Source organism: Bufo gargarizans, chromosome 4 (genome assembly GCF_014858855.1).
Source record: "Bufo gargarizans isolate SCDJY-AF-19 chromosome 4, ASM1485885v1, whole genome shotgun sequence".
Lineage (NCBI taxonomy): Eukaryota > Metazoa > Chordata > Amphibia > Anura > Bufonidae > Bufo > Bufo gargarizans.
The window spans coordinates 10,103,658-10,222,617 of NC_058083.1; the positions used below are offsets into that span (position 1 = coordinate 10,103,658).

The 118,960-nt window shown below is 47.2% G+C and overlaps 1 protein-coding gene across 4 annotated transcripts; it reads left to right on the forward strand.

Moving 5' to 3' along the window:
• The first annotated feature begins 4,456 nt into the window (after nucleotides 1–4,456).
• On the forward strand, nucleotides 4,457–118,736 carry ATAD2B (ATPase family AAA domain containing 2B). 4 transcript variants are annotated; one of them, XM_044291349.1, is made up of 29 exons: nucleotides 4,457–4,761; nucleotides 21,659–21,813; nucleotides 22,892–22,941; nucleotides 24,550–24,697; nucleotides 27,039–27,141; nucleotides 29,067–29,153; nucleotides 29,244–29,385; nucleotides 30,653–30,772; nucleotides 35,824–35,899; nucleotides 39,106–39,207; nucleotides 43,334–43,445; nucleotides 44,815–44,930; nucleotides 59,015–59,189; nucleotides 67,312–67,400; nucleotides 67,809–67,968; nucleotides 70,120–70,210; nucleotides 79,593–79,904; nucleotides 81,107–81,236; nucleotides 81,559–81,745; nucleotides 83,756–83,941; nucleotides 86,320–86,455; nucleotides 89,634–89,830; nucleotides 92,262–92,421; nucleotides 95,991–96,113; nucleotides 99,192–99,329; nucleotides 106,791–107,402; nucleotides 113,542–113,636; nucleotides 115,954–116,082; nucleotides 117,942–118,736. In XM_044291349.1, the coding sequence occupies exons 1-29, from the start codon at nucleotides 4,654–4,656 to the stop codon at nucleotides 117,981–117,983; spliced, it is 4,281 nt and encodes a 1,426-aa protein (XP_044147284.1). In that variant the 5' UTR covers nucleotides 4,457–4,653; the 3' UTR covers nucleotides 117,984–118,736. The 4 variants fall into 4 exon arrangements, with proteins under 4 accessions (XP_044147284.1, XP_044147285.1, XP_044147286.1 ...); XM_044291350.1 differs by having other exon boundaries at nucleotides 89,634–89,815; XM_044291351.1 differs by lacking the exon at nucleotides 29,067–29,153.
• Nucleotides 118,737–118,960: the final 224 nt, after the last annotated feature.

The following is a 118,960-nucleotide window of genomic DNA, read 5'->3' on the forward strand; positions in this document are numbered from 1 at the left end:
GAACTTGATGATCTACCTCTTGAGGTTTTTCTCTTATTATCGCTCTTAGTACAGTTCAGGAATCTCCTAGACGGACAAACATTTGCCAAATGACCTATGCCCCCACAACAAAAACACACCATATTCTGAGGACTAAATCCTCTTTTATCAGGGGCAAGTCGGCCTAGCTGCATGGGCTCCTCCTCAGAGGGGAGCGAGACAGGATGAGGCCCCTGCACACTGAATGAGTCCGCACCATTGCCCCAAGACTGACAATGGCTGGACAGAGAGGTCTTGTTTCTTTCTCTTAGACGTCTGTCAAGGCGTACCGCCAATGACATGGCAGACTCTAAGGACGTTGGTCTCTCATGGAAAGCAAACGCATCTTTCAATCTCTCTGAGAGACCATGACAGAACTGACTCCGGAGTGCAGCATCATTCCAACCTGAATCAGCTGCCCATCTCCGAAATTCAGAACAATAAAGCTCCGCAGACAGTTTGTTCTGGCATAAAGCACGTAAGTTCGATTCGGCCAGAGCAACACGATCCGGGTCATCATATATTTGCCCCAGGGCCACAAAAAATCTTTCCACGGATCGAAGGGAGGGATCCCCTGATGGCAGCGAAAAAGCCCAAGTCTGAGCATTGCCCCTGAGCAGGGAGATGACAATCCTCACCCTCTGTTCCTCATTACCAGAGGAAAGGGGACACAAGCAAAAATGGAGTTTGCATGCCTCTCTGAAGCGAACAAAATTCTCACTGCCCCCGGAGAACGTCTCCGGAAGTGAGACCTTTGGCTCGCAACAGACTCCATGAGCCGGAGCAGAGCCTAATGCTTGTAACTGAGTCATAGATTGACGGAGATCCGCTACTTCCAAAGAAAGACCCTGCATGCGGTCAACCAGGCCAGAAAGCGGATCCATGTCAAAAAAGGACGGTTTTGGTGGATTATAATGTCACGGCTGTTTGAGGGTAACAAGAGCAAACACAGTGAAAAGAGCTACTGACCGGACCCAAACTAGGGAAGATAAGGGGTGACCCCTGTCAGACCCTCAAAGCTCTCCCTATGCTGCTAAAGCACATGCCTGGATCCAAATGGTGGAAGGAGGCATGCCCGCGTACCTCAGACTGATGGCCACTGTAACCCCTACAATAGTGGAAGGGGCACGGCCACCGGTGCCCTACTCAGTATATGGAGGGAACCGTGGCCACCTCAGATCCAGTCAGAAAATAATCAGGTAAACAACAATATCTGCACACTTAGCTGAAGGAGATGCAGCCGCAGAGAAGACGGATCCAAGGACAGCTGGCAATATCCGGAGTGCTTGCTGCAGCAGAAACCAGGTCCAGTGAACTGATAGCTTACAAGTGAAGTTACTCAAGCCAGAGCTACAACTGAAATGAGAAATATAATCCACGCCCTGCAACAGGAGGAGGGGTGATTTAAAGGCAGGAAAATCAACTGCAGGAGAAACAGCTGAGAGTAAAGACCTCATCACAGGGGCGGAGAAACAGAACAGTGAGAACACCTCCAAGCTCTAAGTGACATCATCGCAGGGGTGGAGACACAGAGCTGTGAGAACTTCTCAAAGCTCTGGTAGTGACAGTGTGAGACACTGGGTGTGTCTGTGTGGGTGTGGCCACTTAGGGCTATAAAGCCTCTGTGTTTGGCATGTCTCAGTGGGTTGCTTCAGCCATGCTTAGCTGGAGCAGCCTCCTGTGAATACCATCTGCCAGTGAGGGCCACCCTTGTGGTCATAAATGTAAAACAAACTAACTGTGACTCTTAAGTTTATGTCAAGTTTATCTGTGATGTCTATTTGATGTTTTCTTTGTTTTTCTGTGCAGCTATGGATCTGGGTCTCTGTGTGTGGATGCGTTGTGATCTTCAGCTTGCCAGCACAGGGATCCAGTCAGCAAGGCTGTGGCAGGTAGGTGGAACTGGTTCAGTTCACCTGCCATATCCATAGATCTGTTTGTGTTTCCCCTTTTCCCTGCAGCTTGGCCAGTGAGACTCCTGTTCCTCCGTGTCCAGAAGGAACAGGCCGTCTTACCCTGACTCCTAGTCCAGGGACCGGTCGGAGGGTGAGTTAGGGATCCGAGGTTCCTGAGCATGGGTTCTCCTACCTTAAAGGTCGGCCCATGCAGCTAGGAGTTAGGGTCAGATTAGGGATGCGATTAGGAGGTGACCTGCTCCCTAATTCTGTCGTCCTGGCCGAGCAGGGGTTACCATCATCTGGCATCGCACGGCTGAGGATTTTCCCCGTCCTCAGCCGTGACACTATCTTTCCCGAAGAATTAGGTAGATTAGTAATAAAATCCATGGATAGATGAGTCCATTGTCTGGACGGAATGGGTAATGGAAGTAAAGATCCAGAAGGTCGAGTATGTGTCACATTGGCCCGTGCACAGGTAGTACAGGCTGACACATAGTCCTTCACACACTTACGCCACCCCGGCCACCAGAATCTACGAGATATGAGGTTGGCAGTGGACGTACTCCCAGGATCCCAGGATGTCCGTTAAGGGTTTTACAATTGTCGAATAATTCTTAATACATTTTCGGTAATAGTTGGTGAATCCTAAAAACCGCATAAGAGCCTTCAGATTTTCAGGTCGATCCCAGTCCAATACAGCACGGACTTTCTCAGGATCCAATTGAAAACCCGAAGATGACAGCAGGTAACCCAAGAACTGCATCTCGTGTACAGCAAAAACACATTTCTCTAATTTTGCAAACAATTCATTATCCCTTAGAATCTGTAACACCTGTCTCACATGATTCTGATGTTTTTCCATGTCAGGAGAATAAATAAAAATGTCATCCAAATACACGATCACAAACCTCCCCACCAGGTGATGAAAGATGTAATTCACAAAATGTTGGAAGACCACCGGGGCATTGGTCAACCCGAAAGGCATGACCAGGTTCTCAAAGTGCCCCTCAGGAGTATTAAAAGCCATCTTCCATTCATCCCCTTCCTTGATCCTAACCAAATGATATGCCCCCCTTAAGTCCAAATTGGTGAACACCTTGGCACCAATAATCTGGTTAAACAAATCGGGAATCAAAGAAAGAGGGTAAGGATCATGGATAGTAATGTGATTGAGTTCACGAAAATCCAGACATGGCCGAAGACCTCCGTACTTTTTTTTTTTAACAAAAGAGAACCCTGCAGCCACTGGAGAATTGGAAGGTCTTATGTGCCCTTTCTTCAAACTCTCGGTAATATATTCTCTCATGGCCTGTCTTTAAGGTTCAGAAAGATTATACAACCTAGATTTAGGCAATTTAGCCCCGGGAATAGGATTTATAGGGCAATCATATTCCCGATGCAGAGGTAAATCCTGGCATCCACTCTTAGAAAACACATTGGCAAACTTGGTGATAACCCAAGCATGCGGACAAACTAAGCATCAATCAGGTACACCCCGGCCCCGCTGTCGATAATTTTTGACTCTAGCACCACCTCGGCAGTCAGGAGAAATCGGGTACTACCAGCAAAGGACGAATGCACATTCTCTGACTCCCCACTCACACCTCCGATAGTCAGATGAGATTTAGACGCCCCTTTTTGTTTCTCTTTTTGCCGCTGAATGTTTGGACATATATTGACAAAATGTCCCCTTTGACTGCAGAAAAAACATACTCCCTGCTTGCGACTTTTACTTTTGCAAGCAGATCCTGGAGTCGCTTCCCCTAATTGCATGGGTTCATCCCCATGTATAAGCTCAGGAGTCTCTTTACCCAAAGAGTCAAAGGAATACAGTACGTTATGTAATAGAACGTCCTGAGAGAGCGGGCCCTTAGATCTCTCTCTCAGGCGTCTATCAATACGTACAGCCAAAGACATAGCGCCTTCCAAAGACTCAGGATTCTCATGAAAGGCCAAAGCCTCTCAGATAATCCCTGACACAACTGGCTTCGGAGAGCTGGATCGTTCCACTCAGTATCCGTAGCCCACCTCCTAAATTCTGAACAATAGATCTCCACTGAACTCTCTCCCTGACCCAGGCCGCGTAATTTAGTCTCGGCCAGGGAGGTTCGGTCCGGGTCATCATAGATGAGACCTAAAGCTCTGAAAAATGCATCTATTGATCGGTGTGATCCGCTCGGCAGAGAAAAAGCCCAATACTGGGCGTCCCCTTTAAGCAACAAAATAATTATGGTTATTTGGCAGTTTATAATGTCACGATCAGTGTGGGGGAAAAACTCCACAGTAAACACTGATCGACCACTGAAACCTATCGGTGTCTTGAAGGGGTTAACACTGACCCAGTAGACACACAATACTCTCTGACAACTGACACAATAGTCCTCTCATTGCCAACATTTGCCCTCTTTTACTGAAACAAAAATGGCGCCCTCCGCTTCCACTGCACTCACGTGACCTCGTATAAAGGGATTTACCTAAAGACCATAGAGTTGACAGCAAGTTCGGCGCCCCCTGGTGACGGGTGGAATAAGCGGCGGAGAGCCTGACTGAGCAGAGAAAGGGAAATGGCGGCCGGCGGCGGCGGCTTAGCCTGATCCGGAGGAACGCCGGAGTGTGAGGAGCTGCCGGGCGGTGCAGGCGGGGGCGGCCTGGAGGACAGCGGCGGCGAGCTGCAGGGACAGGGGCGCCCGTCTAGGACAGAAGCCAGAGCCCGGGCTTACCGGCCGCCGCTAACAACATGGTGAAGACCCGGCGGAGCGCCCTGCAAGGGCCGGACGGGAGGTTCATCTCATCCCGGACCCGCTCCGGACAGAGCCGGCTCTCCGGCAGGACAGCACCGGCCAAGGTACAGCGGGGACAAGGCGGAGGCAGACGGAGCAGCGGCCATTGTGTCTGCCCCAGTCCTGTCTGCCCTGCCTCAGCGCTCCTCTACTGTGGTCTCTGGGCTGTAGTCTTCTCTACTGTGGTCTCTGGGCTGTAGTCTCCTCTACTGTGGTCTCTGGGCTGTAGTCTCCTCTACTGTGGTCTCTGGGCTGTAGTCTCCTCTACTGTGGTCTCTGGGCTGTAGTCTCCTCTACTGTGGTCTCTGGGCTGTAGTCTCCTCTACTGTGGTCTCTGGGCTGTAGTCTCCTCTACTGTGGTCTCTGGGCTGTAGTCTCCTCTACTGTGGTCTCTGGGCTGTAGTCTCCTCTACTGTGGTCTCTGGGCTGTAGTCTCCTCTACTGTGGTCTCTGGGCTGTAGTCTCCTCTACTGTGGTCTCTGGGCTGTAGTCTCCTCTACTGTGGTCTCTGGGCTGTAGTCTCCTCTACTGTGGTCTCTGGGCTGTAGTCTCCTCTACTGTGGTCTCTGGGCTGTAGTCTCCTCTACTGTGGTCTCTGGGCTGTAGTCTCCTCTACTGTGGTCTCTGGGCTGTAGTCTCCTCTACTGTGGTCTCTGGCTGTAGTCTCCTCTACTGTGGTCTCTGGGCTGTAGTCTCCTCTACTGTGGTCTCTGGGCTGTAGTCTCCTCTACTGTGGTCTCTGGGCTGTAGTCTCCTCTACTGTGGTCTCTGGGCTGTAGTCTCCTCTACTGTGGTCTCTGGGCTGTAGTCTCCTCTACTGTGGTCTCTGGGCTGTAGTCTCCTCTACTGTGGTCTCTGGGCTGTAGTCTCCTCTACTGTGGTCTCTGGGCTGTAGTCTCCTCTACTGTGGTCTCTGGGCTGTAGTCTCCTCTACTGTGGTCTCTGGGCTGTAGTCTCCTCTACTGTGGTCTCTGGGCTGTAGTCTCCTCTACTGTGGTCTCTGGGCTGTAGTCTCCTCTACTGTGGTCTCTGGGCTGTAGTCTCCTCTACTGTGGTCTCTGGGCTGTAGTCTCCTCTACTGTGGTCTCTGGGCTGTAGTCTCCTCTACTGTGGTCTCTGGGCTGTAGTCTCCTCTGCTACTGTACTACTGTTATGTTTAGAGATGAGCGAATTTCCGGTTATGAAATTCGCTCACGCCTCGTTTACTGGTAAAAGGTGAATTGCGTTATGAATTCTGTTACCACGGACCATAACGCAATTCTATGACGGGATGCATAACGAATGCCTTTAGAATCGTTCCGTCATAATAGAAGTCTATGGGCTGCAATACGGATCTGTCCCGTTTCCGTTATGCAGGAGAGCTCTCTAAAGGCATTCCGTCATAGAATTGCGTTATGGTCCGCGGTAACGGAATCCATAACGCAATTCCGCTTTTACCAGTAAGGCTACTTTCACACTAGCTGTTTTTTTTTTATTTGCTGGATCCAGCAGAGTTTAGCAAAAACCCTGCTTCCGTTACTGATAATACAACAGTCTGCATCCGGTTGTACAGATCCGTTTTCTGTTGTGTCAGAGAAAACGGATCCGTCCCTATTGACTTGCATTGGGGTTCATTTGTCATCCGTCTTGCTCCGCATCCCAGGACGGAAAGCAAACTGCAACATGCTGCTCTCCGGTATGAGAACTCTACTAAACGGAACGGGATGCATTCTGGCGCGCTCCGTTCTGTTACGTTTTGTCCTCTATTGACAAACAAAGGGCTAAACGGAAGCGTTTTTCTCCGGTATTGAGCCCCTATGACGGATCTAAATACCGGAAAATACAAACGCTCCTCTGCTATATACTGCAGGACATTATGCTATACAGTAGTATGTTGTATTACAGTATTAGAGTATTATAGTATGTTAGTACAGTATATGTTGCAATACAATACATCTTACTGTTAGTGTATAGCAGTATTACATTAGTGTGTTGCACAGCCACTATACAACTATACAGCACTGTGGCAATAAAAATCTGCATGGGGATGACCGACTCGGCTCTGCTACATCAGCCCCAGTACATGACTTTCCTTTTGTTATGATCCACTTTTACTCGATGACAACTTTGGTCACGTGACCTCCTGTTGGGCAGTGACGTCAGGAGGAGCCGGCGTCCTCCAGCACTTCTGTGTGTGTGTCTAGTGCCCGGGCTCACCGGGGCGTTGTGCCCATTGTGGTCTGGGTGTAGTGTGGGCACAGCAGGTGCTGCTCGGGTTGTGTGCAGAGCTGTCTGGAGTCTACATAAGAACAAGAGTGGTGTGTGCAGGAGGCGGCTGAGCGCCCTCTCTGGTGGATGGGGGCATAGCATGTTGCTTCACCCTCCGGGCCGGAGCCTCCCTGCAATTACTGTGCTCTGCACCCGGGGCGTACAAATAAAGTTTTCTTCTTTTGTATTCTTGCTTTGTTTCTGCCGGATTCTTCCCCCTCCCCCATGTTGGGTCTGATCTCACTTGTAAGTTTTGTTGAAACTCGACTCTTTATATCAGGCATGCTCAACCTGCGGCCCTCCAGCTGTTGAAAACTACAACTCCCAACATTCCCTGACAGCCTACAGCTATCATCCTACAGAAGGGCATGGTGGGAGTTGTAGTTTTACAACAGCTGGAGGGCCGCAGGTTGAGCATGCCTGCTTTAGATCTTTTTATTTTTTTTCTCCCTGGGAGTTGTAGTTTTGAAATAGCTAGAGCATCATTGCTTTATAAAAGTGGCAGGAGATCATGGAGACAGGAAGTCTTCTCCAAAATCGTCTTCACAGAAGACCCTTCAGGAGGCATCGGCAGTGCCCGTCGTTACGCCGCCCTGGTATGTTAGCGCGGTTGCTGCAGAGTGGAAAACGTTTGCACCTTCTGTGTAGCAGAGCGGACCCCCATGTCAGGGTGTTGTGTACGGATTTCAGTGCATGAGTCGCACAAGTATCACGGCCACGTCTGGATCCGCTTTATTTGGCCTGACCCGGAGAAATTGTGCGCAATTGTGACTGACCCCCCCCCTTCCTAATCCCAAAGTGAAGCCTATGATAGGAAGGAAATGTGCAGGATCTGGAGACCACGTGACGACACTCGCACCTGGTCCGCGACATCGCTGGATGCCATCTGAAGGGGTGAAGTGGGGCTCGCGGTCCTGTACAGAGCTGAAAACGCTGCCTGGAATCTGTCTGTCGGCTGTGCTGTGTAGTATGGGGGGGGGGGGGGTCTGTCGGCTCTGCTGTGCTGTGTAGTATGGGGGGGGGGGGGGTCTGTCGGCTCTGCTGTGCTGTGTAGTATGGGGGCGGGGGGCTCTGTCGGCTCTGCTGTGCTGTATAGTATGGGGGGGGGGTCTGTCGGCTCTGCTGTGCCGTGTAGTATGGGGGGGGGGTCTGTCGGCTCTGCTCTGCTCTGCCGTGTAGTATGGGGGGGGGGTCTGTCGGCTCTGCTCTGCTGTGCCGTGTAGTATGGGGGGGGGTCTGTCGGCTCTGCTGTGCCGTGTATAGTATGGGGGGGGGGGGTCTGTCGGCTCTGCTGTGCCGTGTATAGTATGGGGGGGGTCTGTCGGCTCTGCTGTGCCGTGTAGTATGGGGGGGGGGGGGGGGTCTGTCGGCTCTGCTGTGCCGTGTATAGTATGGGGGGGGGGTCTGTCGGCTCTGCTGTGCCGTGTATAGTATGGGGGGGGGGGGGTCTGTCGGCTCTGCTGTGCCGTGTATAGTATGGGGGGGGGGTCTGTCGGCTCTGCTGTGCCGTGTAGTATGGGGGGGGTCTGTCGGCTCTGCTGTGCCGTGTAGTATGGGGGGGTCCGTCGGCTCTGCTGTGCCGTGTAGTATGGGGGGGTCCGTCGGCTCGGCTGTGCCGTGTAGTATGGGGGGGGTCCGTCGGCTCTGCTGTGCCGTGTAGTATGGGGGGGTCTGTCGGCTCTGCTGTGCCGTGTAGTATGGGGGGGTCTGTCGGCTCTGCTGTGCCGTGTAGTATGGGGGGGTCTGTCGGCTCTGCTGTGCCGTGTAGTATGGGGGGGGTCCGTCGGCTCTGCTGTGCCGTGTAGTATGGGGGGGTCCGTCGGCTCTGCTGTGCCGTGTAGTATGGGGGGGTCCGTCGGCTCTGCTGTGCCGTGTAGTATGGGGGGGTCCGTCGGCTCTGCTGTGCCGTGTAGTATGGGGGGGTCCGTCGGCTCTGCTGTGCCGTGTAGTATGGGGGGGGTCCGTCGGCTCTGCTGTGCCGTGTAGTATGGGGGGGGTCCGTCGGCTCTGCTGTGCCGTGTAGTATGGGGGGGTCCGTCGGCTCTGCTGTGCCTTGTAGTATGGTGGGGTCCGTCGGCTCTGCTGTGCCGTGTAGTATGGGGGGGGTCTGTCAGTTGAATTGATCATAAGGCGATATAGTTCCCCTTGTTGGGTTGCGTCCCTGACATTGGCACTGATCAGACGCTGCCAGACTACGTAGATACACTTCCATTATGAAGAGTAATAAAAACCCTTAGTTATTCGTTCATTCATACATTTTCAGGAGGAATAACAGAGCACATCAACACTGAGTTCTAACAGAAGATGCTCCTCAATTATTATTTAAAGGGGTATTCCCATCTTGAACATTGGTGGCATATCACTGATAGGTGTGGGTCCCACCTCTATCTCGTAAACGCAACTGAAAACAAAGCTGGCAAAGTGGTGGCTAGCAGTGCCAGTCCGGGCACCGTCAAGCATTCCTATTGGTCCAGCAAAAATAGCTGAGTGGCGCTCTTGGCTATTTTCTGAATCCCCATAGAAATGAATGGGAGTTCACCATGATTTCGCGGCCACCGCTCCTATTCATTTCTAGGGGTCTGATGGATATAGTCGAGCCAGCGCTCAGCTATTTTTCGGCGGCCCCGTAGACATGAATGTAGGGCACCGCGCAGGCTCGATGCGTTTACGTGATAGGTGGGACCCACGTCCCTTATTTTGTGAGATGGGGATACACAGATGTGTCAGGAGAGGTGACAAGTCCTCTTAAAGAGTTTGTCATCGGTTCTGTTACATAAGGAGGCCCAGCTCCCCCCGCTCGGCCTTTTGTACGTGTCGCTGCAGTGAAGTGGTCATTGTCCAGCGCTCGTGGATCTGGTGGCAGCATGCCGCCTGCTTGTGTTCTACAAGTTCATGCAGGGCCAGCACACGACCCTCTGCGCCTCCCACATGTAAACAGAGGAGCAGCTGCTGAGCAGAGCCGGCCCGCGGTCATGTCAGCTGCCGTGACGCTGCACATACGTGCCCTGTGCACACTCATGGCTTGTGTGAAGTGTAAGCGGGGCCAAGGATCAACAAAGGAATGCCATAATCCATCCCGATACGAGCGTGGCCCCTGGGAGCCCCCTGTTATCAGCCATCGCTGCAAATGGGTGTCCACATTTCCGCAGGTCTTCCAGCTAGATGTGAATGAAATGTGGGGAAAAACCCCAAAAGCTTGCTTTGGAGGTAACTAGAGCAAGCTTTCGTCTTCTGCGTATACCCCCCTATCTGCTTCCTGGTTTCCTGTCGCACTCCGGCAGATGGGGAGGTCGGGCCCTCGGTCACCGGCTTTGCCCTTGGATTCTTTGATGTCTTCCATCTGGCATCACACGTGATCTTCATCTGGTCTACAAAGCTCCATGTAAAGCATGGCTGAGCGGACGCCTGTGTGCACCTCTACTGGGAAAGCATGCGCGCCAAGCTATGTGTCAGATCCACAGGGCTCCGTTCACACGGCGAATAATGTTGAGACGTGCAATCTCTGCGTTGGACAGTCCTCCTGCCGGGACCAGCCTGTGTGTAAACCAGGTAGTAAGTGGTAATATTTCCTGCAGCGCCACCACTGGGTAAATAACATATTACACAGCGCCCATTCATAGGAATGGATTGTCTTTGTTGGTCAGGTCGGGTCATCCATCCCGAGAGACGCTCTTTGTAGTCCCTTTCCAGTCTGACCAAAAGATGAGCCGCCAGGTTATAGGCTCCTTTGCCCACCTTACAATAGTACCTTTATTTGTTCTGTCCCTCGCCGAGATTTAGAAAAATAGGCTTTTTAAACTTATGCTAATAAGGGTTCGTTAAGTGCCCAGGGGCAGCGTTACTGCAGCAAGTGCCCAGGCCTTCTGGCTCTTGTCCCGCGCCTGCGCACTGCTGTGCCCATTATGGGCAGAGGAACAGGTAGTTGTACTGCGCAGGAGACTGTCTTTAGGTCAAAATCCGTCCGGCAGAAGTCGCTAGTCGCACCAGAGGACCGCAGAGAAGTGTGGAGCGGCGCAGATTAGGGGATAGACTCCCTTTAACTCAGGATTCCCTAAGGGCTCATTCACACAAACAGATGACCCGCTGCATGAAAGAGCCCAGCCGTGTGCTGGACAGCAGACACTGAGCGTTAACGTGATTGATTCTTCTTATTTTTTATTTTATTTTTTACTATAAAATCAGTGCGATGAAGTTGTCACTGGGATTTTGTAGTAAAAAGTTCACAAAGAGGCACGGAGCATTATCGGTCATGTTAATGTCTCTGCTGTCCGGAACGGGGCTTGGCTGTCTTTCACGAAGCAGATTGCCCACACGGGATCCGCTCCTGTGAAAGAACCTTAAAGGGGTTATCCCATCTTAGACAATGGGGGCATATCGCAAGGATATGCCCCCACTGTCTGATAGGTGCAGGTCCCACCTCTGGGACCCGCACCTACAACGAGAATGGAGCCGGGGAGAGTTGTGGCTGGAGTACCCCAGGTTTCCCAGGGTCCGTCCACCACCAGGCACAGCTCCCCGCCTCTCCCATTGAGGTGAATGGGAGCGCACCGCACATGCGCGGCCAGCGCTCCCATTCATTTCTATGGGGACGACTGAAATAGCCGAGTGTTCTGTTCTCTGTTCGAGCTCTGTTCTCCTTGTAGGTGTGGGACCCGCACCTATCTGACAATGGGGGGCATATCCTAGCGATATGCCCCCATTGTCTAAGATGGGATAACCCCTTTAAAGGAGTATACAAAAATTGATTTTGTATAGTGCGCCCCTGAAATGATCCGCCCCCTGGGATTTAATCCCTCCATTAAATACCTGTTTACGGACACGTCCTCCCCTAGAAGAGTTGCTCGGTGTGTCCCATATGACGTGCCTGCGGTCCCAGTGTACACTGTGTGCGAGGAGCTCTGCGCCATTGACTGCCGCTTGGCCAGTCCAGTCTTCCAGTTCCACTTCAGCCTCCCCTTTTTTCCAGTAGCTGTCCTGTGCTGCAGCTGCCATACAAAACCACACGAGCGTTCACATGTGATGCATGTAGAGAACGCGTCTCATCCGGACTTAATCCTGACCCATTCATTTCAATGGCTCTGTGCACATGAGCGTCCGGTTTCACGTATCCTCCCTGCGTTCAGGAAGAATTGTTTATGACACGGCCCTGGCTCCATAGCCCTGGAGTTTTTGTACACCGCTATTTCGCTGATGTCCCCATAGTGGCACCGGTTCGGGAACGCCCTTGCAGAGGCAGACTGTGCTAGGATGACGACCTCACCTCTTGCCTGTCCGAGCGCGTTCCTCCATCAATCAAACGCTCCCGTACACGTCGGGAAGATCAGGGCTGGTGAGCAGCAGCAGCTCTGAACTTGCAAGGTGAGACAACCCCTTTAATCACGGTAGCACAACTTTCAGACACAGACCAATGATTTAATTTTTTAAATAAAGAAATTAATTTAAAATTATTTAGTTACCCCCCCCCCCCCATCCCCTCTAACTTTATTGGTATTATTGTAATGTTCCTATTCAAGGGGTTTTCTGCAAAAAAAATTTTTCCAGGGTCCTGCACCCTGGAAACCTGTGTATAGGGAAGCTTAGTTATGTGGGCTTCTCTCTTCCTGCTCGCACTGCGAGCCCCCTCCCTTCATACAGCTGATCAGCAGGGGTTTTGGACCCCCGCTGATCTGATATTGATTACTTATCCTGAGTATAAGCCTGGAGAACCCCTTAAATTTTAGTTTTCGAATTCTTTTCTCTTCTGTCGGTTTTTTTTTTTTTTTTTTTGTATGGCCCCGAAATACTCTGCACGACATTGGTGCTCATTCCCTTTTGAGGGTCACTATCTAAGTTCTAAATCGGGCATGCTCAACCTGCTGCCCTCCAGCTGTTGCAACACTACAACTCCCAGCATGCCTGAACAGCCTACAGGTATCAACCTACAGCAGGGCATTGTGGGAGTTGTAGTTCTACAACAGCTGGAGGGCCGCAGGTTGAGCATGCCTGTTCTAAATGAACCTGTCTGTATATATTTAGTATGTACGGGGAAACCGGAAGCGCACAGAGGAAACTCGTACAACGCCATATAGATTGGATTCAAACCGCGGACCCCAGCACAACAAGCCTTAAAAATGGGTGCCAGGACTTGACTATTGATGACCTTTCCTTAGGGATTGGTCAGCACTATCGGATCGGTGGCCGTCTGACTCTTCCTAGGCCGTGCTGCTCCGAGGGTACACACTGAAGACCTCCGGGTGTGTCCTCTGCTGCCCTTGATATCCAGCAACCTAGAGTCAGTAGAAGAGAAAACCAGAAGGTGTGTTTCTGATCAGGGGACACTTAGGGGTCATTAGGGAGATGTGGTGAGGACCGGACTGTTCACAAGGCCTTCATAGAAGGATCGCACACCCCCCACGCACACTTATCTGAGTATCTCTTGCTCCACGTGGCTGCTGTCCAAATGTTTGGAAACACACTGGGTTGTAGGGTTAAATATTAACGCAACTTTCATTACTGTAACTGTCCCTTCATATGGACTCTGATTAAAATCTGACATGTCTTTTTGGCCAATAAATGGTTAATATCTGAACGCCAATAAGCCTTTGTATGCAGGACAGGACCGTGAGGCCAGATCTTAAGGTGGTATTACACTGCCTGATATATGGGCACTTCAAGCGCCATTGGGTGGTAACACATCCACCGGCGCTCATTTGCATCGGCCATTGTTCCTCCCTTTATTCTGTTTATCGGCAGCACATTCCTGATTACACCGGCAGATAATCCGGCATCTTTCTTCCTGGGGAACGAGCAAATGCTCCATTGAATGAACGTCGCCATATAGTGGACAAGGGGTGGTGGGGATTCACTTTAGATAATTACCCATTTAACATTCCAGGTCCTTCCCCACTTTATTACCTACTGTCCAGTAATAACCTAAGCTATTGATTAGTAAGTTACTTGGAGGTACTGAAGCCTGGTCCTGAACTCGGGTATGAAGGTATAAAACCTGCTTGATGCCATAACTAGGTCTCTCATTGTGCACCTTCTACAGTCGGGGAGGCAGAAGACTGCCATCAGGGCGCCTCTTATTTTTTTTTACTTTTTAAAGAAAAGCTTGACACCATGATGTTTAGTCCTTGTGTGCTCTAAGAATCCATAGCCTTTTAAATGGTGTTTTATCCGTTTGATGCCAGAGAGCAGCGTTTGTTACTGGCATCACATTGGCTGTACCGACGAGTGGTGGCCGCTGTATCTGATGAGTGTGGACTGTGTTTGGGGTGTGCTTTATGCTCAATATACCGATGGAGTGAGTGAACATAGATTAACCTTTTGCAATGGCTTGTACGTGACATGGACTATCGGGGCAGAGCTCCAAAGTCCCATCTGTGTAACTTAAAATTCTGGTCACCAGCAGCTTCCTCTAGGGGGCACTAGGCCATAATCGCCTCCATAGTCTGACTATCTCAAATGCTACTGCTGGTTGAAGGCCCCAAGATTTCCATGACACTGCGACTGTGGCAACATGGCATCAGTTTTCAGTGGAACAAGAAGTCTATAATGTATTTTGAGGATAAATTTAAGGCTACTTGCACATTAGCCACAGCCTTCTCCGGCTGCCGCTAGTGAACACGTGCCGCCAGAGGTCCGCACCGGCCCCATTGACTATAATGGAGTGTTTTATTCTGGCTGCCTCTCGGCAGGTTTGCTGTGCTGCTGCTGGACCTCCGTCCCGCCCCCATTATAGTCAATGGTCCCGGAGCGTGGCGGCATGCGTGCACTAGCGGCAGCACGGATCCAGCAGGCTGTTCACCCACCGTCCTGGAGAAGGCTGCCGCTAATGTGATAGTAGCCTAATTACCTTTATTTCTAAACTACTGAGGGGTCATAAACACATTTAGGCCTCGTGCACATGGCCGTTGGGCGGCTGTTCCCTGCATTGGGGACCGCAATTATGGTCCCCAATGCATGGGCAACATCTGTGCAGTGAGCCGGTCCCATTCAACTTGAATGGGTCCGTGGTCTGTCCGCACCGCCAAAAAATGTGACTTCATATTTATTTGCGGTGCAGAGCAACGGAAAGAAACACCACGGAAGCACTCAGGAGTCCGTCTGCTCCTCAGACAGCTAGTAGAGCATCTCGGCTCTGTACAGAAAAAAGGATTTCATATTATTAATAAAGACCAACTGAAAAAAATATTTTTTTTAGCTCAAAATAAGTATAATGCAATAACAAAGAAATTGCTCCCAAATGTGTGCATAGCCTTTTAAAGGGGCTCTGCACTTTGTTTAAACTGATAATCTATCCTCTGGATAGATAATCTGCATCTGACCGGTGGGGGTCCGACACCCGTGACGTCACGACTAGTATCCAATGGCCTGGGCGGAGCTAGGCTCCATTCAAGTGAACAGGGCTTAGCCCGGCCTTGGCCAGTGATACTGGTCGTGACGTCACTGGGCCTGCGGTAAACAGCGAGAATGCTGCGGTGCTACTGCCAGCGCTGATGCCTTCTCAAACAGCTGATTGGCAGGGGTCCTGGGTGTCGCACCCCCGCCGGTCAGATGCCGATCTATCCACAGGATAAATCATCAGTTTAAACAAACTGCAGAACACCTTTTAAATATTTTATGTTCTGCCGCCATATCCTCACACCTGTAAGCCTCCTGCACACGAATGTGGGTGGAGGCACATGAGGAACTTCATGCGGATTTGTGCGCATTTCTGCAAGATCTGCACCAAAATCCTCAATTTCTAATTGTTGTTTTTGGTGCAGATTAGATGCAGTTTTGCCGCAGATCTCACTCCATTGGAAAATGGTGAAATCCGCAAACCTAATTGACGTGTTGTGGTTTTAGAAATCTGTGCGGCGGGTCAAATTTTGCAGAGAAAAAAAGTGCGTATCAAAACGATTTGATACATATGCAAATTAACCTAAGAGGAGTCCTATCCCTGAGACATATGTATCAAATCGTTTTGACACCCTAAAAGCACACAGAGCTATGGGGACTGGATATTGCAGAGCGGCCATCTAGTTACCCATGTCCTTGGCTCTATACCCAAAATCCCGGTGACAGGTTCCCTTTAAACTAAAACCAAAAATCCTGCAGGTTTTTGCACTGGCCACTACGTCTAATAATTGGCGCCACTTCTTGGTCTGTACAGATCACTTTACTGCAGTTAACTCATTACAGGCAGGATTAGATTGCCTCCTTTGCTGGCTGGAATTATTTTATGGTTATGACCACCTTGCAATCCAGCAATGGTGGTCAGGCTTGCACACTATAGGAAAAGGTGCCAGCCTCTCTGATGGTTGGGACCGTGGAACTGTGCCATAGGCACACCTCAGTAGCGGCTCCCGTCCCGGCCCCCTCGTATCTGCTCTTCAGGGGTGGTCTTAACCCCCTGGATATGTGTAATGTGATGGAAAAATGAATCCAGCCAGCCAAGGAGGCAATATGGAGAATTACAATACATTAGTGCCTGGTATTCACTTTCTCTAAATGATAAATGTAATTTGCTGAAGTGAGACAACCTTTTAAGGCAGGGATGTCAAACTCGTGGCCCTCCAGCTGTTGCAAAACTACAACTCCCATCATGCCTGGGCATACTACAGCTATCAGGGAATGATGGGAGTTGTAGTTTTGCAACATCTGGAGGGCTATGAGTTTGACATCCATGTTTTAAGGCCTCTTTCAGATGGGCGTCCTGGGTGCATTGTGGGAAACCTGTGCGATTGCGCACACAATTTCAGTCGTTTTTTTTTTTCCCTTGCACGAGTGCAATGTGTTTTGCACGCACGTGAGCAAAAACTGACACTGCTACCAGACCCAAACCCGGACTTCTTCATTGAAGTTTGGGTTTGTGATCGGTGTTGTGTAGATTGCTATTTTCCCTTGCTTGCGGAAGCTTGTGATTTTCACGCAGACCTATTCATTTTTATGGGGCCTGCATTGCGTGAAAAACGCGTGATATAGAACATGCTGCGTGAAAATCACCGCTCATCTGCACAGCCCCATAGAAGTGAACAGGTCCGGATTCAGTGCGTGTGCAATGCGTTCACCTCACGCATTGTACCAGCGTGGAAAACCTGCCTGTGTGAAAGAGGCCTAAGGGATCACTTTTGTCAGAAAGGGGTATTTTCCTGTCCATATTCCTAGAAAAAAAATGTTGGGTTGATATTGGCAGTTCTGAACCATTGTTTGCTCCTGAGGGGAATATCCGATCGGCTGGTAGATCAGTAGATTGTCCTCCTGATGGGTCCAGATAAAGATGTCTGAGGTGGTAGGGGTGGGCGATATAAATTTGTGCCACGATATGGATTTTGAGCATATCGCCGGACCGCCATATGATCGCGTTCTCTGCGTGCACCATGTTCTCCTGAGCCGGCACAGTGGAGAAGGAGGGAGTCCCTCCCTCCCCACTGTGCGCGGCTGCTGCTGTCCACCAATGAGAACAGAGGAGGAGGGGAGGGACTGACAGTAAATCATTGAGTTTTCATAATCTCAGTGAGATCGTGAAAACTCAAATCCGATTTGTATATTCTAACACCCAGGCGTTCCCATGGTGACAGGGACGCTTGCCTTGGGGTTAGAATATACAGGGCCACGCCGCTCACAGGAGAACATTTATAAACTAATCAGTAACTTTAATCATTGCTGATCTCTTTACTGGATACCTTACTGTCTTAGCTCCGGTAACACCAGGCAGTGCGGGCGGCGCTCACTCACTGACATCACGCCCCTGCTCCTCCCACTAGGTGGCGCAGGTGTGTGACGTCAGTGAGCGCCGCCCGCCCGCACTGCCTGCTGTTACCTGTGCTAAGACCGAGTAAGGTATCCAGTAAATAGATCAGCAATGATTAAAGAGGACCTTTCACCGATCCTGACACTGTAAGCTAAGCATACAGACATGGAGAGCGGTGCCCGGGGATCTCACTGCACTATTATCCCCGGGCGCCGCTCCGTTCTCCCGCTATGCCCTCCGGTATCTCCGGCCACTAAGTTATAGTAGGCAGAGATTTCAGTCACTAAGTTATAGTAGGCGGAGTCTGCCTTTGTTCTGCTCTAGCACTGGCCAATCGCAGCGCAGAGCTCACAGCCTGGAGGTTATTTTCTCCCAGGCTGTGAGCTCTGCAATGCGATTGGCCAGCGCTACAGCAGAACAAGGGCAGACTCCGCCTACTATAACTTAGTGACCGGAGATACCGGAGGGCATAGCAGGAGAACGGAGCGGCGCCCGGGGATAATAGTAAGTGCAGTGAGATCCCCGGGCGCCGCTCTACATGTCTGTATTCTTAGTTCAGTGTCATAATCGGTGAAAGGTCCTCTTTAAAGTTACTGATTAGTTTATAAATGTGCTCCTGTGGGTGGCACTGTTTAGGGGAGGGGGGGGGGGTCTGTGGGTGGCACTGTTTAGGGGAGGGGTCTGTGGGTGGCACTGTTTAGGGGAGGGGGGGCGTCTGTGGGTGGCACTGTTTAGGGGAGGGGGGGGGGCGTCTGTGGGTGGCACTGTTTAGGGGAGGGGGGGGGTGTCTGTGGGTGGCACTGTTTAGGGGAGGGGGGGCGTCTGTGGGTGGCACTGTTTAGGGGAGGGGGGGGCGTCTGTGGGTGGCACTGTTTAGGGGAGGGGGGGGCGTCTGTGGGTGGCACTGTTTAGGGGAGGGGGGGGGTCTGTGGGTGGCACTGTTTAGGGGAGGGGACTCGGCTCCTTGCTGTTGTGTGCACAGAGCAGCAGGGAGAGTGTAAAGTCCTATTCACCCTAATGGAGCTCTATTAGGGTGACTATGACAAGGGTTCTAGCCCTTAAGGAGGCTAATATTTATTAAATAAAAAGTTTAAACACCCCCCCCCCCTTTCCACAATATAGAAAACAATATATCGCGATATATATCGCATATCGCACATGCTTAAAATTATATCGCAATATAGATTTTAGGCCGTATTGCCCACCCCTACAAGGAGACTTGCTCTGATGCTGTAAAGCTGGATTACACAGCCCAGTATTCAGGCCAACTATGGGGTCTGATTGTTCCTACGAACGCTCCCTCCCGACAATCGGCCCGTGTAAGGCCCCTTTAACACGAGTGAGTTTTCCGCGGGGTGCAATGCGTGACGTGAATCGGAGGTGCAGACGCCTCAATCATCATTCCCGGGCAGCAGATCGTGCTGTCTAAACTCGCACTTATACGAATGCTCATTAGCAATCGACTGCAAAAAAAAAAAGGCAATGTAATACAGGCTTAATTAATCGTGGTGTCTAATTACGATCCGCTGCTCGCAAACCGCTATACAGCGTGGAGATGAGCAGTGGCATAGCGATCACGTTTTTCCCATCAGTTTAACATATATGAATGCCTCAGATTGATGCCATACAGTGGCATCGGTTTGCCAGAGTTCCATTGTGTAAAAAAATAATTATTTTCTACTGGACTCCACAGGATACAAGAACGTGGTGTGCTGCGGTTTTGTATGTTATTTTAAAAATTTTTTTTTTTTTTTTTTATATTCAACGTATATATGTCAAAAGGAGACGCAAAACGTGATGTGAACCCACCCTGATCACCATGCTGTGGAGGAGATGGCTACATGTTGTTATAGCAGAGGTTTCCTCCACTAGCGAGCAGATGAACGCTTCTCACGTTCATCTGCTCGCTAGTGGAGGAAACCTGCGGGTTGTGTAATTTCAGCAGTCCAAGAATTTAAATCCAACATGGCTGCTCCCTACCGCCCCAGGTATCTGCTGTCAGGAGGCCTGTAAAACACCTGCTTCATGGAAAGAAACGCTGCCACCGGTGATGTTTGAGCCCCCGTCATCTGTATAGAGCTCCTAGCAGTGTAAAATATTGTGCCCCCCTCCCTGCTGTCCACTTCCCCATTCATCAGAACAGACGCCCCTCCATAGATTTCCTAATAGTCTTTCAGGTCTTCTTCTTGTTTCACTTGAGACCACAGCCAGACTGCACCTCTCCATTCCAGCAGCCCCCCTCTTACCCAGTAGTCAGAAGCAGCCCCCTACGTCACTGTCAGTGCGGTGGACAGGTTTCTCTGGCAGTATTCTCCTCTGATGGCGTCATTTACAGGCTGTGAAGGATATCCTGTTCAGATTACCCAATGCTCGTCTTGCTGGGTTGATTCACGCGGCTGCCGTCCTAGAAGAGCCCAAATGTTTGGTAACAGGACGGGTTGTAGGGTTAAGTATTAACAATGCTTTGATTACTTTAAACCGGTGGCCGATCTTCCTTCCAATGCCCTGCTCCCCCTGGTACACTTGCCATAGGCTCCCTTCTTAACACAAATTGGCAAGCTGCATCCTGAAACCATGGCGCGTCCAAGTGAAATTGTCACTGTTGCCTCTAGGGGGCACTGTACTCTATTCTGCTTCTGTGAAGGTGCTTGGCGTGAGCTCAGTATTTTGAGGATGCTTTTAGGTTGAAGACTTCTTGGAAAGGATCAGGTGGGACCCCCACTCCTTATACACGACATGCTCACGACCAGGGATGCCCAACCTGTGGCCCTCCAGCTGTTGGAAAACTACGACTCCCATTATGCATCAACAGCCTAGGAATTGTAGTTTTGCCACAGCGGGAGGGCCGCAGGTTGAGCATCCCTTCTAGACAATATGGACACCTCAAAAGGCAAATGTAGACCTTTTCTTTTGAAGCCTTTCCAAGATGGATACGCGTGTGACTGACATGGACAGTAGGCAGATATCTGGGACAAAGTGTACCATCAGACCTGCCATGTTGGATATTTTTTTTCCGGTTGCTGTTGGGTGCTCTAGTTGTCAAGTGATTGATGCCGAATATAATCTTGCCACCTGAAAGATCCAATGTACGGCCAGCTTTAGTTGACATCATCTCATTTTTGCCTGTCATGTTGCGTCTGACACCCGGGCGCCCCTCAGTCCAAGTGACCCACCATAGGGGCCCAATGGTGATTAAACTTTCAGTTGACTTAAACAGTGGAGAGTCCGGGTCTCACAGCCACAACGTGGTAGGTGAAAATTATGGCCTCGTGACGACCATCAAATTGAGGCCTCCTGAATGGGCCTTCGATGTCCTCCATTCCTTATGGGTCAGTGTTGGACGAGACCACACTTGTCTTGTGTCTGCTGCTCGTAGACACCGCTGTGGTGTACGGCTAACCCATTATGGAGTGTGCCATGTAGAGATTTATCTCTAGTGACCCTCCAATCCAGGGTCAAAATGTGTGATGGGGAGAGAATGTGCTCCAGGGTTACACGACATGTGAGGACACCTGATTAGCGCCATATTTAGCCCTTGTTCATGCACACAAACGTGTGCCGGCCTGGCCAATGCTGCCGTCTGCAATGCACGTGCACCGCATGTGGAGGCAGGATCCATTCACTTGAATGGGGTTCGTGATCCAAACCGTAAAAAAAGTAGTGCATGCACTAGTTTTTCGCCGTGCAGATATACGAACAGAAACCCCACGGAAGCACTCCGTAGTGCTTCTGTAGGGTTTCTGTCCCCCCACATCCGTGTTCCGGTGCCCAAACGGCCGGTATATTACGGAGCTGCTGTAATACGGGCACAGCCGGGTAACGGACGTGTGAATGGACCCTTAGTCTGTGGATGTCCTATACAGGGCATGTCTGCTGTGCAGGATGAGAATACTCCTTTAAGGGCTCAGCAAATGGATTATTTTCTGAAATATAGTTCTGATGAGAAATCAACAATTTACATTTTAAATATATATATATATATTTTTCTTTTACAGAAAGAGGCCTGCAGCGATGCCAGCTTGAGTGACAGTCAGCTATCTCCTCCAGCCAAGCGAGCGTGTAACCATGCCGAGCCTGTCCGGAAAGAGAGCCCAAAACCTCGTGCTGCCAAACAGCGGGAGGGATGGAGCATGTCAACCAGGAGATCCAGGTAGCTGCTCAACTGCCTTGTGTCCTTGTGAGACCTGACGGCGTATGCCGGTGTCCTCGTGAGGAGCGTTATTCACAAATCTGGGGAAAGCGGAGCTGCAGATCCGTGGCAAATTGTGCATTTTGCTGCAGATTTCCAGTGTTTGGAAAATTGTTAAAAATAGGTTGAAAAAATTTACGTGTAGTCATATAATTAAATGTTGAAGATTTTGACTTCTCCTTTGAACTTTAAGGGGTTGTCCAATGTGTAAAACCTGCCCCCTCATATAGATTATACTTGCCCCGCTCCCCAGCACCCGCACCGCTCTTCCCCATTGCGACCTGCTATTTTCTGCCCCCCCATCGCTGGATGTTTTGATCCGTGCAATGGGGAGATGCAGGGATCAGGAGCGACTTAGGTCCCAATGTAAGTATAATCTGTTGGAGGGGCCCAGGCTTTGGAGGGATGGGTTAGCCATTTTATAACCCCTTTAATGGGGAAAATATGCATCCAACCCATTTGGCTTGCAGATGCTACAGATTAGAGAAGCGCACCACGAGTCTGTCAGGCTGCTGAAATTTCCTTCTGCACTTGGATGAAATCTCATCCACTTTGCTGCCGCCCTATTCCACTGTGGATTTTCCCGCCTGCAAATACGAACAGAAAATTCACAGAAGTTCCGTTCTGTTAGGGTCCATTCACACGTCCGTGTGTGTTTTGCAGATCCGCAAAACACGGAAACCGGCCATGTGCGTTCCGCATTTTGCGGACTGCACATCGCCGGCACTCTCATAGAAAATGCCTTTTCTTGTCTGCAATTGCGGACAAGAATAGGACCTGTTCTATTTTTTTGCGGAACAGAAGTGTGGATGCGGACTGCACATTCTGGCCCCATTGAAAATGAATGGGTCCGCACCTGTTCTGCAAAATTGTGGAACGGATGCAGACCCATTTTGCGGACGTGTGAATGGAATATTTCTGAATCTACTCTGAAACGGATTATAACGGATCCGTCAGTCATCACTGGACAGCACGACTCTTGTGAAGGCGTTTTGTTATAGGGCTGAATCAGTCTAATCCATTTGTGTTTCTGTCTTAGGTTATTATCTCAGTCTGGTGCTACTTTACCAAACAGCCACAGCAGTCTGTGTGAGTATTTCTACTGATCCATCTTTTGCAACAATTTTTTGTCATGCAAAAAAGCAATTCTGTACAAAATCTCAGTTTTTCTATAGCTTCTATGTATACCTTTCCCTGGTAAGACTACCAACCCTGTGTAGTCAGACCCTGCTCTACCCTCTTTTTTTTGCCAATCTACAGACAGTAGAAGAGGGAAGAGGGAAGGGGGGGGGGGGGGGGGGGGGGGAGAGAGTAGCCCACGTAGTCTAGTAGCGACATTCCAGTTAGGCCTCATGCACATGGATGTTTTTTTTTTTTTTGTTTTTTTTTTGCGGTCCGCAAAAACAGTTTCCGTTGTTTCGTGATCCGTGTCAGTTTTTTCTTCCGTGGGTCATCTTTGGTTTTTGGAGGATCCACGGACATGAAAAATCAAAAAAAAATCTAAGTCAAGTTTGCCTTTGAAATGATAGGAAAAAACGGACACTGACGCGGATGACAATCTTGTGTGCAGCCATGATTTTTCACGGACCCACTGACTTGAATGGGTCCATGAACCGTTGTCCGTGAAAAAAATAGGACAGGTCCTATTTTTTTCACGGGATGGAAACACTGATCAGGGACGCGGATGCCAAACGGAGCATTTTCCTTTGTTTTTTTTTTTGTTTTTTTTCCACAGACCCATTAAAAGTCAATGGGTCCGCGGCGGAAAACGGAACAACGGCCGCGGATGCACACAACGATCGTGTGCATGAGGCCTTACAAGGTTAAAATATCTTCTGTCAGGATTGCAGAGTTGCTTGTTTTTATCTTACTTGGCCCTCATTCACATGACCGTATACTTGATCCCCATCTTTTTGCGGTATGAATGGGTCTGCATCCAATTTAGGAGGGCCGCAGAATGTGCGGACAGAACACGGCGTGCTGTCCGCATCCATATGTCCGTTTTTGCAGTCCTGGAAGTGGGAGATAACATATCCTGTTCTAGTTCATTTTGCGGATCCAAGTTTTGCAGACACCAAAATGTATACAGTCGTGTGAATGCACCCTTAGTAATTCTTTAAAAGGAGTTTCCAGGACTAAAATATTGTTGATCAGGGTCAGCTGTTTGACGAGGCTGTGGCTTCCTCCTAGGCCAGTGACATAATTTTTCAGTCACATGGCCTGGGGTGAACTGCAATGCTAAGCACAGCCACTGTACAATGTGGGGTGCTGTGAGGAGCTGATTGGCGGGGGTGCTGGCACTCGGACCCTTTAACGATCTGATAATTACCTATCATGATTATGGGTCATGCTTCCAGAAAACCAATAAAAATTATAAAAAAAATATTATATTCTTTATAGACCGTGTCTTATTAGGACATATGAAAGTCTTAAATGGGTGTCCCCTCTGAGGCAAGATGGAGAGCTGTTTTATGACTCCTGGCAGAATCATACGCACTCTAACATCAGCTCCCAGCTCAAGGCATGCTGGAAATTGTAGTTATCTAACAACTGAAAGGCCTCTGACCCAGTTGTGACCTACAGAAGATTTATTTTTTTCTAAGACATCAGTCCCAGTGGAATTATTTCTTGCTAGTTTTTAGTAGTCTGTTCTAAAGCAAAGAGCTCAGTTAATGGCGTTTTTGTGTTTTATTGTAGCTCTTAAAAGCCGCCGCGTGGAGAAGGAGGGGAATGTCGACCATTCCTGTATTAATGGCGGTCGAGAGGTCAGACGAAGCTGCAGGTCGAAGAGCAATAGATTTGAAAGCTTGAACCAGAGTCTGCTGTTTGATCAGCTCGTGAACAGGTGAGTGGAGCCGTCACTGGTGGCAGTCGCTGCCCTCTAGTGGCGCTCTTTATCATGACATGCATAGGTTATTTGAGAGCTTTGTGATATCCACTGTATGTGAGTAATATAATCGGTGGAGATAAACTATGGCGGCCCATGTTCTCCCTGCGCTACCAGCCAACCTCCATGCAGGGCGCTGCAACCGTATAAGAGTTAGCATGTAGAGAGCTGTGTTAACACTCCTGCATCAAGTGGCAAGGTGTCGCTTTAAAGGGGCAAAGGCACCTAACTAGTGGTGTGACTCCATTCTGCTATAGCAGGACACGCACTTTGAGAGAGTTAACAAGTATTGTCATAACGATTCTCTCCGCCAGTGATGCACCCATTCCTAATTTGCAGGGGCGTTATATAGCATTACACAAATGGTCATCAGTAGCCCATCCTGATATTGCGTATGTATGTGCATGCCCCTTTAACAACATGTTCCTAGGGCGATTTGTATTGAAAAATGCATACGTGAGCTCTTGGTGAACATTCCAGTACTAATACTGCAGAGAATTGTGATTTCTCGCTGCCGCCTGAACAGCGAGGAACACTGGTGTCAGGCGCGGTCTTATGACTGGGCAGCTGACTGGCAGGGCCATCCATTAGCAAGACGGGTGGAGATATTCATATGTTCTTCCGCATTGTGTGCCCCCTGAAGTTACATTTATCCACGTACCTGTATACATTTACGTACCTGAAGTGGCGTTGTCATTTATAGACTGTTGTAGACTCTTTGCACTTTCAGGCTTAAATCCCGGTTGAGGGGCTTGCTGCTCCTCGGGGTACCCTTAGTCTTTGATAGAGCATTAACTTCAAACAAGCGATGTCTCCTTGCACACGTCTTGCCGAGCTCTCGCTGAATATTTCTTTCTTTGAAGACCTGAGGGATCACCGGGATCGATTTAATCTTGTTCTCTCCATCATGGCTTTGATTTACAAAAAGCAGACAGACTAAACCCTCGCTGCTCCTAAGACAGGAACATGAAAGGAGGGTTATGTCGTTTAATTCTTTTTACCCGATTTCCAGCAGCTCGTTGCCTCTGTAGTTTAGATTAGCTCCTGTACATCAGCCTACAGCAGGGCATGGTGGGAGTTGTAGTTTTACAACAGATGGAGGGCTGCAGTTGGCTATGCCTGCACTAACCTATTCTGCAGTGCTTTTATAGACCTTATCATTGGGGTTGAGCGAATCGGGTTCAGATTGCTGTAACAGAACCAAATTCTTTTAAAAACTTCATTAAGAATATTGGTCCTACTGTAAAATGTACTGGCTGCGTAGAGGTCTTTCTGAAGTTTCAGTACGTATCACTTCTGTCACGCGTTGTTTATTCGCATACATTACTGTATCAGAATACAAAGCCGAACTCGCGCCTCATTAACAAAGCCAAGTTCAGCTTTGTATTCTGATAAGTTAATTTATGCGAATAAACAACGTGACGTGTTATAGGGATGAGATTAAGTAAGTCTCGCAATATTTGCTGAAACTTCGAAAAAAAACCTCCGTGTAGGCAATACTTTTTAATGTAGGACGGAGGCGATATTCTTAACATGATTTTTAAAAACTGAGTTCGGATACAGCGATCTGACAAATGTATTGCAATATCGGCTCCGTCTCTCCAGTTGTCATCCGGAAAAAGAGATCCGGTATTTATTTTTCACACTTTTTTAAAGGTCTGCGCATGCACAGACCACAAAACCAGATCAGTTTTTCCAGAGCACTTAGGGTCGGATTCGGTATTAATGCATTTCAATGTAAAATGATGCCGGAATTCCGGCAAGTATTCCAGCAATTCGGACGGAGAAATTACCGCGGCATGCTGCGTTTTTTTTTTTTTTCTCCGTCCAAAAACCGTACCGTGACTGAACTGAAGACATCCTGAACGGATTACTCTCTATTCAGAATGCATGGGGATATGCCTGATCAGTTCTTTTCTGCTATAGAGCTCCTAGGACGGAAATCTATGCCGGAAAAGAAAAACGATAGTGTGAAAGTGCCCTAACTATCAAGATTAAGCATTAGTCGGTGCAGGTCTCATTACTGGGATGCCCATCATTTGCTGTAAAGATTCAACCATCTTCTCCACTTTCAGGATATTTTGCTTGTTTGTTACTGAAAGTCCCTGTCCCCAAATTAAGTGGGTGTTTGGCAGCGTGGTCATTTTCAGCAAACTATTACATTTCTAGAAAATGTAGAAGGGGTGAAACAAACAAAACCACCAACTGTTGTGATTGCCACAGAAAACTGCTTAATAAAATGCGACACAAAAGGGAAAATATGTAATGGGTCTTTGTATTTTTTCCCTCCATCTCTTAGCACTGCTGAGGCGGTACTCCAGGAAATGGACAATATCAACATCCGGAGGGGCAGTAAATCCAGAGAGGTGGAGCGGCTGCGCATGTGGACTGACACAGAGTTTGTGAGTCATCTTATATATAAACTGGGGGTTAAGAATAAAAATAAAAAAAATCCTCGTACTTCACCGATCCATTGCCCTTACAACGCGGCTTTCCACTTCCTGCTCCCAGCTAGACACAGGAAATGCCGTCTTACCATCTCAGCCCATGACTGGTTCTCTGCGGGTGTCGGTGATTGGCCAAGCTGGCATATCCAGCCTATTCTTGTGTGTTGGGGTGGCCTGTACATCAGAACGGCAGTGGGGGAAATAATGCATTAATGCTGCTTTTTTTTTTTTTTTTAACCCTTAACCCTGACTGGTAAAAAAAAAAGGTAAAACCCATTTTATGCACAAGAAATGATCAGGCAGGGAGCAGTGTAATAATGCATACAGGGTTTGAGGTTGTGGGAGCAGTAAACGGAGAAGAGAGTGAGGAGGTAGGTATATGACTATTACAGGTCAGTGTGAGGGGCTGATGCCAGGCAGTTATTGGGAACGAACTGTTCGCCCCCACTAATTGCTTGCAGTGACCATGCAGCAGACATCTCCTCCTACCACAATCATTCTTCCCTATATAGCTGGGATCAGCTGAAAGTACAACTCCCAGAATCCTCCATTCAGTTCTACAGGAGTTAAATGTGCACGCTGAGAGTTGCAGTTTCACAGCAGCTGGGCTCCCGAAGGTTGCTGATCCCTGCCATATAGATTCTTGGTTTGCCAGCGGAGCTGCCAGGTAAGTTGGACGATTGCTGGCAGCATTTACTGAGGCCAATTATTGGGAATGAATATTTGTTCCAACGATTGCTCCCAATAATTTCCCCGTTCCTCAGTATGTGTCTCCTCTCTTTACCTGGATATTTATTATGCAGTGAGGTTTAGCTTACTTGGACCCATGTTCTAAGACAAAAAACGGAGGAGAGGGAGGACATCGGCTTACGTTTTTCACTGCTTTGTAGGGATTGTGTAAAATATTGCAGCATGTAAATATATATATATATATATATATATATATATATATATATATATATATATATATATATATATATATATATATATATATATATATATATATATATATATTTACGTGGTAAAAGCACCTGCAGATTGCAGTCAGCGTTGGTGTAGCAGACGGGCTGGAGGTGTGATGACGCTGTCACCATGTAGCATGCGTTCATCTGGATGTTTAAATCTGGCCATAGAATGAGACTTGTCAGTGGATAACGCTGACTTCAGAGAGGTCTACTGATGGCCCATCCATTACTGCTTGGGGAGGGAAACGGATATGGGGAACAGCCTTGATTTCAGACAGGCAGAGGCAGCCATGTGTCTGACCCCCTCCGTAAAAATAGTGGAGCCAACCAGGCCCATCAGTGAGGGAGCTGGGGACGATGGTTGTTCAGTGAATGGATATCTTATGTCTGTGACTCTGTCCAGTAATCCAGAATGTTTGTTAGGCTACTTTCACACTGGCCTTTTGGTTTCCGTTTGTGAGATGCGTTCAGGGCTCTCACAAGCGGTCCAAAACGGATCAGTTTTGCCCTAATGCATTCTGAATGGAAAACGATCCGCTCAGAATGCATCAGTTTGCCTCCGTTCCATTTCCATTCCGCTTTGGAGACGCACCAAAACGGAGCCAAACAGATCCGTCCTGACACACAATGTAAGTCAATGGGGACGAATCCGTTTTCACTGGCACAATAGAAAACGGATCCGTCCTCCATTGACTTTCAATGGTGGTCAAGACGGATCCGTATTGGCTATGTTAAAGATGATACAAACGGCTCTGTTCTGAACAGATGCAGACGGTTGTATTATCTGAACGGATCCGTCCATGACTGATCCGCACCAAACGCGAGTGTGGAAGTAGCCTTAATCTGGTATGTTTCTGATACTAGATGCTAATAAGTTATTGTTCAAAAATGAGCAAATTATCTCTCCTCTGAAAGGAAGAAAGTGTTCTTTCTAGTGCCACCGATGGCTGTCCTCCTGAAGGAAGAAAACCGACTTGTGTGCTTTTCCCGGGAGCATTGCCTGTAAGATTCCCTACACCAGTAGATCTGTGATGGCTGAAGAGGCGAGGGAAGTTGGGCATGAGAATTATTGTCATTTGTCTTTTATTTTAGGAGAATATGGACATGTATTCGCGTGTAAAGGGAAGGAGGAAAAGCCTGAGAAGAAACAGTTACCCAATCAAAACTCGCCATGAAGAGTCCTCGGAGGGAGAGGAGGAAGAGGAGGAGGAAGAGGAAGAGGAGGTTTCTGAAGGTCTCTTGCATATCTTATTTATGGCTTAATGTCCCCTTTTTGGCTTTTAAGAATGTGTTCAGATGTGGCAGACTTCCTGTGTGTACTCAGCACCAAAGATCTAGAGCGAATTACAGTGCTATGAAAACTCTATCCAAAGTTAGGAGCTTTTTGCCATGGAAAAGTGCGTTTCAGTTCCACAGCATGGTCCTTCTTCTGTAGGAGTGCATGTGTGGCTGAAGTCCACTGTAAATCCACATGTGAAATGTGCAGATTGTGCAGTGGAATCTCCATGGATTTCCAGCTTAATCCCTTTCACAAAAAACACCTCTGACCCCACTTTAAACTTGTTAAAGTTAATTAAAAATAACTTGATGGGTCATCAGTATCTGATCGGTGGGGTCCGCCACCCGGGACCCCTACTGATCAGCTGTTTGCGAAGGCACCAGCGGCCCCCTGAGCACCACGGCCTTCTCCCTGCTCACCAAGCACAGCGCCGTACATTGTATAGTGGATGTTCTTGGTATTGCACTCAGCCCCATTCGCTTCTATGGGACGGAGCTGCACCCAGGCCATGTGACTGAACGTGTCGTCACTTGGCCTAGGGAAAGTGCCGCTGGCTTTTCAAACAGCTGATCAGCAGGCATCCCTGGTGTCAGACCTCCACTGATCAGAGGGGATAGGTCATCAGTGTTTTAGTCTTGGAGAACTCCTTTAATCTCCGTGCACCAGTAATTGTCATATGTTCTTTCCGAAAATTAAATTTTTGGCGTCCTATCCTTAGAATCGCTCATTTAGTGTTTGACTTGTGGGGTCAGATGTCGGGGGGGCCCTGCCGATGAGCAGGATGTTTGTAATATTTAATGTGGCGTTGCCTATACGGATGAGTTTAGTTGAAGGGGAATGAATAGGTGCAGGTTGGGTCCCATCACTTCTAACTGTTGTGGGAGGAGCTTGGACGTCGCATGGCGCGGTGCATGCACATCTCCAACTGACATGAATGTAAAACCTAAGGGTGTGGAGCCTGACACACGTTTTGCCACACATGGACGTCAGGAGGAGCAGACGAAGGGTGTATGTCAGAAGCTGCAGGTTCTGCACTGAACGGCACCACAGTTAGGTCGTCATATAGGCTGTGGGACGTATATAGAACTCACTGGGAGGTGCCGCTTGGGATACTTCTGGCCTATCCTGTCAAAATGGACTATACTTTTATTTTTGTCTTTGGCGGCTACCATATTTAAGACTTGTAGAAGCCTAGATAAAAACAAATATTTGTCTTCTGCAGAATCCCATGAAGAAGGTGAAGATGGGGATGAAGAAGCCGAGGTTGAAGGAGAAGAGAACGATCGGCCGTATAATTTAAGGCAAAGAAAAACTGTGGAAAGGTACCAAGCTCCTCCTATTGGTAGGTAATGTATTCTGTCCATAACTGTACATGACTAGGTGCAGTTCTCTTTGACTGTGACGGTCCTCTGTGTCACCTGGTGATGTGCCTCCCTCCATCCTGGCACCGCTGCCACTTTTATTTATAAATCCTTCTTGCAAAATGATGTACATTCACATCATCAGTAGGATGCAGTACCTGCTGGATGGCGGCACGTGTAGCTTTCTGCGGGATGGCGGCGCGTGTAGCTTTCTGCGGGTTGGCTGGGGTTTGAGAACTGAAATTGTGGCCATTTCAACACCTGAAGAATAGCGTCCTTTACAGATAGTCTTGAGTGGGTGCACCTTTTGCCCTCTCTGCCAGCCTGATCTGTCTGGTGATAATCTCTCCTAGGGCATATCCTAGGTATGCCCACCAGATCCCTGCACATTTCAGGCTAGGTTTACATCAGGTTTTGCCCTCCGTTTTAACATATGTTGAGAGGAAAAAAGGATGGAATAGTATAGTAGACTACGCTATTTCATCCTGGAGAGTCCAGCAAAAATAAAGTATACATGAACGTGTACAATATTATTTTTATTTTTTTATATACAGTGGAACTCTATAGTGACGTCACTGTATTACATTTGTCGGAGGCGTCCTTTTAATGTGTGATTTTTGTATATGATAAACGTAAGACAAAAACATGTGAACTCAGCCTTAGTCGTACATAGACCTGAGATGGGAAAACCCCTTTCATAACATTTGTGGCATATTGCTAAGATTTGCCACAAATGCAGACAGGTGTGGATTCCACCTCCTGGGACCCGCTCCTATTTCCAGAATTGAGCCCTGAAGTGAAGGAGCACACACTATGCATAACAGTGAATGGAAGGTGGCTGCGCATTCGTAGCTGCTCTCATTATTTTTCCGAGGGCCCCATTCTGGAGATGGGAGCCAGACCCGCTATTCCACAAATGTTGAGATGGGGAAAACCCTTTCATAGGGAATCTTATGCAGCTGACAATGAGGACAGCATGAATTAGTGTCACACATTAATTTCAGCTGAAACTACCTGCAGATTCATAGGCAAAAACTGTCAAAATCAGCGGTGGGCGGCTCATGAATGACCATGACTCCCCTCTGGGACGCACTACAGTGATTTAACAATAAGTACTCCAAAGCTACATAATTAGCGAGGGCAGCACAAGGCCTCTTGCACACAAACGTATTTTCATTCATTTTTTTATTTTTATTTTTTGTGGTCCGTATACGGAACCATTAATTAAATAAACGGAAGGTACTCATGTGCATTTTGTTTCCATATTTCCTTTCCGCAAATGGAACATGTCCTATTATTGACCGCATTACGGACACGGAGAGTACTGTTCCGTTCCACAAAATACGTGGATCTGTTTTTTGTGGACTGCAAAATACATACGGTCGTGTGCAAGAGGCCTAAGGATGATGGTGTTCTCTATAAAGGTAAAATTCCCATAATGAGACAAACTTTTTTTAAAAATTTTTTTAAACCATTTTTTTCCTCGCTCATCATTGGGGAGGGGGCGGACAGGACCGTGAGTACAGCTGCTTGCTGCCACTAGGCTAGAAAGTGATAGCTCCTCCCCTGCCGGCTATACCCTCCCCAGCCAGGAGAGACCATATCAGTTTTTAGCTTGCGGTCATAGGAGGCAGACCTCCCTGCACATTGCATGGTGGCTTTTTCATTTATTTATTTTCTTTTTCTTTCTTCTCCTTAGGTGGAAAACAGAGTTGCCTAGCCCCTCTGTTTTCCTGGGGTGTGTAGCCTGTGTCTGTTTCTCTCACTGGCCATCCTCCCCCTAAGAAGTTAATGTGGACCAGGGCAGAAGTCGCTCCCCCTCCCCAGCCTAAGGGTCACCAGACCCTCAGTTCCAGCTTCCTGCCACTTAGGTGCCAGTGGCTAAAGGGGCTTGGCTTCCTGACGCTGCAGTGGGCGCTTCTCATCCCCGCGCTTCTCTCACTGCAGCCGCGTCGCTAAGAAAGCACAGGACCTGCCCAGCCCTGAGTTGGTCATTCAGCCATGTCTGATCCCACTAATGACCCCCGCTTGCCTATTGATACACACTTTGCCTGTACTGTATGGAGTCTAGAGTTCCCTCGCAGTCAGTCGGACCCTGTGTGCGCCGCGTGCTCTCGGTCTGGGGTAACATTGCCCCCCCACCAGCCAGTGCAGCCCCATGACCACTCTGATTCTGTGCAACCCGGCTGGGCACGTTCCCTATCACGGGCGGTGGAGGACCTTGCTAAAATATCCCAATCCACCCTTTCACTCATGGGTCGCTTGGTTGATAAGTCCCCACCAGAGCAGTCCTCACAGAAGCGGACCAGAGCAGGACGCCATTCCTCGTCTGATCTCTCTGCTTCTCCAACCCTCTTTGAATCTCGCTTGGACATATCCTCTGTACGTGTGGAAACCCTGTCCAAAGGGGAGATTGGTGACTCGCTATCTGACATGGATTCGGAACAATCTTCTCAGATTGCTTCCATGGTGGATAGCCTAGTAATGGCAGTCCGGGACACCTTCCAGGTGCAAGACGACCCATCCCTCCACTAGCCAGGGAGTGTCTTTCCTTCGCTCCAGACAAAATCCGAAGGAGTTTCCCTTACATAACGACTTTACTGTTGTCATTGCCAAGGCCTGGGACCACCCAGATCGTTGCTTTTCTCCAACTAAGCGACTTGATTTACTATATCGCTTCCAGGTGGACTCGGTGGAAAAATGGGCTTCCCCTCCAAGGTGCATCCTCCGGTGGCACGTCTGGCCAAAAATACCGCCATTCTGGTAGCCAACTGCTCCTCCCTCCAGGATCCAGTAGACCGTCAGATGGAGATGGTGACTTAAGTCCCTGTTTGCTGCAAGTGGCTCTGCCCTGCGTCCCATTTTCGCCTCCGCCTGGGTGGCTAAGGGGGTCTCGGGTGCTTAGTTTACATCGCGGTATGTGATAGGGTTATTCACACCATGATCAGAGCCAGGAAGCCAGCCTCATCCAAAATCTACTACAGGATATGGAAGTCCTATCTCTGCTTCTGTGAGGAACGTAATCTCCCTCCTCTACGCTTCTCTTTCCACGATTCTCTCCTTCCTACACTCTAGTCTGGAATTGGGACTACCTCTTGGCTCCTTAAAGGGTCGGGTGTCAGCGCTGTCTATTTTGCTTCAGCGCCCTCTGGCCTCGAAAGGTTTGGTTAAAACCTTCCTCCGAGGGGTGGTTCATATTCTTCCTCCCGTGCCTCCTTGGGATCTGAACCTCGTTCTAGGTTCACTCCAATCGGCTCAGTTTGAACCGCTTCGGATGGTGTCCCTGCGTCTTCTTTCCTGGAAGGTGGCTATCGCATCCATCAGGCGTGTCTGAGTTGGCAGCCCTTTCCTGTAGGGAACCCTTCTTAGTCAATCAGGAGAAGGCGGTGCTCTGGCCCATACCTTCTTTTTAACCGAAGGTAGTCTCGGCCCTCCACGTTAACGAGGATGTTGTCCTCCCTTCCTTTTTGCCCAGCTCCCTCGCATCCTAGGGAGCATTCTCTTTACAAGATGGATGTAGTTCATGCTCTAAGGATCTATCTGGCGGTCTCAATTTTCACTGCACGGATTCTTTATTCGTGCTTCCTGACTGTCCTCGTAAGGGATGCACTGCTTCTAAGGTGATTGCCAGGTGGATATGTTTGGCAATCATGGAGATACCGTTCCTGGGGTAGAGCTCCAGCCCCTCGAATCATAGCCAACTCAACCAGAGCGGTTGGCGTTCCTGGGCTCTCTTCCATCATGCATCAGCTGTCCAGTTGTGTATGGCGGCAACATGGTCTTCCTTACACACGTTCACAAAATTTTACCAGGTGCACTCCCTGAACGTCCGAGGGCAGTTTTTCCATGGGCGAGTGTTTGTTCCCTCTCCGTGGACTGCTTTGGAATGTCCTACGGTCCTGTGTCCCCCAATGATACGAGCGGGAAAAGGAGATTTTTATTTTTTTTATATTTTTTTATTTTTTTTTGTTTCCGCACATGGTGCTGGCTGGTTATTTGTTGGGTTTCAGTTTTATTTCAAAGCTACCGATGTAGGTAATGTTCTGACTGTTATCAGTTCTTTTCTGCTACTCCTACGGCTTGGGCACAAACTGATATGCTGTCTGACTGGGGAGCGTATAGCTGGCAGAAGGAGCTATCACTTTCTAGCCTAGTGTCGCCTCCTAGGGGAACCAAGCGGCTATACCCACGGTCCTGTGTCCCCCAGTGAACTCGGTGAGAGACTTTACAGGTGAATCTGCAAAAATCTCCTTATCCACCCCTGTGGTCGCAACTAGGGAAGAGCATTTTCGGGTTATGTAAGAATTCCGTTATGGATTCTGCTACCACGGAACATAACAAAGGGTCCATTCACACATCCGCATCCGTTCAATTTTGCAGAAGGGGCGCGGACCTATTCATTTTAAATGGGGGGGCCGCAAAAGATGCACACAGCACACCATGTGCTGTCCACATCAGCATTTCCGTTCTGCGGCCCCACAAAAAAATTGGAATGTACTATTCTTGTCCGCAGCCACGGACAAGAATAGGCATTTCTATCATAGTGTGTGCCATGTGCAGTCTGCAAAATGCGGATCCGCCGAACTGTTGCGGACATGTGAATGGACCCTTATTTTCCGTAGTAGCGGAATCCGTAACGGAGTTCTTAGATGACCTGAGCCTGGCACGCGGAACTTGAAACACAAGTTCACTCAACACTAGTTTTAGCTCATAGGTTGAAAAGAGACTGTGAATGAGCTGAAACAGTGTGACCGTAGGGGTGAATAAAGTGTTTGAGTGCGGACATTTTTTTTTTTTTCTATATAGATATATAGAGATGTACATCATAGTTGCCCATAGCAACCAATCAGATTCCACCTTTCATTTTTTCCGAGCTCTTCTGGAAAATTTAAAGATGGCGTCCGTTTGGTTGCTTTGGGCAAATAAACCAGTTTTCTTACGAGTAGTCTTGAGAACTCTCCCCCAGTGTAACTTGATGATCCGTCTCCATGAACTGCATTCACTTATAAAGATTCCCTGTTTTGTCTTTTAGAGCCAGCACATCAAAAAAAACGACAAAGCACTTTGTTTGATACTCACAGATCTCCTGCAAGAAGAAGCCATATCCGGTATGTACTAAGAGAGACACTTGTTCATTGCCTCTGTGGTCGCAAACCGACAGTCTGAGATGCCGTCTCCTAATGGCTCTGAAGCTGAGTGAGCCGGCTCAAAGGAGTTTAAGCATGCATGGCATAGGCTTAAGGCCAGCCTTCATATAAGATGGGGCCAGGGGCTATTCATAGTATTCAGTATATTGGGCAGACTAGATGGGCCAAATGGTTCTTATCTGCCAACACACAGAGCAGCCAATAACAGGCGGTAACGAGGACAAGCCTACCTAGCATCGCGGGTGACGATAGGGAGGCTTGTCACCACCTGCCATTGGCTGCTCCCGACACCAGATGTTTCCATCTGAGTACAGGGAGAAGCCGCCAATGGTAGGCGGTAACGGGGAGTCGGGTTAGTATATTCAGTGTGAGGAACCCAGCATGTGGGGGGCTTTTTATAGTCTTGGATAACCCCTTTAATGATCAGCAGGGCTGGATTAGTGGCCCACTGTGGAGTTTGTATTCTTTCCTTCCGAGGATAAATCCCCCTCCTATCTAAGTTCATGTTATACATAAATATAATATAAATACCCCCCACAACACTCTCCTTGAGAATGGAGAAAGACAGACAAAAAATACCAGGATCCAGTATTTTGGCAAATGACTTAAGAGTTTTCTGAATCTATACTAAAGGGAATCTGTCATCGGGGAAATCACTGTTACACCAGGCACAATGCCTTGTAATGATTTTGAACTTTTCTTCTGAATCCATATGCAAATGAGCATTTAAGTGCATTGAGGGCGGGCCATAGCCACTCTGTGCACCCTCGCTCCACCTACTTCCTTTGCAAGCACTTCCCTCTCCTTTGACAGGATGTGATAACTATATAGGAACATGGTCCTGTCAATTGGGAACGAGAGGGAGGGGCCGGCAGAGGAAGCTGCAGCAAGGGTGCACAGATTGCCTTGGACTTGCCCTTGGTGCACTTAGCTGCTTGTTTGCATATGGATTAAAATTACTTTTTCTCCCCAATGAAACAATAAATGATTGGTAAGTGAAGGGTATCTTTACATTCAGTTCAGCTGGACCTACCAGATGTTGTACCTGGTTAAGGCTACTTTCACACTAGCGTTTTTCTTTTCCGGCATAGAGTTCCGTCACAGGGGCTCTATACCGGAAAAGAACTGATCTGAATGGAGAGTAATCCGTTCAGTTTGCATCAGGATGTCTTCAGTTCAGTCGTTTTGACTGATCAGGCAAAAGAGAAAACCGCAGCATGCTACGGTTTTCTCTCCGGCGAAAAAAACTGAAGACATGCCTGAACGCCGGATCCGGCATTTTTTCCCATAGGAATGTATTAGCGCCGGATCCGGCATTCAAAATACCGGAATGCCGGATCCGTCCTTCCGGTCTGCGCATGCGCAGACCTTTAAAAATGAGAAAATAAAAAAAAACGGATCCGTTTTGCCTGATGACACCGGAAAAACGGATCCGGTATTGCAATGCATTTTTCTGACTGATCAGGCATTTTTCAGACTGATCAGGATCCTGATCAGTCTGAAAAATGCCTGATCAGTCAGAAAAAATGACATCCGTTTGCATACAGTTTGCCTGATCAGGCAGTCAGTTCAGGCAACGGAACTGCCTGCCGGAATCAAACAACGCAAGTGTGAAAGTACCCTTAACTGAATTTGCTGGTGATAGACTCCCTTTTAATTGGCAAGGGTCCAACCAGGGAGACACCTCCCCCCAACTTTCACTGTAATGGGGACCAGCGGAGATCCAGTCTCCCTAGGGAGCTATAGAAAGCCATCATTAGATTGCTTTATGAGAATTGCACTAAGTTGCTGAAGCAGGCACCCGGAGACTATGGCGCCCAGTGCACACGCAAGCGGGCACCATATTTAATGTCCCGACCACCGACGTGTATATATACATAAGGCAGTTGGGAACGGGTTAAAAATCCCTTTGCCATAGAAATCGCTCTTTTATTGAAGCATGTCTTTGTGACAAATATCCAGTGCTTGTTCTCCCCTCAAAATTTACTGATTCGTGTTTAATTTCCAAGCTTCAGATGCTGCGATATAATTTTTTTTTTTTTTTTTAGAGGGTTTATCACAGTGGGACACTTACGAATTATATCGTAAATTTTTATTTATTTTTAACTTTTCCTAGCAAAGTAGGCTTAAGTTCAGGCGCCTACTGCACTTCGCAGTGCTTACACCGCTGTGTATGGGAGTGCTGATTCCACTTTGGTCGTCCTGATCACTGTTCAGGCTGGAGCATCATTGCTCTGCTTGTACCAGCGCTGCCATACTAAAGCCTGGCATAGATCAGCTGTATCAGGCTTTAGCAGAGCAGAACAGGCAGAAGACGCAATGTTGCTTTGTAGCTCCTGCCCTGAGCTCACTCAGCTCTGCTAATGGCCTGTATCTATGTGGTATGCAGGGCAGGAGCTCACATCCCTCCTCTGCCCGTGCCCACTCTCCTAAAGCCTGACCTAGCCCAGGCTTTAGGAGAGTGGGGATGGTACAGGCAGGGGCAGCGATGCTCTGGCTTGAGCAGCAATAGCCTGTTAAACTTGAGGTGCCTACTTTGCTAGGAAAATCTTAAAAAAATAATTTCAATTAAATTAGAATTATGTTCTACACATTCAGTTTTAAGTTTAGGTACACTAATTTATTAGATCCTCACTACTTTCCTGTGCACAAGAACAATGAGGGTTCATTGTGTGCATATGGGTTATGGACGGGCATACTATGACCAATTCTCTACAGAATTTTTCTCCTGAATTGATGAACTACCGAAGAGGCACCTGAGCACTTTTAAAGGGGTAGATTAGTGCAGGACCATTTATACTATGGTGATCAGGCCTGTATTTTATGTCCTTTATTTTTTTTGATGCTCTGAGTATGCGATAAGGCTTCCCATTGACAGCAAGCAGATATCTTGTGAAATTGTGTGAATTGGTGTTTTCATGTCGTGTTTCTTTTATATAAGCGGGTTAGTGTTGAAGGCTATCCCCTGCCTTCCTTTTCCCTATTCGATAACACACTGGCCCAGATAGGAAATATTCCAGCATCACGTTTAGTCACATGAACTGCATAGCTTTTACAGTTTGTACTTTTATAGTAAATTGTTTTTTTTCTTTTTTTCTTGTACATTTCATCATTTTAATCAAACTGTAAAATCTTCCCCCTCCAACGTTTTATTTTATTTCCCATAGACGAAAGAAGCATGCTATTCACAGCAGTGATACAACTTCCTCCTCAGATGAAGAACGGTTTGAGAGAAGGAAGTCCAAGAGCATGGCCAAAGCGAGGAATAGGTACTCCATATATACCCATGCTCGAGCTCAGTCTTTTATGGGGTGTGCTATTGGAACCAAGAGCAACATGGTCTTCCAACGCATGCCTAAAATAGGGGAATGCTACAATTTTTTAATTATGTATTTAAAGAAGTAATTCAGCTTTCAGTCTGCTGGTCATGTATTGAGCTAATTTATTGTGTACCTTCATAAATGATAGGATTTGCCTTTGACTTCTTTCGCAGGATGTGAGCTCACATAGGAGGAGGAGTTGTTAATAGATGGCTGGCATAACTTAATACAACTATAGATAACTTCAAAACGTAACACTGGTCACTAGATGTCAGCAAAGTACACAAAGTATAGTGGATAACAGAATACAATTAAGGGGTTTTCTCGCCCATATTCATTGGGGGACACAGGCTGGAGAGAGAGCTTCAGTTTTTTTCTAGTGTCAATAGGAGGCAAGACCCCTATTTTAGTTTTTTTTTTTTCCTTCTTTTTCAGATGGGAAAACACTGGACGCCTTGTCTCCCTGTTCTCCCGGGGTCGAGTTGCGCCAGTGCCGTTCACCCGCACTGCTGCCTCCCCCACAGAAGACATGGTGGACCAGGGGCAGTCTTGCTCCCCTGCATCCCGCCAGCCAAGGGGTCACCCATCCAAGCCCCATTTTCCAGCATCCTGCCACTACAGTGCCAGTAGCTGAAGGGGTGACCCTGCTGGACCAGAGGAGGGGTGAAGATGGCGGCAGAGAGGCGAGTACATGGGACTAGGTGAGTATTTAACCCTCTGGGCAGTGGCTTGCCCAGGGAGGGGCACTCTGGCGCGAATACTTCCCGCCCTCCCCCAGTCGCCTGCTGAGCCACTGACTTAACCCTTCATGGCCAGGATTATCTGGGGAAGTGGTTATGCTGGCGACTCTGGTTTAGCTCCTACAGCTTGTTTTCCTCCACAGGTGCAGCTTTTCGCTAATGTAAGGGTTCATGGTCACTGCAGTGGGACATCCCCCTCTGGTAGGGGTCCTTCCCTGGAACTAGCTTGGCAGTTGAGCCTGTTCAGCGCCCTTCCAGGTAGAATTTTTAAGGTTGGCTCACGTAACTGGGGCAGTGTGGCACGTGGCTTCTACAGATAGTATCGGGCCTCCCCCTCAGTTTTGCGCTGCCGGGGCAAGCGCTGGCTACCACTGTGGTAACGGTATTGCGTTTCCACTACATGCTTGGGTTCTTACTGCACAGCCCTTCGCTAGGCGGCGGACTCCTTAGCACTGGATCGGTGGCTTCTACGGGTGTTCCCCCCCCCCCCCCCCCCCCCCTCTCTGCTGGGATAAGGGGCTAGTATTGCAGTGTGACTTCCTTTGCCTGGCTTCCTTCCCAGGTGGAGTTTTTTGCATGGCCACTTGATCCTTGGCTACTTCTGTATAGCGTCGGTCTCTTACAGGGTAGGGGCTTAGAACTAGCCTATTCTTCTCCTGTCTTTTCTTCCTCTGGCTCATGGTTCATTGTCACCCCGTATGCCCTGGTAGTTCCTACATTGCTACCTTCCCTCACCTGCGTTGCACGGGGTATTAGTTTGGTGGCTTTCTATTCCAGACACTATCTGGTCCCAACTGGTGGGCTGTGCCACCCTCCACATTCTTCCTCCTACAGGGACTCTTCCATTGGTCTGGGTGTGCTAACGGTATCTACACAAAAGCTTCCCACCTTCTCTCCAGAGCCAGAGTTCCGGAAGCATGTGCCATGGAGGCCCTGATTCTCCTTGGTGGGAGTTCCCCTCCTACGCGTTTCTTCCCCTCCTTCTCAGGGTTCTACAGAAGATCCGGATGGAGGACATTCAGACATATCCTAGTCGCTCCGAAACTAACTCGTCGCGCGTGGTACGCCTACCTCGTTCTCCTGGAGACGTCCCTTGGTCACTGCCACTGAGACGTCCGTCTTTCAAGGGGTCCGGTCTTACATGACTATTTCAATGACAGCGTGGCTATTGAGACCGCCGTTCTGACGTGTAGAGGGTTTTTGGCGGTTGTCTTCCGCACTATGATTCAGGACAGGAAGCCTGCATCGCCCAGGATCTATTATGGGACCTTGAGGTCCTTCCGGGGCTTCTCTGAAGCCGAGGCGTCCACTCACTTTGGGGGTTTCTCTCTCCTTTCTACTTTCGGGGTTGGACCTTTTTGTTTAGCCCTTGTTTCCTTGATGGGTCAGGTGTTGGCGCTTCTGTCTTGGGCAGCTTTCCAGTGTCTACTAATTCCCCTGGTGCCCGTAGGAATCTTCCTTCAAGGAGCGGCACATACGGTTCCTCTGTCCCATCCTTACAGCCTTGGGTTCTGAATATAGGTTTCAGTGTTCCAGTCCTCTCCCCTGGAGCTCTTGCGGGAGTTCTCACTCCGGCTCTTGTCGTAGGGGTAGTTTTTTTTTTTTCTTGTGGCTATCACATCCCTCAGGCGGGTGTCTGGTGTCTAAGGCTAAGGCGGGTCTCCTGCCCATTCCTTCTCCCGAAGGTGGTCTCTGACTTCCATATCAATGAAGTAATTGTTCTTCCTTCACGGTCCCTTCCTTCGCACCCTACGTAAGAAGGGAGTTACTTTATGGACGTTGTCAGTGCTCTACTCATTATTAGCAGCCTCCAGTCCCTCTCTGCGTACAGACCCCCTTTTTCTCTCGGGAGGGTCCTTGCTGGGGATTGGCGTCCTCCAAAGGGCAATTGCACGTTTGATTCGGTCTGCAAGTGCTGCAGCTTACCATGCTTGGAGCGGGGTTCCACCCTTAGGTGTCACGGCTCGCTCCCCCAAAGCGGTGGGCGCTTCTTGGGCAATAAGGAATCGCGCTTCGGCTTCTCAGTTGTGTAAGGTGGCTCTGGTCCTCCTTACACATGTTCGCAAAATGTTACCAGGTGCATACTTATGCATCGACTGTCGATGCGTGGGCCGCGTGGTCTTGCAGGTGACAGTTGTAAGTTGCCTGCACGGGCGCTTGCTCCATGGGTCTGTGGTTTTCCCTCCCTGTGGACTGCTCTCGGACATCCCATGGTCTGTGTCCCCTCAATGAATATGGGCGAGAAAACGAGATTTTGTAAAACTTGACAGTAAAATCTCTCGCTCTTCAGTGGGGGACACAGCACCCACCCAGTATTGTTGTTCGGCCACAGTTGTGGCAGTTGCTGGTTAGAACCCAGTTTGGTTCTTGCCATTGCTGTTCCACGTTTTTTTTTTCGTTGGTTTACTTGCTTCTCCTACTTCTTGAATACAAACTGAAGCTCTCTCTCCAGGCTGGAGGGGGTATAGCTGCCAGGGGAGGAGCTAACAGCTTTTACTAGTGTCAGCGCCTCCTAGAGGACATAGCTATACCCATGGTCTCTGTGTCACCCAATGAAGAGCGAGAGATTTAAAAAAGTCTTGTTTGCCCGTGGGTAATTAAAAAAAAAAAAAAAATTAAAATTAGACGACATACAGTACATGACAATCTTTCTGACAAAGCTAGAACCAGCCCCGCACCTCACATGGATCCAGAGATCTCCTCATTCATTGGTCCATTTGCTCTGTCATATTTAAGCGCCACCCGTGATTCTAGGGTGGCTCGCTGCCTGCCATTGGCTGCTTTCCCCCAACATTGGCTGTTTTCATTGGCGCATGGGGAGAAGCAGCAGTGGCGGTGCGGCAGTTTATAGTATTGAATTGCCCCTTTTAATTACATGCAATTACAAAAGTTTTCAGAACAGGAGCTGGTTAGATAAATGTGGGATAATTTTCGTGGGACAATCCCTTTAAATAAATTCTACTTTGAGAAAGCATTAGCTGGGACAGCACAGCTTGTCATGAAATTTTTGAGACCAGCCTCCTATAAAAGATCTCTTAAATTAGGATCAACGGGGATATCCAGGTTTGGAAAAACATGGCTGCTTTCTTACAGAAATGGCACCACTCCTGTCTGACTTGTCTGGTATTCTCAGCTCCGTTGTAGCGAATGGGGCTGAGCTTCAACGCCAGACGCCTTATGAACATGTATGCTGCTGTTTTTTTGAAGAAAGCAGCTATGTTTTTCTAATACTGGGCATACACTTTAATTGCCTTCTGTCATCAAATCAGCTTTTTTTTTTTTTTTTTTTACTTTAAGGTAAGTCTCATTGACGTCTTCCTTTTGCTCTGTTACAGGTGTCTACCCATGAACCTCAGACCGGATGATCTAGCCAGTGGCATCTTGCGTGAACGGGTAAAAGTTGGTGCCAGTTTGGCTGATGTAGACCCAATGAACCTGGATCGATCAGTGAGTGTTATAGGTTGTGTAGATGGAAGTAGAAAACGTGACATAAATATAATTGTTGTTTTATCTCCTTAACCCCTTAAAGATCACCTTTGAAGGGAATTTTCTAGTTTAATTAAATAACTTTCCTTGCGGCTGCTGATGCTGACACCCTTGTTGTTTTTTGTTTTTTAATACTACTCGTATGTTGATTTGCCCCCCTGCTGTTTTCCCGCTTAGTATGTTAATCCTGAGCATCGGTACAGGAAGGAGGAGACGCCAGGGTTTCGCAATGGGCGTCTCCTTCTCCCTGGCTGTGACACTCTCTGCTGAGATGGGACTGCGCTACAGCCAGGGAGAAGGAGGCACCCATTGAGAAACCCTGGCGTCTCCTCCTCCCTGTACCGATGCTCAGGATTAACATACTAAGCAGGAAAACTGCAGGGGAGCATACGAGCTGTATTAAAAAAAAAAATAGGGTGTTGGCATCAGTGTGTGTACCCCGCAAGGAAAGGTCTTTCTGCATCTGAGGGGTTAAATGACCGGTTTTGGCATCATCACCAGTCATTGCAGGTGGGTTCCTGCTGTATTATACAGCTGGCTCTTGCTGCATATGGAGCGGGCTCAGCACAGCAGCCCGCTCCGTACAATTTCCTGCGCATAATGCCAGACATGTACAGCGTTAGGCCTCTTGCACATGGCCGTTGTTTGGCTGTTGTGTGTATTGGGGACCCCAATTTACGGGCGCCATCTGTGCAGCTGCCACAACGGATCCAGACCCATTCAACTTGAATGGGTCAGTGATCCGTCCACACCGCATATAGAACATGTGGGCACACGGCCGTTGCCTGCATATTGAGGACCCGCTGTTTGCAGGCAACGGCCGTGTGCATGAGGCGTAGATTGCAATGAGCTGAGATGTTGCACAGAATGTTTCAGTCTTCCATATGGAAAAATTATTTCCTCTCCTTTCTGGTTATTTATGAAGAATATTTATGCATGGTTTAGGGACACATCTTCCCCTCTATGGCCAGCAAATGACTCTGTAGGCCCTGTCTGTGGTTCCTCTCCTGGTGGCTACCTTAATGTGTTAGATACATTGCCTCTATGATGGCAGGTCTATGGGGTCTGGGCACCTGTCTTCTCTGGTAAGAATTACTGTAGTCCTCCTAAGTACCCCTGCTATAGGCATCCTGTTATATGAACGCTTACATGACTTCTTTCTGCAGTGCTCCTTCTATCCCTGTGGCAGGCTTCGCCCTCCCTGCACTAGATAAAATAGATTGTGTGTGTGTGTTTTTTTTTTTGTTTTTTTTTTTTGTTTTTTTTTTTTCCCTGAAACGACTGATAAACGGGTTTCATCATTACTTGTATCCTGCTCTTCCTCTTTCAGGTTCGCTTTGACAGCGTCGGAGGTCTGAGCCAGCACATTTATGCATTGAAAGAAATGGTAGTTTTCCCCCTTTTGTACCCCGAAATCTTTGAGAAGTTTAAAATTCAACCTCCTCGGTAAGTGATAGATATATATCTGTACAGTTGATTTTCTTGGATAGAAGTACCCGTGTTTTAGACTTTTTAAAATTCAATGGAGTCTGTACATAGGAATAAACACTTAATGTATTTTTCGCCCTATAAGACGCATAGGTTTTAGAGGAATGCAATAAGAATTTTTATTTTTATTTTTTTTCTTAAGACCTCGGGTCAGAGCAGCAATCAGACCCCTAATGTTAATCAGACCTCAGCTCACAGCCCTACTCAGACTCGCAATGTCACCGCCAGCACAATCTCTTGCTACCGCGGCTGTGCTGTGACCTGACTTGCAGAGCGTCTGAGGACAAGGAAGCAGTGAGTACAGAGCCTTCACAATTTGCCGGTCCTTTGGTACTATTGATCTTTTCCATTATGGAAGCGCTCAATTAGTATTCACCCCATAAGACGCAGTGACATTTTCCCCCTACTTTAGAAGGGGGGGGGGGGGGGGGCTGTGTCTTATGGGGTGAAAAATGCGGTATCTATTTACTGTATCTTAATGGTTGCTGACACTAGATAGTCCATGTGCAGCATGTCAATTTGTCCTCAGTCTGGCTTGAGTAGTTCTCGTTTTGATCAATGTTTTGCAGTATACATATGGATTAGTTGAACATATTTGACTAGCTTCTATTTTTTTTTTTTTTTTATATATATACACCTTTTAACAATTATACACCATAAAATGTTATTAGTCATTTTAGGATGTTAAAGTTTCCCCCCCCCCCCCCCCCCCATGTCGCTATCTATATTTAAACCAAAACCTTAAAATCCGAACTGGCCACTAAACCTAATCGGCAACATTTCGTCTGTACCGATCATTTTGCTGCAGTTACCTGCTGATCTGTCATTCTAATCCTGCCTGTAATGATATCAACTCTTTGTGTAGATAAGCTTTGAAAATCACCTATTTGTGAATGGTGGATCCTGTCTTATATAATCTTCAATGACCTCTGCACAGGTCACAGCGCATGCCTAGAAAACTCCCCATAGAAGTCAATGAGGTCCCCTCCTGACCATTGTGTCTATGGCCCATGGAGGCTGCCAAAAAGCATCTCTCTAAATGCTGTTAACAGCTCAGGCAAGATGTCCGCCCCCTTAATCATGTTAAGATAATAGACTTTGTAGATTTTTTTTTAATCGGAAGATAAAAACAGATATAAAATGGAGATGTCACTATCTTTGGTCTTAACTGGCAGATCAAATTTTTGGTGACACCTTTCCTTTAACCCCTTAAGGACACATGTACGCCCTGTGTATTTTCGATCACTGCCGCGCGGCCGGCGGCGATCGGAACCCCGTGCCTGCTCAAATCAGGCACGGGGTATGCGATCGCAGAAAACCGCAGGTCAATTCAGACCTGCGGTTTTCTGCGTTTCCGGGTTATCGGGACTTCAGAGACCCGAATAACCCGGAACAGGATGGTGATGGCCACACTCAGGATCGCTTTCTGATTGGTCTGTGGGTGGTCCGGCAGCAGATTCAAAAGAGGCAGGCGCTCCTCTCCTCCTCCTTTTGTGTTCCGGAGGAGAGAGGAGCTGCCTGCACGTGTCTGCCATCGCTGCCAGCACCCCGATCTGTGCCTCCAGGACCCGATCTCTGCCCCAGCACCCCCCATCAGGTACATAGGGACAGCTAGGGAAAGTTTGAACTTTGCATCACCCCAGTTAGGGTGTCTGGGGTCCACAGCACATCTGTGACCCTAGACCCCCTAGGGGTGCTGCCACTTCCCCCCCCCCCCCCCCTCTTTTTTTTTTTTTTTTTCTCTGTGTAAGCTGACTGTGGCCGGCACTTAGCGTCCAGCCACTGTTAGCGCATCGCACACCCCACCGCTGATCAACTTCGGACGGTTGATCAGCGGTTTAGAATTTTTTTTTATTTTTTTATTTTTTTTCTGTTAGTTTTAGGGTGAGTTCGTGAACACCCGTGCCCCCACACACACGCACACCAAATAGTTACACGCGCACATATACACGCAGACACACACTCCCCTATGGCCCGCCGGACGTTCTCGGCCGAGGAGGCATACGCCAAGCTTGCCTCCGACTCCGAGAGTCCCATGAAGGATGAGGATGACCCCACATTCCTGTTGTCATCCGCATCCTCCTCATCATCTAGCAGAGCAAGGGGACCGCCATGTTAGGGACCCTGTGGCCCACACTAGTACAAGCAGCTCTGGGGCTCGTACTGGTTTTCCCGGCCCACCAGTTAAATCCACCGGAGCACCCTGCCGGTGAACTACTCTGGTGTAGCCCAGAGCGATACGAGCCCATGATTCCTGATTTTGTAGGCCAATCAGGAATCCAGATTTCCACAGTGGGCTACACTGAATATGACTTTTTTAGTCATTTTTTCAGTGACCCACTGGTAAATCTGATGGTGGAGCAGACTAATCTGTACGCCCAACAGTTCGTCGCTCAAAACACCCGGGCTCCTTTTTGGCCAGGCCCGGTGGCTGGACGCCGGTCAGTGCAGCCGAGATGAGGACATTTTGGGGCCTCGTGCTGCATATGGGCCTGGTCAAGAAACCCAGTGCCAGGCTGTACTGGAGTGGGGATGTCCTATACCAGACCCCACTTTACAGTACGGCCATGACACGCTCCCGGTTTGAGGCCATCCGGAAATGTGCAGTCCTCAAGGCCCTGATCTTTTCGGACCGGGAAAGTGCAGGCCGGAGTACCTCGGCAACTGGAGGCGCCCGCATTGTCCCTGGCCAACACTTTTCAGGTGTGGTCCCCCATACTGGAAAGAAGGGACGAACCCAAAAAAAGTGCAGTGTGTGTCACAAGAGGGGGATACGGAAGGACACCACTACTCAATGTGACACGTGCCCCGATCATCCGGGCCTCTGCATTATCGATTGCTTCAGGGAGTATCACACTTCCATGGAGTACTAAATTTATATCCCAATTTAGCACTGACATCGGATAAAAAAAAAACTGGTTCTCAGACTTGAGATACCCCAAAAAAACTAAAATTTATTAAAAGTAGACATATTAGGTATTGCCGTGTCGGTAATAATCTCCTCTATAAAAATGCCCCATGACCTAACCCCCCAGATTAACACGGTCCAGAAAAAAAAAGGTGCAAATTTTTTTGTCACCTTACATAATAAAAAGTTTAATAGCAAGCGATCAAAAAGTCATATAGCCCCCAAAATAGTGCCAATAAAAGTCGTCTCATCCCGCAAAAAATGAGCCCCCACATAAGATAATTGGATAAAATAAAAAAATTGAAAATAACTTAGACTTTAAAGATGCCCAAAAAAAATTCGGGTATCAAAGGATAATATAGTCTAAAACCTAAATAATTGTAAAAAAAAGTAGACTTATTAGGTATTGCCGCGTCCGTAAGAATCTCCTCTATAAAAATACCCCATGACCTAATCCCCCAGATTAACACGGTTAAAAAAACAAACAAAAAAAAAACAGTGCCAAAACGCTATTTTTGGCACTTTATCATTTCAATCCATTTTTTCCGGTAACAAAACCAAGGGTTAACAACCAAACAAAAGTTAAAATTTATTACCCTGATACAGCAGTTTACGACCACAAATGTGGCGTTTCTGTAAACTGCAGTATCAGTAAAAGGGAGGCCGCAAAAGGAAAGGACCGACATGGTTTCTGGAAGGCCGATTTTGATGGCCTTTTTTTTTTTTTTTGACACCATGTCCCTTTTGAAGCCCCCCTGATGCCCCCGTAGAGTAAAAACTCCCTAAAAGTGACCCATCTAAGAAACGACACCCCTCAAGGTATTCAAAACTGATTATACAAACTTTATTAACCCTTTAGGTGTTCCTCAACAGTTAATGGCAAATGGAGATGAAATATCAGAATTTAAATTTTTGGTAACCTTGCCTCACAAAAATGTAATATAGAGCAACCAAAAATCATATTTACCCTAAAAATACTCCCCCAAAAAATGCCACCTTATCCCGTAGTTTCCAAAATGGGGTCACTTTTAGGGAGTCATCTCCAGGGGGGTTGAAACAGGACACGGTGTAAATAAACCGGTCCATAAAAATCAGCCCTCCAAAAACCAAACGGCGCACCTTTCACTCTACGCCCCGCTGTGTGGCCGTACAGTAGTTTACGACCACATATTGGGTGTTTCCCCAGTCGTCTCCATGACACCACATGCTGAGATTGACTCCCTCCTGATTGGACAGGAAAAACAGAGAGGTTAAAACCCCCACCCCCTCCTCACATCACCAGTGTTTTTCCTGTCCCATCAGGATAAGGAAGCAGGAGAGGTGCACGGAGCTCGTTGGGCTCACCTGGATATCGTCTCATCCACAGGCCGAGGTCGGATCTGCAGTGCAGCTCTCCCTCCTCTGTTCGGTCAGGCCTGGGCTCGGGCACACACGTAGTGCCCCTGCGAAGATTCCCTCTGCGGCGGTCCAGGAGGGCTTGATGCAGAGGGAAGGAGGACGCGGCGGATCGGCGCTGAGATGCGTCCCTTCCGGCTGGCAGGCAGGTGACGTCAGACGCTAGGGGGCGGAGCAAGAACGCGCTGACGTCATCCACATGCGCCACAGGTCCTGAAGCGAGGGAACACCATAAAAACGCACAGGACCTGGGTAATGGCGCCCTGCTTAAGCGTGGCTCATACTAGGAGCATCTTTGGCGGTCGGGAGTCAAGATGAGCACCCCCCTCGCGCCGGGCTCTGGAACCGAGCCTGCATCAAACCCTGGGACAGTGAGTAACATGCTCTCAGGCATATGATTTGTATGGTGGGTTCAGTTTGCTCATCCTTTCCTCCCTTAACATTTTCAGGGAGAAAAGGATTCCACTTCGGCAGCCAAAAAAACCAAAAAATGTGGTATTTGCGGCAAGAGATTATCTAACACAGGATCCAAAGCCCTGTGTAAAGAATGTACAGCCAGTGTCATCAAGGCTGAGTCTTCTGGTTTAATTGAAGACATTAGAAAAGTGGTAAAAGAGGAGGTCCAGCTAGCCTTAGCTGCCAGAGAACCCACTCCCCCCAAAGTTGCTCCCACTCAGGATTCCCGTAGTGTTAAATCACTCATCCTGGATTCCGACTCTGAGGGACTGGCGGTCTCAGACTCCGAATCGGTGCAAAAGCACCCAGGATCTTCAGACGAAGAGAGCGAATATAAGCGCTTCCTGTTCAATCCTGAAGATATTGAGGAACTTATCAGGGCCATCAGGGCCACCATTCAGATGGAGATGCCTAAAGCCCCTAAGTCTACCCAACAAGAAATATTTGGGGGTCTAGGGGAAAGAAAGAAGGCGGTTTTTCCGGTCCCTGATAGTGTACAAAAACTAATTCGATCAGAATGGGAAAAACCGGATAAAGGATCCTTTATCCCAAGGGGAATTAAGAGACGCTACCCCTTTAGCCAAGAGGATTGTACAGATTGGGAAACTATTCCAAAAGTGGACGCGCCTGTGGCCAAGGTAGCAAAACATACGGCCCTGCCGTTTGAGGACTCAGCACAGTTGAAAGATCCTCTAGACAGGAAAACGGAGAGTCTCTTGCGAAAGACCTGGGAGACTACGGCGGCCCTTCTCAAACCAGGCGTCGCCTCTACATGTGTGGCCAGAACACTGAACCTCTGGCTAGACCAGCTAGAGATACATCTGGTTAACAAAACGCCACGAGATCAAATTCCTAGAGAGCTTGCCTCTACTAAAGATGGCAACCTCGTTCCTAGCAGACGCAGCAGCCGAATCAGTGAAACTATCTGCCCGTACAGCTGTTCTCTCAAATACTGCGAGAAGGGCATTATGGCTCAAAGCGTGGTCAGGAGACATCACATCTAAAAATAAATTAATCGCACTCCCCTTCCACGGTCAGTACGTCTTCGGTGAAGATTTGGACAAAATCCTAGACAACGCAACAAATAAAAAAAGGGGGTTTCCCGAGGAAAGATACAAACAAAAGAGACAGCCCTTTCGTGACCGATTTTTTTCAACCCGAAAATAAAAAAGATAAAGGGAAGACTGGGAGGTGGAGTTATGCGAAGGGAGGCAGAGGGAGAAGTTTCCTCTTCAACCCAAACCGGGCAGAGGCCTCCTCATCCAATAGCAAACAATGACGCTATACCTGTGGGGGGAAGACTCAGCTCCTTTCTAAAATCTTGGGAGCACGTAACAAACAGCAGGTGGATCTTAAGTATTATACAGGAGGGTTATCAGATAGATCTTCTTTCTCTCCCCCCACAGAAATACGTAGTCACTACCCTTCCCCCATCTCAAACTGTGACCTTAAAAAAAGATATAAAAAACCTATTAACCTTGGACGCCATAGAGCCAGTTCCAAAAAATCAGACAGGGCTGGGATTTTATTCCCGCCTCTTCATTATAAAAAAACCAAACGGGAAATCCAGGGTAATTATAAATCTGAAACATCTAAACAAATATGTAAGATATCAAAAATTCAAAATGGAGACCCTGAAGTCAGCAGTGAAGCTCTTGAAGAAGGACGCGGTGATGGCCACAATAGATTTAAGCGACGCTTATTATCATGTTCCAATTCACAGGTCATCAAGGGAGTTTCTAAGGTTCGCAGTAAAATTGGAGGGAAACATTCAACATTTCCAGTTCAGGTGTCTCCCCTTCGGGATCTCTTCTGCCCCGAGGGTTTTTACCAAAATAATGGCGGAAGCCTTGACAACCTTGAGAGAAAAGGCAGTTTGTGTGATCCCCTATCTGGACGACCTACTGGTAGTGGCAGACAACATAGAGACCATGAAAAACCATCTCGGGTTAGTCCTGGGGCATCTACAGAACCTAGGTTGGATAATCAATTGGGAAAAATCGGATTTAATCCCATCCAAACGGAAAGATTTTCTGGGCATAACCTTAGACACAGTCTCCCAAAGATCTTTTCTGCCACCTCAAAAGATAGTAAAGCTTCAGTCAGCTTTGAGGAAGTTCAAGAAGGAGAAATTCTGTTCGATAAGACAGGCCATGAAGGTATTAGGGAGTCTGTCTGCTTGCATTCCGGCAGTAGCCTGGGCACAGTTCCATCTAAGACCACTCCAGAAATTCATCTTAGACAAATGGAACAGATCACAATTAACCCTAGAGAGGAGAATATTCTTAGATACAAAGACCAAAAAATCGCTAACTTGGTGGCTCAGCAGATCCAACCTAGAAAACGGGATTTTCTGGGCACAAGATCTCCCTCTAGTCATCACAACAGATGCCAGTCTCCACGGTTGGGGAGCGATCGTCCAGGGGAACTCCTACCAGGGAACATGGGGGAGTTACGTAAGTCAGCAATCCTCAAATTTCAAGGAGCTGAAGGCAGTGTGGGAAGCACTGAAACATACGAGTCAGCTGGCAGAAGGACGTCACGTCCTAGTCTACTCGGACAACGCTACAGCCGTGGCCTTCATCCAACACCAGGGAGGCACAAGGCATCACCTGTTACAGAACCTGGCGAACAAAATCTTTTCCTGGGCAGAAAGCAACATTCAATCTCTTTCAGCGGTTCATCTAAAGGGAGTATTAAACATTCAGGCCGATTACCTAAGCCGGCACAGACTAGACCCTGGGGAATGGATGTTAGCCCCAGAAGTCTTTCACTTAATCACAAAGAAATGGGGCAGGCCGACGATAGACCTGTTTGCATCCAGGAGAAATCATCAGCTAAACCAGTTCTTCTCCCTCAACCCCAGGGATCATCCGGGGGCAGTAGACGCCTTCAATCAGAGCTGGACAACAAACCTAGTCTACGCATTCCCCCCATTTCCGCTTATTCCCAAAGTATTACAGAAGTTCCTGAAGGAGAGTTGTACACTAATACTGATAACCCCCTTCTGGCCCAAAAGAAGTTGGTTCTCCCTCTTGAAAGCCCTCAGCGTGGAAGCTCCTTTCCTTCTACCTCGGAGGCCGGACCTTCTAAGTCAGGGGCCCATCACTCACCCAGACCTGGAAATACTAAAATTATCAGCCTGGATTCTGAAGAATCCAACTTATTAAACTTCGGTTTATCAAAAAAAGTAGTGAACACCTTACTCCTTAGCAGGAAGCAGACTACCAACGATAAGTACCAAAAAATATGGAAGAAATTCGCGGATTGGTCTGGAACCTCCTTCAACCAGTTCAGAGCCAACATCTCACTAATCCTGGATTTTCTTCAAGAAGGGCTAGATTTAGGGCTATCCCCTAATACCCTTAGGGTCCAGGTATCGGCCTTAGGGGCACTATATAATACCAAGCTAACAGAACATCCCTGGATATCCAGATTCCTTAAAGCAGCAGATAGGATCAGACCTACGATTAAAAACATGGTGCCACCATGGAACCTTAATACGGTACTAGGGGGTCTAACCTCCAATCCATTTGAACCTCTGGACTCTATTCACATCAGATGGCTTACAATTAAAACTATATTTTTGGTGGCAATAACCTCAGCCAGAAGGGTCTGTGAGCTGCAGGCCTTGTCCATCCAAGAACCATTCCTTACAATATTTGAGGACAGATTAATTTTCAAATTAGATCCAACTTTCCTCCCCAAGGTAGTCTCGACCTTTCATAGGTCTCAGGACATTGTTCTCCCTTCATTCTGTAACGATCCGAAAAACGATCAGGAATCTACTTACCACACATTAGACGTCCGGAGAGCGGTATTAAAGTACCTGGAAGCTACCAGTCTTTGGAGAATAGACAAAAATCTGTTTGTCCAATTTTCAGGTCCCAACAAGGGGAGGAAAGCGGCGAAAAGTTCCATCTCTAGATGGATTAAGATGGCCATCTCGGAAGCATACAAAGCTCAGGGAAAAGATGTCCCCGCTTCACTAAAGGCACATTCTACGAGAGGCATGGCCGCCTCCTGGGCGGAAAAAGCTTCAGCCTCCTTACAACAGATTTGCAGGGCAGCAACCTGGAAGAGAGCTCATACTTTCACTAAGCACTACAGGCTAGACTTAGCCGCTAATGATGACCTAAGATTCGGACGTAAGGTCCTGTCGGCAGTCGTCCCCCCCCTAATGATATCTTTGATATTATCTCAGCATGTGGTGTCATGGAGACGACTGGGGAAATGAGTATTACACTTACCGGTAATCCGGTTTCCTGGAAGTCTCCATGACACCACATACATCCCACCCTTTTGTTCTGCTATTAGCTATTATCCTTTCATCCTGGGGTTCTTCGTTAAAATACACTGGTGATGTGAGGAGGGGGTGGGGGTTTTAACCTCTCTGTGTTTTTCCTGTCCAATCAGGAGGGAGTCAATCTCAGCATGTGGTGTCATGGAGACTTCCAGGAAACCGGATTACCGGTAAGTGTAATACTCATTTCTTTAAACGGCAGAGTCAGGGCAATAAAGATAGTCTTGTTTGGCTGTTTACCCTTGCTTTGTTAGTGGGAAAAAATGGGTTAAAATGAAATATTAGACAAAAAAATGAAATTCTCAAATTTCCTCCCCATTTGCCAATAACTCTTGTACAACACCTAAAGGGTTAACAACGTATGTAAAATCAGTTTTGAATACCTTGAGGGGTGTAGTTTATAGAATGGGGTCATTTTTGGGTGGTTTCTATTATGTAAGCCTCGCAAAGCAACTTCAGACCTGAACTGGTCCCTAAAAATTTAGTTTTTGTAAATTTCTGAAAAATTTCAAGATTTGCTTCTAAACTTCTAAACCTTATAACATCCCCCAAAAATAAAATATCATTCCCAAAATATTTTTTTTTTTACTTAATTTTACCAGTGTCATGAAGTACAATGTGACGAAAAAACAATGTCAGAATGGCCTGGATAAGTCAAAGCGTTTTAAAGTTATCAGCACTTAAAGTGACACTGGTCAGATTTGCAAAAAATTGCCTGGTCCTAAGGTGTAATAAGGCTGTGTCCTTAAGGGGTTAAGTCCCCCAATTGGACCTCAGATCATACCTCCATGTGAATGATGCCCAGAATAGACCTTAGATCGACATCACACCTCCATGTGAATGACCCCCAGATCAGACCTCAGATCGACATCACACCTCCATGTGAATGACCCCCCAGATCAGACCTCAGATAAACAAAACAACAACTTGCCTCTCCTGCTCTGGACGCCGCTGCCGGAAGCGGTGAGTACAGAGCTTGGATTCACCACTTCCCAGTCCTCCTGTACTAATGAGTGCATCCATAATGGAAGCGCTCATTCGTATTTGACCCATAAGATGAACTGACCATTTCCCCCTACTATTTTCTTTCCTGGCCCCTCTAGGGGACTTTCAGCAGTGATCACTTATGTAATACTCTAGCATTATTGCCCGCCAGTGTTGCCTAGTAAGTAGGTACCGGAGACAAACCTCAGTATATTGATTGGACCTTCAGCGGTCATGGTGACCCATTGATTTTGTTGCAGGATACGGTATTGATTGACATCTAAGCGGTTGAACATCTGGTATTTATGGTTTCTCTCATCCCCAGTCCCATTGTAGGCAGCCACTGCTTGACTTCTGTAATCATTGCATGGGCGCAGCTTGTTCAAAATTTTTCTTTGTGCCACAGAAGTCTCTTTATTGACTTTTTTTTTTATTTTTTTTTAAACCTATAACATTGAAAACACAAAAGCCATAAAGAAGCCAATTGTAAGGGACGTCTTAATATTATGGTGACCCTAGTTGTTGTCATGCAAGTTCTGATTATGGATTGGGTTAGAATACGTCCCCATATTGAGAATGGCTGATGTTCCCAGCATGTGCCACTAGATGGCGCTGTCAGCTTGACTTTAGCACATGTGCACGGCATTCCGGTTATAAATACAGGCTTTTTGTGGTGTCTCAGTTATAATAGGAGGTTTATTCAGATATGCATAATGTCCCTCCTGGGAGTGGGGGGTTAAATCTCCTGGCTGCTGCGGTTAGCTGTGATCAGCAGGGAGAGCGGTCGTATGACAGCTCAGCCATTTCTGTGTTGCACGGATTAGCTGCTTGCATAGCAGATGGCTGATTATGGATATCTGCCTGTAAACCTCCCTCTTAATAGAGGACAACACTCGCTTGTAGTTCAGAATAAATATCCGCCATCAGCGGGTGCGTTACGGGCTCCAGTCACAGCACCAGTATTGTCCTGTTGTTTATATAATAGGCATGATGCAGGCAGATGGCTACCCCTAAAGACACCAACTTTTTTAAGGGGTTTTCCTGAATTATTAAAACATGGCTGCCTTATTCCAAAAACAGCGCCACGACTGTCCATGGGTTGTGCCTGATATTGCAGCTCGTCTCCATTGAAGCGAGTGGGGGCTGAGATGTAATATCGCACACCCCCTGTGGACGGGTGCAGTGCTTTATTTGGAAGAAGGCAGCCATGTTTTTCTAATCCTGGACAACTACTTTAAAAGTCCCACGACACGTGGTGGACTTTGCTTCAGGTTTGCAGCGGATTTCACACTTTTGCATTGGAAAGGGGTGAAACCAGCATTGGATCGCTAGGATATGCCCCCATTGTCTGATAGGTAGAAGTCCCAACTCTGGAACCCACTTCTACACCGAGAACGGAACAGGTTCCCGCCACCGCCAAACGCTCTCCCCATACAAGTGAATAAAAGCGCACCGCTCTTGCACGGCCGCCGATCCCATTCATTTCTGTGTGGCTGGCTATTTTCGGCGGTCCCATAGAAATGAATGTGCAGTGCGCCCTCCACTATCCCTACTCCGTTCTGTGTATGAGACCCTTACCTATCGCACAACGGGGGCATATTTTAGTGATTCCCCCCCCCCCCCCCCCCCTCATTGTCTATAAAGGCCCAACCCCTTTAAAAATCACAATGGTGCTGGCGTCAGATCGCGCTGTATAATAGCAGTCTGCCGCTGGCACACCACGATCGCTCCTCCCCAAGACATGGAGGACATTGCCGCATGTAATGGCAGCGGTGTCGTCCGCTAGCCATCTCATGTTTGCCGGGAGGGAACGCTTCCCTTTAGACAATTGTCTGCGGCATCGAGGTGTCTAATACACCCTTTAGTCCCTGAGAGCCCTTTTAAAGTGTTCTTAGTCCTATGGGTTCTGTGTCACATAGTTGGGCGGACATCCTTGATTTGGAGCCTAATCTGTGATTCGGGGGTCTCATCAGAGACCACTGCCACCAGTCTGGTGCCGGAGAACACATACTGGGGGGTGAAGCAGTCAGCAGCTCATTACTACTACTTTGGTAGGTTGTGGGAGGCAGCTTGCTGCAAGAGGAACCTTCATTGTACTGTCTGCAACCATCAGCCAGTAATTGGTAATTTGCAGATCCTTTAGCATTTTTTTTATTTTTACTTTTGTTTCCCTTGCCATCTCCTTTATTTTCAGGGTTGGCAATGATTTGCACACCTCCAGTAATACAGTGACCTTGTAAAGGAGTCTCATATTATCCCATATCATTAGTGGCCCCTGACTGATCCTGTGTGTAGTGAGCTGAGGCTCCTCGCTGATATTTGCTGGAAGAATAGATGCGGTTTTATTGTCTTCCTCTCCTTTATGGCTCAGCGATGCACTTCTGAACTCTCGTCTCCATCTCCTCTTTAGCATATCAAAATCAACACTGTACAGTTTGTGAAAATGTCATAAAAATGTATGAAGAACAGGCCTGTCGTTCAAAGTAAAAGCATTGCCGTAGGAAAGATTTCAAGTCATTCAGTATGATAAATGTAAAGGGAGTCTGTCAGAAGCAACACCTAATAAACTAAGCCCTAGTTCACATATGTATTTCCCAGCTGAGTGCAAAAAGTATTTGTTTAAAAAGTCCATTTCTACATTTTTATTTTTTTATGTGCAAATGACCTGTTCCCAGCACCGTGGGCGTCGGAGCTGCTCTCTGCACAAAGCATGCTGAGGGCAGATCTGTATGCTAGGATGTACGTATTGTGTAGAGTACTTACAGTATAACCTTGCTATGTTGAAAGTAGAAGTTTTCTATGTTTAGAATGCTAATGCATATTGCTCGTTTATTCCAAGGGACACTGATTATAAAGACTCTGGTCATATGTATTTGCTTTCTAAGTATAGAAAACCTCTCATCTCAATCTGGCAAGCCTGTAGCTTGGAGCGAAGTGGTAGATATTTTTTTTTCCTTCGGTAGTTTTTCTCCCTCATTAAACCCTTGATAAAAGGCTATAGCTTTGCTATATTGAGAATAGAGATTTTATATACTTCAAAAACTAATACATATTGGGGGTTTAGTCACAGGCACAATATATGATTATAAAGAAACCAGTAAAAGATATTTCCTTTCTAAGTATGGAAAACCTCTGTTCTCAATATAGTATCCTGTGATTTGAACCTGGAACATCTAGGCTGACCACTTACCTTCAGGCTATAGCCTTTTTTTTTTTTTTTTTTTTTTTTTTTGTTATACTTAGAAAGCTAATGCATATCACTGGCTGAAATTACACGAGCGAGTGTCACGCTCCGGGCTCGCATCGCAGCTCCCGTCCTGAACTTCCAGCACTGCTGTGTTCGCATAGCATTACATTGATTTATGATGCTATGTAACCCTTAGAGTTCTGGAATGTACTGGATAACACGGATATTATCAGTGTTATCCAATACATTCCACACCTATAAGGGTTACATAGCATTATAATTATTTATAATGCTATGTGATGCCGTCAGTGCTGGAAGTTCAGAACGGGAGCTGCGCTGTGTCCAGATCGTGACACTTGCTCGTGTGAGACCAGCCTTTCTTTGTAATCATGTTTTGTCTGTGAATAAACCAATAATATGTATTATCTAAACATAGAAAACCTCTTTTCTCAACATGGTAATGTTTTAGTAAGTTGTGTTTATTGTATGTACTTGCTAGAGCACATCTCTGCCCTCTGTCAATCAAAGGGAGGGGGAGTGAGCAGAGCGCAGGGTTGTTACAAAGGTAGTGCTGCTTTTTTGTAATAGGAATTTTTCTCAGTCCATAATGGATTTATTAATAGGGCTTAGGGGGTTGTGCTTCCCAAAATGAAGATCGTATTAAACCATCTGTACAGTTAGTATATGTTGGGATCCTGTATGATTCCCAAGGGAGAAACAGTGTGAGTATTACTGAGTATATTTGAACAGTAGACATGGTTCTTGAGGTAATGGTAATATATAGCGCCCCTTTCTGCTTTTCTTTACAGGGGATGTTTATTTTATGGCCCCCCTGGGACAGGGAAAACATTGGTTGCCCGAGCCCTTGCCAACGAGTGCAGTCAAGGGAACAGGAAGGTCTCTTTCTTCATGCGCAAAGGTGCCGACTGCCTCAGTAAGTGGGTGGGCGAGTCTGAGCGTCAGTTGCGGCTTCTGTTTGATCAGGTAAGTGCCCTCCAGTGATTTGCTATACATTTATATTAATATAGAAGTAGCAGAGTACAGCGCTCGCTATCTTCAGTCCGCTAGACTCTGAATTGAAAACCATGCATGATCGCAACCTCATTTCAGCAGGGAACACATGAGCTGCTTTTTGTGATCATGGGGTTTCCAGCGATCTGACTTTATGGGGTCAACTATGGGACAACCACATCGGGCATTCAGTAGAATATTTATTTGGTATGCCACAAATGTCCAGTCGGCAGGATTCATACTGCTGTGAACCCCTACCAATCATCGGAATGCTGCATCACCCCTGGCTCCCAAGGGTACTGACCAGCTGTTATAGCCAGAGAACGACTTATCCTGCTGTACATTTTCCCCGTAGTTGCTTCTACTGATGAAATTTACTATTGCATGCTGACCTGTTGAAGGGGTTATCCAATATTTTAAAAATGGCGCCCCATATGCTGTGCACCTCACGCGGAATATACCGTATTTTTCACTTTATAGCACCTAGGTTTTTGAGGAGGAAAATAAGAAAAAAATATTTTGAACCAATAGGTGTGCTTTTGGTGGGTTTTGAACTAATGATGGTCTGTTGATAACACTGTTATGGGGTGGGGTGGGGGGGGGGGGTTATATGGATGACACTGTTTATGGGTGGTGAAAGGATTTAGACCTTTCTGGACCTCTACGACTACCTTGGTTTGATGTCACTGACGTCAGAGATTTCTCAGCTAGCAATAACATAACACACACACACAGGTATCACTGAGAAATACTCTAACTTTATTATGCTATCACTTGGCCTTATATAGGCAGTAGAAAAGTTTGCATAACGACAGCGTTTAAACCAATTCTAAAGATAAACATTGGTGCTCATACACATACTACCGGAACATCCTTATATGGTATGTGTACGTGCAGTAAGCAAAAAGAATAGGTTTTAATCAGTCACATATAAGAGTGATGCAGTTGGGCCGCATGACCCTGAATAAGGCAAGAACGTTTGTACTAGTTCTGGGGATTCCCAGAATCTGTCCTGGGACAGATAAGCGAACCTAACTCACAGTGGGGGAACTTGAAACAGTGTGTGGGTAAGAGGTTATGACAATTCTTTACATATTTAGAGAAGACAAGATGGAGTCACATTTCTCTTCAGGGGGGGATGTGTGGATGACAGAGCATCATATTCTGGTCACCTCTGAGTCTTCTCATGTCCCTGTGTAAATAGTAGTAAAAGATCCCAGCGGCTGTGTCTCGTATTGAAGGAAATCTGCTTTATTTCACTTTCGGTAAGTCTCATCCAATAGACCAGGACTAGTGATGAGCGAACTTCTTTTAAGTTCGGCGTCTAAAGTTCGGCTTCCGGTTAGCGGAGAATCCCGATATGGATTCCGACTTCCGTTGTGGTCCTTGGTAGCGGAATCAATAATGGCCGATTATTGATTCCGCTACCACGGACCACAACTGAAGTCTGAATCCATATCGGGAACCATATCGGGATTCTCCGCTAACCGGAAGCCGAACTTTAGACGCCGAACTTAAAACAGAAGTTCGCTCATCGCTAACCAGGACGCATTTCGGCAATCTGCCTCTCTCAACGGTTATATAATGAAGTACAACTAATCGATTTATCGGTGATTGAGTCACAGGTCGGTGACATCAGACGCCCCAGCTAGGCGGTAATTAACACCTTCATTAGTAACAAAGTAACAAAGAATAACACAAATATTGTATATTAACATTCACAAGGAAACAATAGTCACCACGTGGATCCTTCAGTGTGAAGACTAGGTCTATAATGATAATGAACAAATAAACTAAAGATAAAACTGCTAACAAAACGCACTAAATAGGAAGCACTGTCAACAGGGGGAGGTCAAAGGTATACAATGTCATAGTCTGTTTAACCCTCTAGGGTGCAATGTGTCCAGTTGGTAGATCCAGTATGCCTCCCTGCCTAGTAGAAGCTTTTTAATTTTCTTTGCTCTATCTAGCATCCACGCAGGGTATCCTCTCTCCAAATCTCCTAGTCCTCTCCTGTAATCTCCATGTCTGCTTCTCTGGATCTGTCACTATCCGTTTTATCCTTCGGTACTGGGACTTCGGTATAGCCTTTTTTTTTTTCTTTTTTTTTTTGGAGATGAAGGATGAGCGCTGGAAAAATGTAAGATACTGTTTCTGTTTCTTTTCTGTAGAGATCAGAGGAAAGATGATCATACTGATCAGTCACTACACTTGTATCCAAGAAATTCACCGTGTTTGTTATACGACCTGGTGAATTTCAAACCATCACAGGTTGTGTTCAAATAATCAAAGGAAAGGAGGGTTTCCTGTGGCCCTGCCCATACACCAAATATGTGATTTAGTCACTCACCTATGAATCGATTGGTTGTACTTTATTATATACCAGTTGAGAGAGGCAGATTGCCGAAACGCCTCCTGGTCTATTGGATGTAGGGCTGCAGTAAACGAATATTTTTGTAATCGAGTATTCTATCGATTATATTCATCGAGTAATCTAATAAGAAAAAGCTACTTAAAATAACGTACATAATTAGGTATGTATAAAGTTATTGGTTTGAAGGGGTTAATAACTTTATACATGCCTAATGCCAAGGTGCTTCCATTAACTCCTCCAAACCAATAACTTTATACATGCCCATTGGGTTTGGAGGGGTTAATGGAAGCACCTTGGCATTAGGCATGTATAAAGTTATTGGTTTGAAGAGGTTAATGAAAGCACCTTGGAGGTGCCTTCATTAACCCCTCTAAACCAATAACTTTATACATGCCAAGGTGGTGCCTGCAGCCTCCATTAACCACTCTCTCTCCATCTGCCTCCCCCCCAGCCTCTGATCTGCCTCCCTCCCCCCCCAGCCTCTGATCTGCCTCCCTCCCCCCCCAGCCTCTGATCTGCCTCCCTCCCCCCCCCAGCCTCTGATCTGCCTCCCTCCCCCCCCAGCCTCTGATCTGCCTCCCTCCCCCCCCCAGCCTCTGATCTGCCTCCCTCCCCCCCCAGCCTCTGATCTGCCTCCCTCCCCCCCCCAGCCTCTGATCTGCCTCCCTCCCCCCCCCCCAGCCTCTGATCTGCCTCCCTCCCCCCCCCCCCAGCCTCTGATCTGCCTCCCTCCCCCCCCCCCCAGCCTCTGATCTGCCTCCCTCCCCCCCCCCCAGCCTCTGATCTGCCTCCCTCCCCCCCCCCAGCCTCTGATCTGCCTCCCTCCCCCCCCCCCCCCCCCCCCGCCTCTGATCTGCCTCCCTCCCCCCCCCCCGCCTCTGATCTGCCTCCCTCCCCCCCCCCCAGCCTCTGATCTGCCTCCCTCCCCCCCCCCAGCCTCTGATCTGCCTCCCTCCCCCCCCCCCCAGCCTCTGATCTGCCTCCCTCCCCCCCCCCCAGCCTCTGATCTGCCTCCCTCCCCCCCCAGCCTCTGATCTGCCTCCCCCCCCCCCCCCCCAGCCTCTGATCTGCCTCCCTCCCCCCCCCAGCCTCTGATCTGCCTCCCCCCCTCTCCCCATCATTGGTGGCAGTTCCGATCGGTTACCATGGCAGCCAGGAGTCACGCTACTGAAGTCCTGGCTGCCATGGTATGTTAGTGAGCAGAGAGCAGCGCATTATACTCACGTGCGCTGTGGCCGGCGGTCGCTCCTTCTCATAGGTCTGTGCGACGGATTGCTAATGCTGTAAACATTAGCAATCCGCCGCACAGACAGAAGGAGCGACCGGCGGCCACAGCGCACGTGAGTATAATGTGCTGCTCTCTGCTCACTAACATACCATGGCAGCCAGGACTTCAGTAGCGTGACTCCTGGCTGCCATGGTAACCGATCGGAACTGCCACCAATGATGGGGGGGGGGGGAGGGGGACCCTGTGGGATATGGCCGGCACATTCATTGGTGGCGCAGTGGCCACAGTCCCTCCCCTCCTCCTCCTACTCTGTCCTCATTGGTCTTCAGCGGCAGCCGCGCACAGTGGGGAGGGAGAGACTCCCTCCTCCCTCCGCTGTGCCAGCCGGCTCAGTCCTGCCTCTCTGGCCTCCGGAGGACACGGAAGCGGTGAGTGAGACGCTTAATTTCACTCCCGCTCCGTGATCACGTGATGTAAACGATTCCTCGATGCAGGGAAACTGCATCGATGAATTTTTTTGACTCTATTTAATCGAGTTATTCGAATAATAGTTTCAGCCCTAATTGGATGCGACTTACCGTATTTTTCGCCGTATAAGACGCACTTTTTCTTCCCCCAAAATGGGGGAGAAATGCCCCTGCGTCTTATACGGCGAATGCAGTCAGTTTTACATCGCTGGCAGCGATGTAAAGAGAGCGAGGACTCGGGGAGGGACTGGGAGGAGGAGCTGGGGCCGGCAATAGCGGCGGGGCGGTGCAGTCACTGTACTAAAGGCCCGCCCCGCCGCTCCGGTGTACTAATAAAATATGTCATATTCAATGAATGGTTATTAAATATGCCCCTTTATGCCTAATAGTACCTTAAATCCTTAGCGCTTCAGTAGTATGCAGGCTGGGCGGGCGGCAGCGTAACTCCCTGATGTCACGTGCCTGCGCCGCCTACTTTATGAATGAAGCAGGCGGCGCAGGCAAGTGACGTCAGTGAGTGACGCGCCGCGCCGGCTGCCCGGCCTGCCGGCATTGTACTGAAGCGCTTCGGATTTAAGGTACTTTTAGGAATAAAGAGGCATATTTAATAAATATTAATTGAATAAGACATATTATATTAGTATACAGGAGCGGCGGGGGATCTGTGGATGGCACAGTTATGGGCTGGGAGGGTCTGTGGATGACACATGTATAACAGTGCCATCCACAGATCCCCCCCCTGTAACAGTGCCAGCCACAGATCCCCCTGTAACAGTGAAAGCCACAGATCCCCCATAACAGTGTCTGTCATCCACAGTTCCCCCCATAACAGTGTCCGTCATCCACAGTTCCCCCCATAACAGTGTCCGTCATCCACAGTTCCCCCCATAACGGTGTCCGTCATCCACAGTTCCCCCCATAACAGTGTCCGTCATCCACAGATCCCCCCATAACAGTGTCCGTCATCCACAGATCCCCCCATAACAGTGTCCGTCATCCACAGATCCCCCCATAACAGTGTCCGTCATCCACAGATCCCCAGTAATAGTGCCATCCACAGACCACCTAGTTCCAAACCCACAGCACACCTTTTGGTTAAAAATATTTTTTTTCTTATTTTCCTCCCCAAAAACCTAGGTGCGTCTTATACGCCGGTGCGTCTTATACGGCGAAAAATACGGTACCGAATGTGAAATAAAGCAGATTTCCTTCAATACGAGGCACAGCCGCTGGGATCTTTTACTGCATACGTGGAGTGCGCTCCTTCCCTCTGCGGCGTGCACGGAGGATCGCGTGCTGGCCGGATTGCTATTTTCTTTTTCCTGTGTGAATAGTGACACCGGGCCCCGCTCACAGCAGTCTTCACATGTAAGATTAGTCATGTAATACTCAACCAGTGGCTCTGGTTTGTTAAAGTACTGTAATTGTCTGTACTGGTACTATCAAGCTAGCAGTCGTAACAGTACGGCGCTGGCCGGGTCTTAAAAGATGGCACCCGCTCCTGTGCGCTACGGGCGCCATAGCAGACACCTGTGGCTCATGTCCAACTGGCAATAATGCTGATCGTGGTCAATCCTGACCACTTATTCTGAGCGTGCTGAAAACCGAAAGCGTGCGCTTTCGCTGGTGCTCCGGCTCCCCGTGTGGCGATCGGAGGAGCCGGAGTGTGTATGCAGCACCCCCTGTCTTTGTGAATAACACAAGGCTGCTGCATAGTATTTCCTATGGAGCCCTTGCCTGTAATAGGAAAGTAGTGAAATCATCATAGATTCCGATGCAAGTGCATTGAGTCTTTGATAATAGCAATCAGATGATTGCATGTCATAATTCCCTATTTGGGAACTAGAAAAAATAAAAATTGCCCCCCCCTTTACCTAAAATAAAAACAAAAGTACCAAAAAAATTAAAATACACATGGGTGTCGCGATGTGCGAAAACGCCCATTGTATAAATATATATTCCCAATACAGCAAAACGGAAAAAAGCATCCAAATGGCCGATTCGCTGAGTGATTGACGTTACGCTGCCCGCTGCTTTGATAGTGAGTACTACTACAGCCGATTACGGTAGTTTAACAAAGGTTGAGGATTACATGGATAGACTTTACATCTGAAGACTGCTGTGAGCGGGGCCCGGTGTAATGGAGTACAGTGACTGCACTGGGCCCCGTGTATTAGTGGCCTCCAGTCCCTCCTCCCACCCCGCGTGCTAGAGCTCTGATATATCGCCGGCAGCACTGTGCAGCATAGTGGCCGGTGATATATCTGTGTCAGCAATGTAAAAATTGCACCCTTTTATTTAGAAGACTCACTGCCCACTTTTGGGGCAAAAAAGTGCATCTTATAAAGTGAAAAATATGGTACTTACCCCGCTCCCTGCGCCGCTTCTGTTCCTTGGTTCACCGCTACTGCTTCTCCCCGTGCATAAATGAAAACGTCTGCTGTTGGGTGGGGGAGGGCGGCAGGCGGTGACTGGGACGAGCCTCCCTAGCGTCGTCCGCCATGCTAGGGAGGCTCATCCCTCTTGCAATTGGCTGCTCCCAACCCCCCCGACATCGGATTCTTTTCATCCGCTCACAGGGAGAAGCTGCAGTGACCTGCATGGACCAGGAGCGGGTGCAGGGGAGCGCGGTAAGTGTAATCACTGAGTGGCCCGGCATATGGGGGACATTTTTATAGTATTGGATAACCCCTTTTAACTAAATAACTGACCATGTAATTGTAATACATGTATGGCTGAGATTATTCTGTGGCTCGTGGGCGTCCTGAGTGGGTGATATGCCCCCAATAGGGGATATGACTATATATTCATGAGAAACCCTGATAATAAAAATAATAATAATAAATAAAAATCCCTCAACTTTGAGCTGGTGTACTTTGGTGCGCGGAAAAGTAATTTTCCAAGTAAATTTAAAATTTATCCTCTAGACGTTTTGCATATTCATAATAATTAGAAATAATGTGTTTCCTTAAGTGTGTTCTCGCCTGTAAGAAGCCATTTAGTATATTACAGGCAATTTCTACCAGCACACTCCATTTGCCGCCCATAGTTTTCATGTATCTTGTGCTGCATAATTATAATTTTTATTTATTTTTTTTTAAGGATTTTTGTTTCTCATGTTTTACTTGAGAAATCAAACCTGCACAAGGTGCATCACAAGAATCCTCTTAAAGGAACACTCGGGGAGAAAATTTTGTCCCGCGTAATTCAGGGCCCGAGGAGGGGGAAAGCACAACATGGGGCTTAAAAAATGAAGTATAAGCTCATGCACACAAGTTTTTTTTTTTTTTTTCCTTCAGAGTGCTGTGTGTTTAGTTTTTTTTCCATGGATAGCACACTGACCCATTCGTTTCTATGGGTCATGCACACGTCCATATTTTTTTTTTATTTTTTTTTTTTTTTCCCACAGATCCGTATGCCCTACCACAAATCTAAGTGCAGGTCCTATTCTTGTCCTTTTTTTGCGAAAAATAAATAGCCCTTTCTATAGATGGGAGTGAGAAAAAAAAAAAAAACGCCGAGCACGCAGAAGGTATCTATTTTTCTTGGACGGCGGTACATCCTTGCTGCATTTACCAAACTTAACCAGTTTTGTCCATGTTTCGGATTTCCGGAAAGGCTGTAATAAATGATCCTATTGGTTCAAACTGAAAATTGAGGTCCCTATAATCTCCATATATTATGTAGGAAGTTTGTGAATACTTTGATTTTGAGTCGTAGCATGTCCTATAATCCAGTTGCATCCAGAGCTGCATTCAGACTTCTGCTGAACCTGTTGACCCTCTGCCCGTAGAGACACCCCTCTCAGTTTTACCCCGGGTCCTGCAGTCGCATACTCTGCTCCGTCTATGCTTTGCTTGTTATAAGGGCCCATTCAGACGGCCCTAGTGCTTTGTGGATCCGCAACTTGCACATGGCTGCAACCATAGTAGAAAATGCGTATTCTTGTCCACTGCTTGTTCAGGATCTGCGGCTGCACATTTATAGTTCATCCTAAATTCTGCTGACCTTTGTTTCCATTCACAGGCCTATGTGATGAGGCCATCCATCATTTTTTTTGATGAAATCGATGGGCTGGCTCCAGTACGCTCCAGTCGACAGGATCAGATACACAGGTAGGTTTTGGGCACATTCTGCTGTGTGCGATAGACAATGTGAACACGTAACCCGACATATTGTGGTCAGGTGTTCAGTTTACTTTGGTGAGGATAGAGCAACCTGTAGCCAAACAACATAGTAGTGGTGACCACAGCTGGAGGGGAGTGTGCTGGTCTTGTGGGGGAGGCAGCAACCAGAATATTGCAGCTAATCAAGTGAACGGGATGAAGATGCAATATGAAGTAGACGGCGTCATGGGACGGATGTGGGCTGTGAATGTACACAGCTCCAGCATCATATAATACACTGCGTCTCTATATAGACAGTCCTGACGCCTGATCTCTTGCACTGTGTAGCCCTACAGGGCACATTTTCTAACACTGCCTCGCTGCGTAGTATGTGATGCCACTTTCTTTCTTTTTCAGTTCAATCGTGTCTACCTTGCTTGCCCTCATGGATGGGTTGGACAATCGTGGCGAGATGATAGTTATTGGTGCTACAAACAGACTTGATTCTATAGATCCAGCACTCAGGAGACCTGGTCGATTTGACAGGGAATTTCTTTTCAGTTTACCTGATCAGAAGGTGAGCACGCAAGACGAGAGCGCACAAAAAGAATGATGACAAAGTCCAACCAGTAACTGTAAAGTTTCCACCACTGCCTTAGGTCTCATGCACACGGCCGTTGCTCTGCCTTTCTGTGCCTTGGTGACTGCAATTTGCGGTCCCCAATGCACAGGCACTATCCATGCAGCTCCCGCAATGGATCCAGACCCATTCATCTTGAATAGTTCCCTGATCCGTCTGCACTGCAAAAAAAATATAATAAGTTCTATTTTATTGCAGTGCAGAGGCACGGACAGAAACCCCACAGAAGCACTCCGTGGTTCAGTGCCTCCGTTCCACACTGCACCTTCTGGATTGTGGACCATTTAAGTGAAATGGGTCTGCATCCGTGATACGTTGAGCACATGGCCGGTGCCCGCGTTCTGCAGGCTGTAATATGGGCAACAGCTGTGTGCATGAGGCCTTACACTGCCCAACAGATTTAAGATGCCTTACGCCAGTGTTCTAGTGTAAGTTGTACCTCCTTACTGGTGCACAGACCTGAAGAGAGAAGCCAAAAGAATAGATGCCACCACCATCCAAATAAAGACTGGGATAAGACACCAGTCTTCATAAATTAGCCGTCAATACACCTACTAAGCAGTCCTAAGTGCCCACTAAGAAGTGCTTTTAGGTTCTATAGAGTGACATGTAGAATGACTTCATCCCAGTCACTCAGCAGTTGTGAACAAATTCTGGTCCCCTAAGAGCATGTTTAGATGGCAGATTTGTTTCAGGAAATTCCACTGCAGAAATCTGAGGCTGACCCTTAGGCCTCTTTCACATGGGCGTCACGTGTGAGGGCCGGAATAGGATGTAGGATTTTTCCGCGCGAGGGCTTAGACCGGCTTAGACCGGCTTAGACCGGCTTAGACCGGCTTAGACCGGCTTAGACCGGCTTAGACCGGCTTAGACCGGCTTAGACCGGCTTAGACCGGCTTAGACCGGCTTAGACCGGCTTAGACCGGCTTAGACCGGCTTAGACCGGCTTAGACCGGCTTAGACCGGCTTAGACCGGCTTAGACCGGCTTAGACCGCTTAGACCGGCTTAGACCGGCTTAGACCGGCTTAGACCGGCTTAGACCGGCTTAGACCGGCTTAGACCGGCTTAGACCGGCTTAGACCGGCTTAGACCGGCTTAGACCGGCTTAGACCGGCTTAGACCGGCTTAGACCGGCTTAGACCGGCTTAGACCGGCTTAGACCGGCTTAGACCGGCTTAGACCGGCTTAGACCGGCTTAGACCGGCTTAGACCGGCTTAGACCGGCTTAGACCGGCTTAGACCGGCTTAGACCGGCTTAGACCGGCTTAGACCGGCTTAGACCGGCTTAGACCGGCTTAGACCGGCTTAGACCGGCTTAGACCGGCTTAGACCGGCTTAGACCGGCTTAGACCGGCTTAGACCGGCTTAGACCGGCTTAGACCGGCTTAGACCGGCTTAGACCGGCTTAGACCGGCTTAGACCGGCTTAGACCGGCTTAGCACAGCCCCATAGAAATGAATGGGTCCGGATTCTGTGTGGGTGTAATGCGTTCATCTCACGCATTGCTCCCGCGTGGAAAACTCACCCGTGTGAAAGAGGCCTTGGATTTCAGCCCTGGATATGCAGCTCTAGATTCTGCTCCTCTGCGTGTGGACACCAGTTCCTGAGCAAAGATGGATGCGGATTTCATATTTGAAAAATTGGCAAGTGTACTCAATTAAACATGGTTTGTGGACAATTCTTGCCCCCGAATATATATGCACTGAAATCTGCATGAAAATGTCACTGTGTGAACAAGCCGTTAACACTCCACAGGCTATAGGACATGATCCTTTCCTGAACTGGGTGAGATCATGTAACTTACTAGAACTGTCGGGTATCAGACTGGTTGTGTGTGGTATTGCAATACTGCCCCAGTCTCTTCAGTGGAGGCGAGCTGCAATGGCAGACACCTCTTACGGACAGGCATGGCTCTTTCTATGGAGGAAAATTGCCATGTTTTTCCAGTCCTCAACAACTGCTTTAATTTTATGTTGGACGTAGTGAGAGGTTCTGCAGTGTGTGGCATTATAATGCAGTGTGTCACAATGGTTCCCTTTTATGTACTAAATTCTGCTTAATACATTATGTGGGGTTTATTTCCTCAGGCAAGAAAGCACATTTTACAGATCCACACCAGGGACTGGAATCCCAAATTGTCTGATGCGTTCCTAGAGGAACTAGCAGAAAAATGCGTCGGTGAGTTGTAGAATTACAATTATTAGGCGTCTTACATAATGCAGGAGAATCCATTATCTATTCCCTCCACTGCTCTCATTGTCTGCTGTGATTATGACCTGGGATTCATATTATTTTTTCAGTGTTAGCAATAGTAATTAATTTCACAAATTGACCCAGGAAGAATCCCTGTACAGCAAAAGCAAGCGAGCACTACACGGCACCCTGCTTGATGGATTGCATTACTTCTGTGTTTACTATGTACACAAATTTGAGTTTGTAAGCGCACATTTTGACCAAATTCTGCAGGCCCACTGGACATCAGATGGGAGCAGACTTTCCTTTCCTGGGCCTATGCGTGTAAATTGTACTCGGAGCACGTTGGATCTATCTACACGTTGCAGTCATAACACCTTCAGGACCCTGCCATTTTTCACCTTAAGGACCAGGCTATTTTTTGCAAATTTGACCTGTCACTTTATTTTGTGATGAGTTTTAAAATGCTTTTACTTATCCAGGCCATTCTGACATTTTCTCATTACATATTGTACTTGATGACAGCAGCGATACCCAATATGTATACTTTTTTCTTATTTAAGTTTTACACAATAACAGCATTTTTTTTTAAACCATAAAATTGTTTGTCTCCGTAGTCTGAGAGCCATAGCTTTTAAATTTTTTTGCCCGATTTGTTTTATGTAGGGGCTAATTTTTTGCAGGATGAGGTGACTGTTTGGTATGTTTTTTTTTTTTTTTTTGTTTTTTTTTGTGGGGTGGGGGGGTCTGATCCCCTCTGCAATGCATTACAATACGACCTGTATTATAATAACATTTGTCGGTCAGCTTTTTTGCTGACAGCCTGCCTGTGAGACCCTGCCTAAGGGCTGGAGGATGGAAGGCATCGGGCTTGCCTTCTCTGCCATCGGGTCCCCGCCACTGCAGCCCGGGGAAGCGGAGGGCACCCGTAAACTCCCCGAACCCTCTGCATGCCGCCGTCAGCTTTGATACACCGATTCCGGCGTATGCAACAGGGGCACGGCTGTCAATAACTGCCAGGTCCGTGCTGCTGATCGGGCGGGCACAGCTCCTGCACCCGCCCGATCAGCCCGTCGTACATGTATGGTTCTGGTCCTTGAGTCGCGTCCACCAGCGCTGTACATGTACAGCGAGAGATCTTAAGGGGTTAAAACCCTTGGACTGATGGGTAGGTGTGCACAGGCCGGTATGGAGGCAGTCACTGCTCCAAATGTGCAATGAGAACACAAAAAGCAGAGTATTTCCGGATCCTGGAAGCCAGTGTCTATCAACTCCAGTCCTCGGGGCCCACCTGTCGGACATGTTTTCAGGATTTCCTTAGAATTGAGCAAGTGGTAGAATTGGTGTCCTCATCAGGGCTTAGCACAGGCATTCGCTGTGTGGGACTGGCAGGTGGGCCATGAGGACTGGAGTTGAGGAACCCTTCTGTAAGCCCTTCGTTTTGTAGGCCCAGGACCAAGAGAGGCATTGGCAGATGGGTTAAGGTAATTTGATTAAAATATCTGCTAACATCTCAAATTTCTCGTACATTCCATTGGGGGACACAGACCATGGGTATAGCTTAGAGGTATTACTAGGAGGGACACTATGCAAAAACGAAGCTCCTCCTCCTCCTCCTCCTCGGGCTATACCTCCAGGAGGACTTCAGTCTTGGCTTAGTGTCTGTCCAAGGAGGTGACGCTTATTCTTCTCCTGTTTGTTATTTTTTTTTTTCTGTTTTCAGATGGGGACGCAGGTCAGCATTGTGCTTTCCTGGCCCCCGTGGAGTGTCTGCCACCGTCTTTCGACGTGTCCTGGCTACCTCCCATCCCCCCACAGAAGAAAAGTGGATCCAGGCTCAACATGTCAGCTCTGGCATCCCACCAGCTGCTGGGACGCCTGCTGCCTACCCTCTTCCAGAGCACTGTTCTCCTGGATTGGAGTCAGAAGTCTGAAGAGGTGCATCCCTGCTGGTCTGGACATCGAGGGAGCATGCTGAGCAGATAAGTATTGCCCAGTCCCTCCCCCTCCCTCTGTGTCTGTTTGTCTGTGGCTACCTGGGTGAGCTTGAAGAAGGATCCTGATGGGGCACTTTCTTCATTTTGGCACTGGAGTACTGGCATCTCTTCCCCCTTAAACTGTGGGTTTCAGCGCTTCTCTCGTCGGGCCTTGGCTGCTGTGCTCTCTCAGCGCCCGCCGGCAGGCCGCTCCTCCATGGCCTCGTTAACCCCTGCTGCGCCACGTGAGGGGAGTCGGGGTGTTTGTTTAAATCACGCGCGCTTATTTTCGCGCGCTTATTTCGCGCCATGATGCGTTCGGGGGGGCGGAGCCTTGGCATGCCGCCCTGACTCTCCTTACATCGGAGACTGTTTGCTCACGGTCGTGCAGCTCCTCATCTCTCTACACCGGAGACTTCTGCTAGCGTTGCCTGGGTGGTAGGAGAACAGCTTGCTCTGCTCCTGATCTTTGCAGCAACTGGTAGATCTTTTACTGTGGGGTTCCATCATGCCAAAGCCTGGGGCACTTAAATCTGCCAAGGCCTCCTCTCAGGCTCTTTTGGGGTCATGCAAGGTGTGCCTTTTGCCTTTTTCTGCCTCTGGCACCTGTGACTCGTGCCCTGCTCCTGGACAGGATCAGCCTTCTTCTCTTGCTCAGCCCAGTCCTCCCTCTGCCCCTGCGGAACCGGCGGTACCCGCCTGGGCTTCCGCCATGTCTAGTGCGTCAGCGGATCTGGCCCTAGTTGCCAAGGCAGCCATGTCCTTCATGGAGCGTATGGCAGCTACTACTCCAGTAGCGTCCACCGCTCCATCTCCTCTGTGATTCTCACAGGGGGCGTCTGACGTCTAAGAGGCAGCGTGAGCGGCAGCATTCCTTGTCGGATGACTCCGCTTCTCCCCCACGCCTTGAGGCATGCCCGGTTGACTCTCCCTCTCGTGGGGAGCGCAAATCCGAAGGGGAATTGTCCGGATCGGACGAGGCCACGGAGCGGGAGCCCCTGCCTAAGCTTTCCACCATGGTATCCGAGTACTCATCTGCCTCAACCCAGATCCAAACGGCCCTTTCGATCTTGGGCTTCAGGGTTCCGGGTCCAGTCCTTTCGTCGCTTCTCCACGGCCAGGACGTCTTCGTCCTCGTCGGCTGGGGGATCCCAGGAATCCCGCAAGAAGCCTTTCTTCAAACCCCAGCCCTCTTGGCGACCACGGGCACAGTCAACCCGTCCCCCTGCTCCCAAGCAGCCCTCCGCATGAAGGGGTGCCCCCACCCCTCGTGGTGGGGGGCCATTTGCTCTCCTTTCAACAGGTCTGGAGGGCTCACGTTCAGGACGCCTGGGCTCTGGAGATTGTGACGTCCGGTTACAAATTGGAGTTCGCGTCCAGCCCGCCAGAACGCTTTTTCCCGTCTCGCGTTCCGGGGGATCCAGCCAGGGCCTCGGACCTCCTTTTGGTGGTCTCCTCTCTTCTGGACCGGGGTGTCATTTTTCCCGTTCCCCCGGAGGAACAGGTTTTTACTCAAACCTGTTCGTCGTTCCGAAGAAGGAGGGGTCGGTGCGCCCGATACTGGATCTGAAGCTTCTGAACAAGTTTCTAAGGGTGCGGAAGTTTCGCATGGAGTCCCTTCGCTCCGTTATTGCTTCTCTGCTTCCGGGGGAATTTCTCGCGTCTGGACATTCAAGACGCCTACTTACATGTCCCGATTGCGAAGTCTCACCATCGCTTTCTGCGTTTTGCCATCTGGGGTCGTCATTACCAGTTCGTTGCCCTGCCTTTTGGGTTGGCGACCGCTCCTCGCGTTTTCACCAAGGTTTTGGCGCCTCTCATGGCGCTTCTTCGCACCAGGGGCATCTCGTTGTTGCCCTACCTGGACGACATCTTGATAAAAGCCCCGTCTCTTCCACAGGCCGAGGACAGCGTCCGAATCACCGTTCAATCTCTAGAACGGTTCGGGTGGCTGATCAATCTACCCATCTCGGGTGTTTCTTCCGGATTCCAAGTCCTCTCAGATTCGGAGGGCGGTGTCGCTCCTTCTACAAGCTCCTTGTCCCACCATTCGGGAGTGCATGCGGGTTCTGGGCCTTATGGTCGCCTCCTTCGAGGCGATTCCGTATGCCCAGTTCCACACTCGTCCGTTACAACAGTGGATTCTTGCCCTCTGGGACAAGACCTCTCGGGGTCTGGACGCTCCCGTCCGCCTGTCTCTCCCTTGGTGGCAGGCCTCCCCGAATCTCTCATCAGGGAGGTCCTTCCTTCCGTTCTCCTGGACGATAGTCACCACCGATGCCAGCCTCATCGGTTTGGGAGGCGTTCTCCGGAACCTCACAGTTCAGGGGGTCTGGTCGACTGAGGAATCCAGTCTTCCGATAAACATTTTGGAACGAAGGGCGATCTTTAACTCCCTCTCCCACTGGACTTCCCTCCTTGCAGCTCGGCCGGTGCGTGTTCAGTCGGACAATGCCACGGCTGTGGCCTACGTCAATCATCAGGGCGGAACGCGCAGTCGGGCAGTGATGCAGGAGGTGGCGAGGATCCTCCTATGGGCCGAGTCTCATGTTCCAGTGTTGTCGGCGGTGTACATTCCGGGCGTCGACAACTGGACGGTGGATTTTCTGAGCCGCACCAAGGTGGATCCGGGAGAGTGGTCCCTACATCCGGAGGTGTTCGAGGACATCTGCTGCCGATGGGGCTGTCCGGACGTGGATTTAATGGCGTCCCGGTTAAACAACAAGGTGCCGGTGTTCCTGGCCCGCGCTCGAGACCCAAGGGCGTGCGGAGTGGATGCGCTGGTGTCTCCTTGGCAGCGATTCGGCCTCCTCTGTCTTCCCTCCACTTCCTCTGCCGAAGGTGCGGCGCAAGATCGAGGCGGAGGGGATACCGGCCATTCTTATCGCTCCGGATTGGCCTCGCCGTGCCTGGTTCTCAAACGTCGTCCGAATGCTAGCGGACGTTCCGTGGCCTCTTCCCGACAGAGGGGATCTTCTATCTCAGGGACTGCTCTTCCACCAGAATTCACGTCAGTTGCGTTTAACGGTGTGGCTATTGAGACCTACATCCTGAAGAAGAGAGGCTTCTCTGATGCAGTGGTGAGAACCATGATCAGAGCTCGAAAGCCGGCTTCTTCGCGGATCTATTATCGCACCTGGAGGGCCTATCTAGCCTTTTGTGAGAAGTCGGGTTTTCCGCCACTTCGTTTCTCTGTTCCGGTGGTGCTGGCCTTTCTACAGTCCGGCCTTGAGGTGGGGCTGTCGCTCAGTTCTTTGAAGGGTCAGGTTTCGGCCTTGGCGGTCTTTTTTCAAAGGTCTATTGCCTTTTTAGGGCCTGTGAGAACCTTCCTGCGGGGGTGGCACATTCGGTTCCTCTGTATGTTCCTCCCTTACCCCCCTGGGATCTTAACTTGGTCCTGCGCGCCCTTCAGGAGGCGCCCTTTGAGCCTCTGAGGGAGGTCTCCCTAGTCTTCCTCACCTGGAAGGTGGTTTTTCTGGTGGCCATTACCTCCATCAGGAGGGTTTCGGAGCTGGCCGCGCTTTCCTGTCAGGAGCCTTTTCTGGTCTTCCACCAGGATAAGGTGGTGCTACGGCCGGTTCCTTCTTTTTTGCCCAAGGTGGTTTCTCCGTTCCACCTTAACGAGGATCTTGTCCTGCCCTCTTTTTGTCCTTCTCCGGCGAACCCCAAGGAACGTGCTCTCCACTCCCTGGACGTCGTCAGGGCCCTGAAGGTGTATCTGGGGGCCACCGCCTCCTTTCGTCGTTCGGACTCCCTCTTTGTGATTCCCGAGGGGTCTCGTAAGGGTCTGGCGGCTTTCAAGGTTACTGTGGCGTTGTGGATCCGTTCCGCTATTGCTGCGGCCTATCGCGCTCGTGGTCAGGTTCCCCCGTCGCGGATTACAGCTCACTCCAAGGGCAGTGGGAGCTTCCTGGGCCAGACGCAATCGCGCCTCCGCCTCCCAGTTGTGTAAGGCGGCCACTTGGTCATCTTTGCATACGTTCACAAAGTTTTATCAGTTGCACTCGCTGGCCTCGGCTGATGCTGTCCTCGGACGCAGGGTATTGCAGGCCGTGGTGCCCGATTGACGGCTGGACGTTTCTTTTCCTGGCGGTGTCGGATTTTTCCCACCCCATGGACTGCTTTTGGACGTCCCATGGTCTGTGTCCCCCAATGGAGTGTACGAGAAAAGGAGATTTTTGTGTAACTCACCTGTAAAATCTTTTTCTAGTCTTTTCCATTGGGGGACACAGCTCCCGCCCGCTTTTTTTGTTTAGTTGGTGTGATGGTTTCCATTGTGGTTTTTTCAGTTCTCCTTCTCCTACTGCTTTTGCAACGACTGAAGTCCTCCTGGAGGTGTCTGGGGGTATAGCCCCAGGAGGAGGAGCTTCGTTTTTGCATAGTGTCCCTCCTAGTAATACCTCTAAGCTATACCCATGGTCTGTGTCCCCCAATGGAAAAGACGAGAAAAAGATTTTACAGTGGAGTTTCACAAAAATCTCCTTTTTTACGTATAGTAAGTATCACAGTAATGCAATTCGGAACAGTCCCAGTATTCAATGCTTGCATATGTTGTGGTGCTTGGATCGGCATGCGGCTGGCTGTAGTGTTCATCTTCTCGGACATGGTGGTGTGACATTGACTTAATTTTACTCTCTGTACGGAGGATTTAGAGATCTGTATTGGAAAAACCAATCTCTGACCCCAATATGAAATTTAAGGGGGTTTCTCCTCTCCGACTTTGCTGGCACATAACTACGCTAGGACCCCCGAAGTAAGCCGAGAGCAGTTGTGCATGCCCGGCTGCCCTCCATTTATTTCTATGGTACTGCGGCAAATAGACTATTTCTGGAACTCCCATAGAAATGAATGAAGGACAAGCCTCGGATACACAGTGCCCATTCTGGAGATAATGTGGGTCTCATATCTGACTTTACGGTGTCAGTCTGAGATGACACAACTCTTAATCTACGCCGACTTTTGAACCTTGTAGTTATCAAGGTGTCATTCATTTTCACTACTCTCCTTGTATATAATTTGCTTGGAGTGTTCTGTTTTAAAGGGGTCATCCCATGACGACAACTTATTCCCTCATCCAGAGGATGGGGATGAGTGACTAATCTGCAGGGGTCCGAACACTGGGGCTTCTGCTCATCACTGGAACAGGGGCCTGTGTTCAGTTTGAACCGAGTGGCAGACACCTACCTTTGGTAGTCCCCATACAGTTGGATGGAGTGGTGGACACTCACTAATGTCTGCTGCACCATTAAAATGGGTAATACGGTCCTACGTTGTAGCGATCAGCTGGGGCCAAAGTGATCCTATGCCCACCGAACAGACACTTATCCCTATCCTGTGTATAAGTAGATACGTTTGTCATGGTGCAGCCCCTCTAAGGGGCCCCTGCATCCATGTCATGATATTATCCCATAGATTATAACTGGGATAAGTTCACATGCGAGTCTTCTATTACTAGTGGAGCTTGTATACAATTGACTTTGTGCATTTCTAGAACTTCTGCCTCTAGTTTTGAGAATTCTTGATCTGACACCTTCAGCCCCGTTTACTATGGGACTGCTAACATTTAGGCTGGGCTTAAACAATAAAGGTACAACTACCCTGTGACATTCATGTTGCACAACATTTTTTTGTAGTGATAGTCAGTGGTGACATGCGACAAACTGCGACGCGACCGTCACATAGAAATCCAACTTAGATGGGTTTTTTACACATGTTGCTATGTAGCTCTAGCCTTTGGGTCCATTCACACGTCCACAAGTGTTTTGCGGTCCGCAAATTGCGCATCCGCAAGACACTGACACCGGCCATGTGCGTTCGGCATTTTGTGGACCGGACATGGCCGGCACTTTAATAGAAATGCCTTTTCTTGTCCGTGTCTGCGGACAAGAATAGGACATGTTCTATTTTTGGCTGAACGGAAGTGCGGTTGTGGACAGCACACGGTGTGCTGTTCGCATCTTTTCTGGCCCCATTGAAAATGAATAGGTCCGGATCTGTTCTTCAACGTAGAGGAACGGATCCGGATCTATTTTGCAGACATGTGAATGAACCCTTCATCTGATCTTCAGATGTGGGCCAGGATCCCAACTCTCATACCCACACCACTGCAAAATTGTGACTTCTGTCACGTGTAAAAAGTATATTAGTCGGGTGCACAATGTAAAGCCTGCGTCCACACTCCCAGTCAATCATTCTTATTGCTCTGATGCAGAGGTCCCGAACCATTCACAAGCCATGCATTTCTCTCCATTGCCGCAGGCTATGTTGAGCCACAGTTACCAATAATACTAGGACACCCCCAATGCCACTAGAGCAGGGGTGCTCAACCTGCGGCTCTCCAGCTGTTGTAAAACTACAACTCCCGCCATGCCCTGCTGTAGGCTGATAGCTGAAGGCTGTCTGGGCATGCTGTAAGTTGAAGTTTTGCAACAGCTCGAGGGGCTGCAGGTTGAGCATGCCTGCACTAGAGCATAATAGTATCTGCCACTGGAGAAGCATCGTGTAGAGGGTCCCAAGAGCCCCATGTGGCTCCTAGGCCGCTGCTTCGGCAGTACCGTGCCAATGCATTTAAAATGAATTAATTATTCAGCTTTTATGCAGACCTGTGTCTCCATGGTAACAGACTACAAACAAACCAAGTGTAGTCGCATTCTGTGGAGGGATAAAGAATATTTTTTTGCACGTGATGACGTTAGATATCTACACAAGTAGTATAGCACAAATGAATGAGCGCAAGAACAGACTGCGCAGGGTTTGTTTGTAGTCTGTAACCATGAAGACTAGGTATTTGCTCCTTTTTTTTTTTTTCCATTTTAGTGGCATTGAAGCAGGTAAATTGCTTGATTTTTGTTTATGGCTGTCATATTTGGCCATATTACATATCTGTATAGGAGCTATACATTTATTGCCAAAAAAAGATCTAAAATCCTTCCTCAAAGAAACCTCATTTATACCCCCTAAAGAGCAGATGCACATGACAATGAGCCACACCCTGATGCCACCAACTAATGCAGGCATCCTCAAACTGCGGCTCTCCAGCTGTTGCAAAACTACTCCCAGCATGCCCAAACAGCCTTCAGGTATCAGCCTACAGCAGGGCATTGTGGGAGTTGTAGTTTAACAGCTGGAGGGCCGCAGTTTGAGGATGCCTGAACTAATGATACTGCCACATAATTAATTATCTATACTTTTTTTTTTTTTTTTTTTAGTACATTAACATTTATTATCATTAGTTATCATTATCATTATTTTTATTTTATTTAATTATAATTTTTTTTACTTTTGAGTGTGTGTTTACATGGTTGATAATTGTTAGAGCCTTGGACCTCCTAGGACCTAGGTCATGGCTACTAGCCAATTCCTCCTTCTAACCTATGTTTATTACACTGCAGGCTACTGTGGAGCTGACATTAAAGCACTTTGCACTGAGGCTGCCTTGATTGCCCTTCGCCGGCGCTATCCCCAGATCTATGCCAGCAGTCAGAAGCTACAGCTGGACATTTCCTCAGTTGTTCTTGGTGCCCACGATTTCTACCATGCAATGAAAAATATTGTGCCTGCTTCTCAACGTGCTGTGATGTCTCCTGGGCACGCTCTCTCGCTTGTCATAAGGCCATTGCTCCAGAGGACCTTTTCGGACATACTCTGCGCCCTGCACAAAGTGTTTCCTCACGCTGAGTTCAGCAGAGACCACAAGAAGGACGGTAATGATCATCCCGTGTGCTTTGGTGACTTCACTCGTATATATGCAATACTCTATTAAAGGCAAAACAAATTCTCTAGTAAGTTTTACCCCCTTCACGACATCCGCCGTACATGTGTCTTTAATGATGGCGCCCGCTCCAGCGCCATAGCTAGTGGGTGCCTGCTGTTTCATATATTTAACCTCTCTGATCCCGTGGTCAAATGTAACCACAGCATCTAAGAAGCCAGAAACCCAGAAGTGCTAATTTCACAGGCCGGAACGCCTCCCCCGCATTGGAGATCGGGGAAGCCTTTCCTTTAATGTAATGAGCCTGTATTAGGACTGAATTGTAATACAGCTATTTCTTTATAGGATACCCTATACAAATTGCAATCTGATAACTGCATGTTGTGGTACTCTTTGAGACTTAATAAAAAGAAGAGAAAAAACAAAATATATATCTCTCTATATAAATTAGAATCTCCTCCTTTAGCAAAAATTAACATCATGGACATTACCACGTGCAAAAAGCCTTACTATTTAAATATTTAAAAAAAAAGTATCCTGTAAGGTGAATGGCATAATGGGGAAAAATAATAAAGTCTGATTTGCCATTTTTTTTTTCATCACTTTAACTACAAAAAAAGTAATAAGTGGTTAAAAAGTCACTCACCCCAAAATGTTGTTATCAAAAACTACAGATTGTCCCGCAGAAAATGAGCCCCCACACATCTCCGTAGACATAACTATAAAAAAAAGTTATGGGGGTCAGAGTATGGCGATGAAAAGAAAAAAATGAATTTTCTGAAGTTTTTTTATTTTTTAGTATTAAAACACAAGAATAACTATACAACCTCTTTAATTTGCCATTGTTGGCACCTGGTGTATAACCACCCGAACAGGAATATGAGGCGCTGGTGCATCTAATTAGGAGCCTCCCTCTCTGCTCTCAGCAATTGTTCTGCTCCTGTTACCTAAGCAAAAATGGCGCATATCAGCAGGAAACGAAACCCCTGTGTTCTCCACAAAATGGTTTTGTTTTAGGCTCAATGCAGAAATCCTCCATCCTGACCATTAAGGCAATATTGTAGCATACACTTGGGAAAGGTGATTTCTAGTGAATATTTACTGTCGTCTCTCTGCATTTGGAAGGTTCCTGACTTTGGGACCGTACATACTGAAATTTGTCCTTTTCTGACACTTGTGTTTTCTTGTTTCCAGACGACGCAAGCCTCCTCCTTGAAGACAGCGAGGACGAGAGCCCGTTGTCCATATTTGATGTGAGTTCTGTCTCAGGATCACCAAAGAAACAGCCAGCTGCTCCCCACAAGCCCTTCCTCCACTTTACAACGTGAGTGGCTGGGAATGGGAGGGTACACGAGGGCTGTCTTTTATGGAGTGGTCGTAGGACCTGGCTTTTACTTTTGTCACATTGACCCCATCTTTAAGATGGGTTCCCCACCCAAAAAGTGGAAACTTGGTAAACAGTGGTACAGTTAAGAATGCATTGGTGGGACTGCTGCCGGGCTGCCTTTCCCCTTCATCTCCTATTGTGTTGGCGTTGAAGGGGGCACTTTGTGTTGGTGCTCATTCCCAGTTTAGGTGGGACCTGCCATTGACGATGGATTTTGAACTGTTATTTGCGTTCACAAACACACGTCTTGTCTTTACAGTTCAGCTCGTCACCAGCCGACCTCTTACCGGCCCAGGTTTCTCCTGTGTGGGCCGCCCGGCTCGGGCCAGACCTCGCACCTTGCTCCAGCTGTGTTGCACATTCTTGAAAAGTTCTCTGTGCATAGATTGGACCTACCAGCACTTTACTCAGTCAGCGCTAAAACTCCTGAGGAGTCTTGTGCCCAGGTTAGTAGACAGATGCCGAGGCAGTCTTCATTATGCTTCTTCCTTGGGGCTACAAACACTCTTATTTGTAGCTAGATTTACAAGCGGACATGGAGGGATGACTGCGGTCCTCAGCAGTACAAAAAGGCTCCTCTCGCTGTGTGTAGCCCCACATCAAATAGACATGTACCCCTGCCTTTGTGCGGGGCTCCTGTTGTGATCGAGGCCAAATGCCGACTCCGCTAATACAGGGCATGTAAGTGGGGATGGACCTCAATACTCATCAAGTTACTTTGTAAACTTACCGCAGTACCAATCCTGAGACTTGACCTTCTCAATATTTAGATGCTGTGGTGCTCAGGTCTGGGGAGATGACTCTGCTGTACAGACTGACAGGGCCAGCAAAGTTATGAGAACTGTCAAACTTGTGTGCTCCAGTGCCCAAGTAAATAGTAGAATGTTTACAGTCGTTTAAAAGCATTAAATACACCCAAAATGTAATAGAAATCTGGTGTAAATCAAATTTTTTGATTAAAACTTTGCCAGCTTACAAAACTATACACATTAAAGGGGAGGTTTCAGTTAGATGAAGTTATTCCCAATCCAAAGGATACGGGATAACAGATTGGTGGGGATCCCAGTGGGGACTGCCAGAAGTAGCCGAGCACTGTATTTAGCGCTCTCCAGCAGTCCCATACAGAAGGATTGGGGCGTCAGTGGACGTGCTCAACCTGCCACTCCTTTACCTGTTAGGCTACTTTCACACTAGCGTTCGATCGGATCCGTTCTGAACGGATCCGCTCATATTAATGCAGACGGTGGCTCCGTTCAGAACGGATCCGTCTGCATTATAACTTAGAAACATTTTCTAAGTGTGAAAGTAGCCTGAGCGGATCCGTTCAGACTTTACATTGAAAGTCAATGGGGGACGGATCCGCTTGAAGATTGAGCCATATGGTGTCATCTTCAAGCGGATCCGTCCCCATTGACTTCCATTATAAGTCGGAACGGATCCGCTCGCCTCCGCACGGCCAGGCGGACACCCGAACGCTGCTTGCAGCGTTCAGGTGTCCGCTCACTGAGCGGAGCGGAGGCTGAGGGCTGGCAGGCGGATGCATTCTCAGTGGATCCGCCTCCACTGAGAATGCATTAGGGCCAGACGGCTGCGTTCAGGGCCGCTTGTGAGAAAGTAGCCTTAATGTGATTTGGTAGGAGTTTCAACGGTCTGACCACCATCGATCGGAGTTGTCCAGTAATATATGATGACTTGGACCCTGCTGATGATAACCTACCCTGAAGACAAGTCCCAGTATTCCACCGAATACCTGTTATGGGGAGCTGTGGCTCTCACCAGAGTTCTCGTGAGCGCAGCTGGCTCCCTGCATCTGTACATAGTAGAGTGGTTGGTATCGCTGCCCAGCTCCATTCACTTCAACGGTGCTATGCTGCAACTAGGCCACGTGACCGATGTTTGATGTCACATGGCCTAGGAAGAGGCCATGGCGCTCACTGAGTGCCTTGCCTTTTTTGGAACAGTTGATTGGAAGTCCAGGGTTTCAGACCTCCTCTGATCTGATATTGATGACCTAGGATAACCTCATCTAACTGAAATAACTCTAAGGGCTCATGTACGCGACCGTATTGATTTTGCTGTCCGCCAAAAATACGGATGACATCCGTGTGCATTCTGTATTTTGCAGAACAGAACAGCTGGCCCCTAATAGAACAGTACTACCCTTGTCCGTAATGCAGACAGTAATAGGACATGTACAGAAATACAGACTTACGGAAACTGAATGCACATGGAGTAACTTCAGTTTTTTGGCGGACCCATTGAAGTAAATGGTTCCGCATATGGTCCGCAAAAAAATTTGCTCCCTCTCCTAGTAGTAGAACGGCGCGGGAGAAAGCATAGCATTATTAATTTTTTATTTTAGGTAATTTTTGGGCGGTGGGGGAATTAATAATAATTAATAATAATAATATTATTAATCTGTCAACCGTTATAACTCTCAATGATCTGGTTCTCAGGTATTCCGGGAAGCTCGGAGAACAGTACCCAGTGTTGTTTACATGCCACATATTGGTGACTGGTGGGAGGCTGTCAGCGAAACTGTGAGGGCTACATTTCTGACGCTCCTGCAAGATATCCCCTCGTTCTCTCCTATATTACTACTGTCTACCTCTGAAATTGTGTACGGGGAGCTGCCGCTCGAGGTAAGCAAGCCGCTGAATTGATTTTTTGCTAATGAACACATCCCAGGAGTACAATAGGAGCACGTTATTAGCGCACAACCTTGGAAGAAAGGAGTTTCTTCTCTTGGGTCGTCAAGAGGTGGCTAAATGACGCCGTTAAGTTAACTCCTTTTGAAAGCTGAATGAGCCGCTCTGTGGGGGTCAGATAGGTTATTACCCTTGAGAACAAGACAATTTATGAAAAATCTCTGCACATGTAACATTTTCTTGGTGCATTGAGCACTATTTAACAGTTTAGAATAGATATCATGAATCTACCTAATTAGTTACGTTACATTCCTCATCTTCTACTGATACTGGTTCCGTGGCTTTCTATATTCAAGCCATTGGGCTTTAGAAACCTTAGTGATCAGCTGGTAAAGTCAGGAAAAGGTCTATCCAGCCATACTTTCTCTTTAAATGCCACTGCAGGGCTAGGTCATCAATAATTGTTGGTAAAAACCCTTAAAAGTGGTTGTTCCATCTTGGACATTTACTGTATGTTGATGAGATATGTCAGATGGGTCCAGATCCGCAGAGTGCACACCGTGGCGTCCCCTCTATTCACTGCTATGGGACTTCCAAAAATAGGCAAGCCAGCACTCTATTTTCTAAAGTCTCACATCTGCGAATCAAGGACGCATGTGCTACCTGCTCACTGTTCACATCAGGGCCCTGTTCTCTAGATAGCTCTCCTTTTATGACATATCCTATTGACATACGGCAAATGTCCAAAGATGGGAAAACCCCTTTGAGTGTCCCTTTAAAGGGTATTCCCATCACAGAGAATGGGGCCATATCCCACATCTGGGACCTGCACCTATGACGAGAGTGGTGGCTGGAGGACCCTGGGTTTCCCGGGGTCTGGCCACCACCAAGTGCTCTTCTGATACAAGTGAATGGGAGCGTACTTCGCTTGCGCAGCCGCTGCTCCATTCATTTCTATGGTGCCGACGGAAATAGCAGAGCCAGTGCTTGGCGGCACCGTAGAAATGGAGGATGGCTGCACATGCTCAGTGTGCCCTCCACTACCTTTCAACGTTCTCTGTATAGGTCCATGTCCCAGAGATGGGACCTGCACCTAGCAGACAATAGAGGCATATCAATATGCCCCCTTTCTGTGATGGGATGACACTTTTAAGTTAGAAAATAAAATGTGCAGCGATTTTTTATTTTATTTTTTATTCCCCCCCCCCCCCCGGGGGCGGCCCAGCCATGCATCTATAATCTAGACTGTTACTACCACAGCCAGCACAAAGCTGTAGAATTTGTTTCTTCTTATCTTTTTTTAATAATTTTTTTATATAATATATTTTACAATCCTTTACTATTTGAAGCCAGTTGTTTTTGCTTGCAGCATGGCGCACATCTTTTTGTTCACTTTAGGGTTTTGGCAGGAGTAATGCTTTCTGAGCCCGTGAATTGTTTTTGCTGCTAAAATTGTAGCCGAGAAGCCCAAAACAATGAGCTCATAATGACTTTAGTGCCCTGGTAAAACACTTGGGCGACTTTCACACTGGCGTTTTGGTTTCAGTTTGTAAGATCCGTTTCAGGGCTCTCACAAGCGGTCCAAAACAGATCAGTTTTGCCCTAATGCATTCTGAATGGAAAAGGATCTGCTCAGAATACATCAGTTTGCCTCCGATCCGTATCCATTCTACTCTGGGGGCGGACACCAAAACGCTGCCTGCAGCCTCTGACGAAGCTGAGCCAAACTGATCCGTCCTGACACACAATGTAAGTCAATGGGGATTGATCAGTTTTCTCTGGCACAATAGAAAACTGATCCGTCTCCCATTGACTTTCCGAAGGAGTTCATGACGGATCCGTCTTGGCTATGTTGCTGATAATACAAATGGATCCGCTCATGATGGATGCATGTTGTATTATTGTAACGGATCCGTTTTTGCAGATCCACGACTGATACGCCCAAAACGCGATTGTGACAGTTGCCTTAGTTTGTTCCATAGCTGTCGATGTTCATACCTCGTCGTACAGTGCCACGTGCAGGATGGTCTTCATTGCACTAAATCGTCTGTACAGTTTATTATTCTGTGGGGTCAGACCCGAAGGTCTCTTTCACACGAGCAATATCGGTTGTCAGGTTCCTTCTTCAGGAGCCAGGGCGGTGTGAAAAACACACAATATAGAAGGGGCTGCAATTTTTCCTGAACACTGAGATGATGCCTGAAAAATGCTGCACATGTGCACAGACCTATTGAAATGAATGGGTCAGGATTCATTCCGAATGTGATGCGTTTGCCACACGCATTGCGTCCAGGCGCGAGACTCGCTCATGTGAAAGAGGCCTAACGGTGCTGATGTTGTGCGAGTTATAACAGACCTCTCTTCTCCTGCAGGTGAAGTGTATTTTCAGGGCTCAGTATGAAGAGGTTTTTAACATTTCCAGACCTAGTGAAGACGACCGGCTGAAATTTTTCCAAGATTTGATTCTCAATCAGGCTGCTATGCCCCCTCCAAAAAGGAGAAAAGCTGGTAAGTGGCAGGGGCACGGGGCAGTTATTTCTAGAGATCAGTTTATCCCAGGATTTCTAGCTGCTGGTACCAGTATTGCAGGAGACATGTATTAGTCATGTGCATTAGTTGTCATCCATTGCAGCGTATTACCGGCCCCTCTCTGACCTCCACATGCCGAGACCTCCTGTCTCGCCAGGCACCCCGGCTGGTGCTGCTGTGCCTGGCAAAAGAGGCTGCCATGGAGCTGGGCGATGGATTCAGCCTGACCCCCACCTCTTATTGCCAGGGCCTCCCTGACTCTGATACCCTTGCCAGTTAATAGGATTGGGAGATGTTCACTTTTCCGCAACTGAGAAATGAGGACTAATCGCGGTGTCGCTCGGTGACAATTAAGCACTCTGCAGGAAGGGTGTTTGGAAGATTTGAGCGCTGAGCTCGGTGGTTCTTGTGCCTGTCCTCCATCACCCATTGTTTAATTCTTCGTACCCCACTGTAACCTGCAGCAGATTTTCAGCCAGCAAATAAGAATACAAATAGGATTTACGACTCCGTTCTCAGCGTCAACCTATTAAACTGCAGCTGTTTGCAAAGCCGACATAAGGCAAATACTTACCTTCTGATGACATCCCTAGGAGAAGCTGCCGATTAGAAGACCCCCCTCTCTAGATCCGTTTTTATCCTTCCCATTAACAACCAGTAAATCAAAGTCCTTGAGACGTCCTCTTGTCGAGGTGCTAGATTATATATATTTATTTAGTATAATTCTTATCTACGGTATGCATTTCTGTGCTCCCGTAGCTCCCATTTTCCTGTTTCCCCAAAATCTTGGTGAATATAGAGTTTGGTTTGAGAGCAGTGCTTTTGCCTTGTGCACTCGTAGTTTAGTACTGACCTGTATCTAACACAATACAGCACATCGGGGCAGAATTATTAATGCTGTCTAATGACCTAATTTTTCACGCTGTCTTGCTAGATATGTTAGGCACAACCCTTTTGGCTAACATACTTTGGGTCAAAATGTTGCCACAATGTTTACCCCCCCTGTGTTGCATTTTAAGCAGTACCCCTTCCCGCACAGACTCGCCCCTTCTCCTCTGTCATGCTCCATTCCACATGAGGCATTGTGAATGTGGCACACGGCATGTGCACTCCTTTTTTTGACCATGTTGAACCAGAATTGTCTTTTTTTTTTTTTTTTTTTTTTCCCCGCTTGGTAAATCTCCCACATTGGCAATAGATTTATCAAAACTGGTGCGAAGGAAGAAAATTCCACTTTTCATTGATTTTTTTTTTTTTTTAAAGGAGTTGACTGGGATCAAACAACTTTTTTTAAACATGCAATGTCCTCCTGTTGGTTTTCAATATTTTCAGCACTTCTCCTTGTGGGTCCCAGAAGTCAGCGCGGCATCGCCGCTGCCAGACTATGTCACAGCAGTCTCCGCTCCTCCGTGTATCCCTCCCCTTCATTTCTATTCTGCCTCCTGCCACTCGTATGTAATGTAGATGGGAGGTGTGGACTATGCTAACTAGCATAGTTCTCTGCCTCCTTCTTTAGAGGATAATGCTCCTGAATGCCCAGTGACGTCACCAGGCCCAGAGGGGTGTTACCTAGCGCTGCCAGTTACCGCCTACTAACCTCCTTCCCTGCGCCCGTGTGTGCCTGTGACGTCACCGGTCTCCTTGTGAAGTGGAAGAAGAGGCTTCACTCTCCACAAAGGAGCCCGGTGGTCAGGTGACTTTGGTGCTATTAAACAAATGTCACCAATCCCGGACAACCCCTTTAAGCTGCTTTGGAAAATTAAAGTCAATCAAATTGGGTGCTAGAGACGATCAGTTTTCCTTAAAATCACTTTTGGAAAATATCCCCCTTTTGTGTTCGTGAATTGCTCAGCTTACAGATTTCCCCATTTATATTATTGGGTCATCTTCAGATGTATTTATTATACTTGTATAGCACTGATATATTCCACAGCACTTTATAGATATCATCCATTGTCCCCATATCACTGTCTTTGGCGTGTGGGAGGAAACCGGAGAACCTGGAGGAAACCCATACAAACTCCATGCAGATGTTGTCCTTGGTCAGATTTGAACCGAGGACTCCAGTGCTAACCACTGAGCCACCGTGCTGCCCATATCCAAAATTATGTTCCATTTCAATTTTTATAGATATATTTTTTTTAAATATCTTTTAAAGTGTCCAGGGCTGTGTGTTCCTCATATAAAGCTTGAAATCCTTTGCATAGACATAAATTTAAAAGGTTGTTCCAGGATTTTCATATTAATGGCGTATCCTCGGGATTAGCCATCAATATGAGATCAATGGTGCTCCTTGATCGCTTGGGCCTCTTCATAGGCCAAGGATCGGCAACCTCCAGCTGCTCCGAAACTACAACTCCCAGAATCCTCCCTTCACTTCTATAGTAGTTACAAGAACTGCCAAGTGTGCATGCTGGGAGTTATAGTTTCACAGCAGCTGGAGTGCCGAAGGTTGCTGATCCCTGTCCTAGGCCATATCACATCCATTTTATCGTCACATGGCCTACGCTTACCAGCACCTCCGCTTCCAGGTTCAATGACCTCATCAGCACCTGCGTGCTATGGATGTGTACTGCTCGGCGGGCGGCAGCAGCAGGTTTATAGTGCAGGCACCAAGTTGGTGAGCCACAGGACAGGCCAAGACCAGATGTCTTCTATCAATCAGCTGTCGGTGTGTTTTGAGCACCTGGGAATCGCTGTTGCGATGCTCAAAGTGCCACAGCCTGCCCTTTGGAGTTTAAAATGCTAATTTGCTTACAGGCAATAGTCCACTTATCTCGGCAATGCTAACAGGTACAGAGCAAAGAAATATATTCTAATCGACATGATCAACCCTACATTGCAGTATGCCTGGTTTAATAGGGTTGGTCTTGTAGACACTGATGCATTTAATAATTCTGTACCAAAAAATTGGAGCTTCAATGCGTACAGACACCCTGATTAAGGTCCTAGTAGTCATTCTGCAATGCATTGAGGCACTAAAGCCACTGAAAATTATCAAGCCATTGCTCGTATACACAGGTTAAACCTGGGCGTTAATCACACAAGTACACATTCTGTATATGCACATGTACTACTTACTTACTTGAAAAAATGTTGACTCTGCACGTTTGCCTGTAAAGCTTATGCTGAAGGCTCCCATTGCTTTATTTTTCAGCATTGCAGTCATTAGAGGTCCTGCCCCCTGCCCCTTCACCCCCTTCAAACCAGCTTTCCGAGGTGGAGAAGCAAAGGATGGAAGACCACGAGGAAAACACTTTGAGGGAACTGAGGCTGTTCCTTAGGGACGTCACCAAGCGACTGGCCACCGATAAGCGGTTTAACATCTTCAGCAAACCGGTGGATATTGAAGAGGTCTTGTTTCCATAATGCACACACAATGAAGCGGATTGTGTTAGGCCAGATCATTGGCTGTGGTCACCCCGGAGAAAACCTAGGAGTCCTTATAACCTTAGCTTTTGTTCAGTCACTTCCTCTGGTTTTTGCCATAATGAAAACACAATATTTGGGGGTAAAAAAGTGTATTTTCTGCAAACTCTTCAGATTTGCTTGTATGTCCTGATTCTCTTGGGTGAAGGAGTCCACAGACAAGAGCTACATCTGTACGGGCCCATATTAAATACAGTGCAGAATGATTTTCGCTAAATGTTAGCAATCATGTACTCTATCTCCTTTTATAAAGAGCAAAGCTGTTGTACCACAGGTGACTAGTAGGACGTCCCCGACCTCCTCCGGACAGGAAAGCAATCTGTCGCTTCGCCTAGATCTGAACGGGAATAGCGCCTAGATCTGAACGGGAATAGCGCCTAGATCTGAACGGGAATAGCGCCTAGATCTGAACGGGAATAGCGCCTAGATCTGAACGGGAATAGCGCCTAGATCTGAACGGGAATAGCGCCTAGATCTGAACGGGAATAGCGCCTAGATCTGAACGGGAATAGCGCCTAGATCTGAACCAGAATAGCGCCTAGATCTGAACCAGAATAGCGCCTAGATCTGAACCAGAATAGCGCCTAGATCTGAACCAGAATAGCGCCTAGATCTGAACCAGAATAGCGCCTAGATCTGAACGGGAATAGCGCCTAGATCTGAACGGGAATAGCGCCTAGATCTGAACGGGAACATTTCCAGGCAAGCAGAGATCTTGGCTGGTGGTTGCAGAACTGCACATTGCACACTAAATTAGCTTTTAATCAACAATGTCGCCTGGAATAACCCGGCTCTTCAGATTTCAGCGACTTCATTTCAGCCTGACACCACGCGGGGACTTAACAATCCGTGACCTTTCTTGTGTTTTTATTATGTGTGACCAGAGGCGAGACAAGCGGGTTAAGGCTCATGTGCAAAACCGTTCTTCAATGAAATTCACATTTGATCCAAATTTCAGATAAAATGTTGAGTGAAATTAGAAGAAAAATATTTATCGACTATAAAGTCCGCTTCTGTGCATGTCCGTGCAAATCGGGATCACCGGCTGACTCCTTGGCCAGGCAGGACACCCTCTGGGGCTCACAGCTCAGATCACACCACCGTTTTGTAGGCCCCGAGATGTGTATAAAAAGTGAAGCAGACTATTAAAGGGGTTTTGTCACGTTCGTATGTTATGGTAGCGGATTGTGCTGCATTTTATTTATTTTTTCCACGCAGAACGATCACTCCTGAAAATCCCCAGTTGCATAACACATTGACTTTAATTGGTCAATTTTCACTGCTGGTGGTTTTCAAACTACAACCCGTATGTGGAAATGGCTCGTGTGCATGAACCCTTCCCCTGATATTATGGTGTATACCCTGGTAGGATGATGTAGTAATCCTGTGACACCCCTAGTGCTACTAATGGATTGTATCTGGAGCTGGAAAGCCACACGCAGGGAACCAGAACCACTTATAGCTCCCATGCTATTGGATGGGCTTATGCATTCTTGTAAGGATGTCAGAGCTGCTGGTGTTTGAAGCCCCTTATTCCACTAGGTGTTAGTTTTTTGGTTCAAGGATCATTCTTGTCTTGTAAAATCATGGCATACTGCTAGGATGATTGGTGAGGCCCTGGACTCTGGGACCCCCATTTCGTACTGCATCCCCTGCTCGGTTTTCCCTGCACGCTGGCATCGAAGACTGGGAATGGGACTGTACACAAATGTGTGGCCAGAAACATGAGCAAAAGGGATGCAGCCTATATCGGTGCTTTAGGAAATCCTATACAAGAGACAACCTCCCAGCACATTGAGTTTTAAGGCTGTATAGCAATCATCCAGTTGGCAGTGCTCGGGAGATGTTCACATCACGGGGCAGCCACTGCGCTATTATACCACGTTGACTTAATGTGGATATCCTCCTGTTCACATTATGCACTGGTACTAAACTGGTTTTAGGGCATGGTAATCATTAGATATTCTAAGAGGTTGCTTTAGATTGGGAGGGTCCTAGGACCCTGTCCACATGATGAAGCTGATAATATAGTAGCCCCTAGGACATGCTCTTGGGTGCTGTTTTCACCACGCAGATCCCAGTGATCTGATTGCCTCGGAGTCAGTCGGGGTCCTCCGCACGGTTTGTGTTCTTGTGATGCCTGTGTAACACTGCTCATTGGATAGCATTAGCTCAAAGCATCATCCGCTTCTCATAATTTTTTCATTTATTTGTGTGATTTCGTCCTGGCATGCAGTTCTAGTACGCTGTCATATCTGCTACTTAATCTTCTGTGCATGGGGCGATGACTTTTTAAAGGGTTAACGCGTCATCTCCCGGTATTTCAGCAACCCCTGGCCCTTTTTTATTTTTGCAGGTGTCCGATTACCTCGAAGTCATTAGAGAACCCATGGACCTCTCCACCATAATGACCAAAATCGACAAGCACCACTACATGACCGTGCGGGACTTCCTAACTGATGTGGACCTGATCTGCAGCAACGCCTTGGAATACAACCCTGATAAAGAGCCGGGAGGTAATGATGCGCAGGCAGAAAAGCGCTCTGGCAATTATTATTTTTCTGCCTCTCCAGGCTGTATTGATTTTAAGCCTCTTTCTGCCAGAGGGGAGATGTGTCGGATAGCAGCTCATAATTACTCCACTCTGCCAGTCACCGGGAAAATAGAGAGGCAAGATTGCTGCCATGTTTGCCAATGGATAAAAATAGTTTGTTAAAAAAAAAAAAAAACCTTACTGCTGTTTTCTATTGACTCTGTAATACTTGTATTTTTTATATTATCGATTCGCTGAGACCGAGTGCACGAGATAAAATGCTGCCCTGAGATCCATAAATTTCTGTTACCCCTCTAGTCGCCGTACTGTGGATCGGCAATGTACAGTGTACGTCTTAGAAGCAGCACACATTCTCGTTGCACTCACACCGTGGTTATGTAATGCCTTCCCTTGTAGTTTAGCGTCTCACTGTTTTATGTCATGGCTGGTACTGTGAAGCTGACAGTATAAACTTATTGTCATGGCTTTAAAAAAAAAATAAAAAATTGGGTGTAAAATCTGTGCAGGTTAAGGCCAAACATACATGTGTGTTCAATGCGAGAAACTCGCAGTGTGTGTCAGTTCTGACCTCTGCTCCTCTATGACCCTGAGAGTCCTAGAATCTCTTGTATTACAGTGACAGCTTTAGGTCAGTGTAATTCAATAGATTCCAGGACACTCGAGGTTACACAGCATTATAAATCAATATAAGGGCTCATGCACACAAATGTGTTATTTTTTTTTTCCTGTTCCGTTTTATTTTTTGAATTTATTTTTTTGTGCAGCCTGTATGCAGAAACATTCACTTCAATGGGTCCGCAACAAAAACAGAAATGACTGTGAGCATTTCGCTACCGTATGTCCACGTGGCCGTTCAGAAAAGATAGAACATGTCCTGTTGTCCGTTTTGCGGACAAGGATAGTTAGTTACGATTCGGATGCAAGACGTATGTTTTTTGCGGATCCATGTCGTGTGCATGAGTTCTAATGCTGAGCAATCCTGTCAGAGGAGCGGAGGTCAGAACAGGACATCCTGACACATGCTTAGAGTTTCGCCTTGAACTCTTGTGTCCGGCCTAATGGGCCCAGCGCTGCAGCAACCAGCTACATCCGCTGCACAGTGGACAGAGCCATGGAGCGCCGGTACCAGAGCTGCTACTGAGCAGCTGGTTAAACGGGGTGCCCCCACCGTTCTGATATTTATGACCCATCCTACAGTTAGCTATCAATATAAAAAAAAAAATCCTGAGAGCACTTTGCATACATCTTTATAGTGGTTGGAATTCAGTTTTTCCCATGCACAGCTTGGATCCCTTGTTTTAGAAAAAAAAAAACTTGCTCGTGACTACCACTAGAGGGTGCTGCAGGCAGTGACTGGCTTTAGCTGTGATGTGTCAATTGTGGCCACTTCACAGCTGAAGCCAGTCATTGGCTGCAACAAGGCATGTGACCACGCTGCGCCAGATGTAAACACTGCATGGACCGGAGCATGGACACATCGGGGGAGGTGGAGAGGCCTGGATAGGCAAAGAGCAGATAAATATGCTGGGGGGCTGGTAATTTGTAAAATGACGTTATTCCCGGAGAACCCGTTTAAGCGCCATAACTGCCTATAATGCGGTAAGCTGCCTAGTGGTGATGGCCGTCAGTCGTTCAGACATTACCAGTAAGTATTATATGGGATCTTACTCCATTATATAAGGAGGATCACTGCGACCGGAATGTAGTCTGCTACGTTGAGATGAGACGAGATCTGTTTGGTAGGGGTCCATAAGTCTGTAATGTGGAGCAGTAGAAAAAACTGCCCATACGAAAATATTATGTAGACCAGTCTCTCCTTCCTATGCGGCCTTTGCCATTAGACCTTGGAAGGTTGATATCCCAGTTCTGGAGGCATGCCACAAAAAGGAATTGGCATTGAGATGCCGCTCCATGGTGGTCAGTGCCAGAGATCAATTAATCCAAATTAAATGGCTGCATGGAACTTATTAAACACCAGTCTGTAAACTCACTAGCGAGCTCTGTAGTTGAATGATATGGGACTGATATGTAGTTCTGAACACCAGGTTGGACTTGAGAATAGTCTAATAGTTAAATACTTAATATAGCGGACTTCTGATGTTCTATGCTAAGAAATCTATCCTTCAAAACTGGAAGCCCCCAAGATACCGTTCTCATTGGAGGCCGCGCATGAATTCAGCATTGCCCATGCAGAAATTGTATTCTCTGCTAGAGGAGTACCTGATCGATTTTGACAAAATTTGGGGTCCTTAGTGGGCTGCCAAAACCACCCAGAAGACTGTCAGATCTTACCCTGTCTGCGAATGGTTCTGTCTTGGTTGAGGGCTCAATTGCTATAGTATGTCTATCACTTCTCTTGATTTTTCACTGTATTTCAGAGCCCCTAATACGTGCCTTTTATTTTTCTCTTCTATGACTAAAAGTACAGAATTTGTGCTTTTGTTGCCATTTTCCTTATTATGAACTGTCAGGACAGTCCTCTTTAAGCCCTCATCTCTACTTGATGCACGATGTCTCCCAGAAGCCTAATCAAAGGTTTAGAAGAATATGGCTTCTTTCTTCATTAAACAGCTTCACACCTGTTCACAGGTTCTAAGTGGTATTGCTTCTCGCGTCCATTGACTTCAGTGGCGCTGAGCTGCAATACCCGACACAACGCCCGGGCAGGTGTGGTGCTGTTGCTGGAAGCATGAAGGCATCCGTCAGCAGGTTTGTACCTATGACACTGGCTGACCTGTTACATGTGCGCTTGGCAGCTGAAGGCATCTGTGTTGGTCCAATGTTCATATGTGTCCGCGTTGCTGAGAAAAATGATGTTTTAATATATGCAAATGAGCCTATTGGTGCAATGGGGGCGTTACCATTACACCTAGAGGCTTCGCACTCTACCCTCTGCACTTTAACAGGGCCAGGCAGTAAAAACACCATCATGCCTGGCCCTGTTAAAGTGAAGAGGACACGGCAGTTGCAAAGAGAGCAGAGCCTATAGGTGTAACAGTAACGCCCCCGTTGCCCCTAGAAGCTCATTTGCATATATCAAAACATCAGTTTTCTCAGCAATGTGGACACATATGAACATTGGACCCAGACGGATGTCTTCAGCTGCCAAGCGCACATATAACAGGTCAGCCGGTGTCATAGGGACAGAACTGCTGACAGATGCCCTTTAAGTAGACGTTTTACTTGTACCTATGACCTCTCATTCACTCCTGCTTGATCTTTTGTCCCGTCTTCTCATCCTTCCTGAGTGGACGGGACCTAAAACAAAGCCTGTGGAGAGGCAGTGTGGCAGATATAACTCTGTTACTTCTTCTGTGTAAATGGTGGTCACTCAGTATCTAGAAATTCTGATATGAGAAGGGTCAATAGTCTAGAATGTCCTAATTACTATACGCTATGCATGCAATTATTTCCATGGAGTTGCCCTTTAAACTGCGGAACGCGATACAGCGTAGTAGTCACTTTTCAAATTGGACATTTTGTGGGTCATTCTCCATAGAGAAATTACTTTTTGCTGTGTCCCCTGTACAGATAAGATTATCAGACACCGCGCCTGCACATTGAAAGACACCGCGCACGCCATCTTCGCTGCTGAACTGGATCTGGAGTTCAACAAACTGTGTGAGGAGATTAAAGAAGCTCGCACCAAGAGAGGTATGTAGTAATCCATTCTCCTAACTTTCGTTCACGCCCGTTGATTTTCAATTAAAACACTGCACAAATGACAGGAAAGGGAGTGCAGATTAACCTGCAAATTATGCAGACAATATGCACGTCGGCCTCGATTTATCGCTGTGGTTGCGTTTGTTATGTAAACTAGCGTGGATATTACTGAAATTGCAGAATTACATCGGCATGGCATACACCGGTTTATGAACTACATGCCCCAGCATAACTTTCCATTCATTTAGATAACCTATGTGCAGATAAGTTTGCAGGGCACGTTGTATAATTTTTAATGGCACCATTTACCATATCCTGTATTAAAAAAAAAAGACTGTTTTGGGGGGGAAGCAAAAAAGTCTTTTCTGCCATGTTTCTTAGGTTTTGACAGAGTTCACTGTGCCAGACGGCGTTATTCTCTTGGTCTCTGTTACAGGAGCAGGAGACCGTTCAGGATGGATCTGGCACACAACTTTTGTCTCCGCTTTTAAAAATCTTCCTCTGAGCGAAAACCTGAGACAAGTTGTGCGCGCAGGACTTTTGTCTCTGCTTCAAAAATCTTCCTCTGAGCGGAAAACTTGCGGCCCCCATTATAGTCTATGGGGTCCGTAGGCTCTGTCCGCCTCAGTTATGTGCCAGATCCGTCCTGATTGTTGATGTAAACTCGGCCTTACTACTTTTAAAAGCATGAAAACCTTTGAAAAAAATCTTATGCATCACTGTACTGTTAACCCATACCATAGACTGGAATAGTATATTATTGCAATCTATGGGAATTTATTTATTTTTATCGGATTTGTTTTATTATAATTTTCTAAAATTGACAATTTGCAAGTTGTACACATACAGTCAATTCCAAAATATAAACATTATATCCCCAAACCAACCACCCACCCCATAGAGATAAACTGGCAGTGTATATTGTGTAGACAATTATAGCAAAGATACAGTAGTACGGATCATACATATGTGGTTTAGGTACCGGAATAAGAGGCATTTCTAGCGTATCAACTGCACAACCCCCAGGACATCCACCAGACATAAATGCCTACTCGCTGTATAACACTTCCCACACCTCTAGTAAGAGCGCGCCAGGGACTACATACTCCAGATCCATCGATCCACAAGCCCCAAATAGATTCACATTTTGAAATGCAATTTCGCTTAAAGGGAACCTGTCACTGGGATTTTGTGTATAGAGCTGAGAACATGGGTTGCTAGATGGCCGCTAGCACATCCGCAATACCCAGTCCCCATAGCTCTGTGTGCTTTTATTGTGTCAAAAAAACGATTTGATACATATGCAAATTAACCTGAGATGAGTCCTGTCCCTGACTCATCTCACATACAGGACTCATATATGGTTAATTTGCATATGTATCAAATTGTTCTTTTGACACGATAAAAGCACACAGTTATGGGGACTGGGTATTGCGGATGTGCTAGCGGCCATCTAGCAACCCATGTCCTCAGCTTTATACCCAAAATCCCGGAGACAGGTTCCCTTTAAGATATATTCCACTTTCCAAACGTAAATCTATGGGATTTTTAACAGATGCCTATTTTAGGGGGCTTGTCTGAGATTTCAATATCAATGGCCTGGCCTCAAGATGGGTCATAAATATCGAATTAGTGGGACTTCTGGCACCTCTGCCCATCAGCTGTACATTAGACACCTGAAAAATCCTTTTAAAGGGGTTGTCTCATCTTGGTAATCAACGTTTAATCAGTCCTAGGATCCTGTTTTCCATGTAGTTCATTTTTTAATTATGCCTCTGTCGCCTTGTCTTTTATTTCAAACAGCCCCAAGTTTCATGCTCAGCCACATCACAGCGCTGGGCGCACAGAAGCACTATATTGGCAGCTTGGCCCACTGATCTGGGGATTGACGGGGGCGAGTGCGCACACATTTTTGTGCCTGCGCTGTCACTCCCAGCCCTGGCCACCTTGTCAGTGCTCAGCTCTGCCCCCAGCAAGCAGGTAATCGAGGCCGACGGAGCTTGATTGTAGCAAGGCGAGACAACCCCTTTAAGCCCTGCCACAAGCAGGGCCTCACAGGTAGTGGTAGAGCCTTCCTAAGACCTTAGGTTGCCATGGTATTGAATCACAACCTTGCAATTTCCCTGTTGAGTTTCCCATCAGGGAGCAGCGGATGCCCCCACCCTTTGCCTAACTTCTCAGATGTCGCTGTTGTCACTGACCTCAGCATCTGAGTCTTTTTTTAAATGGCCGGGATTATTCCTCCTGTCAGTGGGGTTTGATACAGTCAGCACTGATTGGACAGTGTCAGACTTTTTAGGGGCCACCTCATTGACAAGGGGAACACCCATTAGACAATTTGAGGATCCATTTACACGACCAGATTTCAGGAGTCTGCGTCCGTACCTCAATTTTGCGGAATGAGTGCCGACCCATGAATTTCAACGGGACCGCAAAAGATGCCGACAGCACACCGCGTGCTGTCCGTATCCATAGTTCCACAGCCCCGCAAAAAAGAGAGAGCATATGTATTTATATCAGGGCTGGCCGCGTGCTGTCGGCAGAATACGGAACGCGCGCGGCTCCTACCAGTGTTTTGCGGATCGCAAAACACTTACGGTCATGTGAATGGACCCTTATTCAGACCATCGGGAATACGTTCAGCGCAATACTGCTGAGGACAGTGATTGGCCACGGCAGTCACGTGTTGTGTACCGCCACACCACCTCTGCAGTTTGTAAACGAGCATGGTCAGGAGGACTGGACAATAAAAAGGGAGTGTAACATAATTTAATTTTTTTATTCTCGACCATTTAGGGGCTTGTCTGAGATTTCTAAATATCGCTGCATAGACTGGTACTTTAAAAAAAAAAAAAAAAAAAAGTTTCCATTAAAATTTGCCCGTGCCTTGCTGTGAGGCTGCTCTGGAGTGAACGAGCAGACCTGGGGTATCTCAATTAATTTCAACCTTAGAAGTTTCTGCTGACGTGAAGGAAAGGTCCACTCTGAAGAGCTGAAAATGCATCCAAAAATATATTTTCTGGTGCTGTCCAGGATTAAATTAAGTTGCCTCTTATCTTGTCTGTGCAGGCTTGTCGGTGGCCACAGAGCAAATAAATCCCCAGAGTTTGGTGGCTCGGAAGGCGGAAACCGGAGCGGAGGACGTGTTCCGGAATAAGCACAGGATTGCGCTGGACATGGCAAATCATTCTACCTCCAAATGTCCATGTGAGTATGTTCTACCAATTAAACAGAATCCCTTGTAAAATAAGTCTTCATAGTTATCTATCGCTGGGAAAAGTCAGGTGGAGTCCAAGACGGCTGCCATTACAACTCTCAGCTAACCTGTATGGCGTTCTCACCTGGGCCCTAGGAAAGCTGGGTGACTGCCTCCTGTAATGCAGGAGAACTAGGTGAGCTGCATCCACCGGGGCAGGTAAAAACACCCTGAATCCAGGCACCTCGCTGAGAAGCATCCCGTATCTTGGCTTCCAGTGTCCAGAAGAGTACCATTTTGGTGGCTCGGCATTTTCCTGCACACACCAGCTGTCCTAAAATGTATAATGCATGCCACTAGGGCTGCAGTAAACAATTATTTTAGAAATCGAGTATTCTATCAATTATTTTTACGATTAATCGAGTAATCTAAGAAAAAAATGAATTAGTAGACTGTTTTCCCTCATAAAAAAAACCTGCCATTATTCCCCAACACCCTTCGTTCCCCCTCCTGTGCGATCAGCACAAGTGCGTCAGTGCCATCGTCTCCACTGTCCCTTAGTGCCATCGACGTTCCCCCACCCACCCCCTCTGTGCGATCAGCACAAGTGCGTCAGTTCCCCCTCAGTGCCATCGTCTCCACTGTCCCTTAGTGCCATCGGCGTTTCCCCCCCCCCCCACCCCCTCTGTGCGATCAGCACAAGTGCGTCAGTTCCCCTCAGTGCCATCGTCTCCACTGTCCCTTAGTGCCATCGGCGTTCCCCCCCCCCCCCTCCTCTGTGCGATCAGCACAAGTGCGTCAGTTCCCCTCAGTGCCATCGTCTCCACTGTCCCTTAGTGCCGACGGCGTTCCCCCCCCCCCCCCCCCCTCTGTGCGATCAGCACAAGTGCGTCAGTTCCCCTCAGTGCCATCGTCTCCACTGTCCCTTAGTGCCGACGGCGTTCCCCCCCCCCCCTCTGTGTGATCAGCCCAAGTGCGTCAGTTCCCCTCAGTGCCATCGTCTCCACTGTCCCCCAGTGCCTTCAGCTCTCCCCCACCCTCCTGTGAAATCATCATTCCCTCTGCTCCTCCTGACACCCGGAGTGCACAGCGTCATTGGTTGCTATGACGCTGTGCACTCCTGGCACCCGACCTCACCTCTCCAGCAGGGGGCGCCGCCGACACTCCATTGTTCCGCTCTGCGTCTGATGTCGAACAGCGCATCAGATCACGGCGTGCGTACGCCAGGTGATTAGTGCAGCGCGCGACCATGGATATGCTGTGTAGTGTCCAGAGGCTGTAAAGGGGAGTATTGGAGACCACGCAGCGGGAGTAATAGCCAGCGATTCACTCCCGCTCCGTGGTCACGTGACATAAACGTATCCTCGGTGAAAAAAATTTGCATCGAGGATTTTATTTGTAGAATTACTCGATTCAATTGAATAATCGTTTCAGCCCCACATGCCACCGTGTTGCTTCCATTTGATAAGAAGTACGTATTATGTGCGGGTTGTCAGGTCAGCGGTGTTGTCGGATACCAGAGTTTATGAAAAAGTTCTTGAATGTCACATATGGCAAAGTAAGTGGCTGAACACTGTAGGCTTGTTAGACTTCTCTCTAATATCACTGTATTGTGCATAGAACATGGTTCGTCTTTAACCATATAATGACCAGCAGTACTCCTTTTTTGCGTCAGTTGTCCAGGGTCTTTAAAGGGGTTGTCTCACTCCAGCAAATAGCATTTATCGTGTAGAGTAAGTTAATACAAGGCACTTACTAATGTATTGTGATTGTCCATATTGCCTCCTTTGCTGGCTGGATTCGATTTTCCGTCACATTATACACTGATTTATATCCAGTGGTTACGACCACCCTGCAATCCAGCAGTGGTGGTCGTGCTTGCACATTATAGGAAAAAGTGCCTGTTCCCAGGAGCGCAGAGGCAAGTGCTTTTCCCTATAGTAGGCAAGTACGACCACCAATGAATCCAGCCAGCAAAGGAGGCAACATGGACAATCGCAATACACTAGTAAGTATGTATCTTGGCATTTATCATGTAGAGAAAATTAATACATTTGCTGAAGTGAGACAACCCCTTTAATCTGCAGCATCATGTTCTTGCACTGCTAAAGAAGAGCCCTGCCTGGTATCCCATGTCCCGCTAGTGTGGGTGCTCGGCCAATAAACAGATTGGAGGAATGTTTGATTCAGGCTGATTTACCCTTGGATTACCACTACCATGGGTGATTGTCAGGATTAGAGGTTTCTCCCACTGTTACGCGGTCCAAGGTCTGTCCTGTTGGATGTTGAATCCTTGTGTTCCTCATAGAGATAAGCCGCCAGCCATGGCCTACACCCCTCTCCCCTGTCGGAGCACATGCATGCTCAGCTTGGCTGAGTTGAGCATACATTTGTATAGGGAGAGGAGCGAGAGCTGTAGGTTGTCCAAGCATTTGGGTCATGGCAGCCTTATAGTAATCTAATGTAGTGAGACAACAGTTTAGTTTTAGTCGATAATGTGTAAGACTCTGGTTTCTCCAGTGATTCGCCCACTTGGGATGTTCCCGTCTGCCAGGTGCGGTAAGGGGCTCGCGTTACGACAGCTGGCGCACTCCCACGGGTGCCCTGCATACACGAGCACTGCTTGCCAGGCCGTCTATTTGAACACAGCCCTGTAAAAGGTTGCCAAGTGTAAAATGACACTGCACGCACCGCACGGAGCTTTATAGAGCTCGATGTAAAAGCTTGTGCATCGGCCTGGTGGAGACGGATACGCGAGGCTGTGCATAGTTAGCGAACAGCTGACATGAATCTCAATGTGTCTCACCAGCCGGCGCCACACACCAGATACCGTTTCTTACAAGATTCGCATTCTGGAGGCCTTAGATACAGAAGAAACAGCAGCAAGCCAAGGGAGGCTTCCCTTCAGATGTCACCGGGATCCATATTTCCAGGGCATCAGCTGCTGTCTTTAATTAAAATACTCCATTATTTATAAAAAGGAGCCGTGAACGTGACCAAGGCTTGTCAGGCCTTCCCTGGAGGAGGCTGACATATAGCCGCTGCTGCAATGCAAACATGTCATGGTTATGTGCTGCCAGCAGCGGGCGCTGTACCTTGCCAGTCTTCTGTATGTGGCTGCAGATAAAGGACGGCTTTGGGTAAAATCATCGCTGCAGTACAGTGCTGCCCATCTTACCGGATCCACGGATTCATGCATCGCCCATGAGAAGGTCTCTAATTGCTCTGCATAACTCCTCCACTTTACACTTGCCGCAGTTTTCATAAATCTCTGCATGGAACCAAATTTAGCAAGGATCATCCGTTTTAGGATCCATTCACACGTCCGTAAGTGTTTTGCACCTGCAATGTGCGATCTGCAATTTGCAGACCACACATCACAGACACTATAATAGAAAATGCCTTTTTTGGTCCTCAATTGCGGACAAGAATAGGATATGTTCCGTTTTTTTCAGGAACGGAATTGCGGATCCCGAAAATGCGGATTTGCATCCGTTCCAGCCCCATTGAAAGTGAATAGGTCTGCAAATTGTAGAACAAATTAAATTACGGACGCGTGAATGGACCCTTAAAGTGGTTGGCATTGTGGCTGAGGGGGCAGAAGAGATGGACCCCCCTCCATCAGCTAAGATGAGGTCTGGATCAATGTAAATCTTCATTTTTGCCTGCAGCAAAATGAGCACTTGCCGAGGGTCCCAGAAGTGATCCCTCCATTACATGCTATTAGTTTTTCTTTGAAGGACTGTTTTAGCGCCCTGGGCAGCCCCTTTAATTTGTGCTGTCTATCTGTGACCTAGTTCTTGATTGGCTTATAGGTCTCCAACACTACAGACAGAAGATCTGTGTCTGCTCTTACATTTACTCAAATTATATGTCCTCTTCCCTCCTTGACCTTTTTAGAAGTAAAGTGTCTGGAATATGTCCTTGGCGGGCTTAAAGGGGGTATTCCGTGAACAATGTAAAAGATGAAAATCGGACTTCATGTAGAGCAGTGTTTCCCAACCAGTGTGCCTCCAGCTGTTGCAAAACTACAACTCCCAGCATGCCGGACAGCCTTTGGCTGTGCGGGCATGCTGGGAGTTGTAGTTTTGCAACAGCTGGAGGCACACTGGTTGGGAAACACTGAGATAGAACATGACCATCTCTTTCTAACAAAGCTAGAACCAGCCCTGTACCTCACATGGATCCATAGATCTCCCCATTCATTGCTCCAATTGCTCTGCTAGATTTATTTCAAGCTGTCAGCTTTGGGGCGTGTCCTGTCTGCTGCAGCTGGTGTCAGTTGAAGGGTGGAACTGAGCATGTGCAAAGAATTTTGAGAAAGAAAACAGCAGTTGGCGCTGTACAGAGATCTCGGCGAATAACAATGCAATTACAAAAGTATTCAGATCCAGGTGCTGGTTTGAAAAATGTGAAATTTTTCATTGGACAACCCCTTGAACGGTGCACACTTCTTGCAGTACAGCCTTAAAGGGATATTACAAGATTGTGTTATTGATAGCCTATCCTGAGGATAGGCATTCAGTATATCTGATCGGCAGGGGCCTGACGCCCTAAAACTACTGCAGATCAGCTGATTCCTTGAAGCTCCAGCGCCATCCATGGTGTAGTGGACAGAGCTTGTAATTGCAGACTTGCTTCTACTCCAATGGAAGCAGCACTGCAGATACCAGCTCCATCCAGCGCTGGCGCTACAAGGAAACAGCTGGTCTTCAGGGGTGTGGGGTGTCGGACCCCCGTCGATCAGATATTGAGGACCTATCCAGAGGATACTCTGTGAGAAAATCCTGGCCAACCATTTTAATGCTTGCGTAGGAGTAGAATAGTGAACATTTACCAGTAGTAAAGCAACAATCTAGTGGCATCTCCTGGGTTTTGGGCACCAGGCGCTGATCGGACACCAATGAGGTTGGTCTCTGAGCTTTTTAACCTCTTAGGTGCTGCGGGTTAAACAATGTGATCATAACAAATACACAAATGATAAGGATCAGGGGAAAAAAATAATCCATGAGTTAGTCTTGGTCTTCATTGTGACGTAATCACGTGCAATTTTACATTTGCTGCAATTTTGGGGGGGGTCATTTGCAATATTGGGCTCGCATGAATTTGCATGTACGTCTGCCATCTACTGTGACCCCCGTATAGCAGGGGGCTGCAATCTTGGTATGATGAGGACTTGTTTTTAGTCTACCTGGTTCCCTGACCTTACAAAAAATGCAGTAATGCTTTTAACAGGGGTCCTAGCTAGAGGCACAAAGTGCACACTGCCGACCAGAGACGGAGCGAGACCTAAAGACCTTTCTATAATAAATGGTAAGGAATTAAGTGCTAGAAAGAGGTTGCTAGAATTTAGCTTCATTCAATTCCCCTTCTGTGCTGCAGGTGGCGCCCACATCACACGCATCTCTCCTATTGTCCAGAACGCCTTCTCGTTTATTTCTTTGTCGTTGTACCTTTTCTTTTTAATCACCTGCAGCTCCGTGAACGAACTGTGCGCCAAGGTGCAGACCAAGAAGTAATTACGGAACTGGTATCTTCCTGAAAATCTTTTGATAAATTGTTTATTCTTTGGATTCACTAAAAATTGCTACCTCCACGTCCTAATGATTACGGCGCTGAGCCGAGCATTGTGCATTACCCCAGCTTGTTAGAGGAGCCTCAGCACTGCCGGGCGTGTAGTCAGTGGTCACGTTCTTGTTGGTGTGATACAAGCTGATCCTCTCCTGTTGGCTCAGTCTGAGGAGAGTCTCTTAGACAGGTTTTTCCCCCCTTGGATAGATGCAGCCTTTGTAACCGGTGTGAAATAGCGTATAGCAGAATGTCAGATTGCCCTGCTCTATACTTACACCAAGAGCTTCTCTTAATAGTGTATTCCCAGTAGGCACATGTCTGTGTCTTCACATCTTAATGACCTGCTCGGGCGCCATGCTTCTTAAGACGATTAATCCCAATGCTGAGGCTCCGTTTTTGTCCCAATGCATTTTTTTATTTTTTTTGATCGGTGGGGGTCCTACACCCAGGAATTCCACTCTTTAGCAGTTTTGAGAAGTCTGTGGCGCTCCTGTGAGCGTCACTGTCTTCTTGCAGCTCACTAAGCACAGCACCGAACACTGTATAGCGGTTGTGCTAGCTCACTTCTATGTGGCTGAGCTGCTCCTAGGCCACGTGACCAATGAATGTTGGCCCTTGGCCCTTGCAGGCACAGTTGTTTGGGCTTCCCTGAATTTTTTATTTTTTTTCCCCAGCCATATTATTCCCTGTTTCAGCTGCACAGCTAGATGCATTTCACTCAGAAGCAGGGAGCGTCTCCCTTCTGCCAGCACTGTACGGCTAGCATCCTTTTCCTTCCCACTATGTTTGTTTTCGGCTCTGGAGCTCACAGGGCAGATAAGGAGGGATAAATTACACTTACAGTAAGGCAGGGGGCTCCTGTTAAGTGCAGAAGCAGTTATTTCCCTAACGCCTCCACACCGGCACGGATAGAAGGATTCAGTTGTTAATACCTAGTGCCGTTGTGGAGGCTACGGGAAATCAAATTACCAGTAAGAGTAATCATCTATTATCAGGCTCAGGATCTCGGCCAGCTCTCGCACGCCCACACTTCCTCTCCGTCGTCTTCTGTGTCTGTTAACAGGGACGGATCTGGCCCGACAACAGGCAGTGGACTGCAACTTGGGCAGAAGCGAGACCCCTAGAGGCCCCGAATTTACAGTTGTTTGTTTCTCCCAGGGGGCTGCAGGCAGATATATATTTTTTTTTCAACGAAGTGATTTAGAAACTTGCTAGTTACACCAAATTGTGTGAAAGTGCATTGAGTCTAACACATTTCGATTTAGTGTGGACCCATCAGAAGATCTGTGAGGAATCTCTTATAGGCTGCAGTTGTTGTTGGCTCCTTGAAGCTTGCTCAAGAGAGCTACATTAAATTCACCGAAGAACTTGACGGCTTAGCAGTACTGAAATCTGCCAACCAGTGCTGCTGGTTTCTTCACTCTCGGCGATTTGGAGGTCCTAGTGCTAGGAGTCCCAACAGTACCATGAGGACAGGTCAGAATATAGAAAGATATGCGCATTCATCACTTAACATTAACCACACACTGGACACAATTGGTTTACTTGGCGTAAAATGTCTAACTTTTTGAAGAATTGTCCGCAGCTTTCCAGGGCACGGCTTGTGGTTTGCACAGTCGACTGTTAGGTAGACTCTATTTTCTTTGTTTTTGTTTTTCTTAAAGAAAAGCCTGCAGCTAATTTCCAACATTTGCTTCAACCCTGGGATTTATTAGGAGCCTGTCTTCCTGAAACTTGTTTTTTTCTGTCAAAACTTGAAGTGGTCTGCGGTGGGCTCCTGTCCCAGCTGTGGGGAAGTGAATGCACCTCATCGGTTGTCTTTTTTCCAACCTTTTGTTCATATTTTTATTTTATTTCCAAAGCACATATCTGATTAATTTGTTTATTTCTTTAATTAACAGTTCCCATCCGGAAGAAGCACCGCCGGCGCTCTCAGTGGGGCAGAGGAATAATTAGGAAAAAGAAATCCACTTATTTAAAGAAGGACGACGAAGATTCCAAGTTTCGAGATGACGAAGACAATGAGGATCCCTTGGAGAATGGAGACTGTCTGGAGGAGAACGGAGACGAGACAGGAGATCACTCAGTGACCAACGATGAGTCCTCCTGTGACATTATGGATGCAGAGGTGGACCACCAGAATGGGACCCTTGAAAAGGGCAGCAGCTTTGTGTCCACCGAGGAGGACACCTCAAACGAATCCATGTTGGTCAATAACGATGTAGCATTGAAGGAGAGAACAGTTACTTGCAAGGATCCTCCCCTTGCTGCAGACTATGTAAATGGCTGTGCATCAATGGACAGTATAGAAAGCACACCAGTGTCCGATATCCATAATGGAAATGCAAAATCCGGTAACCTCGAGACTACAGACAAAGGCTCTGACTCGGGAGCCCCCCACGATGAACTAGTAAACTGCTGTGATGCAGCAAGTGCAGGTCAAGATGCAGCCAATCAAAGTAACGAGCTTGAGGAAGAGCCGGACAGTGTGGAATTATTAGATGTACAAAGAGGTAAGTGGACCACTTAAAGGGTCAGAAGGGAATGTCTCGGGTACTTACAGGGGTTGACCCACCTTTTTCAAGTGACTGCCTATCTTCAGGATAGGCCATCGCTAGCTTATCTGGGGTCCGACACCCCGCATCGCTGCTCTACTGTGTACATGTTCTCTGTAGCTGGCACTGGAAGTAGACAGCGCCGTAGTGGGCAGTACTCGTCACTGCAGTGCTCATTCATTTCAGTGGGAATAGCGTCGATCGGCTGGTGATGTCCTTTCCTAAGGGTTGGCATCTGTCAACAGTTTTGTACCTATGACACTGGCTGACCTGTTACATGTGCGTTTGGCAGCTGAAGGCATCTGTGTTGGTCCCATGTTCATATGTGCCTGCATTACTGAGAAAAATGATTTAATATATGCAAATGAGTCTCTAGGTGTAACGACAACGCCCCCGTTGCTCCTAGAGGCTCTGCTCCCTCTACAACTGCTGCACCCTTTGCACTTTGTCAGGGCCAGGCGTGATTTATGTTTTCACTGCTTGGTCCTGTCAAAGGGGAGAGGACTGAGAGAGCAGAGCCTCTAGGTGTAACTGTAACGCCCCGATTGCTCCTAGAAGCTCATTTGCATATAAAAAAAAATTCTCAGCTATATGGACACGTGTACATGGGACCAACACAGATGCCTTCAGCTTCCAAGTGCACATGTAACAGGTCAGCCAGTTTTGTAGGTACAGATACCCTTTAATAAAGACTATTTGAAAACCAATGATTTTTGGCCCAAAATAGTAAGCAGGTGATTTCAATTTTATGGCTGGTTGGGGTTGGTGGGGTTACACATCGGGGATGATGCATGAGAGGGAAAAAAGATAAAGTTACCGTATTTTACAGCTAATAGATATAGTTTTTAATATCATGTTGCCACTTGCTTTCAGTTGTATTGTGTCTGCCTCATTTCCCTTACAGGTTTTCCGGCTGACTTTTCACATATTGGCTGCAATATCTTGCCAGTCTGTGATGTGGTGAGAAGCGTTGGGATTCAGCCAGCGAACCTCTCCTGAGCACAAAGCGTCTGTTTAGTAAATGCTCGAAGCTCAGCTTTTAGGATGCCCCCATTTCAGGAAAGCTTTTAGATGCCAGTCTCATTGAAAATACAGTAGCTGCTTAAATATCGTGAAAAGACGGCGCAAGCTCGGCGCCGCGCGGAAAGGTTACGCCTGAGGAATCCGGCTGGTTTCAAATGTTGAGCAGCTGCTTCATCAAAACCATGACCACATCTGGATCCTTAGTTAAACATCATCTTAAATGATCAAATATCAGGCGCCGGGCGGCTCGATAATTATTGCTGTCAGATTAAAAAGTTCACGTTTCTGTATAACACATGCCACTGCGTAGCGAGAGTGCGGGTCCGCAGGTTTTCTTATAGACTGGGGGGGCGCATGCGGTGTCAGGGATCGGTCTCAGGACCAGGTGGAACCTCTGCCACCGTGGAGAACATAGTCTTAACCTGATGAAGTCTTAAAGAATAACCTTTTTTGTTTTGCTAGTTTATTAGAGCCAGGCATGTATACCTGAGTCTGTCGGTGATTGCCAAAAGATCTGGAATTACCTTAGAACAGGTTCCATTAATGTCTCCTGTCCCTTTACACTGCTCCCTTAAAAGACCGTTGCTAGGGCTCATCTGTCTCCGGCTAGGAAGACAGAGGGGCGGTCCTTCACACTGCTTGCCTGCAGGAGGCGTGTCTCTCAGTGATCCAATCTGATTGGCTGGCAGGAAGCTGCTGGCTACAGCAAATTTGTATGTGACCTGAGGGAAAGCAGTTTTGGCCTCAGAGCTGGCAGAGGAGCCATCTTGAGAAGATCCTCATAATGTAGGCTTTAAAACAGCCGTAACTAAGGGGAAACGCATGGAAAACTAAAGATTGGTTTATGCATAATGCTGCTGCTGTAACATATGCTAAAATAGATTTTTTTTTTTTTATGAAAATATGATCGTTATCCTTTAACCTGATGAAGCTTTTCACAGGGAACTGTATACCGACTGACCGTGCATATCTCACTTGTGTGTCTTTATGGTGAAGTGATTTGAAGGGATATTTTCTGCCCTTCCTCTTGGCTAAATGTGCGCTGAGAATATTTTGTGTGTTTTTTAAATCTGATTGAAGTCAGTGTCACCTGTGCTAAGCTGATGACTGCCTCCTCCTGCCGCAAGCTGGCAGCGGATCTATGGATTGTCCTGGTTAGCGATCATCTGCTTTTTTTTATAATTTTGAAACTTTGTGAGTGAACTCTCACCGGGGCTAATTTTATTAAGACAGGCATTAAAGGAGTTCTGTGAGACTCGTTAATACGGATGATGACCTGTGCTCTGGATAGGTCATCAGTATGGGATCTGTCTGACACCCAGGACCCCCACCAATTCGGCTGTCTGAGATGGCACCGCAATAGAGCTGCAACCTGCTCTTGTTTTTCCTAGGTTATGTGATGTCATGTTCATGTGCTCTAAGCACAGCTCACATCCCCCTAGAAGTGAATGAGGCTGAGCGTGATACCGAGCACGGCCACTATACAATGTACGGCGCTGTGCTTGGTGAGCTGAGAGAAGGCCGCAGCACTTGCAGGACCCCCACCAGTCAGATACTGAGAGGTTAAGTCATCAGTCTTAAAGGGGTTGTCTCACTTCAGCAAATGGCATTTATCATGTAGACAAACTTAATAGAAGGGAGTTACTAATGTATTGTTATCCATATTTATTCCGTTGCTGGCCTGATTAATTTTTCCATCATATTATACGCTGCTCATTTCTATGGTTCCGACCACCCTGCAATCCATCAGTGGTGATTGTGCTTGCACACTATAGCAAAACGCGTTGGCCTTCCTGGTGGCGGGACTATAGGAGCGCACACAGGCTAGTGCATTTTCCAATAGTGGGCAAGCACAGCGACTGCTGATGGATTGCAGGGTGGTCGTAACCATGGTAACGAGCAGTGTATAATGTGATGGTAAAATGAATAAAGCCAGCAAAGGAGGCAATATAGAGAATCGCAATACTTCTGGGGATTCGCGTCCCCACCTATCCCTTGGTTGAACTTGATGGACCATATTAACTGTGTACCGTAATTAGTAAGTGCCTTGTATTCCTCTTCATGATAAATGCTATTTGCTGACGTGGCACAACCCTTTGGCTACCGGATTTTTTTGTTTTTGTTTTTTGTTTCATTTTTCTTCTCTATTTTGTGTGAGCCATAACTTCTTTTTTTTTTAGATAGATAGATAGATATTAGATAGATAGATATTAGATAGATAGATATTAGATAGATAGATATTAGATAGATAGATATTAGATAGATAGATATTAGATAGATAGATAGATAGATATGAGAGATAGATAGATAGATAGATATGAGATAGATAGATAGATATGAGAGATAGATGGATAGATAGGAGAGATAGATAGATAGATAGGAGATATAGATAGATAGGAGATATAGATAGATAGTAGGAGATATAGATAGATAGATAGGAGAGATAGATAGATAGATAGGAGATATAGATAGATAGGAGATATAGATAGATAGGAGATATAGATAGATAGATAGGAGATATAGATAGATAGATAGGAGAGATAGATAGATAGATAGGAGATATAGATAGATAGATAGGAGATATGAGATATGAGATAGATATGAGAGATAGACAGATATGAGAGAGAGAGACTCACATAGCTATATGAGGGCTTTTTTTTTGCGGGACAAGTTGTACTTTCTAAGGCTACTTTCACACTTGCGTTCGGGGCTCCGCTTGTGAGTTCCGATTGAAGGCTCTCGCAAGCTGCCCCGAAAGCATCCGTACGGCCCCAGTGCATTCTGAGTGGATGCGGATCCGCTCAGAATGCATCAGTCTGGCACCGTTTGGCCGTGCGGAGGCAAACTGATCCGTCCAGACTTACAATGTAAGTCAATGAGGACGGGTCCGTTTGAGCCATTTTGTGTCAACTTCAATTTCAAACGGATCCGTCCCCCATTGACTTTCAATGTAAAGTCTGGACGGATCCGTCTGAAGCTACTTTCACACTTAGAATTTTTCTGAAATATAATGCAGACGGATCCGTTCTGAACGTATCCCATCGTCTGCATTATATGAGCGGATCCGTCTGTGCAGACACCAGACGGATCCGCTCTGAACGCAAGTGTGAAAGTAGCCTTATGCCACCATTAATTGTGGCATAATGTAGTGGGAGGCGGGAAAATTCCAAATGGAGTGGAATTGGAAAAAAACGCAATCTCTCCACCGTTTTTTATCGGTTTTGTTCCCACAGCGTTTCGTTTATGGCAAAACTGACCCACGACCTTCATTCTCTGGGTCAGTACGATTACAACGATACCCTATATGTATAGGTAAAAATAAATGTAAACTTTGATAAAAATAACTTTTTTTTCATCACCATATTCTGACCCCCATAACTTTTTTATACTGAGCTTTTATTTTTTTTTATTTATTTTAACAATCTGTACTGTTTGATACCATTTTGAAGTGTGCGTGACTTTTTGATCACATTTTAGTTAAAAAAAAAATAAAAAAATTTGGGGGGGGGGGTGTAAGAGTAGCAATGAAAAAATGGCAAATCGGCCATTTTGACCCTTATTCCCTTATTTCCGTTTCGCAATTCACTCTATTGGAATTTTTTTTTTTCTATTTTATTTTCGGTCGCGGCGATACCCATGATGTTTATTAAACTTTTTTATATATATTTTTATAAATTTTTTTTTATTTATTTAACTTTTATTTTTTGTGATCATTTTGTGGCTCACATATGAGCTTATGTTTTTTAATTTTTCTTTTTTGTTTCAGGGACTTTATATTTGCCATTGAAAGTCAATTTTGCTCATTTCTTATCCTGGCCTGCCATCTGGTGGCCAAAATAAGAATTGCAATCACAATAAACCCCAGCTGGGATTTATTCTGATTTTATAGTGGGAGCGATCCCTTCCCGTGCAAGCGAATTTACAAGGTGGTGAGCTGTCTTTCTTCTATATGAAAATAAGAATTGCAGACTGAACCCTTTCAGCCTCATCAGCGAGGCTGAATGTGTTCAGCGCAAGTACCGATGCCCCATTTGGCCACATGGGGCATCGGTAGGATGCCTGGAAGCATAAGCTTTCCGGCTTTTTGCTCATTTAGATGCCGTGACCTCACTCGTCATTATTGCCGGTCACGGTAATTGGCTGCAGGTCTCTGCTGTATGAAACAGCAGAGATCTGCTGGCCATGACGTCCGCTGCACGTGCGAGCGGTCACCATGTTCGCACATTGCTCCAGCGCCGTACATGTACGGTGCTGGTAGCGAAAGGGTTAAAGTGTAACTGTCATTCTTTTTGTAATGTATAGGGGCAGTCATGTTGACTATTTTTGTAATATACTTCAATTACTGAAATCGTACATTTCGATTAGAAAATAGCGCTAAAGTGGCCCTTTTTGAGCCTTAGTAGCGCTCCTGTCTTCTGTCTACAGAACAGTCAGTGTAGAGTAGGTATCCACTGTTAGGCCTCCTGCACACAAACGTGTGCTTCCCGTTGCTGCATTTGCAGATCCGCAATACACGGGCACCGCTCTGTGGCCATTCTGCTTCACGGATGCGGACCCATTCACTTTAAAGGGTCCGCGAATCCGGAGATGCAGAATGGTGCGGAACGTAAGAACGGAACCCAACGAAAGCACTACTGAGTGCTTCCGTGGGGTTTCGTTCCGTGTTTCGCAAAAAGATAGGACATTTTCTATGGAAACGGCCAGATTGCGGACCCATTAAAGGGAATGTATCAGCTGCGGCTTCCCCACAGAGGATGTTTGTGCATTGCGGCCCGCAGCACGACCATGGGGTGCACACGTTTGTGTGCAGGAGGCCTTATGTAAATAGAAGACAGAGGAACTTTGCTAAGGCTTAAAATGGGCCACTTTAGAACTATTTTTTTTAATCGAAATGTACGATTTCAGTAATTAAAGTAGATTTACAAAAATGGTCAGTATCACTGCCCCTCCACTATATTAAAAAGTTGCTGAGGGTGATGCATATTTTGAAAAAAGTGAGAGCACTAGCCCCAGTGTGTAGCCATGTGCCAGGACAATGTATTTGGTCTCATCTGTCTGTTCTGCGCTCACACAGGTGAAGCAGAGGGCACGAGACCACTGACCGATCAGCACCTGGAGGAAGTGCTGGACCCAGAGCCACCGCTACTTGTGGATCACAAGAGACTCGAGGTAAGCAGCCACTTCAGTTATTATGTGACTATATACTCTTACACATGGGTAGTAAAGAGATCCTCGCCTTTTATACATGCTCTTTAAAGGGGTCATCCGCTTCCCTCTGCCATCAGTGCTGATTATTAAGGGCAGGGTTTCCGAATCCCTGGTGATCAGCAGTTATGGCGGCACATACTTCCTGCAGCTGAAAGGGAAGCATTGGATCAAGTGCTGGCCACACATTAGATGTACAGTACAGACCAAAAGTTTGGACACACCTTCTCATTCAAAGAGTTTTCTTTATTTTCATGACTATGAAAATTGTAGATTCACACTGAAGGCATCAAAACTATGAATTAACACATGTGGAATTATATACATAACGAAAAAGTGTGAAACAACTGAAAATGTCATATTCTAGGTTCTTCAAAGTAGCCACCTTTTGCTTTGATTACTGCTTTGCACACTCTTGGCATTCTCTTGATGAGCTTCAAGAGGTAGTCACCTGAAATGGTTTTCACTTCACAGGTGTGCCCTGTCAGGTTTAATAAGTGGGATTTCTTGCCTTATAAATGGGGTTGGGACCATCAGTTGCGTTGTGGAGAAGTCAGGTGGATACACAGCTGATAGTCCTACTGAATAGACTGTTAGAATTTGTATTATGGCAAGAAAAAAGCAGCTAAGTAAAGAAAAACGAGTGGCCATCATTACTTTAAGAAATGAAGGTCAGTCAGTCTGAAAATTGGGAAAACTTTGAAAGTGTCCCCAAGTGCAGTCACAAAAACCATCAAACGCTACAAAGAAACTGGCTCACATGCGGACCGCCCCAGGAAAGGAAGACCAAGAGTCACCTCTGCTGCGGAGGATAAGTTCATCCGAGTCACCAGCCTCAGAAATCGCAGGTTAACAGCAGCTCAGATTAGAGACCAGGTCAATGCCACACAGAGTTCTAGCAGCAGACACATCTCTAGAACAACTGTTAGGAGGAGACTGTGAATCAGGCCTTCATGGTAGAATATCTGCTAGGAAACCACTGCTAAGGACAGGCAACAAGCAGAAGAGACTTGTTTGGGCTAAAGAACACAAGGAATGGACATTAGACCAGTGGAAATCTGTGCTTTGGTCTGATGAGTCCAAATTTAAGATCTTTGGTTCCAACCACCGTGTCTTTGTGCGATGCAGAAAAGGTGAACGGATGGACTCTACATGCCTGGTTCCCACCGTGAAGCATGGAGGAGGAGGTGTGATGGTGTGGGGGTGCTTTGCTGGTGACACTGTTGGGGATTTATTCAAAATTGAAGGCATACTGAACCAGCATGGCTACCACAGCATCTTGCAGCGGCATGCTATTCCATCCGGTTTGCGTTTAGTGGGACCATCATTTATTTTTCAACAGGACAATGACCCCAAACACACCTCCAGGCTGAGTAAGGGCTATTTGACCATGAAGGAGAGTGATGGGGTGCTGCGCCAGATGACCTGACCTCCACAGTCACCGGACTTGAACCCAATCGAGATGGTTTGGGGTGAGCTGGACCGCAGAGTGAAGGCAAAAGGGCCAACAAGTGCTAAGCATCTCTGGGAACTCCTTCAAAACTGTTGGAAGACCATTTCAGGTGACTACCTCTTGAAGCTCATCAAGAGAAGGCCAAGAGTGTGCAAAGCAGTAATCAAAGCAAAAGGTGGCTACTTTGAAGAACCTAGAATGACATATTTTCAGTTGTTTCACACTTTTTTGTTATGTATATAATTCCACATGTGTTAATTCATAGTTAGCCTTCAGTGTGAATCTACAATTTTCATAGTATAAAACTCTTTGAATGAGAAGGTGTGTCCAAACTTTTGGTCTGTACTGTATATTGGACCAACCCGAGATCAGCCACCCACCTAATGTGAACGGAGCCTTCCGATTTATCCCCCAGATATCGGAGAGAACGACTCTCCTGTACAAGCGCTACTTCCCTATCAGGATTACACTGTGCGTTGTCTCCCTTGCAGCAGCACAGTGTGATTACAACTGTTCATCCCGTTCAAGTGAATGAAACAAACAATTGTGACTACATGGCGCATCCAACACAACACACGGTGTAATCCTGAAGAGGCATTAGAGCGTTGCCTCCTCTTCAAACAACTGATCCAAGGGGACGGCCACATTGATAACCTATCTTGAGGATGGGTTATCAATATGTACTATAAGTCACCATCGGCTCCCCTTGGGAACACCTGCATGCTCGGCGAGCTGGCATGAGTGCGGCGTTATATTTTAGCTTGCACTGCATTACAAATATATGGAAGGACCAGGTCTGTTTATATTGTTTATTATTTTTTTCTACAGAGTTTGCTTGACAAAGTGGTAAAAAAGAGCGATAATTTAACAGTCGACGAACTAGAACGATGGTACTCTGCTCTCAGCCAGTGCATCTACACACACAGGACGGACTATGATAAAACAAGTCTAATAGAGGTAAGTGGTTAGTAGTGGGACCCTCCAGAGCGCCTACCGCTTGAGTCTGTAAAATTTTGTATAAAAAAAAAATATTAATTTTTCTTTAGGTGTATGGCCTTGAAGAGGCCCTGCCAATGGCATGTCTCATCTGTCTAAATATTCCTAAGACTTGAAAATTTCGATCCTTGAAAGGGTTTTGTACCTGGGACATATCTGCATGTCACTGGTTGATGTCTTAACAGCTTGAATCTCTCACATTAAGGCTCCATTCACTCGTCCATATAATGGGTCCGCATCTGTTCCACAAATTGCGGAATGGGTGTGGACCCATTCATTCTCTATGGGGACACTATGTGCTCTCTGCATTTCCGGAGCGTGCCACAGATCTTCCGGTCCGTGGCTCCAGAAAACAATAGAACATGTCCTATTCTTGTCTGCAATTGCAGACAAGAATAGACAGTTCTATGGAGGTGCCGGACGGATGTATTGCGGATCCACAATGCACTACGGACGTCTGAATGGAGCCCAAGAGGCTCAAAGGTGCTTGCGTCTATTCACTGGTTATGGCAGCTCATTCCAGTCTATATGGGTGCACCAGATATAGCATGCGGAAGACTGAGAGGTAATTTTGATTGGTCTGACTGCCAGTACACTGTGTACTATTATCGCCTGCACATAGACTGTAAATGTGTATAGAACAGTAGGGCGGTACCTTTTTTATAGTAAAAAAATAAATATATAAAATGCATAAGAATTTTGTAAAATTATGTACCAAACTGCAACCCTCTATATAAAGTACAGATGTTCCCGCAACAATAACAACACGAACAAGAAATGGAAAAAGTGGTCCATGCTGGAATGAAAAAAAAATAATAATTTAAAATTGGCCAAAGCCAGACTGTCAGAATTGGCCCGGGGGGTTGTGTGGTAAATTAAAAGAAAAAAAAATTATCATGGCTTAAAAAAAAATCAAAAGATATAGATTCCAGTTCTGACACTTCCGGTCTCTACTTCCTGGTCCCTCCCTACTTTCAGGAAATGTGGCCAGTCAGCAGATGTAACGCAGAACTGCCAATGATGGGCTGAGCGGCCACTTTTCCTGAGACCCAGAGGGGCTGGGTACCTGGGGAGCCGTGTGGATCGTGGAGTTTTTTTCTTTTTCCCCCCTCCCTGACTCTTTAATATATATATATATATATATATATATATATATATATATATATATATATATATATATATTAAATATATTAAATTATAATACACGTTTTTGCCATCCGTTTAACATTTGCACATTTTTTTTTTATTTTTTTTTTTATTTTTATTTTTTTACAGCACATCTGTTAAATGGATAGCAAAAACGTGATATGAATCCCCCCAAGTCCTTTAGGCACTAGCTGTTGTCCTTGAAGGGGTTGTCTCTCTTCTACAAATGACATTTATCATGTAGAGGAAGTTAATACAAGGGACTTCCTAATGTATTGTGATTCTCCATATTGCCTTCTTTGCTGGATAGATTCATTTTTCCATCACATTATATACTGCTCGTTTCCATGGTTGTGACCACCCTGTAATCCAGCAGTGGTGGTCGTGCTTGCACAATATAGGTAAAGGCTCTGGCCTGTCTGGTGGTCTGGACAGACGGAGCTCACACAGTCCAGCACTTTTTCCTATAGTGTACAAGCACGTCCACGGCAGCTGGATTACAGGGTGGCCGTAACCATGGAAACAAACATTGTGTGATGTGATGGAGAAATGAATCTAGGAGGCAATGTGGACAGTCACAATACATTACTAAGTGCCTTGTATTAACTGATAAATGTCATTGAGACCTTTAGTACTCCTATGGTGAATTAATAAATGATTCTGCTTTTTTGCAGGAGATGGAAAGAACAGTTGATAAATTTCTTACATTCCTGTGAAAGCTGCCAAAACGGCAACACCTATTCTGTGACTCCTCCCGAGAGTGCAGTCCTCCGAGCTATTTTATTCCTAGTGGCACCAAGTTCTGCTCTGAGCCTCGCTCTCCATTGTTCAACCTCTCACCATCTGCTGTTCAATGGGATTGGTGCTATTGTCTCAGGTACCTGATGCCAACCAGCCTACTAGAACCAAACAGAACTTCATGTCGCAAGTGGACAAAATGGGGGGGAAAAAACACAAAATTTAAAGAAAAAAAAAAACACAAAATGGAAAAAAAATAAACACATCTTGAAGATTTGAGGTGCTAATGGCGGATGAATGACAAGTCCACCCTTCTGTCTACACTCTGATGCTAGAAAGCCATCTGCACCAACTACCTTCTCTTCTTGTGAGAGATGGGGGATCAAGTCCATGCGATGGAAGTAAAAAAAAATAAAAAATTATCAAAAAGACTGAATCATACAGGAGCCAGGAATTTGGGCTTATTTATTTCTCTTTTTTACGTCTCGTTTTGTGTTATCGCTCCCTGAACCATTGATTTATATTATTTTGTTTGTTTTTCTCAGTCTCTTGTGATTCGTTCTCAGAAGCAGTGTGGGAACCGGTTAGTGGCAGCTTATTCTTAAACTCGAAGCTCGCCCCTTCTCTGTGCCTTCTTTTAACACTAGAATTGGGGTATTCTGTTCATTTTGGTGCATTTCTCATTGGGATAGGAGCAATCGGTGGAAAAGAGAAATAAAAAAAAAATAACATTTTGTCTGTGATGTAAACCTGTTTGAGCTCAGAACTAGTTAGTATTAGTATTTTTGTCTAATTTCTTTTGTGGTGCAGACTGCCCTGAAGTGTTTAAAACCTCTCGTAAACCCAATCGAAATGGACACCTCTCCCTAATTACCAATTATTTTTTTTGATCATTGGGGTTGAGATAAATGTTACAAATCTGTATGTCAGGCTGAACAGATATTTTTCTAAAATT

Bases quoted from the DNA above. Each gene is read 5' to 3' on its own strand.
- ATAD2B (XM_044291349.1), top strand. From the start codon at position 4,654: ATGGTGAAGACCCGGCGGAGCGCCCTGCAAGGGCCGGACGGGAGGTTC. The intron at 29,154-29,243 runs GTAAGATTCCCT...CTTTTATTTTAG, and splicing joins TTTTCCCGGGAGCATTGCCT to GAGAATATGGACATGTATTC. The intron at 39,208-43,333 runs GTACTCCATATA...GCTCTGTTACAG, and splicing joins ATGGCCAAAGCGAGGAATAG to GTGTCTACCCATGAACCTCA.